General features: G+C 43.5%; 1 protein-coding gene across 11 annotated transcripts; it reads right to left on the bottom strand.

Annotated features, from left to right (window-relative positions):
• Positions 1 to 24,891: 24,891 nt before the first annotated feature.
• LOC122550924 (glycogenin-1-like) lies at positions 24,892 to 135,040 on the bottom strand. Of its 11 annotated transcripts, none has more exons than XM_043692389.2 (14): positions 134,811 to 135,040; positions 95,523 to 95,667; positions 83,124 to 83,298; positions 81,768 to 81,930; positions 77,500 to 77,626; positions 75,637 to 75,859; positions 71,451 to 71,567; positions 53,288 to 53,401; positions 48,783 to 48,851; positions 46,612 to 46,653; positions 38,845 to 38,889; positions 33,169 to 33,261; positions 31,898 to 31,942; positions 24,892 to 25,269 (listed from the first exon to the last, which is right to left on the bottom strand). In XM_043692389.2, the coding sequence occupies exons 1-14, from the start codon at positions 134,818 to 134,820 to the stop codon at positions 25,096 to 25,098; spliced, it is 1,542 nt and encodes a 513-aa protein (XP_043548324.1). In that variant the 5' UTR covers positions 134,821 to 135,040; the 3' UTR covers positions 24,892 to 25,095. The 11 variants fall into 11 exon arrangements, with proteins under 11 accessions (XP_043548324.1, XP_043548326.1, XP_043548325.1 ...); XM_043692391.2 differs by having other exon boundaries at positions 33,175 to 33,261; XM_043692390.2 differs by having other exon boundaries at positions 95,523 to 95,664.
• Positions 135,041 to 137,350: the final 2,310 nt, after the last annotated feature.

Below are 137,350 nucleotides of genomic sequence, written 5' to 3'. Positions count from 1 at the left end.
TCCCCTTCAGGGAACGAAATCTGCCATCCTTAGCTGGCTGTGATTCCAGACCCATAGCAGGGCAATAAATTCCAGACTCTCTGGGCAATAAATGCTGGCATAGCCAGTGACACTCTTATCTCATTAATGATTTTTTTAAAAAAGACCAAATATGCCTTCTATCTGTAACTCAGGTGAGCAAGGTCCCAGAGTTTCCTCTCTAACTCAGATGGGTAATAGCCCAGACAGGCTGGTACCATTTATATGTATCTCAGGTGAGCTATAGCCCAGTCAGCCTGGTATTTTGTACCTGTATCCCAGAGCAGCAATCAGCAATAAGAGTTGATAACTAGATACGCACTTCCAGTTTCCATTATAGATTTCAGTAATGACCTAATATTATGACAGCAATTGTAATTTTCAAAAAAGGATATTGAAAAAATAAATTTGATGGTTACTAAGACTAGTCATAATGTATTATCACTAGACTATTAATCCAGAGACCCAGGGTAATGTTCTGGGGACTTGTGCTCAACTCCTGCCATAGCTGATGGTAGAATTTGAATTCAATAAAAATCTGGAATTAAGTGTCTAACAATGACCATGAAACTATTCTGATTGTCGGAAAAGCCCATCACTTTCACTGATAGCCTTCAGGGAAGGGAAACTGCTGTCCTTAACTGGAGTGGCCTACATTTGCCCCCAGACCCACAGCAATGTGGTGATTCTTAACTGCTCTCAGAACAATTAGGAATGGACAATAAATGCTGACTCAGCCAATGATGCTCACATTCCATGTACAAATATTTTTAAATATGTGTTGTTTATGTAGCAATCAGAGGTGTCAACTTCTGTCAAATCCCAGAGCATTATGTTTGAATTTACTGTGAAGTTAATGAATATTGAAATTATTTTGACAATTCTAAAAGCATTAACAGCATCAACATGGGGAGTGCATAATATGTTTTTTTGAAAAGGCAGTTTTTTTTGCAGCTTTAGGTGTTTGTAAATTCAGAACAATATTGTTTAAGGAACAATATACATAGGAGCAGGAGTGAATCTTACGTAAAATATACCTTCTGAAGGAACAATGGACTAATTTTCAAACAACGTTTCTTGTCCTGGATTCATCTAAGAAGTTTATTTGATAGAGTCATAGGGACGTACAGCACTGAAAGAGACCTTTGGTCCAACTCATCCATGCCGACCAAATATCCCAACCCAATCTAGTCCCACCTGCCAGCACCCAACCCATATCCCTTCAAACCCTTCCTATTCATATACCCATCCAAATGTCTTTTAAATGTTACAATTGTACCAGCCTCCATCACTTCCTCTGGCAGCCTATTCCACACATGCACCACCCCTCTATGTGAAAAGTTGCCTCTTAGGTCTCTTTTATATCTTTCCTCTCTCCACCCTAAACACATGCCCACTACTGTACTCCCCCACTCCAGGGAAAATACCTTTTCTATTTACCCTATCCATGTTCTTCATTATTTTATAAACCTCTATGAGGTCACCCCTCAGCCTCCAACGCTCCAGGAAAAACAGCCCCAGCCTGTTCAGCCTCTCCCTATCGCTCAAATCCTCCAACCCTGGCAACATCCTTGTAAATCTTTTCTAAACCTTTTCAAGTTTCACAACATCCTTCCAATTCTTGAAAAGGTTAAGTTAACAGTCCTCACTTTTGTTGTGCTCTGTTTCAAAACTTATGAAGCAAAATGATACAGTCTATAGCATGGAAACGGCCCTTCAGTCTAACTTCCCCATGCTGTCCAGTTTTCACAATTAATGTCATCCCATTTGCCTACATTTAGTCCATATCCCTCCATACCTATCTCATTCATGTATCTGTCTAAATATTTCTTAAATGACAAAATTGTACTCACCTCACCACAATCCCTGGCAGCCCGTTCCAGACACTCAGTTTCCTCTGTTTGAAAGAAATGCCTCTCTGGACCCTTTTGTATCTCTCCCTCTCTCACCTTAACCCACGCCCTCTAGTTTTAGACTCCTCTTCCATGGGGAAGAGCTTTTGGCTTACCTGCATTATCAATGCCTCTCATGATTTTGTAGACCTTGATTAGGTCATCCCTCAGTCTCTTGTGCTCCAGGCAAAATAATCAAATATACTCCCAGATCTCATCATTTGGATTCAAATGAAACAGCTAAAAGATCCATATTAAGAGAGATACAATAAAGATTGGGTAGTGAATCGGTGATGGAAGTGGCTGACTAATTTTCAGCCAGACTCCATTTCATGCTGAACTTTTGATGAAGAAAAGGTAAAGGCATATTTTGAGTCTGGATCGATTGAACTTGATTGTTAAAATTCACCACAAACAGTTGGGTCAAAAATACAGTACAAAGACAAAAAGAGTGAGGATATAGGCAAACTCAGCACCTCCATTTTTGTAATTCTGCCCACAGGTGGGAAATACTGTAGAAATATCGCCGAACCCCAAAGATTCTTGACCTTGACAGAACAGTGAAAATGTCTGCAGATCACAAGATCCTCTCAAGGAAAGGACCAAAATATGAAAGCTATTTGAAGAGTCACATTCAACTCAAAACATTAACTCTGCTTTTCTCTCTACAAATGCTGTCAACCCGCTGATCACTTCCAATATGTTCAGGATAGATGGATTTGGGACTCCTCATCCATGAGTCACAAAAAGGTCATATCCAACTTGTTATGAACCAGGCCAGAACCTCCAAAACATTTTAAGAAGGTAGCCCAGCCCTTAACTTTGCTATTTGATTTAAGCAAGCGTACAGTGGATATTCCAGGAGAGAATCAGCCAGCCAAACTACTGAGTTTTAAACAAAACTGAATTTATTTACAAGATTACTGAATGAAACACAAAGAACAGAAAACAGAATATTGAATAACTTATCCAATCTGAAAACGCAACAGACTATCCCAACTTAATGATGTCCTTCCAAAATACTTGCAACCATCCCCATAAACACCGCTTGGCACAAAAGATAAAATAAAACAAGGGCTTACAGGCTTAAAGTTAGACAGGGAGAGACTCCAGCCGCCTTTTTCTTCACACACACATACTCACTGCTGCATTCAAACCAATTCAGAGAGAAAACAAAATTGAGCTTCTAGAATTGGCCATGTCCCTTTCATTATACCAGTTATTTTTGCTTCAAAATTTGAAAGCCTTCTGCCTCGGACAGTATCTGTTATCTGTAAACAAATTAGCCCTAAAATCCACCTAAACCTCAGAGGGTTCAGAACCTGTGTCATTTACAACACCTCTGAAAGAAAACAAGAAAAACCTAATCTTGTCAAAGGAACTCATCATAAAGTTGATGAATCCCATAAAGTTGATGAATCCCTACAGTGTGGAAGCAGGCCATTTGGCCCATCGAATCCACACCAACTCTCTGAAGAGGATCCTACCCATACACAGCACCCCAATCTAATCCTGTGAGCCTGCAACTATCGTGGCCAACCTACTTAACCTACACATCCCTGGATACGATGGGCAATTTAGCATGGCCACTTCACCCTTGCCTGCACATCTTTTGGACTGTGGGAGGAAACAGGAACATCCAGAGGAAGCCCACGTAAACACAGGCAGAATGGGCAAACTCTACAAGGACAGTCACCCAAGGGTGGAATCAAACCCGAGTTCCTGGCGCTGTGAGGCAGCAGTACTAACCACTGTTGAACGGGAAATAGGGGAAACAAATGGAAAGTTGTTCTTTATTTCAAAGGGAATGAAGTACAAATATAGGGAGGCTTTGCTCAAACTATATGAAAGCACTAGTCAGACCACAGCTAGAATACTGTGAACAGCTGTGGGCCCTTATATAGGGCATGATATGTTGGCATTGGAGGGAATCCAGAGAAGGTTCACTGATATCAGATAGGGAGGTACTGTCTTATGAGGAGATGTAGAGAAGGTTGAGCATTGGAATATAGAAGTCTCAGAGGTGACCTTGTTGAAATAAACAAGATTTTTAGAGGTCTTGACAGAGTGGATGTTTCCTCTCATGGTAGAGTGAAGGACCAGAAATCATAATCTCAGAGAACAGGTTTACACATTTAAGGCAAAGGTGAGGAGGAATTTCTTAGAGTCATAGTCATAGAGATGTACAGCATGGAAACTCCATCCATGCCGACCAGATATCCCAACCCAATCTAGTCCCCCCGCCAGCTCCTGGCCCATATCCCTCCAAACCCTTCCTATTCATATACCCATCCAAATGCCTCTTAAGTGTTGCAATTGTACCAGCCTCCACCACTTCCTCTGGCAGCTCATGCCATACATGTACCACCCTCTGTGTGAAAAAGTTGCCCCTTAGGTCTCTTTTATATTTTTCCCCTCACACCCTAAACCTATGCCCTCTAGTTCTGGACTCCCCGATCCCAGGGAAAAGACTTTGTCTATTTACCCTATCCATGCCCCTCATAATTTTGTAAACCTCTATAAGGTCACCCCTCAGACTCTAATGCTCCAGGGAAAACAGCCCCAGCCTGTTCAGCCTCTCTCGAAAGCTCAAAACCTCCAACCCTGGCAACATCCTTGTAAATATTTTCTGAATCCTTTCAAGTTTCACAACATCTTTCCAATAGGAAGGAGACCAGAATTGCATGCAATATTCCAATAGTGGCCTAACCAATGTCCTGTACATCTGCAACATGACATCCCAACTCCTGTACTCAATATTCTGACAAATAAAAGAAAGCATACCAAATGCCTTCTTCACTATCCTATCAACCTGTGACTCCACTTTCAAGCAGTTATGAACCTGCACTCCAAGGTCTCTTTGCTCAGCAACACTCCCTAGGACCTTACCATTAAGTGTATAAGTCCTGCTAAGATTTGCTTTCCCAAAACGTAGCACCTCGCATCTATCTGAATTAAACTCCATCTGCCACTTCTCAGCCCATTGACCCATCTGGTTAAGATCCTGTTGTAATCTGAGGTAACCCTCTTCGCTGTCCACTACACCTCTAATTTTGGTGTTCAAACTTACTAACTGTACCTGTTATGCTCACATCCAAATCATTTATGTAAATGACAAAAAGTAGAGGACCCAGCACCGATCCTTGTTGCACTCCACTGGTCACAGGCTTCCAGTCTGAAAAATAACCCTCCACCACCACCCTCTGTCTTCTACTCTCTCGGACGAGTGTGAATCAGTGGATCTATTTGCAACAGAGAGATGTAGAGACTGGGTCAATGAGAATATTGATGGCGAGACAAATTTTTGATCAGTCGAGGAATCAAGGGCTACAGGGAAAAGTAGGGAGGGTGGAATTGAGGATAATTGGATCAGCCATGATCTTAGTGAATGACAGAGCAGATTCAATGGGCTGAATGGCCTACTTATGCTCCTATATTTGATTACATCTGCAATATTTTGCTTTTATTATTATGAGCACATCCTGTGTTACAGCATTTTACACATGTACATACAAACAGATAAATTAGGAGCAGAATTAAGCCATATAGCCCTTTAAGGCTGCTGCACATTCAATAAGGTCTGTCTGCTTATTCATTTGTTCCAATTTTCACATTCCCATTTACCCAGATAACTTTAAATTCTCTTGCCTAACAATAATCTATCTAGCTTTGCTTTAATAACACTCAATAGTCCTGCCTCAAACACGTTCTGAGGCAGAGAGTTCCTAAGTCACACAACTCTAAAAAGCATGCATAAAGTAAAAACTGTGCCCCCTAGTTCTGAACTCACACACAAGAGGAAAATCCCTTCCATGTCCACCTTAAAAAACAATTCAAGATCTTAGAAACTTCAATCAAATAACTCTCTGAACTTAGTGGAAGTAAACCCCATCCAGTCCAATTATTCCTCATAAGCCACCTAACTTCTGTCAGGTATCAGTGTAGTAAACTTCCTCTGAACTACTTTCAATGCAGTTACATCCTTCCTTAAATAAACTAAACCTTTACAAAGTATTTAAGATGTGGTCTCATTTAATGCCCTATATAACTGAAGCATAACATGTTTGCAGTTATGATCCATTCTTCTTGTAATAAAGGCTAGCAATTCATTAAACGTCCTGATTATGTCATGTTAAAAAGTGTGGCACTGGAAAAGCACAGACAGTTAGACAGCTTCCGAGAAGCAGGAGAATCGACGTTTCTGACATAAGCCCTTCATCAGGAATGTGGGGGATGGGGTGTGCGGAAGGGGGCTGGGAGATAAATAGGAGGGTGGGGATGGGGTGGGGGTGAGGCAGCTGGGAAGGCGATAGGTAGATGCAAGTGAAGGGTGATGGTGATAGATTGGAGGGAGGGTGGAGCAGATGCCACATCTCGACTCTGATCTCCAGCATTTGCAGTCCTCACTTTCTGCTGATTATGTTATGGACCTTCCTACTAATCTTTTATGACTTACACAGTGGTACATCTTGATCCCTCAGCACTTGGGACTTTTGCATGATCTTTTGTGATTTATGAACTGAAGCTAAACAGGCCAACGTTTGACTCTGCACTAAATCTGCAAACTGATCAAGAAGGCTTTGTAAACCAGCTACTAAATTTGAATTGTAGATGTAGAACATAGAATGTATTATTTAGAACAGCATACCACAGGAATGGGCTGTTCAGTCCCAAACGGTGTGCCAAAAAAGATGCCAAATTCAAATAATTTACACACAAAATGTGGACATCACCAGGGATTTATTAATCTGCTTTTCACTGTTGAACTTGTATAGTTAGTGACAGTTTTTTTGAATAAAGTGAAGGTAATGTAAAGAATTCACAGAGTAATAGAGTCATTGAGATGTACAGCACGGAAACAGACCCTTTAATCCAACTCATTTATGCCGACCAAATATCCCAACCCAATCTAGTCCCACCAGCTAGCACCTGGCCTATATCCCTCCAAACCCTTCCTATTCATATACCCATTCAGATGCCTTTTAAATGTTGCATGCACTATTCATGCATTATCACGGCGTACAATGCTATTCAAAATAATAAACTGCTCATTTTGGTGTCTGTCGTGCTTTGCAAGTGCAGTTCTACTTTTGTAAGCTTACCTGCATGGAACTACTCTTCCGAGTAAAGAATGTACCTGGCAAAAATTTGAAACAGTGCTACAAGAAGCACCGCAAGAGTGCCATTTCCACAACACACAATTTGCGATGATTGATCAGGAAGATCTTCTTGAGACTGTGTTATTCCAACTTGGAAATTGTATCCAGCTGTGCGCTATAAAGGTTATTTTATTTGGATCTCCTAAGCGCTTGGTATGTAAATGCACTGACCAGTGTGGGAAGCTAAAGCCACAAAAACATTTGCTCTTCCCTGCCTGTTCAATCACTTGCTAATATTTGTCAGGTATCACACATGAGAAGGATGTGTGGACCCTCTGGTAGTTGATCCAGTTGGGAGGGTTTCTTCCTCTGCCCACATCCCATGAATGAAAAAAAAAGTTCTTAATGGGAGACATTGCTGGCTGGGACAACATTTATCGTCCATCTCTAATTGCTCTTGAGAAGCTGGCCATGGGCTGTCCTCTTGAATCACTGCAGTCCTTGGGATTTAGGGACAGCAATAGCGCTGTTACGAAAGGGGTTCCAGCATGAACCAGGACAGTCAAGCGACAGTGAAGGATCAGTGATAATGTTCCAAGTCAGAATGCATGTGGCTTAGAGAGGAATTTGTATCTTCTGCCCTTGTCATTTTAGGTGCCAGAGGTTTTGGGTTTGGCAGGTGCTGATAAAGGGGCTTGATGAGTTTGTGTACAGTTCTGGTCACCCCATTACAGGAAGAATGTGGAAGCATTGGAAAAGGTGCAGAGGAGATTTACCAGGATGTTGCCTGGTCTGGAGGGAAGGTCTTATGAGGAAAGGCTGAGAGACTTGGGTCTGTTCTCATTGGAAGGAAGAAGGCTAAGAGGGGATTTAGAGACATACAAGATGATCAGAGGATTACCTACGGTAGACAGTGAAAGTCTTTTTCCTAGGATGAAGATGTCAGCTTGTACGAGGGGGCATAGCTACAAATTGACAGATGATAGGTTTAAGACAGATGTCAGAGGCAGGTTCTTTACTCAGAGAGTGGTAAGGGCGTGGAATGCCCTGCCTGCCAATGTAGTTAACTCAGCCACATTAGGGAGATTTAAACAATCCTTGGATAAGCACATGGATGATGATGGGATAGTGTAGGAGGATAGGCTTAGATTAGTTCACAGGGCGGCACAACATTGAGGGCCGTAGGGCCTGTTCTGCACTGTATTGTTCTATGTTCTATGAGTGTGTCCAGCAGGTGGTACACATTGCTGCAACAGTGCGTCAGTGAAGAGACCAGATGTTTAAGATGGCTGACCTGGTGCCATTAAAGGTTTTTCCTGGATGGTGTCAAGCTTGGGTGTTGTTAGAGCTGCATCCATCCAGGCAAGGGTGGAGAATTCCATCTCACTCCTGATTTGTGCCTTGTCAGTGGTCGATACACCTTGGGAAGTGAGGAAGTGAGTTACTAACTGCAGTATGTCTAGCCTCTGACTTGCTTTTGTAGCTACAGTATTTATATGGCTAGTCCACTACAGTTTCTGATCAATGGTAATATCCTGGAAGTTGATAATGGGGGATTCAGCAATGGTAATGCCTTTTAATATCAAGGGGGGAAAGTGGTAGATTCTTGCTGGAGAAGGTCATTGCCTGGTACTTGTGTGACATAAATATTCTTTGATACATATCAGCTGAAACCTGGATGTTGAGCACGTCTTGCTGCAATTGGACATGGACTGCTTTATTACCTGAGGAATCATGAATGGTTTTGGAACATTGTACAATCATCAATAAATGTCAGCACTATTGACCTTATGGTGGAGGAAAAGTCATTGATGAAGATGGTTGAAGATGGTTGGGCCTAGGACACCAGGAGTGTATGCAGTCGCAGTCTATGCTTAGATAATTGATGTCCAACATGCACACCCACTTTGCTTTCTGATAGGCATGATGCCAAGCCAGTGGGGAGCTTTTGCTGATTCCACTTTGATTCCTGTTTTGTTCGGCAGCCTTGATGCATATACTCGGTGTCAAGGGCAGTCACTCTCACTCTACCTCTGGGAATGAAAAAGCTCTTTTTGTCAATGTTTGGAGCAAGGCTGTTCAACCAGCGCTAGTGGAAACCAAACTGAGTGCAAGTGAGCTGGTTATGCCTTTGGAAATGTCACTTAATAGTGCAGTCAATAACCCTGGTTTAAACCAGTGGGTCTTTGTACTATAAGTAACTCCAAAGTTCCTCCCAAGCTTGCGTCCTCTACCATCTTGAAGGTCAAGGGCAAGCAGATACATGGAAATAATACCACCTTTAAGATCCACTCCAAGCCACACACCATCCTGATTTGAAACCATATCGCTGTTCCTTCTGTGTCACCAGGTCAATATCCTACAATTCCCTCCTTAATATCACAATGAAATTCACAATTCACTATCTTCAAGGCAATTAAAGATGTTGGCATGACAGCATTACTGACATCCCGCGAGAGAATAAATAAATTATGCAACAGGCAGTTATTGTAAATACCCTTCAGAACTATCAATGGTCATTTTTTTTTCAGAGATTACCAACCCCAGTTAGTGGATGATTAATGCAATGTATTTGTCAACTGACAGAAACCAGTCACCCTCCAATACTATTTGTTTGAATGGAATAATCCAAACATTGCTTCCGTGGCCTGTCATATTCAAATCTCCTTTTAGAATCGTTGGGATTGAACTAGGTCAGCATTAATTCTATTTAATTTGATATATTTTTCACTGATTGCATTCCTGAAGAATTCAACAGCTAATATTTTAATGTTGAATAACCCAGCCTCAATAACATTGGTGGCTCATATCTGGGCCTATTCAATGGCACAGGATTCAGCTGATTTAAATGCAGATTAAAGGAAATGCTTAATCTGGTCTGAACACCTAATGTGTTTTTCTTGCAAATGTCTCTGCACTGCTGTACAATGTTCTTGCCTGAACTTACTTGTCCTTCGTGTCCGAGGAGAAAGTGAGGGCTGCAGATGCTGGAGATCAGAGCTGAAAATGTGTTGCTGGAAAAGCACAGCAGGTCAGGCAGCATCCAAGGAATAGGAAAATCGACGTTTCGGGCATAAGCTCTTCTTTCCTGAAGAAGGGCTTATGCCCGAAACGTCGATTCTCCTGTTCCTTGGATGCTGCCTGACCTGCTGCGCTTTTCCAGCAACACATTTTCAGCTCTTTCCTTCGTCTCCACCTTGGAGGTCTGAGCAGAACATATTAGAGGGTATTCCCTCCCTGGAATTCCCTCAAATGGCATTGTGGGTCAAACACATGGACTGCAGCAATTCAAGAAGGCAATTCAACCACCACCTTCTCAAGAACAACTAGGGATGGGCAATAAATGCTGGCCCAGTCAGCAATGCCCACATCCCACAAATGAAATGTTTTAAAACATGTACATTAAAAGTTAACCACATTGTTGTGAATCTAGTCACATTTACACCAGCCAACTAAGGATACAGATTTATTCCTGTTAAGAACATTGCACAATGGGTCTCAGTGTTTCGTGTGAATATCGCAATGTTCAGTATGTATCTCAGTGTACAGTGCGTGTCTCAGTATACCCTGTGTGTATGTGTCAGTGGACAGTGTGATTAGTCTGTGTCTCAGTTTTCAGTGTGTGTATCTAAGTGTACAGAGCGAGTGTGCCTGTATTCAGTGTTTATGTGTCTTTGTGTACAGTTTGAATGTTTCTAAATGTTCTTTGAATGTGTACAGTGTGTGTTAACTCAGTTTCCTGTGTGTGTATACCTCAGTATACACTGTGTGCTTCTCAATCTTCATTGACTTTGCATTTCAGTGTAATGTGTGAGAATATCTCAGTGTTCTATGGGTGTGTCCTTCAGTACAAAATTTGTGGTGTACTGCATGTGTCTCAGTGATCACTGTGTGTGTCTCAGTGCATGTGTGTCTCTCAGTGTGTAGTGTATGTCTCTGTGTGCAGTGCGAGTGAGTCGCAGTGTTGCTTGTGAGTGTGAGTGTCTCTTGATGGACAGTGTGTGTCTCAGTGTTCAGAATATTTCTCAACAGAAATTTCTCTGTGCAGTGTGTGTATGTTGTTGTACAGTGTATTTATCTCACCCTTGAGTGTTTGTGTGTCTTGATGTATAGCGTATGCTTCTCAGCATTCATTAACTTTGTCTCAGCAGGCAGTGAGTGCCTCTCTGTTCAGTGTGCATTCGTTTCTGAGTGTACAGTTTGAGTGTCCCTCAGTGTTCAATGTGTGTGTCTCAATGTGCAGTCTGAGTGTTTCTTGGTGCTCATTGACTATGATTTTCATGTGCAGTTTTTGTGTCTCAGTGTTGAGTGTGTATTTTAAGATGGCGCCATAGAATGGCAACTTTGTACACTTTTCACTGTCCTCCTGTATTCTATACTTGAGCACAGGTAGCACGAAAATCCAATCTAATATTCTAGAGTCAGGAATTAAGTTGAAATTGCACCAATAACCAGTTACGTCCTTTGATCTCAGTGCTTTGTTGTAGAAAACGCTAAGTGCACATAGCAAACATTGAAAGCATCTTTGTTATTTAAACTTACATCATGGCTGAATTCTATATAAATATTTTTATTGAAAACCTTTACAAATCATTTACAAAACATCTATATACAAAAAAGAATAACACCATCAAAACAGAAAAAAAGGCAGTACAACAAAGTCATAATGCAGTTCTATTATTAATGAACGATTGACTATTCTAGAGATGGAAATGTGTTGCTGGAAAAGCGCAGCAGGTCAGGCAGCATCTAGGGAACAGGAGAATCGACGTTTCGGGCATTAGCCCTTCTTCAGGAATGAGGAAAGTTGGTCCAGCAGGCTAAGATAAAAGATAGGGAGGAGGGACTTGGGGGAGGGGCGTCGGAAATGTGATAGGTGGAAAGAGGTCAAGGTGAGGGTGATAGGTCAGACTGGGGTGGGGGCGGAGAGGTCAGGAAGAAGATTGCAGGTTAGGAAGGCGGTGCTGAATTTGATGGATTTGACTGAGACAGGCTGGGGGGAGGGGAAATGAGGAAACTGGTGAAATCCGAGTTCATCCCTTGTGGTTGGAGGGTTCCTAGCCGGAAGATGAGGCGTTCTTCCTCCAACCGTCGTTTTGTTGTGGTCTGACGATGGAGGAGTCCAAAGACCTGCATATCCTTGGTGGAGTGGGAGGGGGAATTGAAATGTTGAGCTACAGGGTGGTTGGGTTGGTTGGTCCGGGTGTCCCAGAGGTGTTCCCTGAAACGCTCCGCAAGTAGGCGGCCCGTCTCCCCAATATAGAGGAGGCCACATCGGGTGCAAAGGATGCAATAGATGATATGTGTGGAGGTACAGGTGAATCTGTGGCGGATATGGAAGTTTCCTTTGGGGCCTTGGAGGGAGGTGAGGGGGGGAGGTGTGGGCGCAAGTCTTGCACCTCCTGCGGTTGCAGGGGAAGGTGCCGGGAGTGGAGGTTGGGTTGGTGGGGGGTGTGGATCTGACGAGGGAGTCACGGAGGGAGTGGTCTTTACGGAATGCTGATAGGGGAGGGGGTGGGGTCCATTTGGAGGTGGCGGAAATGGCGGCGGATGATGCGCTGTACATGGAGGTTAGTGGGGTGGTAGGTGAGGACCAGTGGGGTTCTGTCCTGGTGGCGGTTGGAGGGGCGGGGTTCAAGGGCGGAGGATCGGGAAGTGGAAGAGATGCGGTGGAGGGCATCGTCGACCACGTCGGGGGGGAAATTGCGGTCCTTGAAGAAGGAGGCCATCTGGGATGTGCGTTTTTGGAACTGGTCCTCCTGGGAGCAGATGCGGCGGAGTCGAAGGAATTGGGAGAATGGGATGGCGTTTTTACAGGGGGCAGGATGGGAGGAGGTGTAGTCCAGGTAGCTGTGGGAGTCGGTCGGTTTGTAGTAGATTGACTATTCTACCAGAACAAACCTATCTACTTAACTTAAACTAAACTACAAACATATTACATAAATACTAACTTAAAATAAATTCAAGTAACTTAAATTAAGTAATATCTCACTACTTTATTCTATCTCACTCATCACACCTTCACTGAGGCTCCCATCCCTGGGAGCACCATCTACACCCATCTACATCTTTTCCCCCCAAATCTCCTCCTCCCAGGGCCCCATGGGCATCCATATTGATTCCCACGGCTATACTATGGCCCTAATTAATATTGCTGATAAGTCAGCGTCAATATAATTAAAAAAGGGCTGCCATGTCATGTAAAACTGCTCCGTTTTGTGGTGCACCATACTTGCGAGGTAGTCTTGAGGGAGATGCTCCATCACCAGCCTATACCACCCCATAAGACTTGGTGGTTTTTTCTGACATCCAGTTCATTAGAATGTTCTTCCTCGGACAATGGGTAAGAATGTTACACAACCTCTTCCTGCGTTCCCCCAGAGAGTTCAAATTTGACAACCCCAAAAGAAGAAAAAACGGATCTAGTCCCATTTACCAGCACTTGGCCCACATCCCTCTAAATCCCCAGGATGTCCTTTAGCTCCCTTACTATAGCACTCCAATATCTCCGGACCTTACAACATGATTAGTAGCAATGTGTGAGTGCGTATACTAATTTTACATTTAGGACACCCTGGTGACGCTACTCTCTTGAACTTAGCTCGCCTCTCTGGCGCCATATGAGCTCTGTATAAGATCTTCAATTGCATGGCCTGTGCTCTGTTGCACACTGACATTTTCCTTACATTTCCTCATATGTCTATGACTGAATTTTATAAGGGTTAGCTGGAGGAGGTGCCAAGACCAGACCCTGGTCCCCAGCAGTGAACTTGGTGCCTAAGGTTGTCGATCATCTAACAGCACATTTCAGTGACTGACTGAAAACCACATCTGGTATAGATTTTGGTGTTTTTTATGACTGTAGCAGTAGTGTTGGCTGCAGCTAAAGCATGTAACTATTGTTGGCTCATCACCATGGTTTCATAATTGTTTCCATCAATGCTGTGGCCTTTTCTCTTATTCAAAAGATTCTCCAGAAAGGATTTAATGGTGGGTGGGGGGTGGGGGGACTGTGTGTGGTGGTGGTGTTGGAACAAATGATCTCAATGAGCCTCTCTAACAGTTTCTCTTTGGAGAAGTTCTATTCACTCCTTTGTTGCAGCATCTCCCAACCAACTGGTCAATAGACTCTTTGGATTATTGTCTGGATGACCAGACTTGAAGTCTGCTAATCCTGAAAGGTATTCTTACTTTGAGCTTGTGTTCGTGAATTTTCCAGGATTGTTTTGACTGTCTATGTGTTCCTTCAACAAAGCCCCTCCCTTTTGATGAAAAGCAAGATTTTTAGATCTCTTTTGACAGGATAATCTATCACGTCAACTGTAAAATAGAACTGCTTACATTATTTAAACAGTTGCAACATAGTTAAGGTTTCACCATCGACTCAAAGATGTACAAGCACAGAAACAGACCCTTTGATCCAACTCGTTCCCAGCCAACCAGATATCCTAAATTAATCTAGTGCCATTTACCAGCACTTGGCCCACATCCCTCTAAGCACTTTCTATTCATATACCCCTCCACGTGTCTTTTAAATGTTGTAATTGTACCAGCCTCCATCACTTCATCTGGCAGCTCATTTCATACACGCACCACCCTCTGTGTGAAAACATTGCCCCTTAGGTCCCTTTTAAATCTTTTCCCTCTCACCCTAAACCTATACCCTCTAGTTCTGGACTCCCCCCACCCCAGGGAAAATACCTTTCGATGCCCAATCTATAATTAAGCCTTTGCCTTCAATACTCTTAGCAGGTCCTTCCTATTTTTTTTTACAAGTAGTGCAGTGCAGAACATGCTTATTTCTTTTACCGTTTTTGCTTCTCTCTCCTTTTACTCTTCACTTTTCTTCTGTTTTCCTTTATTATCTCCTGGTTGTTGCTCGTTTGTGAATTGCAGGCTTGTAAGCTTCTACCTTTGGATGGTTTTTGTGGCAAAAACAGAGTCGACGAGATCCCCTTTTGAAAAATTTTGTGTCAATTGGGAAAAAGTGGTGAAACTAACTGGTGTCTGGGCACAAATAAGTATTATTCACGTAGAATATCACTTTAAAAGAACACGTTTAAACTAGATTTTCTTCCACATGCACTCTTTAGCTTTGCTTTCAAAACTGCTGCATTTTCCTTAAAGAAAATACTGGATCATTATTCATCCATTGGCACATTTCTTAAACAAAAAATTGCGGTGCTCACTGCATTTGAGCACGGATCTGTAGTCTTTAGTTTTACTTGCATTTGGAACTTTAGTCTTCTTATTTATACATAGTTAAAAATCACACAACACCAGGTTATAGTCCAACAGGTTTAATTGGAAGCACACTAGCTTTCGGAGCGATGCTCCTTCATCAGGTGAATCACTGATGAAGGAGCGTCGCTCCGAAAGCTAGTGTGCTTCCAATTAAACCTGTTGGACTATAACCTAGTGTTGTGTGATTTTTAACTTTGTACACCCCAGTCCAACACCGGCATCTCCGAATCATATTTATACATAGTATATGTCTTGAAAAGCTTTACACTCAAACTCTTCTTGTTGGTCATTGCCCTATCTACAGTAGACAGTTGTACAGTATCTGTATTCTCAGAAACTGATGCTGCTGATTGTCTGAACATTTTGTCATCTAGTTGGCCTTAAATTAGTTTTCCAAATGTCTACCACCAAGATGTAGCAGTCTCTTTTTTTTATATAGACTGCCACAGCAATGGGAGTTCATCTGCAACAGGATATTTTACCTGATGCAGCAATGCTTATGTTATCACCTGTATCACAAGGATGAAATATACTTTCAAGCAGTCTCAGAGATAAATCTTCGTCAGCTGCTTTGGCTTTTTAAGCAGATCTATCGCTATTTCATAATTTTGCAACTAACCAGGGAATTAATGATAGTTCATGTCATCCTTCATTTCAACTGAAGCTGGGAAAGGTAAATATCAGCCATTGTCTCTTTTGCCCCCTCTTTTGCCCAGCTCCTTTCCCATTCACATGATATCTGTCAGAAACCATGTATTCCTGTTAAAACTTTAGGAATTAGAAAGCTTTTATTGTCACGAGAACTCAAATGAGTGAAAAATTTGTAATGTCATTGCTTTGATGATATTTTAGGTATGGGATACCTAGGTACAGAATAGAGTCATAGAGATGTACAGCCCGGAAACGGACCCTTCGGTCCAACCCATCCATGCTGACCAAATATCCCAACCCAATCTAGTCCCACCTGCCAGCACTCGGCCCATATCCCTCCAAACCCTTCCTATTCATACACCCATCCAAATGCCTTTCAAATGTTTCATTTTTCCTAGCCTCCACCACTTCCTCTGGCAGCTCATTCCACACACGTACCACCCTCTGTGTGAACAAATTGCCCCTTAGGTCTCTTTTATATCATTCCCCTCTCACCCCACACCTATGCCCCTCTAGGTCTGGACTCCCCCACCCCAGGGAAAAGACTGTCTATTTATCCTATCCATACCCCTCATGATATTGTAAACCTCTATAAAGTCACCCCCTCAGCCTCCGACGTTCCAGGGAAAACAGCCCCAAACTGTTCAGACTCTCCCTATAGCTCAAATCCTCCAACCCTGGCAACATCTTTGTAAATCCCCTCTGAACCCTCTCAAGTTTCACAATATCTTTCCGAAAGGAAGGAGACCACAATTGGACACAATATTCCAACAGTGGCCTAACCAATGTCCTGTACTGCCGCAACATTACCTCCCAACCCCGGTACTCAATACTCTGATCGATAAAGGAAAGCATACCAAACGCCGCCTTCACTATCCTTTCTACCTGTGACTCCACTTTCAAGGAACTTTGAACCTGCACTCCAAGGTCTCTTTGTTCAGCAATACTGCCTAGGACCTTATCATTTAGTATATAAGTCCTGCTAAGATGATACAAAATACTCATTTAGTATCTCCCCCATTTTCTGCAGATCCACACAAAGGTCACCTTGCTGATCTTTGAGGGGCCTTATTCTCTCCCGAGTTACCCTTTTGTCCTTAATGTATTTGTAAAAATCCTTTGGATTCTCCTTAATTCTATTTGCCAAAGCTATTTCATGTCCCCTTTTTGCCCTCCTGATTTTCCTCTTATGTATACTCCTACTGCCTTTATACTCTCATAAGGATTCACTCGATCTATCCTGTCTACACCTGGCATATGCTTTCTTCTTTTTCTTAACCAAATCCTTGGTTTCTTTAGTTATCCAGCATTCCCTCTATCTACCAGCCTTCCCTTTCACCCTGACAGGAATATACTGTCTCTGGATTCTTGTTATCTCATTTCTGAAGGCTTCCCATTTTCTAGCCGTCCCTTTACCTGCGAACATCTGCCTCCAATCAGCTTTCAAAAGTTCTTGCCTAATACCATCAAAATTGGCCTTTCTCCAATTTAGAACTTCAACTTTTAGATCTGGTCTATCCTTTTCCATCACTATTTTAAAATGAATAGAATTATGGTCGCTGGCCCCAAAGTGCTCCCCCACTGACACCTCAGTCACCTGCTCTGCCTTAGTTCTCAAGAATAGGTCAAGTTTTGTACCTTCTCTAGTAGGTACATCCACATACTGAATCAGAAAATTTTCTTGTACACACTTAACAAATTCCTCTCCATCTAAACCCTTAACACTATGGCAGTCCCAGTCTATGTTTGGAAAGTTAAAATCCCCTACCATAACTACCCTATTATTCTTACAGATAACTGAGATCTCCTTACAAATTTGTTTCTCAATTTCCCATTGACTATTAGGGGGTCTATAATGCAATCCCAATAAGGTGATCATCCCTTTCTTATTTCTCAATTCCACCCAAATAACTTCCCTGGATGTATTTCTGGGAATATCCTCCCTCAGTACAGCTGTAATGCTATCCCTTATCAAAAACATCACTCCCTCTCTTCTCTTGCCTCCCTTTATATCCTTCCTGTAGCATTCGTATCCTGGAACATTAAACTGCCAGTCCTGTTCATTCCTGAGCCAATCCTGTAATTGCTATGATATCCCAGTCTCATGTTCCTGACCATGCCCTGAGTTCATCTGCCTTCCCTGTTAGGCCCCTTGCACTGAAATAAATGCAGTTTAATTTATCAGTCTTACCTTGTTCTCTGCTTTGACCCTGCCTGCCCTGACTGTTTGACTAGCTTCTGTACCACTCTCAGATTGAAATCTTTCCTCACTATCTCCCTGGGTCCCACCCCACCCCTCCACCTTACTAGTTTAAATCCTCCTGAGCAGCTCTAGCAAATCTCCCCACCAGTATATTAGTCCCCTTCCAATTCAGATGCAATCCGTCCTTGTACAGGTCACTTCTACACCAAAAGAGATTCCAATGATCCAAAAATGTGAATCCTTCTCCCATACACCAGCTCCTCAGCCATGCATTTATCTGCTCTATCTTTCTAATCGTGCCCTCACTAGCTCATAGTACCGGGAGTAATCCAGATATTATTACTCTTGAAGACCTCCTTTTTAAATTCCTGCCGAGCTCTCTAATCTCTCTTCAGAGTCAACCTTTTCCCTTCCTATGTCATTGGTTCCAATGTGGACAATGACCTCTCGCTGGCCCCTCTCTCCTGTGAGAATATTCTGCATCCTCTCTGAGACATCCTTGATCCTGGCACCAGGGAAGCAACACACCATTCTGATTTTTCACTGCTGGCCACAGAAACGTCTGTCTGTACCTTGGACTAGACAGTCCCCTAACACAATTGATCACTTGGAACTCAATGTACCCCTCATTACATTAGAGCTAGTCTCAGTACCAGAAACGTGGCTGTTCGTGCTAAATTCCCCTGAGAATCCATCACTCCCTACATTTTCCAAAACAGCATACTTGTTTCAAATGGGGATAGCCACAAAAGACTCCTGCACTACCTGCCTACCTCTCTTACCTTTCCTGGAGTTAACCCATCTATGTGACTGTATCTGTGACTTTTCCCCCTTCCTGTAACTGCCATCCAACACACCCCCTTGCTCTTGTAAATTCCTCATTGCCTCGAACTGTCTCCAACCAAATATCCAACTGATAGAATTCGCAACCAACGATATTTATTACAGATATAATCTTCAGTAACCTGTAAACTCTCCCTAAACTCCCACATGCGACAAGAAGGGCAGCACGGTGGCTCAGTGGTTAACACTGCGGTCTCATAGCGCCAGGGACCTGGGTTCAATTCCTGCCTCGGGCAACTGTCTGTGTGGAGTTTGCACATTCTCCTTGTGTCTGCATGGGTTTCCTTTGGGAGCTCCGGTTTCCTCCCCCAGTCCAAAGATGTGCAGGTCAGGTGAATTAGCCATGCTAAATTGCCCATATTGTTAGGTGTAAGGGAATGGGTCTGGGTGGGTTGCTTTTCGGAGGGTCGGTGTGGACTTGTTGGGCCGAAGGGCCTGTTTCCACACTGTAGCTAATCTAATCTAATCATATGACCCTATTGAAGGCCATTTTTGCTCCTTCACAAACTAGACCCAGAAAATAGCACCGTCTTATTTCTCGACAAAACACTGCTCCAGGTTAAATTAGTCACTGAAGTGTTTGTTACTGAATTGTAAGAGCAAAATGAAAAACAGTTTAGCACAGGAATGCAAAGTTTTAAAAAGTATTCAAATTACTCAAAGTCCAGAAGAAGAATAAAAAGTATCTTTAAAAGTAGTCAAATTACAGTCCATGTCCACCAGGCTTCAGAACTCAAGACCTCACGCTGACCTCCAGCCCATGACTCACCTCCAGGGCTCATCTCCCAAGCTGGCCCGGACTCAGACTGCCTCTCACATTGGGCTTCGGCCAGCCACTCGCCTCTTGGGACTCGCTTCCCGCGCTGGCCTGGTCTCCTATTCGTCTCTCACGGTGATCTGGAATCGAACTCGCCTCCTCCTTTCTCCATTCCCTCCAGATAATGGGTTGCACCTGAACTGGAGGGGCACAAATGTCTTGGGTGGGAGATTTGTTCTTGTGGTTCAGGAGGGTTGAAACTAGTTTGGAAAGGGGGTGGGAACCAGAGCTACATGTCTGAAAGGGGGGTAGTTGTAGATGGGGCAGTGACAGGATGTAATGAATCTATCAGGACGGTTTCTCCCGTGATGAAACAAAGGAATCAGTTAAAGTGTGTCTACTTTAATGCAAGGAGTGTCAGAAATAAGAGTGATGAACTTAAGAGCATGGATCAGTATTTGGGACTATGATGTTGTGGCCATAATGGAGACGTGGGTTTCACAGGGGCAGAAATGGTTGCTATATGCCAGGGTTTAGAGTGTTTAAAAAGAGGAGGGGGTGTAGCATTGCTAATCAGAGAGTGCATCACATCTACAGAAACGAAGGTTGGTGAGGAAGGTTTGTCTACTGAGTCAGTTTAGGTGGAAGTTAGGAACAGCAAGGGAGCAGCCACCACATTGGGGGTTTTCTACAGACTCCCTAATAGCAGTAGGGAGATTGAAGAACTCATAGTGGGGCAGATTTTGGAAAAATGCAGATGTATCAGGGTTGTTGTTATGGGTGACTTCAACTTTCCCAATATTGACTGGAACCTCCTTAGTACAGATGATTTGGATGGAGCCGTTTTTGTCAGGTGTGTTCAGGAGGGTTTCCTTACACAGTATGTAGACAGGCCGACGAGGGGAGAAGCCATTTTGGATTTGATGCTCAGCAATGAGCCAGGACAGGTGCCAGATCTCACGGTGGGCGAACACTTTGGTGACAGTAACCACAATTGCCTCACATTTACCAAAGCCTTGGAGAGGGAAAGATGCCATTTTCCAACGTTTTGGCCCATAGCCCTGGATTGCAAAACAAGTGTATGTGTAAATCTTGACTACATGTTAGGAATTTCTGACTCACCACTCTCTCTGAGTGAAGGACATCTCTCCTCAGCACCTCCTACCTGAAATCTAAGCCCCTTGATTATTGACCCCATGATTAATAGAGAAAGTGCCTTTGTGGCCAGCCTGTCCATATCCCTCAATGTTATACGCCTGTCATGGCCCTCTTAACCCTCACTGCTCCAAGGAAGACAACCCCAGTTTATCAAACTTTTCTCATTGCTCGGAACCTCCATTCCAAGCAGCATCCTGGTTCAATCATCCTTCCTGTAAACATGATGTCAAGAAATGTACGCAGTATTTCAGTATTAACATAACTGGAGTTAAACAGTTCCAGCATTACCTTTTTATTATTAAAGATGTTGCAAGTCAAAGGTGGACTTACATAGCAAGAGTGGATTTCTTAATTCAGTTATGCAAACGATAGCTGGAAATTCAATATCAAGACAAACAGAGGGTGGTGCATGTATGGAATGAGCTGCCAAAGGAAGTGGTGGAGGCTGGTACAATTACAGCATTTAAAAGGCATCTGGATGGATGGATAAACAGGAAGGGTTTAGAGGGATATGGGCCAAGTGCTGGCAAATGGGACTAGATTAGGTTAGGGTATCTGGTTGACAAGGACAAGTTGGACTGAAAGGTCTGTTTCTGTGCTGTACATCTCTATGACTCTAGATTTAACACTGACACTTGCCACAGACAGAGCCATAGCTTTTTAATCTGAGGGGCTTATTTTTGAGTAGTGCGTTTCCAAACAGGATGCTCATTTCAGAACCTGCCCATGATGGAACAAAATCAGGATGTAATTGAATCAATAAAATGGTATGGTGGCTTAGTGGTTAGCATAGCACCAGGGACTTGGGTTCGATTCCCACCTTGGGTGACTGTCTGTGTGGAGCTTGCACATTTCCCCTATGCCTGCGTGGGTTTCCTCCCACAATCTAAAGATGTGCAGGCTGGATGAATTGGTCATGCTAAATTGCCATAGTGTTAGATTTATTAGTGACGGGTAAATAAGGGTTTCTCTTCAGAGGGTCGGTGTGGACTAGTTAGGCAGAAGGGCCTGCTTCCATACTGTAGGGAATCTAATCTAATCTAAAACAACAAATTGCGGAGATCTGAAATATACAAAAGCAGAAATTACTAGAGAGGTTCTGCAGTATTGGTGGACAGAAAACAGTTAATTTTTTCAAGCTCAGTGTTCCTTCCTCAGATAACATTGCATACTTTCGAAAGAGAAGGACATACATGCTTGGTGTCTCTCTCAGTAAGCATTTAGAGTCATAGAGCTGTTCAGCACATAAACAGACCCTTCAGTCCAACTCATCCATGCTAACCAGATATTCAACATTAACCATTTGCCAACATTTGGCCTATATCCCTCTAAATCCTTCCTATTCAAGTATCCATCCAGACGCCATTTAAATGTTGTAATTGTTGCAGCCTCAACCACTTCCTCTGGCAGCTCATTCCATACACGCACCACCCTCTGCATGAAAACGCTGCCCCTTAAGTCCCTTTTAAATCTTTCCCCTTTCACCTCTAACCTGTGCCCCCTAGTTTCAGACTCTCCTACCCTAGGGAAAAGACCTTAGCTATTCACCATATCCATGGCCCCTCATGACTTTATAAATCTTTATAAGGTCACCCCTCAGCCTCCGATGCTCCATGGAAAATAGCCCCGGCCTATCCCTATAGCTCAAACCCTCCAACCCTGGCAACATTCTTGTAAATTTTTTCTGAACCCTTTCAAGTTTCACAACATCTTTCCTATAGGAAGGAGACCAGAATTGAATGCAGTATTCCAAAAGTAGCCTAATCAATGTCCTGTTCACTTGGTGCCATTCTCCCACCTTCACACTATAACCCCACACATGATTCCTTTGCTGATAATGGAATCTCACAGTAAGTGATATGTAATAAACACAGCATCTGACTTAGGCAGGCCTTCAGTGAGAAGCATGTTTCTGATTTGCAGTTTGTTTGGTGACTATTTCTGGGAAACCATCATTTAAGGCACCTGTCGTCTGCGCAATCTTTTTAATCAAACAACTCAAACAGCAAAACGATGATCCACACCCTGACTAAGCAAGCCAGGCCATTGATGCAAATATTGCAATTTGAATGGCAAAAGCATTTACATTGTCAAAAATCACGTGAAAGTTCCATTCCACTTTGAGGAAGAATACATAGCACCAGGTATTATCACTATATGCTACAATAAACTGCTTTGTTTGAAGAAAAAGGCATTAAAACAAAGGACGCCAGGTGCTGAAGATCTGAAACAAAAACAAATTGCTGGAGAAACACAGCAAGTCTAGCAGCATCTGTGGAGAGAAAGCAGAGTTAACATTTTGCATCCAGTGACTGGTCTGAAGAGGAGTCATTGGACTCGAAGTGTTAAATCAGTTTCCCCCCCCTGCCCTCCACAGGTGGTGTTGCCAGACCTGCTGAGTTTCTTCAGCAAATCCTGTTTGTGTCAAAACTCTGCATTGCTGGCCATTGTTATCAGTTTGTTCTTGAGCAGATTCTGGGGGGGGGGTTCAGGGAGTAACATGAAAGTATTTATCAAGCAAATGGTGACAGTCTTGCTCCAAACCAAGGAGTGCAGTTCAGCCTGCCACATGTCGATGCCAAGGGAACAAGAGATACGATGCAAGGTTACTAAGAGTTAAATGCAGTGTTGCAAATTGGAATGTCTTGTCCTTTTTACTTTGAATATGCAAATCCAATGACTTCATAGTATTTAGGAAATAAATATCATTCTTGATTTGGGTTTATTTAATGTTACAGCACTTATAGCAACTATTTTGCCTGAATTTCAAATGGACTAGCAATCATAGTTCAATAATAATTTAAATAGTGTTCCATAGCTACCAGCCAATGAGAGAGTACTGAATGCAATCTCTCAATCCCTCTTCCTGCATCACAGAATCCCTACAGTGTGGAAAGAGGCATTTGGCCCATCGAATCTGCACTGACCCTCCAAACAGCATCCCAACCAAACCAAGTCCTCTATTCTATCTCTGTAACCCCACATTTACCACGGCTAGCCCATCTTGCGTGCCCAGCCCTAGCCACTACAGAGCAATTTAGCATGGCCAACCGACCTAACCTGCACATCTTTGGACTACGGGAGGAAACCAGAGAGAACCCGTACAGATATGGTGAGGATGTGCAAACTCTACATAGTCATCCAAAGCTGGGATCCAACCCGGACCCCTGGCAGCAGAGCTAACCACTGAGCCACCGTGCCACCCAATTATAATCAGTTGCAAGCTGTATTTCCTGGGTTTTTTTTGGCCTTGGGACAGTGAATACCAGGCCAAACTTCGAGATGACCATGTAAATCTGCACTTGCACCAACTATGAAGGGAAACCAGGAGATAATGAAGCTGCAGATGCTGGAGAAGTCAGAGTCGACAAAGTGTGGCACTGGAAAAAGCACAGTGGGTCAGATAGCCTCTGAGGAGCAAGCGAGTCGATGTTTCGGGCTTAATCCTTCATTCCATTAAGGGATACTGGCCAACGGTAGGTATATAGAGTTAGGTCACAAGTCAGCCCAGATCTTATTGAATGGTGGAATAGGCTCAAGGGGCTGATTGGCTTTCTCCTGTTCCTAATTTCCTCTGAAATTGCTGTCAGGATAACAATAGTGAACACTGTCAGGAAAATATCTTAGAATCCCTATAGCGTGGAAACAGGCCCTTCAGCCCAACGAGTCCACACCGATACTCCGGAGAGTAACCCACCCAGACCCATTCCCTTATTTCTCCACATTTCCCTTGATTAATGCACCGAACACTCTGGGCAATCTTTAGCATGGCCAATCCACCTAACCTGCACAGCTTTGGACTGTGGGAGGAAACCAGAGTACCGGGAGGAAACCCACGCAGACATGGCGAGAATGTGCAAATTCCACACAGACAGTGAGCCGAGGCTGGAATCGAACTCGAGTTCCTGGTGCTGTGAGGCTGCAGTGCTAACCACTGAGCCACTGTGCCGCCCCAATTTGATGAGCACTTAATGATGTAAAACAAGGTTTAAAACAAAACTCACTATACAGTTTAAATGCAACCCATTTAACTAATCAGTAAATGCTTTTTAATAGCACGAAACAATGTAAAAAAAATACACGTTCATCCAAAACCCAAAATCTATATACAATGCAATTTTAAATGGACAGTCAATTTGTTTCTTTGCTTCAGGATTGAGCTGCCATCCTTATTTCATACATAAAGCAAAAGTGTTTCAGCCCAACAGCGCATGATCAACAGCCAACGCACTACTTCAGGAATCGGTCCAACTTTCTCTGAATGTTTACAAAAGCATCCCTTCCCAGATAATCCACATTGCCTTCTTCCCACCTCCGTCTTTCCTCCGTTTGCACGGACTGGGTTGGCTCCCCCTCCAAGGACAGGTCTGCGAGAGAGGCTGCTACATCTTCCTGGTGGGGGGGCTGCAACATACAAACCGAGTCAGGATTCCACCAAACTGACAAAAACAATTGTCAAATAAAGACAGACAGCTAGGGAGAGAGGAGAAGAAATAAAAATAGCCAAGAGAGAGGGAGAAGGAAAGAGAAGCCTGGGGGAGACAGAGAGAGAGAGAAGCTGGGGATGAGAGAGAGAGAGTGGAGGTGGGGACAAGGAGAAACTGGGGTGGGGGGGGGGGGAAGAGAGAGAGAGAAGCTGGTGTGTGTGGGGGGGGAAGGGAGACAGAGAAGCTGGGAGGATGCAAGAGACAGAGAAGCTGGTGTGGGGTGGGCAGGGAGGGAGACAGAGAAGCTGGGGACGAGAGAGAGTGTGGAGGTGGGGACGAGAAACTGGGGAGGGCAGAAAAGAGAAAGAGAGAGAGAGGGAGAGAGAACCTGATGGGAAGACATTGACACTGGGGAAGAGAGAGAGAAGCTGGAGAGGTTGGGGACAGACAGAGAGAAAGAGAAGCTGGGGGAGGGGCAAGAGACAGAGAGAGAAACTGGAAAGAGAGAAGGAAGCTGGGAAAGAGAGAAAAACTGGGGGGGGGGGGGGCAGAAAGAGAGACAGATAATAGGTGTGTGTGCGAGACAGAGTGTGCGGGAGAGCATGCAAGGGAGAGAGTGAGAACGGAAAATAATACTTTTTCTGCTGACACATATCACAGTAATGCATTGGTTTTAAGACCAGGCTAATTTATGCTGCAGTGTGCAGCCAATGCATTGCAACACAGTAGAAAAGAAACATAGTATTAACTCAAGACTTCCCATTGATATCTCTAAGGGCACCCGAAATTAAGAACCTGCATTTACGGAATGCCATTTGGTATCTTCATGGTGTTTGAATAATGACTCCTCAAGTGCAATCTGCGTCGCACTGTGGGTAAAGACAGATGCCACGTTGCACACAGAAATCTATTCCAAGGACCACGGCAACCAGTTATTTATGATATCAATCAGTAGTTAAATATTGGTCAGGGACACCAGGCCAAACTATTCCAGGCAACCAATTATTCATGATATCAATCAACAGCTAAATATTGGCCAGGGATAACAAAACTCCCAAACTATTCACAAAACCGTGTCTTGGGATTGTTATGTCTTTCTAAATAAGTGGGTAGGACTTCATCCAACAGATGGCACTTCTGAAAATATGCACCAGTACATCACTCCCACTCTAACATGTTAGCCTAGATTGGAATGAAGCTCTGGAGTGTTCGAGTTACTGAAAAAAAGGAATATGTTGCCGAACCTTTGCTTTTTGTACACACCAGTACAAACGGAAGAATGCCCAATTTCAAACCAAGGGGCTTGGTGGCATAGTGGCAAAATTAGTAATCCAGACACCCAGGTAAATGGACAAATCTGGGGGAATTTAAATTCAATTAATAAAATCTGGGATTGAAAGTCAATTATTATAGAGATGTACAGCATGGAAACAGACGCTTCAGTCCAACCCGTCCATGCAGACCAGATATCCCAATCCAATCTAGTCCCACCTGCCAGCGCACGGCCCATATCCCTCCAAACCCTTCCTATTCATATACCCATCCAAACACCTCTTAAATGTTGCAATTGTGCCAGCCTCCACCACTTCCTCGGGCAGTTCATTCCATACACGTACCACCCTCTATGTGAAAAAGTTGCCCCTTGGGTCTCTTATATCTTTCCCCTCTCACCCTAAACCTATGCCCTCAAGTTCTGGACTCCCCGACCCCAGGGAAAAGACTTTGCCTATTTACCCTATCCATGACCCTCAGAATTTTGTAAACCTCTAGAAGGTCACCCCTTCAGCCTCCGACGCTCCAGGGAAAACAGCCCCAGCCTGTTCAACCTCTCCCTGTGCCTCAGATCCTCCAACCCTGGCAACATCTTTGTAAATCTTTTCTGAACCCTTTCAAGTTTCACAACATCTTTCCGATAGGAAGGAGACCAGAATTGCACGCAATATTCCAACAGTGGTCTAACCAATGTCCTGTATAGCTGCAACATGACCTCCCAACTCCTATACTCAATACTCTGACCAATAAGGGAAAGCATACCAAATGTCTTCTTCACTATCCTATCTACCTGTGACTCTACTTTCAAGGAGCTATGAACCTGCACTCCAAGGTCTCTTTGTTCAGCAACACTCCCTAGGACCTTACCATCAAGTGTATAAGTCTTGCTAAGATTTGCTTTCCCAAAATGCAGCACCTCTCATTTATCTGAATTAAACTCCATCTGCCACTTCTCAGCCCATTGGCCCATCTGGTCAAGATCCTGTTGTAATCCGAGGTAACCTTCTTCGCTGTTCACTACACCTCCAACTTTGGTGTCATCTGCAAACTTATTAACTGTACCCATAGAGTCCTACAGCATGGAGACAGGCCCTTTAGTCCAAACTAGTCCATGCCGACCAAAATGTCCATCCACACTAACCCCATTTCCCGGCACTTGGCCCATATCATTCTGATCTTTTCCTCGCCATGTATTTGTCTAAATGTCTTTTCAATGTTGTTAATGTACCCACCTCAACCACTTCCGCTGGCAGCTCATTCCATATGCGTACCACCCTCTGTGTATAAAAAGTTGCCCCTCAGGTTCCCTTTCATTCTTTCCCCTCTAATCTTAAACTAATGCCCTCTAGTCCTTGATTTTCCAACCCTGGGAAAAATACTGAGTGCATTCACCCTATCCATGTCTCCATGGTTATGGAGACAATCATCAACGATGATTGTAAATACTGGTCTGGCTCACCAAAGATAAAAGGTAATGTTGCCATGGTCCCAGAGGAGCACATGGCTGCTCTCCCATCAGAGAGACACGACTGGTGGTTGTTTAACCTGAAATCCTTTAAACATTCATAACCAGAATCACAGTAAAGGTGGTTCTCAAAGAGCGCAACAAGATCTTGATCAGGTAGTCAAATGGGCCAAGGAGTGCAACATAAAGTTTAATTTCGTTAAATGTAAAGTATTGCATTTTGGTAAGGCAACTCAGGGCAGGAATTATACACTTAATGGTAGGCCCTGGGAGTGTTGCCAATCAGAGATATCTAAGAGTGAAGAAATCTTTGCCAGACATCTTGGTATCTTGTGTAGCTCACGGTAAAATATCATTTGATAATACCCCTTTGAAGTGTGCTTCTGTGGTTTCTTTAACATGGGTTGTGCCAGGGCTGGGCAAGATAGCAGTTGGATGGGTGGAGGGGTCAGGGATTTGGTCAAAGCCTGGACCACTGGTGCCAAGAAAAATGGCATAGTTGCTTGAAATGGGGGCACAGGTAGGCAGGGCAGTGAAGGAGGTGCTTGGCACACATGAGTTCATTGGTCTGATCATAGAGTATAGAAGTTGGGATGTCACATTGCCGCTGTACAAGACATTGCTGAAGCTACTTTTAGAGTATCGCATTCAATTCCGGTCGCCCTGCTATAGGAAGAATGTTATTATACTGGAAAAACTGCAGAAACAATTTCCAAATGTGCTGCTGGGACTGGAGGGTTTCAGTTATTGGGATAGGTTAAGTAGGCTGGGATTTTTTTTTCTGGAGCATAGGAGGCTGAGGGGTTAATCAAATCATGAGGGGCATGAATAGGATTGAATAGCCAAGGTCTTTTCCCTGGGATGGGGGAGTCCAAAACTAGAGGGTTTAAAGGAAGATTTAAAAGAGACATGAGGGTCAACTTTTTCCATGGCATATGGAACAAACTGCCAGAGGATGAGGTGGAGGTGGCTACAATTACAGCATTTGGACAAATACATTGATGGGAAAGGTTCAGAAGAATATGGGCTAAATGCAGGCAAATGGTACTAGTTGGTGCAGACGATTTGGATCGAAACGTCTGTCCCCATGCTGTATGCTCCATTATATAACTGGGATAAGTGCTGATTTCTCAGAGCTCTCTCTATTCCTCCAATTCTGCCCTATTGCACATCCCCATTTCTCACTATGCCAATGGTGACTACACTTCTATCTCCCTGCACCCCAAAAACCTTGAGACTTGTCTATTTCTCCACATTCCTTTACGATGGTACTTTGAAACCCACCTTTGCAACCAAATCTTTGCCAGACATCCTGGTATCTTGTGTAGCTCACGGTAAAATATCATTTGATAATACCCCTTTGAAGTGTGCTTCTGTCGTTTCTTTAACATGGGTTGTGCCAGGGCTGGGCAAGATAGCAGTTGGGTAGGTGGAGGGGGCAGGGATTTGGTCAAAGCCTGGACCGTTAGTGCCAAGAAAAATGGCAATGGTATTTGGCTACAGCAGCAAAGATAATGCAAGCACAAAGACTGTCAGGAGAGAGGGATAAATGATGGAAGAAAAGATTGTGGAACAAAGATCTGCACTTTAATTTCTGTTCTCCTGATGCTGGCGGGCTCACTGCATTCCCCAGCTTTTGATTAACTTTTCATGCCAACAGGTCCAGAACCACAGCTGACATTAACTTGCTCATTCTCTTGAGGGGCCAAATCGAGATTCACATAAAAAAGTTGGCTTCAAAGTAAGAGGTGGGCAAAATGACAAATGATGTGGTACATGGGTGCCCATCTACGGAAATGGTTCAAATTTATTCTGCTTCAGATTTTGGCTCAGTGGTCATGAGAACAATGCCATTGTTTCAGTAGTAATCCCTTGGCTCCTCACCTCTCACTACACAGTTGTTTGAGTGTTTTAGGTATGTCCCTGTCCCCACACTGTGTTGCAGTTTGTCATTTTCTATATGTTAGCCCATGTGATGCACGCTGCGGAGAGTTAGTTACTTGTTAAGTCAGATAGCTTGATGATTATTAGCAACACCAGTTATGATTCCAAACTGTGTTAACATTTCGAGTCCAGTGACCTTTCTTCAGAACTGATTGCAGTTAGGGAAGGTTGTATTTATGTTGATGATAGATGCCAGAATGGAAAAGGAGTGAGTGGCTCAGCAGAGAAGGAACCGAAAGAGAGAACACAAGCAAGACAGCATGAGAGTGCAAGCGATTTCAGGATTGTTGATAGTAAGCCAGGGAAGTGAAGAAGCTAGATAGGTGATAATGGGGACTATGAGGAGTTGAAAATGGATTGGCCATGCTGAAAGCAACCCATGACAGGACAGGAACTGGGTTGTGGGGGTGGGTAATAGTCATGGAAGGAAATTGTCATGCTCTAAAATGGTTAAAGTTGAAGTTGAGTCCTAAAGGCTGTAATGTCTCCAAATATCAGATGAGGTGTTGCTCATCCAGATAGCATTGCAGATTGTAGATACTTTGCATGAACGTGTTCAGATACATAATGACACACCTCTGGAGCAGGTGAGGTTTGAACTCAGGCCTTGCAGCTCTGAGGTAGGGTCACCACCTTTGTGTCATATAAACCACATTGTAAAAAGGTGAACATTTGCTTTTCTCAGGGCAAACCCCAGCACCTCTACAGCTTTCCCCATCCTGGTCCCAAATGAGTCTTGCCCTCCTCCCACCTCACAAACACTCAACAACGAACCCTCCTCCTCAACTGAGATTACATGCGCGTTGGCATCACCGTGGGTCCTAGCAAGTCTCTACTGATTCCCGGATGCCTGGCCACCACCATTGCAACTGCTACTCTACCCCACAGGTGGGAAGACATTCCTCATGGGCACAGTCTCACTGTTACACAAGTCTCTGGTCACAATGATCCAAAACATGCTATTGTTTCTGATCCACCAAACCCACAAAAAGAGGGTTTCTCTCTCAGTGGTAGTCTCATGGCCAGAAGGTGCAGCAAGTGGGTGTGAACCCCACTCCACAGACCCTGGGCAAAGAGAGACTAGGACTTCAATTCTGAATTCTAGTTTGACACTCTGCTGAATAACAGTGTCTGGTGGACCCCAGCTGTGGTGCTGTGTGCTGTTCTGGTTACCACAGTACAGGAAGGATGTGAAAATGCTGGAGAGGATGCTCACCAGGATGTTGCCTGGGCTGCGGTGATTCACCTATGAGGAGAGACTGGGGCTATTTTCCTTTGAGCAGGAAATGGTTCAGCGGGGAAGTGATTGAGGTGTGCAGAAGTTCTGAGGGCCACAGATAGGGTAGAAAGGAAGAAACATTTACCCTTGATAGGGGGTTCAATAACTGCAATGCACAGGAGGTTTAAGTGAGGATTTAAGATAAAAGTTTATTCACCCAGTATGGTGAGTGTCTCAATCGCACTGCCTGAAAGGTGTGATGGAGTTGGGAACCATCACAACATTTAAAACTACTTAGATGAAACATCATAAATAGCAAAAACAATGAATAGTCAAGAGCTGTAAATGGAGATTGATGTCCCTCGGTGCTTGACGATTGGTGTAGGCACTTTGGACCTGAAGGCCTCTATCCATGCTGCAAACCTCTATGACTCGGTGGGTGTGCACATCTCAAAATATCAATGACTGGAGACCGTACATTCTCTTTGCATTTGCAACTGATACCCCAGTCAGCCTTATTCCATACAGTCATTATGGCACAGAAGGTGAACATTGATCCATCAATGCCAGTCTGCTAATCAGCCTGTGAATCCTTCCCTCCTACCTTACTGAGCCCTTCCTTCGAGAATAGTGAAGATATGTAGAAGCAATGGAAGATTTATTTTTTAAAAAGCCTCAATTCTACATTGTGAAAAATACACTTACTGGTTTACTTGGCTCAGGTGTGACAGGAGGTATAATTTCAGTTTCCTAAGTGAAAGATTGAATAAACAAATCAGTATCCACATTTTCAAAATAACCTATGATTTACAGAATTGATTAATTGGTAGTTTTGGCCCAGTTTTCCAAAGTACCCTGAACCAAGCAGTCATGAATTGAACTGAGATGAACTTTTACTTTTTTCTTCTTATTTATGACTTCAGTCATTAATATAGGCGCTGTGGTATGGCAACATCTAAAACTTACATTTTTGTAAAAATATACATGACAATAAATTGCTATTCTGTTCGAATTCAAATTCCAATTTTCACCATATTAGGTTCTGTGACTTTAAACTTGAGCTATAATGTTGACATTTGGCCTCTCTGTTCATTTATTTTCGAGTTATTCGAGAGAATAGTCTTGTGTTTGGGTCACTGATTGATTTAATTACTTGTTGCTATTGGCAATCTGGCCTTGGCACCCACAGAGTCAGTGAACTACTCCAGGACAGAAGGCCTATGCAGCAAAAGAGCAAGAGTACGCTATTCAGCCCCTCAAACCTGCTCCGCCATTTAATAAGATGGTTGTTGATCAGTTTATCGAATGCATTTTACTCCAATTCAACTCAGCAAGTAGTAAATATTTTGCTGGAGATGTGGAGGAGAGGTGATTGAGGGACCTTGTGAAAGATAGGGACAAAGCATAGCATAGTTTTGTTTTTGGTCAAGGTCAAATGCATCTGAAAGAATGACATGGCAAGGGATTTTAAAAAGTGAGCAAGGTAAAATAAAGAGGACGGATCTGAAGTTGGCATGCACTGGTCAACATAGCTTCAGTAACAATTCTGCCTCAATAGACAGCAGCTACCATGCTACGTTCTGTATCAACTACAACACAACACTGGGACAGTTACCACCGAGTTAGCTGTGCTCCCCAAGCGACAAATGCACACAGCATTAGAATTAGATTGTGATATAGATGGTTAAGAGGGAAGATCAGGGAGACACAATTGAGTAAGTCAAGCAGTACTCTTGTCATGACGCCCAATACTCAACTGATATGGTAACACAGTCTGCTTTACACAGCATCAGTTCACAATCTTTGATTAGAGGGATTTTTAAGGCAATTACACCTAAAAAGTTTGTATTAAACTCTTAGTGCAACATTGTTGATTAACATGCCCAAGCATTAGAGAGCAGGTTAGCTTATTTTGTAAAAGAGGCTGGGTAATTGAGAGGATTGATTTACGCGGCTAGTTGCAGTCTGATATTCACATGTACCATCTCCAAAGACGTCGTAAGGGGTTCAGCAAGTAACGGCACATTCGGTTCTTTTACATTGTCATTAGGTATATATGCAAAATAGTGCTGTTGAAAATAAAGGAGAATGATTTGTAAATGTCATTTTATCACACCGGGCTTAATCTCTACCATGCCATTTAATTGCTACAATATATAAATGTCATATTTTTCTTTCTAAAAAAAACAACCAAAAATCAATTCAGATTATAGATTCTTGCAACATTGCTACTAAGGTTTCTGTGCAATGCACATTTAATGTTAGAAACTAAAGGAGATCAGAGGACAAACATTTTCACCTAGAGAGAGGTAGAGTTATGGAAGCTGCAGCCTGAGAGGGTGGTGGAGGCAAGTACTCTCATAACATTTAAGAAATATCTGGATGAGCACTTAAAATACCAGGACACAATCGGCGATGGAACAAGTTCAGGTAAGTAGGATTAATGTAGTTTTATACTTTTTAGTCAGCATTGACACAGTGTACGGAGTGTCACAGTGGCTCAGTGATTAGCACTGCTGCCTTAGTTCCAAGGACCCAGGTTCCACCTTCAGGTGACTGTGTGAAATTTGCATGTTCTCCCTGTGTCTGTGTGAGTTCCCTCCACGTGCTCCAGTTTCCTCCCATAGTGTAAAGATATGGAAGTTAGGTGGATTAGCCATGGGAATTACAGGGATAGAGAGCATTGGGTGGTCATTATGGACTAGAAGGGCCGAATGGCCTGCATCCATACTGTAGGTATTCTATGAATGGTGAGCTGAGGGCCTGTTTTTATGCTGCATGACTCTATGATTAAAATAATGCCTTAGCTTAAGGACAGTTTATCAGTTAGCCACTTAGTGACCAAATTAACATTGTGCCTCTTTGCTCAGTATGAAAGCTGGCAGTTCTGTGCCAAGTCAAGCAGTTAAAAAGCAATTAAAAAGTTATAAAAATGCTAGTTTTGACATTTTCCATGATAATTGTGTCCTAAACCAGGTGAAGTATAAAGCTTTACACTCAATGGCAGACAAACAACGAACAACAGTAGGCCATTTGAGCCTTCTCCACCATTCAACATGACCTTGGCTGGTTGGATCTTAACTTCAACTGTACCTTTTTGAATAGTCCCGATAATCCTTCATCCCCTTGGTAATTAAGGATCTACTCCTTGATAATTAAAGATCTTTCTACTTCTGTGTTAAAAATAAAGATTCTGCCTTTTCAGAATGGAATTCCAAAGACTCTCAACCCTCAGAGAGAAAAAAAAATTGCTTCTGCATCTCGGTTTTAAAAGGACAGCCACTTATTTGTAAACCCTGACGCCTAATTCTAGATTATCCCACAGAAGGAAACATCCTTTCAACACCCACCTGGTCAAGTCCCCTCAAGATCTTGTATGTTTGTCACATCTGACTCTTCTAAATTATAGAGGATACGGGCCTAGCCTATCTGCCTAAGCCTTTCTTCAGAATACAGCCTGCTCTTTCCAGGTAACAGTCTAGTAGATCTTCTCTAAACTGCTTCCAACACATTGTCATCTTTCTCAGAGTACCGTGGCCAGTACTGTACACAACACTCTGGATGCAGTCTCACCAATGCTGGAGCATAGCCTCCTTAATCTTGCATTCAGTTCCCTTCGCAACAAACCAATACATTCTATTAGCTATCCTGATTATTTGCTATACCTGCATACTAACCTTCTGTGATCCATGCACTTGGACTCACAGATCTCTCCACAACAATATCTCATCATTCAGATAATATGCTACTTTTTTTTATTCTTTCTGCCAAAATGGACATTTACTCTATTTGACAGATCTTGTCCAAGAAGTGGGCGGCACGGTGGCACAGTGGTTAGCACTGCTGCCTCACAGCGCCAGAGACCCGGGTTCAATTCCCGCCTCAGGCGACTCTCTGTGTGGAGTTTTCACATTTTCCCCGTGTCTGCGTGGGTTTCCTCCGGGTGCTCCGGTTTCCTCCCACAATCCAAAAATGTGCAGGTTAGGTGAATTGACCATGCTAAATTGTCCATAGTGTTTGGTGAAGGGGTAAATGTAGGAGTATGGGTCTGGGTGGTATACGCTTCGGCGGGTCGGTGTGGACTTGTTGGGCCGAAGGGCTTGTTTCCACACTTTAAGTAATCTAATCTTGACAGATCTTGTTCTTGATTGTTACTTTATTTACAGAATGCAGAATTACACGTGTCCTCACTACCTGACAACTGCCCCAAGGAGCCCTTTGGATTCTTTTGATGTATCTAACTTAGCCTGTTAAACCAAATTGATCCAACTTTAAAAAAGTGATAGCACCAATAAAGGCACTGTAACAAAAGACAGAATCCCACAAGAAACTTACCAAGTTCAAATGAAAAAGTGATTTTAGAGGGAGTTGATGCACTACAGCTCCTGCAGTGCCCACAAGTCATGGCACAGTCTCTCTTCTTGTTATTTCAAGAAATCATTTAAAATAAGGCACACAAATTAAACCAAAGGTGGAGCAAATTAAACAGCCTCCTTAAGAGCACTGGAACCCTGGACCAAAATCTCAAAGAAAATTTTGTAGGGTAATTATGCACGCCAGCTCCTGTTGGAACCATTGTCACCTTTATATTATCTTAATTAAGCCAATCAAACAGAACTAAACTAAACAAATGAAAGCTTCTTAAAAATGGACACTGTAATGAAAGAAGATTCTAAAAGAAAGCTTACAAATTTAAAGTTTGGTCATGGGGACAGTTTTTGGAGAAACTCATGAAACCATGACCATCTCCATCTAGGTGGTCATGGGCAGCAGATACATGGGAACACCACTTCCTGCAATTCACTTCCAAGTCACTAACCATCCTGACTTCTAAATATATTGTATTCCTTCAGTTTTGCAGAATCAAAATCCTGAAACTTCCTCCCTAACAGCATTATGGGTCTACCTCCAGCACATGGACAGCAATGGTTCAAGAAAGCAACTCACCACCACTAACTCAAGTGCAACTAGGAATGGGCAATAAATGCTGACCCAGCCAGCATTGCCCATGACCCATGAGTGAAAACAAAAAGCCTACTTATAACTGCTCTACTTATTTAAACAATTTTACTGTGTATTTTCATATAATTAACATATTATTAAACACAACATAACCAAAAGTGCCATTTGGTTCGACTAAATCACAAACATTTAATTTTATAAAGTTTAAGATGGCTGAAAAAGAAACTTATTTTTGAATAAACTTTGCTTTGTGATTGGGTTATAGAGGTCTTCGAAGACAGCATTCTTCAAATGCATTAACATTTTGAGTCAGTGAAAGGGCACAGACTTGGAGGTTTGTCTCAAAGAAGTTCAAGACTTGGAAAAGGTTTCGTGTTTGGATACCGCCATGTCTTAGCACACTCTTTAATTTCAGCATTGCTTCCACACGGTTGTGGAAATTCAAATCCCATGGTGATGATAATCAATATTTTTTGTACCAGTGTATGAGAGTTTATTGATATATGTTCATACAAAGCTAACTCTACCAGCTCCAATTTACTCACTGTAAAGTAAGCAACTTAACTTGCGTTCTGCAATCAATTGTGCAGTCTCACACATTTCGTTGTGAAATAGACTCAAACTTTGAGTCAGAATCTACCAACACAAATAACTCAGCTCGAATGGGTATCTCTCTCAGTCATTCCACAATGAGACATATGAGAACTCACTTGCACAAGCAGTCAGGATAACTACATTTGGGTGAGCTTGATAAACGCAGACAGGAACAGAATGGAGTATCTTGATGGGGCTGAGATAAAGGAGGGGTGGGAGGAGGTTGGACTAAAGCATAAACACTACCTCAGCCTTGTTGGCTGCTGAGGCAAATATTATTACAATAGATGCAAGAATCCTGTGTTAAGGGAGATCAGGGAGAGTGAACAGAGATTCCTAGTGGGGCATGATTGAAACAAAAGCACACGTGAGACAATCTAAATTGCAAAATATAGAAAATGGTGGAAGATGTACAGTAATGGAAAAATAATCTGTTGATCATACAGTGGTTGGACAAGATGACGTCTGACAGAGGCTCTCAAACCCACAGACATGAACTTTTTGTTGCACAGATGCTGAGTAAAGGCCTTTTGGATCTTCTGTTCAATGAATAGGACATCAGGTCATGACCTCTCGAATATCTGTATCTCCCGAAGGAACCTGCAAGTTAGATTGGAGGATGGGGGAAATTGACACTGGCAAATGGGATACGGCTGCTGAGGGCTGGGACAGCTGAAGGATGATCATAAGTAAAGCATGGGAATGAGGGAGGGGATCAGCTGGCCAAATAAAGGGCCCAGATAAACAAAGGCCAGAGAAACATGCACCCTCCCAGCCCACTGCCTTCTTCCACAGCATACATAGCTGAGCCTTGGGGCTGTTGGTTATATTCGGGAATGCTTTGCAGAATCAATGCGTGGCACGGTGGCACAGTGGTTAGCACTGCTGCCTCACAGCGCCAGAGACACGGGTTCAATTCCCGCCTCAGGCGACTCTCTGTGTGGAGTTTGCACATTCTCCCAGTGTTTGCGCAGGTTTCCTCTGGGTGCTCCGGTTTCCTCCCACAGTCCAAAGATGTTCAGGTGAATTGGCCATGCTAAATTGCCCGTAGTGTTAGGTGTAGCAGAATGGGTTTGGGCGGGTTGCTCTTCGGAAGGTCAGTGTGGACTTGTTGGGCTGAATGGCCTGTTTCCACACTAAGTAATCTAATCTAATTGGTCAGCAAGATGCAAACTAGCATCTTGTAGACAGAATTGCTATTGTCGCTGACTAAACTGCAGTGTATTTCCAGAACTTTCTGTTTCTCTGTCCGAAGAGTTGTACTGAGAGAAAGTGAGGACTGCAGATGCTGGAGATTAGAGTCGAAAAGTGTTGCGCTGGAAACACACAGCAGATCAGACAACATCCGAGGAGCAGGAGAGTCGGCGTTTCGGGCATAAGCCCTTCATCAGGAATGTATGCCAACATTAAACCTATTAGTCCACCAGTCAAATGCAAGGGTAAAGAAAGCTCAAAGCTAACATTGTGATAAAAGTGGGCAATAAGGGTTTTCATTCACAATTGACACTTTAATCAGTATAAATCCTGATTTTTGTACAATCGATAGATGATGATGATTAAAGTTGTAGAATTTCATTATACATACAAATTGCTAACTATACATGCTGCAGATATCCACAAAACATTGGACCACTTTAAAGGGGTGAACAGTACAATTCAGCACTCCCAACCACTATCACCAGGAATATCATGGAATCTTCTAGAATTGAAGATTAGCCTCCAGGATACAGCTGCAAGAAACCCAGGTCAAAGAACATTGATTTTTATAACCTATTTAGAAAGGTTTCTTTCAACCTTCTCATTTACTGTAAAGAAAATATTGGGATATGAGGAAGGAACGCTGATTGTTTCACCAATTGTCAAGGTTACTGCAATTGGCTAACAAAGCAGTCGTCCCCTTCCTCACTGGCCAGAGAAGACAACCAGGTGATGGAGGATGCTTTCAGGAGGAGAACATTCAGTCTGAGCAGGAAACCCAGTCTGCCACACTTGCAGGTAGAGTGCACAACGAGCAGCACTGAATCAGAAGTGATAATGTAACACACTTATAAATTATTTGAGAATTTAAAAATATGCCTCAGCAAATATATACTTACATGTTTGGTTAACATGGAATGGCCAGCGGTTATCTTTTCTCTTTTCTGAAATGGAAAATGAAAAATGGATTTTTTTTTTATTAATTTAAATTAATTAATTAATTTAACCTTTTAAAGGTTATTTATGACTTGCAGTAAATGAAGTAAATAAATTATATTCTTATTTATCTTAACTGGTGCTGCATTCATTGGCTTCCATCACTTTCCATTTTCTCTTCAAAACTGAAAAACAATGGTCCTTGCCTAAGGTAAATTCCACCTCCTGTCAGTCTAGCACTGCAGACACAGCACCCAAAACTGTAATGAAATCCCAGTTGGCAGAGGCCTGGGCATGGCCTAATTGTTGCGCTCACCAAGACCAGCTGCTAGAATTGAACAGAAGCAACTGGAAGGAAGGAAAAGGGCCAAAAACGTTGTTACGACGTGCTCAGCTGCTGGTCCTCATCCAATAAGCCTTGCATGAATGTGACGTGAGGTTAGCATCCATTTTCCAAGACTGAAGAGTCTGTTGGCATTCGCCACGAAATCAAATGCAAGAATACATCCTTCATGGGATAGAATGAAGAGGTATTGCTACCTACAAACCAAACTACTGCTAGTATTTAACTAGAGATCAGGGGAGGAAATATTAGCAAAACCAAGAAGTTCATGATGTTGGAGAGAAAAAAAATTAAGCCATTCAGATATTGTTCTAGTGCTAATATCACTAGACTGGCAACCCAGAGGCTCAGATTATGCTCTGCAGACATGGATTCCAATCATTATGGTGGCTGATGGGAGTTTAAACTCAATCAATAAATCTGGAATATAAAACTAGTTACAGTAATGGTGGCCCTGAAGCTACCATTAGAGAAAGAACCAGACTTGATATTCTCGTCCAATATGGCATTTCCTTAGTACAGTTCTGAAAAATCATAGCAGACTCAGAACACTGATTCCATTTCTCTCTCCACTGATGCTGCCAAACCTGCTGAGTTCCTCCAGTATTTTATTTCATAATTCCAGCAACAACAGTTTCATAATAATAAAAGCAACACACTATCACGATTGTCATAAGAACCCATTGGATGAACTTATGACTCTTAAGGAAGGAAATCTGCTGTTCTTACTTGACCAGGCCTGCACGTGACGCTCAACCCACAGCACTGTGAATGACTCTTAACTGCTCTTTGAAATGGTCTAGCCAGCAACTCAATCAAATAGCAATAGTTTCTGGCCTTGCCACTAACATCCATATTCCACAAACAAATGATGAGATTGTGCAAAATGTAACATTTCTATTTTTCAAAAGAAATCCATTAGGATTTGGCTGTCACCGTCCAGACCTTCAACTATTGCCCATCCCGGGTTAATGAGAGAATGTAGTAGTCGACTCAACTTTCTATCTGTGTGGGACTGGAGTCACATATAAACCAGACCAAGACGGGAAGCAGGTTCCATTTGCCTGAAGACATTAGTGATCCAATTAGTCATTTGGTTGTTGTACAATGTTCCGTCACACCACCTTTACAGTTACCAATTCTTCATCCACTGGATTCAAATTCATCAACAGCCAGAGAGTGAGACTCTCTGGATTATTAAGAGTCCTGTAAGGTAACCACTTCAATGCCTTGAAGGAGACCGAAACAGTGACGATAACGAGCAGGGAGGGAAAATGGCTCTGAAGCACTGTGACCACAAGGCAAACAAACAATGATTGTAGCTAAACACCGGCCTAATGCTTAGACCACTTGAGAAGAGATTTAAAAGTCAAGCACCTAGTTCAGGCAATTTTTTTTTTCAGAAAAAACTAAAAAGCCTTCAGAAAAGAAACGTTACCCTGAAATGAAAAGAGACCGCCACAAGAAAAAAAATGACACTTTCTTAAACCAAATAGAAGGCAATTGAGGTGGACTGTACAGTGTACTTTCACAAACAAGTCACAAGTATTGCTGAATAAAACAGAGAGGTTGTCAAAGTTTTTGACCTGCACTGATCAAGATACAGGACTGTCAAAGATTCAAAGATTCAAAAAAACAAAATTAATTTGTATTGACTTTGACTTATCAATTTTTTTTAAACCTCATTTGTATTTTATTTTTCTTCATGTTTCCAGTGCATTGGCATTCAGATGCTTAGATAACCTTTGCTCCCAACATTTAAAAAATGCTGTTCATCCTTTCTTGACTTAACTCAACCTAAATGGAAAAGAATAGAAATGACAGTGTGGCCTTCTAGAGCATTTCTGAAAAATAATTCGCAAATTGTATTAGTCATGGTTACTTACTGATGTCAGATGTTGATGTGGAGGTGCCTGTGTTGGACTGGGGTGGACAAAATCACAAGTCACATGACATCAGGTTATAGTCCAACAGGCTTATTGTAAATCACAAGCCTTCAGAGCACTACTCCTTCATTAGATGAAGGCTTCACCTGATGAAAGAGCAGTGCTGCAAAAACTCGTGATTCTCAATACACCTGCTGGACTATAATCTAGTGTCATGTGACTTCTGACAATGCCAGATTTTGCAATAACAATCAAAAAATGTAAGTCAATAAGTAAAAATAACTGCCTTTATATTAAAAATTAGTTATTCCTTTTGTAAACAGAAATCAAATTCTCAAACTGCCACAGAGGGATTTTAAATGCTTGTGATCCAGATTATGGCCAGTCCACTAACACAACTACACGGCTGTAGTTTTTTGGATATTGGTTGAATCCTGATGACCAGTCAGACTGAATCAGAATCACAAAAGATATGCAGGAGAACGATTGCAGGTGTAGTCATTCATCAAGCTTTCCCATTCTTACCTGGCATACAGGCACGGTATGACCTACAGGCTTCACCAACCAACCTTATATATTTTAAATACAAGAGACTGTGACCATTTAAAAAAAACAATTACTTCTAAACGGTTTCATTAAATGCTGTGCGTGATGTTGATAGCTAATGTTGCCAAGTATTAGATTGTCAGCTAATTCTATTTTGAAACCTAAGTGGGTTGTTGAGAGGATTGATTTACGAGGTTAGTTGCAGTCTGATTCTCACATGTACTGTCTTCTTAGCTGACTTTCTGGTTGGAAGGGTTACACCATATCTAATAGATGCAGGTATTGGTATTTTCTGTTAAAAATAAAGAAAAACGATCTGTAAATCTCAATTATTCACATCAGATTTGTCTGTACTGTGCCATATTGTTATTGCTACTGCACATAATAATAGAAAGGTTATATACTACAGATGATGAAACCCAGATTAAGATGAGTTTCATCTTTGTAACACTGCCACTACACTCTGTGGAGTCTAACTTCTATGGTTAAGAATCAGGGAAAAAAACAAAACTTAACCTCAGGATAGTTTTAATAAGTTGCTCCACAGGTGGAAAGTGGCATTGTGGAGGAGCTACCAGTTACAGTCTCAGTGTATAAGAAAAATACATGAACATATTAGGAATAAATCATTTATCCCTTTAAGTGTGTCTTGCTAATTGATCTGATTGTAGCCTCTCATACACTTTTGCTCCCATGTCATTCAAGAATCTCTCTAACCCCAATTTCAAAACATTCAAAGACCCTACCTCAATGCTCCTCTTGAGAAACAAATTCCACAAACTAATGACTCTAAGAAACAGCATTCCTTCACACTGCCATCTTAAATAGGAGTCTCTGAAGTTTAATGTGTTCCTCAGTTCTAGTCTCCCTCATTGGGAGCAGGGGCTTGGCAGGATGCATAGCCAGAAGCTGACAGGGGATACCTAAACAGCTTTGACTTGGGAACTGGGTTTGGATGGGTGAGTCTCACGATATCAAATCAATCATTTAGGATGGACAAGAGGAGAAATATCTTCACTCAAAAGGCACATGAATCTTTGGTATTGTCAATCCTAGAAGGTTGTGAGTGCTGCTGGGTCACGTCTATTTGAGACCGCGATAGTCAGACTTTTTTGATCTTTCAGATTACCATCAGATGTCGGGAGAGGGTGGGAACGTGGAGTCCTTTGAAACTGTATTGAATAGTGAAGGCAGCTCAAGGGAACAATGGGTCTTACTCTCTCTCTTACTGTAGATCTTCTTAATCCATCGAAAATGACACAGGAAAATTCCAAAATTTATGCCAGAATTATGATAAATACTATTTTCAAACTAATAGAGATTGAAGCGAATTGATCAAAATAAAATCACCAACATTTATATTCATCCAGTTTGCCTAGCAATAAAAGTATATGAGGTATCCTTTGAATTAAGCAATGGGAACAAACAATACAGACAAGTGCCCCAAGCCATACCCACCACTCAAATAGCAGGACAACGTAACAGTGGTTTCTGTTCGAGGCGGTGACCCCCTAGTCTTAGTTTCACCTGCTAGTGGAAACAACCTTCCTGCTTCGATAAGATTCCCCCATCACATACAGGTCTGATCAGGTAAGGACAGCAGATTTCCTTCCTTAGATAAAAAAAAAACCCAAGCCAAAAGGCAACTGGTTTCTGACCCTGACATTCCTTGGACTTTTGCTGAGGCCGGCTCAGAGTATGCACCACCAGAGGCGATACATTAGTTAAGCCCATCCCTATGGCACAGTGTTTCAGTGATTAGCACTGCTGCCTCACAGCGCCAGGGACCGAGGTTCAATTCCACCTAGAGACCTGGGTTGAATTGCACCCTCAGTCGACTGTCTGTGTGGAGTCTTCACAGTCACTCTATGTCTGAGTGGGATGCAGCCGGGCGCTCCAGTTCCTCCCACAGTCCAAAGATGTGCAGAATTGGCCATGTCAAGTTACCCACGGTGTCCAGGGATGTGCAGGCTGCGTGGGTTAGCTATGTGGAATGCAAAGGAAATGACGGAGATGGGGGAGGTCTGAGTGGGATGCTCTTCAGAGGGTCGGTGTGGACTCGATGGGCCAAATGGGATTTTATAGCTCGGACCCAGGTACCCCTCCCACTTTGAACTGGCCAGTTTGTTCACTACACATTCATTTCAATTACTGGTTGGAATGGGACTGTTTTTGCTGAAATACACATTTCCAATTCTTCTAAACCTCATCTTTTTGAAACCTGCTCTCCAAACCCTCCCATCCCCTAAGCAAAAGGCTTAGGCTTTAAAAGGTTTTAATGACTAAATCGCTCAATATGTAAATGGTTCGAGTCCATCAGCACCTCAGGCAGGGACGAAAAGCAGCATGTGGCACAGCAGTTTCAACAGTGCTGATCTCTCAGATAGCAGTGTACGGAAAGCTCTGCTCTGACTCCATATAGAGCCTGTTGTTAATCAACAAAGGACCCATTTATCTGGTGTGTCTGGTAGGCTTGTGTTAGAGGCCAGCAATACCACAGTGCATGTGTCAAATTCTACCACCTTCCTACCAACCCTCTGAAAATATTGGCATTCCCAGGGGTCTTCTGCCAATGTCTGCAGGATCTTTTCAAATATTAACACATTCTTGGGATTCCCTACAAATACAAACAGACCCTCAATTCACTCAAAAGCCTTGATTGGAGATTTCCTGCTTCTTTCACCCCAACTAATTTCACGTTTTAATTATGAAACATATGATTCCTTCCAGTACCTCCCAATTTAATCATGCATCATAAGCCTATTTTACTTGAGGGAGAAAACACTAATGGACATTAAATAGCAGAATGTATTCAATATTACTGTTAATATAAACAAACTCCCAGGAAGAGAACATTCAGAGAAAAATATTACACTGGTTATCGTCTGATTATTTTGCTCACCATATTGTGGTGGGAAAGCGGGTTAATCAAACATCTTTTTCAAGTAAAACAAAATGACTGTCTGAGGCATAGGATGGAGATGGGGGTTAACACACTGAAATTTCACCCTCTGGGATTCAAGCTAAAATCCAAGAATTTCTATCAAGGATTGATGACGCATACAAAATGATCACATGTTAAATGAGAAAGATTCAATTGTATGTCCTGGTGACTATGATTAAAAATAATGCAGAAATCTTTGTTCAAAGGGTGAAAAATACAAAGTATTCAGGGGAAAAAAAATTTGCAGATGTTTTGTATCAATTGAAACAGATCTGACAAAAAAAATCGATGCAATGCATTTTTGCTTTTCAGAAAAATGGGCATTTTTTAAGAATTGGATTTACGGCCACCTGAGAATTTGACCAAATGGGAAGGGAGTGGATGAGGTCTTGTATCAGAGTAGGTAGCATTCCGTCTCTGACTCAAAGGCTGTATATTCAAGTCCTACTCTACAACGTGATGGTAACGGACCTGGAAATCTTTCCAAAAACACCCGATAGCAGACAGTAGGTATGGGAGAGTTTCCTAGTCAGCCATGCTGCAGAAGGGAACAGCAAACCACTGCAGTACTCCAGCAGGCATAGTCACAGATCAGAGTACATGGCCACCAAAGCCCTCTTAGAGCAAGGTAGCTCAAGAGAGGTGGTACCGGAGTTATACTGATGCAGTACAAGCTTGTCTGATTGGGTGAAGCCAATACTCTGGCCTCTGTTTTAACCCCTTCTACTCATCACTCCGCCCCACATCCCCCAGGTCAATAGCAGCCTGCCCCGCGAGGAGGGGCTGTTGGAGATATTGAATCTAGACTGAATTACTTTTATTTCTTCCTCGTGACATTTTATACAGATTGGCCTATGTGGAGTGACTATAACGAGGTCAACCAGCTGGAGCTCATGGAATGAATTCCCTGACTGGACCAGATTAATTGCTCCAATCAGGGAGACCTGGTAGACATAAAAGGATGAACTTTGGGGATATTGAGCCCCGGGAATACCTGACTCAGAGAGAGGCAGTGCTATTGTCAAAGACGATTCATTTGTCAATAAAGGGTGATTGATAATGGGATGCACTTTGATACTGACAGCTACTGCCCTAGTGTATGTGCAAAGGGTTAGATCACTCATACTGTGTGGGCTATGATGAGGTCCATGCTGGGCCAGTATTCCAATAGAAGCCAGGACGTGGTTTTGAAGCACTAACTGGTCCAATAAAAGTCCTGGCTGAATATGAAGCAAAAAGAAAAACTCCATGCACGAACTCCTGGGATTCCTCCATTACATCTCCTCCCCATTCCATTTCCTGCTGCCACAGTCCCCCATGGAGTCAAGCAGAGGAATCTGGCTGGGTTTGGGAAAGTTAACGGGAACAGTTCAAGGAGGGCCAGCCAGCAAGATCCGTCAGAGGGGTGTGTCTGCTCTTCCAGCCTCCCCACACAACACAAAGTTCGAGGATCCCCTCCCCTTTCAAATTCAAGTAATTTGCAACAAGGTACAGGTAATCCTGGCTATCTGTACATAGAGTGCTCCTATGAAACCTTTTGTAAGGCAAAAAGGCATAAAATGAAGCAGCATTATTTTATATGGGAAAAATTTCGCCTTTTCTCATACAAGTGAAAATCCCCTTCAGATTTCTTTTGGTTAGCGAAACCAGCTACTAATGTAGTAGTGAAGTGGCCTAAAGCAGACTTTCGAAAAGCAGGGGATACCTGTATGGCAAAATAGGGCAAGAAAAATCATGAAAGAACATGCAACTCACTTTTGTGTGGTCAACAGACAATTAGTCACATTTTACCTACCCAAATTTCAGAGTTTCTTATTTAAACACAAGAGAAATATGCAATTGTAGCCCATGTGATAAAGGGGTAAATGCACAATTCCACACTCTCAGCATGGCCTACAAGTCTAGAGTGGGCCAGCTCGAACCTACCTTTCCTGGACTCAGCTCCCTGCCAGGATATCACCACCTAGAAATTAAAAGCACCTCAGTTTCTCACTGCCAGACAGATGCTTACTTTTTTAGCTGCCAATGGGTCAGGCAACAGCACATTTCTCTTCTAAATGAAAGACAGTGCAAACGTAAGTATCTATTCATGTCACGGTTTTCAAAACAACTTTTGCAACTTACAGCAATTCAATAAGGAAATTTCCACTTTTTAACAGATCGGGTCTTTAGTTGTTAACACAAAAGATTCGCTTCTGCTGCTGTCTTCACCATCCCCTTTAGAATTGAAAACCAAAAGGCCCATGCCCATGCCCATGGTCAGTTAGGGGTACATCTCCCCAACGTTCAGGCTAACTCTGCAGTTGAGCTCTTATAATTAGCTGGAAGGTTCACCTTCCTTTGTACCAAAGCAAGTTTTATAAATCCATATCTTTTCTTTTTCGAAATTTAACCCGAGCGGAAATTCTTGGACACTGCCCTGATGGGAGTTGAGCCGATGCTCTGTGTGTGATCATTTGTCCAACAATAAAGCTGAAGTTCTGTACAGTCATCACCAGCTTATAGCAACTGTGTCTCATTTCACAGTAATAAAAGCTGACCATTAGGTTACAAGTGGGACCATCAGCTTGCCCTGCCCCCTCACCAAGGTGAGTCTGCAGAGAGGAAGAGCTTATCTGGAATTTGATCGGATTGCAATAAACCCAAAAGACAAAAGTTGGGTAGCAATTAAGAACCAACAAAAATAAAGGCAAAAATTAGAAATCTGCACTCTACTTCATAGACCACAAATTGCTTAAATAAAACTAAGAGCAGTAGATACTGAAGATCGGAAACAAAAACTGTGATTGCTTAGAAACTCAGCAGGTCTGGCAGCATCTGTGGAAAAAGAAACAAAGTGAACGTTTCAAGTCCAGTCACCTTTCTTCAGGACACAAAAAGGGTCAGTGAACTCCCAAACGTTCACTCTGTTTTTCTCTCCACAGATGCACTGGACCTGCTGATTTTCTCCAGCACTTCTTATTTTTGTCACAGCATATCCCTGTTGGGTGCAATTTTAACACAGAGTCAATTCACAGGAACGCCATACAGAAACAGCATTAATCGCGCCTCCAGTCATGAAACGGTTACAGCGGCCATTTGGTCTATCAAATGTCTGTCGGCTCTCTTTAAGTCAGGTAGGGCCACCTACTCCTGTCTTTTTCCCACAGCTCTGAAAATTGTCTTCTTTTCAGAAAACTAGTGCCAATAGAAACCTGTCTACTCTGTCTAGACTTCTTAAGATTTTGAACAGCTTGATCAAAATGCCTCTTAAGCTTTGCTCCCCAAAGCAGAATAGTGCTAGCTTCTCCAATCTATACACATAACTGAATTACTAGAATCATTCTTGTAATTATCCTAAGCATCTTCTCAGCAAACTGTCTTATTCTCTAGTGACTGCAGCAGAGACTGCCAAGACCAGAGTGGAGCTCCTGAGCCTCATGCCATGATGGGCAACATAGTTGACCACCCAGGCATGAACTGTCACATTTCAAATTAGAGGGAAGCTACTATTCCGCATCCTAATGCCTTCCCAAAATCCCACATCAGCCTGATTCACTCTCCCACTTAATGAGTGCTTGTGTGTGTTTGGGTGCGGGGTGTGGGGAGCGGTGGTTGGGGTTAACCACCGCTGGGAGATCAAGGCAGGGCCTCCCCTGGAATTGAGTGGGCCTGATCACCATGGTCACCACTATGATGGGCTCCACTCAATCCAGCCCACTGTGTGGTGAACTGGTTTCATTTGTGGTGTGCCTTTAGTGCATTAAAAAAAACCTAAGATGGCTTCCTTCCACAGAAAGAAAATGGATATTTAGCACATCTTAATAAAAATGAGGAACGAGAGGTAGAAAGGCACGGAAGTTTAAGCCACCATTGGTGAAGTAATTTGGATCAGGAACACTCATGAAATCAGAATTGGAAGACTGCCAAGGCAGGACCTGCCAAGTCATGTATCGTTTCTATCCTGACCTCCCATACTCTCATCTGATACAATGGCATGATACGCAAGAAGTTCACAAAGCAATCTTTTTGCAGAAAAGTGATCATATCCAAAAGGATTGCTTGAACCCTTAGTGGGACATTGCGAGCTAAAATACGCCAAGAATTTGATTGTAAATTAAGTCAGTTTTTGTTTAGAAAAACCAACTGATTATTGAGAGCATTGATTAATGCAGCTAGTCGCAGACAGATATTCTAATGTACCATCTTCGCAGACGTATGCAGTTCATTGGCATTTGGCAGATTCACAAATCTTACATGTTTGGCTTCACGCTGTGGAAAATAAGGAAAGTGAGCTGTAAGCCTCAACTCTTACACTGGCTTAGTCTCTACCACGTCAAATAATTACTACAACATTACACGATTTTTTTAAAAATCCTATTTTCCTCTTAAATAATTAATAAACTCAAATTAAAGATCATATTTTACACACAAACTTTCTGTAGAACCCACGTTTAGCAGTGGAGTAAAGCTACAGTCTGCAGAGGTTTTTGGCCAGGGATCAGATTGGGTCAGCTTTACACCGAAGTGCAGTCACATGTTAACAATGCAAGACCTGGGACTTTGTCAGAGAGGCGTCCTCTCACCTGGACAAGAGCACATCAAAGCTGGAACTATCATCATGCTTTTAATATGGACAGAGAGCGGTGATGCTTTCAATTTGCCTCATGAAGACATCATTTTAAAAAATGCAGAACCAAATAAAATGCTTGCCTTACTGGCAAATAAATAATGTTCCTTCTGGGCATCTCCCAGCCATCTGACTTTAGTAACAATTTTACTGTTTAATTAGAATTTTCAAATTCTCTTGGACACTATTTACTGCCTAACTATTTACTGCCCTTGCTGATTCATCTATTGTTTCCACACATAGTCCAATAGCATTCAACCTTTTGTCACATACCACCATCTCTTTAAAACTTTGTGATTTTGTCTACTGCACAGTCAACCTTCAGATTCTTGCACAGAAGTTATTCTGTATCATCAAAGATATTGAATTGTCTGAGAAAGCAACATGTTGACCAACATCTATCAACAATCTTACAACATGATAGTAGTTACCACTGATAAAGAATCTGAACTGGACTATCCATATAAACACTGTGGTTACAAGAGCAGGTCAGAGACTCAGAATCCTGCATTGAGTAACCTCTCTATTGACTCCCCAGAGCCTGTTCCCCATCTACAAGATACAGATCAGGAGTTATGACGGAATATTCTTCGCTTTTGTGGATGAGTGCTGCTCCAACATTCAAGATGCCTGACACTACATAGAAGCCCTGTTGATTGGCACGACATTCACTGCCTCCAACACCAACGTTTAACAGCAGCGGTCCATACCAATTACAAGATGCATGCAGCAATTCATCAAGCTCCTTAAACTGCATCTTCCAAACTCATGATCATTTCTGTCTAGAAAGACAGTGGGAGCACCACCACTTGCAAGTTCCCCTCCAAGTCACCTACCATCCTGACTTGGAAACATTTGTTGGTTCAAAAGCATGGAATCCCCTTCCAAATGACATTGTGGGTGTCTCTACACCAAATGGACTATTGTGGTTCAATAATATATCAATCACCCACCACTTTCTCAAGGGCAATTAGGAATAGACAATAAATGTCAGCCTAGCCAACGATACCCACATTCTATGAACGAATAAGAAAGGACTCAAAACATTAACTGTTTCTCTATGCCCATCCTGCTGAGTTTCTCCAGCATTTCCTGGGTTTTTTTTCATCCTTGCAGCCTTGCTGTTCAATATTTACACTAATAGCAGCCCATTCACCTGCAGTCCAAATAGTCCCCCAAGATGAATTAGCATAGTAGAGTAGTCCTTTAGCATTGCTGAGTTAACCAACGACCTGTGCAACATATATGCAAATCATATGCAAACCAACCCTGAGTGACACACAAAAACAAACTAAAATGTTGCAGATGCTAGAAATCGGACATTAAAATACAATCCTACAATACAAAGATTTATATTATTTGCACAGCCTGAACACTGCTTCACTCTCTAAGAATGCTGCCAGACCTGCTGAGTATTTCTACCATTTTCTGTGTTTAATCGTGATATTTCATTAATAATGAAAAGCTGTAGATCAACTCTTTACAACTTTGGAACTGAGATGCAAAAGTTAAATGGATTGGGTTGGGAGAATACTGACTCACTAATTTAAGCCTGTGTAGCCCGGAACAATGCAAGATCACACTCTTAAGCTTCGAAGATTATTCCAAAGCAAAAGCAAAGGAGACCGCCAGAAATAGGCCTAACTGGGGAGTTGACCTGAAAGCATTACAAACAACTGCCCTTGCTCTGTGTTACTCAGGAGCTGCCCATTCCCCAGTGAAGAGATTGGATGATATCTCTGCGACATGTATTGCTGAGCAATTACTGGCTGCCAGAAGTCCATTAAAGTGGGAAGTCTGCACCTACTTGCTGAATACTCCAGCCATAAGGAAGCAAATTACAATATGTAGAATCAAAGTGGACCAGTGATCCTATTCATCCTCCAGTCTAGAAAGAACCAGCAACAATATGGCCCCCAGGGTGTCCAGCTTCTTGACTTGAGCCCCTCAGCTGCTGCTTTGCTGACTGCGAAGCCATCGACAGTCAAAGGCACATCGGTTGGCTAATGGAAGAGATGGCTCTTTCAACAAGTAATCCCAAGTATCTACGTTCCTCAACTACCCCAGTACTGATGCAAGCCACAGCAAGGCCCTTATGCAAGAGTGGGGAAGGTAGCCAAATAAATTCTCTTGGTTGTAGTAAGGCGACCCTAATAACATCACACCTCCTCAAATACTCTCTACTACCACAGCCCTATAGAACTGAAGATCATAAGGTCTTCAGCTATCGAGTGAAATACTAAGTGGAACAGAGGTGAAGGAAGGTATAGCAGAGAGACAAGACAAATCCTATTTCATCTTTTCCACACTTGGCAGAACGCAGTCAGGCTAGGGCTGGTGGAATTTAGCTGCAAGGCTAGACTGGACAATCTGGAGTTGCAGTAGATGTAATAACTTGGAGAAGCAATGTGTAAGTCACTCTCCTCCTCTCTCAAGTTGCCCATTGTTTGTAAACCTTTGTCTCATTACGCTATGGTATTTAGCAATAGTTACTATCCTCATTCTTCAAAACACTGTGTAACAAAACTCACTTCCAACAGTGGTGGCTTATACATCGTGAGCTTGGAATTCATATGCTCACAAACTCTCAGTCTAACCTGGAATGAAATTCTACACTGCCATTTTTTCCCAACCTGTGGAACAAAGTGGATATTTTGTGCAAAAAGTCTTAAAAAGATGAAAAAAAATGCTGTTTCCTGGTTATTTCTATTTTAGGTTGAAACAATAAGCATGAACAATGACCCACTGGTGCTTTCACAGTTTACATCCATCTTGAACTATTTAAGAGGAAAACATGACTCTTACACATCATCTATTACAGCCAATGCTAAAGTCAACTACCCTGTAATGAAATGATGGCTTATTTCTCGATACATACTCCTCCAGCAAGTTTCTTCACAAAATTCAAGAGAAAAGATCTACGCTTGTATTAATAGATTAGCTTTTTCTGATAACGTTCTGTAATCACTGGGCCTTTGTTCAAATGGCTGAGCCTTGCTCAGTGATAAAGGTTGTGCTGCACCTTTCTGTAGCAACATCTGATGGGGGGGGTTAGCATGGTGATGGTTGATCAACCTGTAACTTTGTCCCCAGCAGTGTAGTCTATTGTAAGGGTGTCATAACCAAATTATCATTCAGTAGCCTTGAATGCTTTCTAGATCCTTTCCTTGCTGAAGTGGGAGGGGCGGGCTGGTTCAGGTGGACAGTTTGGGGTGCAAGAGGCAACCTTCACAACTCTCACAGTAATAATTATAATTTACTAGGTACGGGAAAAGAGCAGGGGACTCCCTTGTTGGTCAATAGATAATTAGTGGCATCTCTATCTCCTTCAGGCACATACAAACACAAATGCGCATGCGTATGCCTACACACACATTTTGGCAACTGCAAGTTTCCATGGTGCGAGAAGATTCAAGTCTTATTTGTATAGGGAAGGGAAGGGAAGACCTGACTCCTGTTTTGAGGATAAACACTCCACTAGATGACCAAATTATCAGTATTTAAGTAAGACTGACCAAGTTACAAGCCATTAAATATAACCTTGTACATAAGGAACATCAAATCCCATCAGATGAACCTCAGGTTCCGAAGATACACAAATACAAAGAAATGGCCCATCACAAATTAATAGTGGAGGATGTCAATCTTTGGCTGTGGGGCAGCATTTGTTGTACATCCCATGATGCCCTGGTACTGGGTCTGCTTTTCAAATGGATGGCTGCCAATATGATACAACCAAGGTCTTGCTAGGCCAACAAGAGACAAACAAGAGTGCTGTCACAGGCAAGGTGGCAAGTTTTATTCTCGGAGGAGTGATGGATTTTCCCCAGCAACCTGACAGCTTTTACTTTCAAGCTAACTGAATGCAAACTCTAATGGGAGTAAAGTGGGAGGTGAACTCACCTTCTCTGGACAATGAGTCCAAGCTTGTGGACCACTAGACCAGTTACACACAGATGTTACTCTACTGTACCTGTATCTTAAAATTAGAACACCCATCGAGTTAGAGCTTGTGACTGCTGTAGTGTTAGATTTTATCTATTCAACAGCAGTTAGCCGGAGAGTAAAGATGATGTACCAGTTCAACAGGTGGACCCAAATCTGGCAGCTGAATAACTACTTTTGGAATAGGTGGTGCAACTGGCGCAGATGGAGGTATATAGAAATATCCATGTCGTTGCCAAGTTACTAGCTGTTAAAAAAATAAAAAGGCAACATCAGGTGTGAGTCGAATTCATATTTGTTGCTAATTTTAAGGCTAATCTTTTCTTTAACAAAATATACACAGCCAACATGACTATCCTCAACTCGAAGTCAACAAGATGCAAGTCATAGGACCTTGCTGAGTGTTTTGCAATGCATACCAGAACAATCAATTGAGGCTTCCTCATTCTCTCACAACAAAGCATCAGACAACAGGAAGGATTCTGTGAATTAACTTTAGAACAATGGGACAGTACATCAATTTCCACGCATTCAACACTGCATCCAGTGGCAGTTTGCACTGGTCCCCAGCAGTTTACAATTACTAGAATGTGGTGCAATGATATGCTGTAGTTATCCTACTGGACTCACACCCCATCATCCACTATAGGAGCTCTTGTACTGCATGGCATGTCCCTATCTCTGGGCCAGGAGGCCCGCATTCAAGTTCCACTTGCTCCAAATGTAACAACATCTCTGAACAGATTGCTTCGAAAAATCTCCTAATGCCCACTGAAATAATTTCGAGGAGCACAGACTGTAAATGGCAGGACTGCTAGGAGCACTGATACACAAAGGGATTCAGGTCGACATCTTCCTGACCATGGTGACATAAGTGGATAAGGTGGGAAAGAAGGCTTTCATCAGTCAGAGCATCGAGTGTAAAAGTTGGCAAGTCTCATTGCTACAGTATCAGACTTCAGACAGGCCGCATTTGGTGCGCTGTGTGCAGTTCTGGTAGCCACACCACAGGAAGGATGTGGAGGCTTCAGGGTGGGTTCTGTAAATATATCCCTTACTTTAAAAACAGAAGGCTGGCTGTGACTCTGGATGGATTCAGCATTCGAAACCCTGTGGTTACTCTGTAACCCAAGCAGGGGGTTGGTCACGTGACGTCCCCGTCTCGCACCCGGAAGAGCGCGGGGCGGTCACGTGGCGTCCCGTTTCGCGCCCCGGAAGAGGGTCGAGGAGGTCACGTGATGCTCCATTTCGCGGGCAAAAGAAGGTCACGTGGGGTCGGACAGCTAGGAATGCGAGGAGGCAGGGAATGGAGTCAGACCAACACCCAATCAGAAGATAATTCTACTTCAGTGGTTATATGACGTTTTTTATTGTATAAAAGACTGGGGCAGGGACAAAACGAGGTCTTACTTTTTGAACTGACACACTTTGTAGTTTGTCAGGGACAAAGAGGTTTAGACCCAGAACTCTGAACGCCTTGTCCACTTACTGTGTAAAATAAATTAAGAGTATGAGATCGAATATCTTCTCCTATTGCTTCATTTAAAAGAACACGCGGGACTTGGCTCACTCATAGAAGAAAGTAAATTTAAATTGGTAGATTGAGCCAAAGTCCAACAGTTCAAAAGAGAATTCAAGGATTCAAAGGGGAACCGTCAGTTTATGCTGCTCATTTTGAAATCACACTGTCAGCACGTGGCAGCAATAAATTGGGTTTGCCCAGTTGCTAATCATGTTTCACAATCAGAGTCAGCTAATTGGTACCAATTCCCCCTCTGACAGCGTGGAAGCGAGCCATTTGGCCCATCAAGCCCACACCATCCCTCTGCAGAGCATCATCCGCTACCCTATCTCTGTATCCCCCCCCCCCCACCCCAAGGGGGATTCATCTAACTTACACATCCCACTACAGGCAATTTAGCACAGCCAATCCACTCTAACCTGCATACCTTTGTACTGGTGGAGAAAACCAGAGCACCTGGAAGAAACTCACACAGCCATGGGGAGAATGTGCACACAGACAGTCACCTGAGGGAAGAATCAAACCTGGGTACCTGGTGCTTTGAGGCAGTGGTGCTAACCACTGAGCCACCGTGGTGTACCACATATGTGTCAGATACCAAGGAAATTTAAAATATTCTATTTACACGGTAGCACCAGCACCAGTTTGAGTCCCGAGTTATGAAGTAGGTGGAATTTACTTGCCCTTGGTCCCATAGAGACTCTTACGTCGAGAATCAATAGCTGCTCACGTCCCTCACTCGCCCCTCACTGCCATATTACACACAGCAGGGGGAGATTCTTCACGGAATTTCAATCAGCTACTGGGGAGACCAGCTTTTATTACCCATCCCTAAACATGCAGAGGGCAGTCAAGAGTTAACCACACTTCTGTGGGTCTGGAGTCACATTTAGGCCAGACCAGGCAAGGATGCTGGATTTCCTGCCCTAAAGGACATTAGTGACCTGGATGGGTTTTTACAACAGTTGACAGTTGTTTTATGACTGCCATTCATACCAGAGTTTTGTTATTAGTGAATTCAAATTTTATACGACTACAAGAACTAGGTGCAGGAGCAGGCAATTCAGCCCCTCAAGCCGGCTCTGCAATCATTACTGATCTCATCTCGGCCTCAACACATTTTTGCCTGTTTCCCGTAGAATTTTAATTTGCAACAATTAAAAGTTATCTCCTCCTTAAATTTACTCAATATTCTGGCATCCATCACACTCCAGGGTAGTGAATTCTGCAGATCCATAATGCTTTCAAAGTAATTTCTCATCATTTCTATTTAAAATCTACTACCCCTTATCCTAAAACTATGACCCCTCATTCTAGATTACCCCATGAGGAAACAACCTCTCTACCTGTCCTTGAAGGAGCAGCGCTCTGAAAGCTAGTGCTTCCAAATAAACATGTTGGACTATAACCTGGTGTTGCATGATTTTTAACTTTGTCCAACACCAGCACCTCCAAATAATCATCTCCTTTGTTGTTGCTCTTTAGCACCTGATTAGACAGAGTCATATAGACTCAAACAGCACAGAAACAGACCTTCAGTCCAACCAGTCCATACCAACCACAATCCCAAACTAAACTAGTCCCACCTACCCGCGCTGGACCCATATCCCTCCAAATGTTTCCTATTCATGTACTTATCCAAATGTCTTTTAGGAGCAGAAATAGGCCATTTGACCCATCAAGTCTGCTCTGCCATTGGATAAGGGATGATATGTTTCTAAACCCCATTCTCTTGCCTTCTCCCCATCAGCCGTGATCCCCTAATCAAGAACCTGTGTCTTAAAGATGCTTAATGGCTTGGCCTTCGCAGCCTTCTGCGGCAATGAGTTCCAAAGACTAAATACCCTCTGGCCAAAGAAATTCCTCCTCCATTCCAAACGGTCATCCCTTCACTCTAAGGCACTTAAAAGAAATAGACATTCAGCACTCCTTTGGTACTGTACATGACTCTGACTGTATAACAGACCAGACAGACAGAGATAAAAGACAAGTTGTGTTATTGGAGTGCCCTTTGTGTTTGCACAATGGCATATGGCTGTTTTGAACATTTGACAGCTTTTTTCTGTTCGGGAGCAGTGGCAGACAGAGCGGGGGTGACGTTGGAGACAAGGAGGTTGCCAGGAAGGTAAGGACTTAGTATAAATTTGAACAGCGGCTAAACCCGAGATACTACACTCGTGTAGTAGTACTCCCTCCCGCCTCCCTCCTCTAACCAGAAGATAAAGGACTCTGAAAGGTAAGCTCTTTTTTTTTTCTTTTCTTTCATATATTTAAGTGCAGTGCTTGGTTTTAGTTAGTTGATATAAAGCTAAGGCTTACAATGGCAGGGGACCTCAGACCTGTGGCACGTGCCACTTGCCTGATGTGGGAGCTCAGGGACATTCCTGACTCTTACACTTGCAAGAAGTGTGTCTAGCTGCCACATGACCACATGACGGCTCTGGAGCTGTGGATGGACTCACTGTGGAGCATCCGCGAAGTCGTGGATAGCACGCTCAATGAATTGGTCACACAGCAGGTTAGAATTGCTGAGGGAGACAGTGAATGGGTGACCAAAAGGCAGAGAAAGAGTAGGAAGGCAGTGCAGGTGTCCCCTGCAGTCATCTCCCTCCAAAACAGCTACACCGTTTTGGATACAGTTGGGGGAGATGGCTCACGAGGGGAGGGAAGCTGTTGCCAGGATCATGGCACAGTGGTGGGCACTGCTGTTCAGAGGGCAGGAAAAAGACTCAGAGCCATAATCACAGGGCATTTTATTGTAACAGGAGTACATAGGCGGTTCTGTGGCCAAAACGAATGGTGTGTTTCCTCCCAAGTGCTTGGATCAGGGATGTCACCAATGATAAGTAAAAAATGAGATGTGGTCCTGAAAGCAGAATTCAGGGAGCTAGGAGAGAAGTTAAAGAGGAGGACCTCAAAAGGTAGTGAGCTCAGGATTGCTACCAGTGCCATGTGCTGGGTGGGCGTGTGGAATGCTCTGCCCCAGAAGGCAGTGGAGGCCCAGTCTCTGGATTTGTTTAAGAAAGATTTGGATAGAGCTCTCAAGGATAGTGGAATCAAGGGTTATGGAGGTAAGGCAGGAACAGGATACTGATTGAGGATGATCAGCCATGATCATAATGAATGGTGGTGCAGGCTCAAAGGGCAGAATGGCCTACTCCTGCACCTATTGTCTATTGTCTAGCCAGGGTAGAAATGAAAGAATAAGCAGGATGAACACGTGGCTTGAGGGATGGTGTAGGAGGGAAGGGTTCGGATTTGTGGGACATTGGGGAAGGTGAGACTATTAGAAATTGGACGGCCTACACCTGAACAAGACTGGAACTAATGTCCTTGCGGAGTTTTTGCTCCTGCTGTTGGGGAGGTTTTAAACTAGTGTGGCAGGGGGCTGGAAACCAGAAAAAAAGACTACTAGACAGTGAGGTGGAAACTGGAGACTGTAAGGATCACAAAGTTAGCATTACCAAGGGGAAGAGTAGGCAGACAGCAGATGAACGCAAAAGAACTAGCGGCCTGAAGTGCATATACTTTAATGCAAGGAGTATAGTGGGTAAGGCAGATGAATTTAGGGCTTGAATTGATGCCTGGGAGTATGATACTATTGCCGTCACACAGTCTTGGTTGAAGGAAGAGCATGATCGGCATCTAAATGTTCCAGGATATAGGTGCTTCAGACATCACACAGAGGGAAGTGAAGTGGGGGGGGGGGGGGGGTGGAGGGGGGGGACTTGTATTGCTGGTCAGGGATGATACCCTGACTATGCTAAAGGAGGACACTATGGAGGGCTTGAGCAGTGAGGCATTATGGGTGGAGCTGAGAAATAAGAAGGTGTAGTTACATTGGTGGGCTGTATTACAGGCACCGCAACAGTGAGCGTGGGGTAGAAGAACAAATAGGTAAACAGATTATGGAGAGATGTAGAGGCAACAGGATGGTGGTGATGGGAGATTTTAATTTTCCCAACATTGACGGGAATACACTTAGTGTCAGATGTGTTGATGGGGCAGAATTTGTAAGGAGTGTCCAGGAAAGTTTTCTAGAGCAATAGTCCAACAAGGGACGAGACCATATTGGACTTGGTGTTGGGGAATGAGCCAGGCCAGGTGGTAGAAGTTGCAGTGGGGGACTTCTTTGGGAATAGGGAGTTTTGAGAAGGTTTGTAGTTCAGGTTGAGGTTCTGGACGTAGGTTTGTTCACTAAGCTGGAAGGTTCATTTCCAGACATTCGTCACCCTCCTAGGTAACATCTTCAGAGGGCCTCCAGGTGAAGCACTGTTGATATTTCCTGCTTTCTATTTATATGTTTGGGTTTCTTTGGGTTGGTAATGTCATTTCCTGTGGTGATGTCATTTCCGGTGGCAATTTCATTTCCTGTTCTTTTTCTCAAGGGGTAATAGATGTCTTCTTGTGGCTAGTTAATGTAGACATGACCCTCTCTCACTAGTATCCTTACATACAGATGAGGAAGAACACCACTTCAACTGGGACAACACATCCATTCAAAGACAAGCCAAACAAAGACAAGCACGAGAATTCCTAGACGCACGGCATTCCAACCGGAACTCTATCAACAAACACATTGAGTTAGACCCTCATCTACCACCCCCTAGAAAAGGAACCTGAAATGACATCACCACGGGAAATGACGTCACCATGGGAAATGACGTCACCAATCCAAAGAAACCCAAACATATAAATAGAAAGCAGGAATTATCAACAGTGCTTCGTCCAGAGGCCCACTGAAGATGTTACCTAGTAGGGTGATAAAACATCTGGAAATGAACCTTCCAGCTCAGCGAGCAAACCTACATCCAGTTCTTTGGGAATAGTGACCACAATTCTCTAAGTTTTAGAATTCTTGTAGACAAAGATGATAGTGGTCCTAAGGAACCAGTACTAAACTGGGCCAATTATATCAAATTTAGGCAGGAGCCGTGAAATGTGGATTGGACACAGCTATTTGAAGGGAAGTCCACATTTGATATGTGGGAGGCTTTCAAAGATTGGTTGAAGATAGTGCAGATAGGCATGTCCCTTTGAAAACAAGGGATAAGAAAGGCAAGACTTGTGAACCGTGGATGACAGGAGAAATCGTGCGACTAGCCAAGAGGATAAGTGAAGCATATATAAGGTCCAGGCAGCTAAGGATAGAATAGCCTTGGAGGAATATCAGGAGAGTATGGGCCAATCTTAAACAAGCGGGCTAAAAGGGGTCTTGAAATAACTTTATCAAGCAGAACTAAGGAAATCCCAAGGCCTTTTATCCTTATATAAGAAGCAAGAGGGTAACCAGAGAAAGGATTGGTCCACTAAAGGATAAGGAAGGAAGGTTGCTCATGTTGTCCGTTGTACAAGGGTAGTAGAGATATTCCCGATAACTACAGACCAGTGAGCCTGACGTCAGTGTTGTATTTGGAAAAGAATAGGCTTATCAGTGATAGGCAACATGGTTTTGTGCGGGGGAGATTGTGCCTTACCAACTTAGAGTTCTTTGAGGGAGTGACCAAGTTGATAGATGAAGGAAGGGTTGTAGATGTCATATACATGGACTCTAGTAAGGCATTTGTTAAGGGTCCCCATGGTAAACTAATGGAGAAAGTGAAGTCACATGGTGTGTAGGGTGTTCTAGCTAGGTGGATAAAGAACTCGTTGAGCAACAGCAGACAGAGAGTGATAGTTGAAGAGAGTTTCTCCAAATGGAGAAAGGTGACCAGTGGTGTTCCACAGGAATCTGTGCTGGGGCCACTGTTGTTTGTAATCTAAATAAATGATCTAGAAGAGGGCATTGTTGGTCTGATCAGCAAGTTTGCAGATGGCACGAAGATTGATGGAGAAGCAGAAAGCATAGGGGACTGTCAAAGAATGCAGGAGAATATAGGTAGGCTGGAGAGTTGGACAGAGAAGTGGCAGATGGAGTTCAATCCAGGCAAATGTGAGGTGATGCATTTTGGGAAGTCTAATTCTACAGCGAACTATTCCATAAACAGAACTGCCTTGGGAAACGTTGATGAGCAGAGAGATCTGGGGGTTCAGGTCCATTATACCCTGAAGGTTGCTGCACAGGTGGATAGAGTGGTCAAGAAGGCACATAGTATGCTTGCCTTCATCAGATGGGGTATTGAGTATGAGAGCTGGCAGGTGATGTTAAAATTGTAGAAGACTTTGGTTCAGCCACATTTAGAATACTGCGTACAGTTCTGGTTGCCACATTACCAAAAGGATGTGGATGCTTTGGAGAGGGTGCAGAGAAGGTTTACGAGGATGTTGCCTGGTATGGAAGGTGCTAGCTATGAAGAGAGGTTGAGCAGGTTAGGATTGTTTTCATTAGAAAAAAGGAGATTGAGGGGTACCTGGTTGAGATCTACAAAATCATGAAGGGTATAGACAGGGTAGATAGAGATAAGTTTTTTCCCAGGGTGAAGGATTCAATAACTAGAGAAGTCACGCGTTCAAGGTAAGAGGTGAAAAGTTTAAGAGGGATATATGCGGCAAGTACTTTACACAGAGAGTGGTAGGTGCCTGAAAGGTGCTAAGCAAAAGTGAGGACTGCAGATGCTGGAAATCAGAGTCTAGATTAGAGTGGTGCTGGAAAAGCACAGCAGGTCAGGCAGCATCCGAGGAGCAGGAAAATCGACATTTCGGCTTTTGCCTGAAACATATTGCCAGCAGAGGTAGTAGAAGCAGGCACAGCAAATTAATTTAAGGTGCTTCTAGACAGATGCATGAGGAGGTGGGGGGCAAAGGGATACAGATGCTTAGGAGTTGGGCAATAGACTTAGACAGTGGGTTTGGATCGGCTCAGGCTTGGCAGGCCAAAGGGCCTGTTCCTTGGCTGTGAATTTTCTTTGTTCTTTGAGAGAGCTGGTACTCATTCAATTATCTTCAAGTTGTCGTCTCACTCTAAAATCAATCGAGTTTTTGACTGTATCTCTGAGAAAGTGGGGCTGGGGGGGGGGGGGGGGGGGGGAGTAAATATGCCAATTACTTTTCCACATGGATCCCAGTTATAAATGACTGCATGATAAACAATCTCTATTGTTGAAGAAATGGGCTCCAGTCCACCAGAGGGAGCTCTCACAACACAGTTGTGTTGTAGCCACAATGAGATTCCCACAGGTCTGCAGGACACGTGTACAAGTGACTGGGTCAGAGCCAATCAAGTGTTCCAATCAACCAAAATTCAAGGTAAGCATAATTTCAGAAATGGACCCAAAGAATGCGACGTATTCAATATTTTAGTTGTGCACTATTTTCTGTGCATTTTATGTTTCCATAGACAAAGACAAGACTTGTTTGATATTACACTCTCTTAACTGGCCATGATTTGGAGATGCCGGTGTTGGACTGGGGTGTACAAAGTTAAAAATCACACAACACCAGGTTATTGTCCAACAGGTTTAACTGGAAGTACACTAGCTTTCGGAGCTGATGAAGGAGCGTTGCTCCAAAAGCTAGTGTGCTTCCAATTAAACCTATTGGACAATAACCTGGTGTTGTGTGATTTTTAACTCTCTTCACTGGTGGTGAGACTGACCTGAGGATCATCACGCCTCAGGCAAAGCTGAGAAAGCAGGGCCTTCAGGGTGACCTCAGCCGGTGTCACAAGTGAACCCATGGTGTTGGCGTTGCTGATGCAGCCAATTGAGCGAATCCAACAGCCAACATTTGTCTTTGAGATCTTAACTATTTGGGCTAGGGTCCTGTGGCATGTCATGCAAAGCTGACTGTTCACTCTGAATTCAGGCCCCCAAAGTTGGGTGCATCTTGAGTTGCTAGTTCTGTGGGGAGAAAGTGAGGACTGCAGGTGCTGGAGATCAGAGCTGAAAAATGTGTTGCTGGAAAAGCGCAGCAGGTCAGGCAGCATCCAAGGAGCAGGAGAATCGACGTTTCGGGCATGAGCCCTTCCTCAGGAATGAGGACCTGGGGTGTGCAGTGAGAGAGGGACTCACTGAAATCATTGTAGAGGGAAGAAGAGAGCTTCTTCAAGGAAGGCATCCTTGCAAGAGGATTCGCAGTAGGTTAAAATCTTCGAGGAGAAAGTGAGGATTGCAGATGCCGGAGATCAGAGCTGAAAATGTGTTGCTGGAAAAGTGCAGCAGGTCAGGCAGCATCCTCATTCCTGAGGAAGGGCTCATGCCTGAAACGTCGATTTGGATGCTGCCTGACTTGCTGCGCTTTTCAAGCAACACATTTTCAGCTCAGTGCTAGTTCTGTGTTTGTGTGTGATACCTGTTGCAGTTTTCAACGAGCAAGCTAATTAGCTGCCATCAAATTAGAGGCGGCTGCATTGGCAAGGGCTGACCCCTGCCTCTGTCTGACACTAGGAACAATCTCTGTCCATTGGTAAGGCAGGGAGAATTCAGATCAGTATCAATAGTGTAGCACTAACAGGCCCATGCTGTTTTTCAACCTAGCCTGGAAATTAGGAATGTGCCAGTCACTAACGGAAAATTCCACTTCCGCCTTCCTTCATTCCCATTTCTGTGTTGGTTCAAACAGAACAGCTCCACGCCTTCACTAACCTGACACAAGCTACTTTCTAGAAGAGGATAATTGATAAGAGACATTGCAGCAAATCTCCAAGGGTGCTTTGATAGCATTTCCCAAAACCAAAGAGCTCTATCACCCTGAAGGACATGGGCAATCAGTGCATAGAACCACCAAGACTTGCTCAATCCCCTGAAATCTCACATGGTCCTGGACTGGAGCTAAGTTACTGATCCTTCTTTGCCCCTGGGTAAAAATTCTGGAACTGTCTCTGGAACAGCACTGTGAGTGTTTGACTCCATTGACTCCAGTGGTTTACGGTAGCTTTAAAAAGCTTCTGAACAGTAATTAGGAATGGGCAATGAATGCATTCAATGAAACATCAAAATCTCTCCCCCTTCATTGCTCCCTGCAATCCCAGATGCCTTGTATGCCATACATTTTATTTGTGAAAGATGCCTCCACCCCTATAGCTCAGCGATTCCCACATCCCCTAATCCTTCTTGGTCAGATATCACTGTTACTTTACTCTACAATATTGGGGTGGCATGGTGGCTCAACATTAGCACTGCTGCCTCACAGCACCAGGGACCCAGGTTTGATTCCACCTCGAGTGACTGTCTGGAGTTTTCATATTCTCCCCGTTTCTGTATGAGTTTCGTCCCACAGTCCAAAGATGTGCAGATTACGTGGATTGGTCATGGGAAATTGTCCAGGGATGTGCAGGCTAGGCGGGTTAGCCATGGGAAATGCAGGGTGGGTCTGGGTGGGATGCTCTTCAGAGGGTCAGTGTGGAACAATGGGCCAAATGGCCATACAGTAGGGATTCTGTAACAATATAATCTCCGATCAATTCTGACATTTTGTTCTTGTATTTGGCAATGCAATAATAGGAATCCTGCATCTCCGACTACACTCTCACCTCATCTCTGGTTCTTATTCATTATAATTGTGAAAAATACGACCTATTTTCAGGTCAGTTTACTGTCACAAGTTATACTAGTTATACCATTTTCATAGAAATGTTGAATTTAGGAGGAGTAGGTCACTCGACCCTCCCAGGATGTTACATCCTTCAATATCATTCTGTTCTTGCTCTTGATCCCTTAGAACTACATCAAGCTCCTTCTTGAAAAAATACAATGCTTTGCCTCAATTGTTTTCTGTAACAGAGAAATCCACATGTGCACCACTCTCTGGGTGTAGAAATTTGTCTTCATCTCATTCCTAAATGGCCTAACCTGTACTCTTAGACAGTGACCTCTGGTTCTGTATTCCCTTGTCTAGTCCGGGTAGAATTTTATGGATTTCTATGAGCTCCACCAACATTCTTCAAAATTTCTGTGAATATAGTTCTAAAATGATTCACTCTCTCTTCATAAGTCAGTCTTGCTATCTCAGGAATCAGTCTGGGAAACCTTCATTACACTCCCTTTGTCGCGAGAAAAATCTTTCTTCCATTCCACCCTTTCATCCTTGCCTGTTTAAAAGACTCATTCTGATCAGCCTTCTATCTTTAGCTATTTCAGTCAATCTTGTTGCTTCATTCTCAGTCACTATTGTCCACACTGTTGTCCTGATCTCTCTGGTTATCAACACACTGCAATTTTATCTTGGGGCCCAACAAATTGATTCCTAGTGGCATAGCTGTGTCGGAACCTAGACTTTGAAGTATTGATTAATGTTCCAAGATAGAGTGGATAGAGGGGAATCGTTCAACAACAGTTTACAAACTTATCTCTCGTATCCTGAAGGACAAAAGATAGCATATACACAAGAACATCACAAGCCGCAAATTCCCCTCCAAGTCACACACCATCTTGATTTGGAACTGCACCACCATTCTTTCACTGTCACCAGGTCAAAATTCCTTCGTTCTGGGTGTTCCTACACCGTACGGACTGCAGCCATTCAACCTTCCAGCTCACCACTCAAGGGTTATTGACAGTGGCCAAGCCAGTTGTGCTCACATTCCCAGAATCAAATCAAACAGGGGCCGTAAGTACAAGATAATCACCAATAAATCTCAGAGGGAATTCAGCAGAAACATCCTTAACCCAGAGAGTGGTGAGACAGGGAGACATTGAAACAAATAGCTTGGATGCATTGAGGGGTTAGCTAGCCAAGTATTCCAGGAATAAGGGAATAGAGTAATACTTTTATAAGAGTTAGGTGGAGTGGAAGGGGAGGAGATGTGTGGAGTATAAACACCAGGGTACATCAGCTGGGCCAAATGGCCTGTTTCTGTGTAAACTCCACGTGCCAGGATTGTGCGAGATATCGAGAGATAGGCAGTTAATAAGCAAAACATTACCAATAACAAACAGTAAAACAAAAACTGCCAAGTTTCATCTCCTTCCTAGATCATCCATATTTACAAGAAAATAAGAATGCAACAGAAGCAGAAAAAGACCATTTGGGCCCTCAAGTCTGCTCCACCAGCCAACAAAATCAAGGCCATCTGCCTGTTTTCTCAACTCCTGCTTAGCCGCTTGTGGATTAAAATTCTCTCCAACTCAGGCTTGAACAGCCTCTACTCATGAACTCAAGAAATAGGAGTAGGAGGAGAACATTTTGTGGGTGATCCTCAAGGTGAGGGAAGACAAATGCCTCGTCATGGCTCATAGAACATTACAGCACAGTACAGGCCCTTCGGCCCTCGATGTTGCGCCGCCCTGTCATACTAATCTGAAGCCCATCCCACCTACACTATTCCATGTACGTCCATTTGCCAGTCCAATGACGACTTAAATGCACTTAAACTTGGCGAATCTACTACCATTGCAGGCAAAGCATTCCATACCCTTACTACTCTCTGAGTAAAGAAACTACCTCTAACATCTGTCTTATACCTATCCCCCCTTACTTTAAAGTTGTGTCCCCTCATGTTTGCCGTCCCCATACTTGGAAAAAGGCTCTCCCTGTCCAGCCTATCTAACCCTCTGATTATCTTATATGTCTCTATTATGACTCCTCTGCCATTCAACATAATCATCTTCAGCTTCAGCCCACAGCTGGTGGATATTCCTGCTTTAGGCTGTAAAATGGCCAGACAAGGAAAAGAACAGAGTTCCACACACTCACTCAAGGTTCAATCCCTACAATTTAAATGAATGGGAATCAGCTATTCACCAATGATTAGCTTTTTCATAATTATAGACAAGTCATACAGGACAACAGGGTCAGAAGCCGTAGAAGCAGAGAAGACCGTTCGACCCATTGGCTCCATTCTGCCATTCATAGCTAATCCATTTTTCCACCTGGCTCTCCATAATTCTTGACTCGCTCACTGATTAGAAAATTTGTATCGAGCTCAGCCATGAAATATAAGTAATGACAAAAACTCTATACACTCTGTGGCAAAGAATTCTCCAGAATAACTCCCACCAGAGAGAAGAAATTCCTCTTCATCTCTACCTTCATGCTGAGATTATGCTGTATGGTCTAAACTTCTCTCACAGTGGAAGATCTCACATCATCTACTCAGTCAAATGTCCTGTCTTTCAATAAAGTTGGCTCTCTTCAAACTCCAATGAGAACACACCCAACCCACTCAACCTCTCCTCATGAGAAAATACCTCCGTATCCAGGATTAGCCTCGTGAATCTTCTCTGGACTGCCCCCAATGCCAATATATCTTTCATTAGCTAAGGGGCCCAAACAAATTCCTCAATTCTTGGTGCAATTTGACTGATGTCTGATATAGTTTTGGCAAGACTTCCCTACCTTGATATACCTCCCATTTTCTTTGAGCCAACACTCCATTTGTCTTCCCCATTACCTGCTAAACTTGTACGCTAACTTTTTAAGCACAAGGGCCCGAAATTCTTCTGTACTGCATCTTTCTCCATTTAAATAATAATCAGCTCTTCTATTCTTCCTGCCAATGGGCATAAAATAGAACATTAAAGTGCAGTACAGGCCCTTCGACCCTCGATGTTGTGCCAACCTGTCAAACCAATTTGAAGCCCATCTAACCTACACTATTGTTGTGGTTCTGTTCGCCGAGCTGGGAATTTGTGTTGCAGATGTTTCGTCCCCTATCTAGGTGACATCCTCAGTGCTTGGGAGCCTCCTGTGAAGCGCTTCTGTGATGTTTCCTCCGGCATTTATAGTGGTTGTACCTGCCGCTTCCGGTTGTCAGTTCCAGCTGTCCGCTTCAGTGGCCGGTATATTGGGTCCAGGTCGTTGTGCTTATTGATTGAATCTGTGGATGAATGCCATGCCTCTCGGAATTCCCTGGCTGTTCTCTGTTTGGCTTGTCCTATAATAGTAGTGTTGTCCCAATCGAATTCATGTTGCTTGTCATCGGAGTGTGTGGCTACTAAGGATAGCTGGTCGTGTCGTTTCGTGGCTAGTTGATGTTCATGGATGTGGATCGTTAGCTGTCTTCCTGTTTGTCCTATGTAGTGTTTTACACAGTCCTTGCATGGGATTTTGTACACTACATTGGTTTTGTTCATGCTGGGTATCAGGTCCTTCGTCCTGGTGAGTTGTTGTCTGAGAGTGGCTGTTGGTTTGTGTGCGGTTATGAGTCCTAGTGGTCTCAGTAGTCTGGCTGTCAGTTCGGAAATGCTCTTGATGTATAGTAGTGTGGCTAGTCATTTGGGTTGCAGCATGTCCTCATTCCGTTGTCTTTCTCTTAGGCATCGGTTGATGAAATTGCGGGGGTATCCGTTTCTGGCGAATATATTGTATAGGTGTTCTTCTTCCTCTTTTTGCAGTTTTGGTGTATTGCAGTGTGTTATGGCCCTTTTGAACAATGCAACAACTTTTTTTGTGCGTGTTGGGGTGGTTGCTTTCGTAGTTCAGGACTTGGTCTGTGTGTGTGGCTTTCCTGTGTACCTTTGTGGTGAATTCTCCGTTCGGTGTACTCTGTACCATCACGTCTAGGAATGGGAGTTGGTTGTCCTTTTCTTCCTCTCTAGTGAAACCTCACTATTCCATGGACGTCCATATGCTTGTCCAATGACGACTTAAATCTACTTAAGGTTGGCAAATCTACTACCGTTGCAGGTGAAGCATTCCATACCCTTACTACTCTGAGTAAAGAAACTACCTCTGCCATCTGTCCTATATCTATCACCCCTCAATTTAAAGCTATACCCCCTCGTGCTCGCCGTCACCATACTTGGAAAAAGGCTCTCCCTGTCCATCCTATCTAACCCTCTGATTATCTTATATATCTCTATTAAGTCACCTCTCAACCTTCTTCTCTCCAACGAAAACAGCCTCAAGTCCCTCAGCCTTTCCTTGTAAGACCTTCCCTCCATACCAGGCAACATCCTAGTAAATCTCCTCTGCACCCTTTCCAAAGCTTCCACATCCTTCTTATAATGCGGTGACCAGAACTGTGCACAATACTCCAAGTGCGGCCGCACCAGAGTTTTGTACAGCTGCAGCATAACCTCATGGTTCCGGAACTCGATCCCTCGATTAATAAAAGCTAAAACACTGTATGCCTCCTTAACAACCCTGTCAACCTGAGTGGCAATTTTCAAGGATCTGTGTACCTGGACACCGAGATCTCTCTGCTCATCTACACTACCAAGAATCCTACCATTCGCCCAGTACTTTGCATTCTGGTTATTCCGACCAAAGTGAATCACCTCACACTTGTCCGCATTAAACTCCATTTGCCACCTCTCAGCCCAGCTCTGCAGCTTATCTATGTCTCTCTGTAACCTACAACATCCTTTGTCACTATCCACAACTCCACTGACCTTAGTGTCATCCGCAAATTTACTAACTCAGCCTTCTACGCCCTCATCCAGGTCGTTTATAAAAATGACGAACACTGACCCTTGCGGTACACCACTAGTAGCTGGACTCCAGGATGAACATTTCCCATCAACCACCACTCTGTCTTCTTTCAGCAAGCCAATTACTGATCCAAACTGCTATATCTCCCACAAACCCATTCCTCCACATTTTGTACAATAGCCTACTGTGGGGAATCTTATCGAACGCCTTGCTGAAATCCATATACACCACATCAACCGGTTTACTCTCATCTACCTGTTTGGTCAACTTCTCAAAAGAACTCAATAAGGTTTGTGAGGCACGACCTACCCTTCACAAACCGTGCTGACTATCTCTAATCAAATTATTCTTTTCTAGATTATTGTAAATCCTATCTCTTATAACCTTTTTCAACACTTTACCAACAAACTGAAGTAAGGCTCACTGGTCTGTAATTACCAGGATGGTCTCTACTCCCCTTCTTGAGCAGGGGAGCCACATTTGCTATCCTCCAGTCTTCTGGCACTATTCCTGTAGAACCTCCCATTTCCCCACATTACATTCCACCTGCCAAAATTTTGCCCATTGGCTTAACCTGTCTACATCCCTCTGTAGACTCTGTGTCTTCCTTACCACTTGCCTTTCCACCTCGTTTTGTGTCACCCCCAAACTTGGTTATAATACTTTCCTCATCCAAGTTATTAATATATATTATAAATAATTGTGGCACCAACACTGATCCCTATGGCACTCTGTTTGTTAGACGTTATCATCTTGAAACTAACCCCATTATCCTAACTCTTTCTTTTATTAGCCAGCCAATCCTCTATCCATGCTAATGTACTATCTCCAATACCATGGGCTCTTTTTTGACAAGTGGCCTAATGTGGTGCCTTATCAAAAACATTCTAAAAATCTAAATATGTTACATCTGTTGGTTTCCTTTAGATGTGTTTAAGAACCAGTTAGTTGTCTCGAGATCAAAATTAAGTCTTTTGGTCAATCCCACCTTTTACCAGCTCATTTCTAAACTTGTGTATTCCAGAAAACACATACTGTTGAGTCCTAATAGTTGGATGCTTTAATCACAGTTGACAATTCTTTTTCCAGTGAACATTTCCTTCTTTCACTCATCAACTTTTGAAGATATTGCCCAGAGTACTTACTGCAACTCAGTATCACAGCAGCCAACAATAAGAATTTGCATTTATGTAGCACTTTACAGGTGCATTAATAACCCAAGTCTATATAATGAGCCACATAAAGTAATATAATGGCAAACAACCAAAAGTTTGGAAAGAAGTATTTCTTAAAAGGTGGAATAGGGGTAGGGCTGGGAGAAAAAGAGAGATGAAGAAAGGGAACAAGGCAGAGTCAGAGAGAGAGAAAGAAAGACAGAAAGACAGATACAGTCAAAGAGAGAAAGAAAGAGAGTGTGTGTGTATATGTGTCAGAGAGAGACAGAAGCAGACAGACAGAGAGATAGAGGAGGCAAAAAGAGAGAAAGATATAGTGACAGAGAGAAAAATGGAAAAGATTGGGAAAGGAATTCCACAGCTCATAACCAAGACATCTGAAGATGTTGTCACCAATATTGAAGCAAAGTACTCAAGAGGGAAGGATTGAGGGCGTATTGCTAAAGAATGTTATAGGAATAGGGAGGAGTGAGACCATGATGCCAGCATTCTTGAGCAGCTCACTGGGTGGCCAGTCTTTGTAGCTCAGCCAAAACCAACTGATAAAAATCACACAACACCAGGTTATAGTCCAATAGGTTTATTTGGAAGCACTAGCTTTCAGAGCGCTGCTCCTTAATCAAGTGGTTATGGTTCTGTCTCACAACCACCTGATGAGGAAGCAGCGCTCCGAAAACTAGTACTTCCAATTAAACCTGTTGGACTTTAACCTGGCGTTGTGTGATTTTTAGCTTTGTCCATCCTGGTCCAACACCGGCACCTCTAAGTTATGACAACATATTGGTAACAATCACGTTAGCTTGGGTTGATTCACCTCATCTCCTAATATGGCACAGGAATCTGTTGAGGCAATCAATCACTGGGTTCTGCCTACATAGCACCAACACCACTGCAAGATCTCCCTGGATAAACTCACTCCGGTTCATTCCCAAAGATTGTGGCCTGTAAAGTTTTGAACTAACGCAAACAAGAAGTTACTTAAGTTTTCCATCCCCATGGCAACAAAGAGAATGTTCAGATTCGACAAGGTCAGGTCTGACTTGCACAGCATCTACACAGAGAAAGAAAACCAAAAAAAAACCTCACAGTGCTTCCCTCCCTGAACTCTTTCCCCTTTGGTAAAAACAATGACTGCAGATGCTGGAAACCAGATTCTGGATCAGTGGTGCTGGCAGAGCACAGCAATTCAGGCAGCATCCGAGGAGCAGCACCGAAGGCCTGCCAACAAACCACACCACACCAGCACCACTCCCAGTCGATTTTCCTGCAGGATCGAAGTGTATTCCACTGGCAGTGGACAAGCCTCACAGTCTGCTGTGAAATGAGACACTAGGAGCCAGAATGCTTACCTCAGCGCTTTGCAAATGGTCCTGCGTCTCCAGAATTTTGGAAGCCTTGATGGGTTTCTCATGTGCAACAGCTTCTTCCTGACGTCTCATGCTAACTTGGAGATCTCCTGCTTGAGGCTGCTCAAGAAATAACCATTAAACATCGGTTAACATTTCCGTTTTCAAAGCGGGAAAAGAAAGGAGGAGGCGGAGACATTGGCTACACCCTCCCTCCTTCCCCTGGAGAGACTGCAAGGCAACAGCAGACCTCTGCTGACACAAAATAACATGAGCTCAAGTTGAAGCTGCCTCACAGTGCTAGCAACCTGGGTTCAATTCCAACCTCAGGCAAATGTCTGTGTGGAGTTTGCACATTCTCCCATTGTCTGTGTGGGTTTCCTCCGGGTGCTCCGGTTTCCTCCCATAGTCCAAAGATGTGCAGGTTAGGTGAATTGACCATGCTAAATTGCACATAGTGTTCAGGATGTGTCGGTTAGGTGCATTAGTCTGCGGAAATGTAGGGTAATGCTTTGGAGGGGTGGTGTGGAAATGTTGGGCCAAAGGGCCTGTTTCCACACTGTAGGTATTCCAATTTTAATTTTAAAAAAAGTTTCCTGCCCAGAGTACAGGTGAAGCAATGCTGTGGAGAACACATATTTGAATCCCACCATGGTAGTTTGTGAAATGTGAATTCAATACATAAAAAACTTGCCAATGGTGATTGTTGTACAAACCCAACTGGTTCACTAACGTCCTTTTCAGAGAATGAAATCTGCCATCGTCACCTGGTCTGGCCAACACACGATTCCAGACTCTCAGTAACGTGGTTGACTCTTAACTGCCCTCTGGAATGGCCCCAGCAAGCCACTCAAAGGGCAGTTAGGGATGAGCAAAAATTTTTTTTTTTATGAACAGAATATGGGTGTCACTGACTGGGCCAGCATGTATTGCCCACCCTTAATTACCCAGAGGGCAGTGAAGAGTCAACTACATTGCTGTGGGTCTGGAGTCACGTGTAGGCCAGACCAGGGTAAGGATGGCAAAGTTCCTTCTCCAAAAAACACAGAAGGGTTTTTAACAACAGTTGATTCCTGCTTCTTTTAAAACAAAATCAAGTTTACTTGTTGAATTTAGATAGGGATTTGAACCCAGACCGAAAGAGAACAAGCCAAGGACTGTGAATTATTAGTCCAATGATAATACCATGATGGGATCATCTCCATAAAGCCAAAGGACGCACAAGTAGGTCATTCAGCCCTTCAAGTCAGCTACAGCATTTCACAACCTTGTGGCTGGTCTGACAATCCTCCGCCCTACTTTGCTGCCTTTACCACCCCCCCCCCCCATAACCCTCAATTCCTTTACTGATTAAAAATCTATCCTGGTCTTGAATATACTTAATGATAGCGCTGACATTATCTGTGGTTTTACCTCTGTGGTAAAGAATTTTACAGATTCACTACCCTCTGAAGAGAAATTCCTTCCCCACCTTTGTCTTAAGTGGGTGACCCCTTATTCTGAGATTGTTCTCTCTGATCCTCGACTCTCCCCAAGGGGAAACAAATATTCAGTTGAGGCCCCTAAGAATCTTGTATATTTCTATAAGGTCCCCTCGTATTCTTCTTCATTCCAATGAGTACAGGACCAGTCTCAAGTGGGTCGGGGTGACTGCAGCTAGTTAACCCATCAATTCTGCACAGGCAGATCCCACACTCCCTCCGCCACACCTTGGGCATCGACATTAGAATGCCATTTCACAGCAGGCGGGTGACTTTTTTTTTCCCCCGAGCAAGGATGCTCTTGCTCTCAAGGGAGTACAGCGAAAATTTACCAGGCGGATGGCAGGACCGACGTAGGAGGAGAGATGGACTCGGTCAGGATTGTTTTTGGTGGAGTTCAGACAAATGTATGGGGCGGGTGGGGGAGTCTCAAAAGAGACTTATAAAATTCCAACAGGACTAGACAGGGCGGATGTGGAGCGGATGTTCCCGATGGTGGGTGTGTCCAGAACCTGGAGGGGGGTCACAGTCTGAGGTATCAGGGTGGACCATTGAGGATGGAGATGAGGAGACATTTCTTCATCCAAAGAGTGGTGAGCCTGTGGAATTCATTACCCGTCGACGCCAAAACACTGGACGTGTTCAAGTGGTGGCCAGATGTGGCACACGGGGCGAATAGGACCAAAGGTTATGGGGAGGAAGCAGGGTTAGGCTATTGAGTTGGACCATCCATCATAACCGTGAAGAATGGCAGAGCAGGCTCGAGTGGCCTCCTCCTGCTCCTACATCTCTATGTTTTAGACACCCCCACCCCCCCCACAACTCCCCCCGACCGACAAACGGTCAACGTTACCTTAGTGATGGCTTGCGACATGTGGAGGGCTAAGACAGAGACGGAAAGCACACAGACGGGCCCACTATCCAATCACCCACCAGCTCCTCCGGGTCACGGTGCCCTCACTGCCTGCCGGCCGCTCTTTGGCACAGGAGGAGTGCTGCCGGTCCTCCGGGTGATCACCTGACACCCTGCCCCATTGTATCCATCCCTGGGTATTAGCTTACATTCAAACAGACACATTCTCTCTCTCTCTCTCTCTCTCTCACACACACACACACACAACTTGCAAACCCGTCATAATAAAGATAAATCGTTAATACGAGGCTTCCCCTAACCCGAGTGGAGGAATTTAGATTTGTAGAAGTGTGATCAGATAAAAATGTTTCTTTTTTATAATGACAAGCAGATTAATTTTTAAATTGGTGGCCCGATTAAATATTTTGGTCTTCCAGTTCTCACTGCAGAAATAAATGCCAGCGCTCTGTGCTTTTCATAGCATTTTAAAATTGCATCATCACTTTTATTGAAATGTTACCATCAGTGGGAAGGACAATATAAAGTCCTATCCTTTAAGGATGAATAAAGTCAGAAACTCCTAGCTTGGTTCTGTGTAGGGTGTGTGTGTTTTCTTTTGATTTTGCACCTCTCCAAGTGCAGTCCCATGCAAATGCAGAAGGTATGCAATGTTTCGCAGAGTGGTCGGAAGTGCATGGACTTTGTAATTCAGTTGAGGCAGCTTCTGTTCAGTCTACAGCCAAAGATGGTCTCGGTACACCTCCTGGACATTGTGTGTCCACCACCTGGTACCCTCACCTTCTGACTGGCTGGTATAAATTAGATATGTGAACAAAGGAACAGGAGCTGAAGGGATATGGAAACAGGATTGTAAGTACAATTAGAAAGACATGCTCATGTGAAGGATACATACCAGCACAGAAAGAATGGGGTTTAATGGCCCTTTTCCATGTTGTAGATTCTGCATACTTCCAGATGAGTACAAAATGCAAACAAAAACATCTAAAGTTGGCTCATAACATTTAAAAAAGCTATCAAAGCAAGTTAATATTTAGATCCATTGACAGTTCGGATAAATTGCATGCTCTTCAGTGGTATTAGCAAGTTGAGTGTTCATACCCCACCGAAGACAGTGAGCACATTATCTAATCTAACACAGTATCGAGGGAGTGCAGAAATGTCCCACAGATCGTCATTTGGATGCTGCTGATGTGATGATGGAACATATCAGGTTTTGTTTGGAAAATTGTGCATGTGAATCCATTTTAAACCACCATGGAAGTCTCTGGAATCTAATTAAATATTAGACAACAATCCCCAAACACTGGGAGCGGAGAAGATTAGGGGCAGGTGGGATTGAATCTGAGGTGTTCAGAATCATAAGGGAGGGGTTTCGATCGAGTCAGTGAGGGAGGAACAGTGGGTGCCCCACAGAGGACATGGGATTGAGGGGAACGAGATAAAAGAACCAGAGGAGGAGAAGAATTGAGGGAAATGGGATAAAGAACCAGAGAAAGAGATTGATTGAGGGGAATGAGATAACACCATTGCAACATTTAAAAGGCCTCTGGTCGGGTACATGAATAGGAAGGGTTTAGTGGGATATGGGCCAAATGCTGGCAAAAGGGACGATATCAGTTTAGGTAGTCAACATAAACAAGTTGGACCGAAGGGTTTGGTTCCGTGCTATAAAACTCTTATGAGTCTATTAGAAGATGTTCAAATTGCTTACACAAGATGGACTAGTGCCACTGTGCCCATCAAAACATTTGGAAGCACAAAATCTTGGAGGGGACTGTAAATTGGATTTATCCTTGGACAGGAAATGCAGAGTCTCTCACACTTTTCAGCTTACCATCTGGTATTCGATCGTCTTTTTGTCTGCAACTTCATGTTCTACCAGCAACGGCAAAATGCAGGTGGTGTAGATGTCCCACCACAAATTCAGAAAGTCTATAAACTGCGAGTCTGAGGGAGCCAGGTTCTCCTGGATAACACACTTGGTCTGAGCGTCGTACTTGAGATGCCAAGGCTTGGTTGGGCCCAGGAAATGAAACACTTTCACGCTGGAACCAAAGCTGCAGGAGGAGAAGGAGATTATACAGGAAACAGAGATGGCAGGAATGAATGTAAACAATTTACATAACACATGAGAAAGAGGTCACCTCTAAGTACCAGTACATCAGAAGAATGCAGCCATCTGATGACCCAAAGAGATGACTGTGTTCACTGTATAAATTTGGAATGGCTGATAATAAAATGCCAACATTTAAGCATTGATCAGAAGGCAATTCTTCATATGGAGCATAAAGCAGGAAGGTGATGAGAGAAAGCAGAGAAGGATTATTCACAAGATTTTTTTGTTGTTTATGCACAAGGATGTGTGCCTAATAACTAATTATTATTGGTTACAACAGGAATAGCAACAAAGTTCATTTATAAAGCATCCTTAAAAATACTTAAAGGTCCAAAGGACAGATATAGGAACAGAAATAAAGATGCACAGTATTGCTGTTCAAGTGTCTACTTTAGTGGCTCGATTGGCAGGTAAAGATTAAGTCATTAAAGTCCAATCAGACCATAGGGCTGCTCCCCATTACAGAGAGATGTGACTGGTGGTGATTTAACCTGAAGGTCAACACACCTCAGGTGAGGGGAGAGGTTGACAAGGAGAATCCTTCAGATGGCAGCCAGTATTGGAATTGAACCTACGTTTTTTGCGTCACTCTGTGTCACCACCCAGCTCCCTCAATGAGGAAAACAGACCTAAGGACTATGTAAAGTAAGGGGGAGAAAAGGTGGCGAGATAGAAAAAAAAATTAAAAGGAGGAATTTCAAAGCTTCCGCCGAGGCAGTTAAAGATTGTGTTGGAGATGCATAGAGATCTTGAAGGGGGTATTGGAGATTGGGGCCGGGGGGGGGGGGGAGGAGTGGTGGTGAATGGTGGTGGAGGAATGGCAATGTACTGAAGAATTTCAAAATAAGGATGCAAAATGCAATAAGCACCACTTAACAGATAAGGAGCCCGAGCTGAAAATATGTTGCTGGAAAAGTGCAGCAGGTCAGGCAGCATCCAAGGAACAGGAGAATCGACGTTTCGGGCATAAGCCCTTCTTCAGCCCTTCATTCCTGCGCTTTTCCAGCAATACATTTTCAGCTCTGATCTCCAGCATCTGCAGTCCTCACTTTCTCCTCGAAGATAAGGAGCCAGTACAGGTCACGAGAGTGATGGGTGAACAGGAGTAAACACAAGTTAGGATACAGACTATAGACTTTTGGATTACTCGAAACATTAACTCTCTCTTCCTGTCGCTATTTTTACCAATGTGACTCAATCTACTGAGATCTGAACCTAACTGAATTAAGATTAGGAACAGTACTCTGCAGATCTGTTTGCTATCTGCAAAATAAATTATTCATATCTGGTCTCAGATCACTCATACTGGCAGGGCAGGCCACACAGGAGCATTGTGGAGTTCTCAAGAAGGGTCACTGGACTCGAAACATTAACTCTGTTTTCTCTCTCCATGACTGCTGCCAGATCTACTGAGTTTCTCCAGCAATTTGTTTTCTTTTTGGCAAAGTTGTATAATTGCTTCATTGCCAACTTAAGTGACCATATAGCTAGACATTGACACCGAATTGTTTTGCTACACATTATTATGCTTTAAATATATGCTATTTTGCTTAAAATAATGATAGATAAGAGGATGCTTACTGCATGAAGGCTGGGAGGTAGCTGTATATGGCAATGGCACTGAGGTTGTAGATGAACGGTAGATGTTTGTGGATATCTGTTGTAGACCAGTCACTGAAGAAACTATTCAACAAGCCTTGATCTCCTCCTGGTATACAGGACAAAAGGAAAACCTGTCACGGTAAGGCAATGGGAAAAGCAGCTCTACAATCTCAACTAATAGTATATCGAATGATATTGGACCAGATGAGCAAATATTTTCTCCTCCTGGTTAATATATTCCAAGTCAGAAAATTGGAATCATAAAAAGATAATCATTAAAAAGTGCCCTTACCTTCCATCCCATCAACCTCAGTGTTCAGTCAACTCACCTCTGCCATTTCTGCCAAAGTCTGCATGATGGCATTTTGATTTCACAGGTTGGCGCAACATTGAGGGCTGGAGGGCCTGGACTGTGCCACCAAATGCGTTTTCTCCTCCCTTCTCTCAACACTCCAAAAGGGATTGTTCTCTCTGCAATACTTTGATCTAATGCCAGTCACCTGCATTAACCTCTCCCTGCCAACAGCACCTTTCCATGCAAGCACAAGAAATGCAGGACTTGTAATTTTACCTCCTCCCTTCTCACTGCACAAAAAACACCCCTTCCAGGCATAGCAGTGAATTTATTTGTACTGGCAATTTAATACAGTGCTCTCCACTCAAGGTATGATCTTCACTATTTGGGCAAATATTACCAGTTGACTACTTTGCAAATACCCCCCTGTTCAGGGTGGCATGGTGGCTCAGTGGTTAGCACTGCTGCCTCACAGCGCCAGGAACCTGGGTTCTATTCCACCCTCAGGCAACTGTGTGGAGTTTGCACATTCTCCCTGCATCTGCATGGGTTCCCTCTAGCTGCTCCAGTTTCCTTCCAGAGTCCAAAGGGGTGGAGGTTAGGATTAGCCATGCTAAATTGACCATAGTGTCCAGGTATGTGCAAGCTAGGTGGATTAGCCATGGAAAAGCAGGGTTACAGGGATAGGGTGGGGGGTGTTTCTGGAGAGTTGGTGTGGACCTAAAAGGCCGAAGGGTCTACTTCCATACTATAGGGATTCTATGTTCAGTCCACACGCATGACCCAGAGTTTCTATTCACCTGTCACTCTATACCTCTGTTGCTGTGGTCACTGTCCTTGGCCTCCTAAAGTGTTCCAATAAAAGATCAATGGCAGTCTGGGGATCAAGCCCTCATCTTCTAACTGAGCCTTTCTTTGCAAAGTTTCCAACAATCTCTAGAACCATCCCACTGCCCCCATTTTGTCCCTTCCTCTTTGTTGGCTTGGCTTTTAATGCATTTCTTTGCTGGACAGCAGCTGTCTATCATTCCACCATCTCCATTGACTTGTCCCAATACCTCATCCTATGACCTTGCACCTGAAACCCCTTTATCCTTCAATCCCTCCTGCCTTGCACTTTATCGCACACACGCCATTTTGTTGATCCTCCTCGTTGATTAGCTTAAAATCTACTGACTTCTCCATTGGAGAACTTGATACCAACTCTGTTTGTCTCCCTCTTCAGATGTTACCAGACTCTATTTTTGCTTTCTTTCCAAAATGACACTATACGGCAAACCTAAACCCATTGCTCAAAGTCAACAGTTCGCCATTAAATTGGCTCCCACCCTCAGACCAGACTGATAAACAGAAGACCCAGAAGAGTAACCAACGAGTGGAATGTCCCCATCCCTGGAACAGTGTGCGCCATGAGGAATAATTTGGGAGAATATGCCAAGAACTGAAACAACACAGATTCTGAACATTCAGCAAAATGCCTGTTGTACCCCCTCAGGTTTCAATGGTCACATCAGCATCTTGCTGGTATGTAGTAATGACTTTGTTTCCGTGCATTTGCTAATCTCATCTCATTTCTAAGCGGTTATGATTGTCCCAGGCAATGGTGAGAAACTAAATGGTGCCATTTCTTGACTTGCACATCAAAGTTAGAGCAAATAGCCAGTGACTGGAGCTCAGTGGTTTCATCTCCAGGCCACCACGTCCACCTTTGATCACCAACATCTCCTGGCACACTCCATGGGCAGCAACCACCTCCAGCCTTCGGCCAACAATCAGCCAAATACCAGCCTCACCACATTCTCATGGCCAATCCCCACTAACTTGGAATGTACTTCAGCTCTTCACTTCTGCTCCCTGGAGCTCACCAGTAACCTACATTGCAATGCTCCTGCCAGGTTGCTCTGCACACAAAGAGGCACCCACCTCATCTCGTGTGTCTCATGGTTTGTTCCTTGTTTTTTTAGAACTCACTCACTTTGTCTGAAATTGAATGCTCTCAGCTCTAGTGATTGGAACATGGTCAGGCAAGTGGACCTCAGAATTTGAGCTCCTACATTGGGGTTGTTAACTTGGTCCAGTCAAGGAGCCCTGGCTTACAGATATAAACAGGAGTGTCAGAGGTTCTGTTCACTCTCAGCACCAGCTCTGAGGATGCTGGACCAGTGTCAAGTACTAGTCACCTGTAAATAAAGGACAACTTGGTGATGGGATACTGGCCTCTGTGGAGTTATTCCAATGGCATCTTTGCCTTCTTTGCATTTTTGCAACGTCTCTTCACGAGGGCTTCACAGACTCACAGCATCCCTGGGTTGACTCGCTTCTTAGCGCCTTCTTTACAGCCGTAACTTTGTATTCTTGGCTCTGTTCTATCGCCCTATGATCTTTGTAGGGTATAAGGAGGAGATACTGGTGTTGGACTGGGATTGATAAAGTTAAAAAATAATCACACAACACCAGGTTATAGTCCAACAGTGCTCCGAAAGCTGGTACTTCCAAATAAACCTGTTGGACTATAACCTGATGTTGTGTGATTTTTTTTTAAACTTTGTAGGGTATGGTCTGCCCGTACTACAGGCAAAACAAAACTTTTCACTATCCCTAGGCACATGTGACAGTTATAAATCAAATCAAATCCTAGAAATGTACAATAGTCAAGTGATAATAACATTAGCCATTACTTCCCCATACATTATTGATGTAAGTTATTAATAGAAAAGAGATACATACAGATTGTTTCCAAGTATTTTGAGACTATGAAATATATATTTGGACTATAGCATTTTTGGAAGCATAGCAGACAAATGCATATAGCAAGAAACAACAACAAGGCTGTTTTTTTGTAATATTGACTGAAAGATAAATATTGGCCAGGACACAAAGGCTAACTCCCTGCTCTTTTTCAGCAGTATGGATATTTTTACATCTACCGAAGAGCATGATGCAGTACCTCCCCAGTTTAACGCTGGGCTACTCTTGGCACTCCAGATAGACCTGGGAGCTGCAGCCTATTGCTGGCGCCGTCCTGGTGGCTGAGGAAGACGTAAGGTACAGCACTGGTGAAACAATTAGAGACCCTCACCCCCAACGGTTAACCTCCAGCGGCAGTCCAAAACGACCTGAACTCTGAGGGCCTGCAGCTGTGTCCAACTCTACCCTCATTCCCCATAAACAGAGCACTTGATTTCTGTGCTCACACCCTAAGCTGGGGTATGAAAGCTTATCTACTGACTCAGTGAGCAATGCTATGAAGTGGGTCACAGTTAAAATAAGATCTGAAGCAGAGGTAGGCAATTCAGCTCCTCGAGCCTGTCCCACCATTCAATGGCTGGTCTCATCTCAGCCTCAAGTCCACATTCCTCTCAGCTCCCCATAATTCTTCACACCCGCACTAATTAAAACGTGATGATTCGAACAAGGAGCGGGGTAGTCCTTTTTACTATTAATGTGTGGGATGTGGCATTGCCAGCTGTGGGGGAGAGAATTCCAGGATTTTGACCCAGCAACAGTGAAGGAAGGGAAATATATTTCTAAGTCAGGATGGTGAGTGGCTTAGAGGGGAACTTGAAGGTGGTGGTGCTGCCTTTGTCCATCTGGATGGAAGTGGACATGGAGTTTGCTTAGGAATTAGCAGGTGAGTATAATTGGCAAATCTGTACAGGGCATTGAATTTCATACAGATCCTCTCAGGGAAGGATGCAATGCCCCATTAGCAGAGGAACAAAAAAAATGGTAATGGTGAGGTATATATTTTCATGTTTTAGTGAACTAAAAAGGTTACTGCCCAATTCACTGCCATTACAATGATGAGCACGTTAGCATCACTGGGATTGCTCACGTACAATGTGGCCCAGTACCTCGCTCTACACCAGCCAGACTGGAGCCTTCACTTTACATCCTTTCCCTTTGGCCAGTGGCAAGTTGCCTGGATGAGCAAGACAGTGATCAGACCTACCGTCAAAGCTACCTTTCTCAGTGGCAAACTTGAGTAACTGATTGTAGGTTTCGAGGGAAGGCCTGTATACAAACACTCCAGTATTGAAGCAGTCTGGCCAGCCAGGATCTGGGGCAGCAGAGAGCTCCTCCCTTTCAAAGAGGTCATCGATGTTACTACACACCTATAAAATGACATAAAAAACACACAGAGAAAAGGCAGGCACAATGCTTTGAGGTAGACATTCCTGTTTAGATACTTAAAAAAGTGACTAATTTGAAACTGTATAATGCAATAACTGTAGTGGTTTAAACCTCGCACTGTAACCTCTCCAGTCCAGAATGCTTGGGAGCATTTCATTTCTAGATTTTGTGGTTTGCTGGATTTTACAATGATATCAGAATGCAGAACTGCAACGGTTTGAAACAAACATTAAAGATGTAAGTATTTCTCTGAAGTTTAAAATGGTGGTAAAATATTCAAGCAAAACTTGTTTTACTTGTTCAAATATTGCAAATTCCATGTTTCTGTTCCCAGAGTTTATACTAAAATGTAATTTGGCACTCAAAGATAACCAGGCATTTAGAGTCCATGATCATTCGGCTTCTGAATTGGAAGAGTTACTGTGTATGTGAAGTGGATTAAAGATAATTCATCCCCTTGGGGCAGAGCAAGGAAGGGCATTCTAAGTTGGACAAACAATGAGAGGCCCATACAACACTCCAGGCAAACCAGAGTCCCTGCACCCATCCCCTCAACAACCGAAGGACATCACAAATATTGGGCCCAGTGGGAGATCTCCAACGCAAACTGTGCAGTCTGCCTGGAGAATTTGGAAAATCAATCAGGGACGCTTCAAGAGTGAACCTCAGGAGTCTGTGGCTGTATTCCAAATCTCATGCCTCATTAGCCTGCAGAAACAGGACAATTCCCAGAGTCACTGAAAGAGAGTCTCGCCTCAGCTGCACTGCTCCTAAGGGAATGGTGAACAGGAGGGAACACAAGAGGATTTATAGCTCACTCAGTGATCCACACAGTTTACTACCACCTGACCACTCACTCTGTTTGTTGGAGTTTTTCTCCTTTCACAACAATGTTCACATTCCACATTTGTTTACCTCAACTCCAGCTTCTCAATACTAGCACCAACTTCAGGGCGAAGTACATTTCACATAAATCCTAAATTTCTTAGAGTCAGAGATTTTGTAGCAGGGGAAAGACCCTTCGGCCTATTGTGTCCACAGCAGTCATCAAGCATTTATCATTCGATTCTTATCCCATTTTCCAGCCCATAGTATTAGAAGCTGTGGCTTTTTCTGCTGTCCCAGCCCACCCAAAAACTTATCTCATCCTCCGTATTTGGAAAATCAAACTCACCAAAGTATCTGCATCCATGAACACACACTTGGAATACTGAGTGAGGCACCAGCAGTGTATTTTGGTAAATGTTATGCCAAGTTCCGGTCTTGTCAACAGGGCCAAGTGGGCAGAGTCACCGCTGTCCAGCACATTAACTTCTATGATCTCATCAAATAGACGCTCAAGGACACGCCTGGATTTTGTACAAAGAGGAAACAAAGCAAAGCAGGTCAGTGACCGGAGACATGGCAAAGCATGGACAGAAGTAAATATCGACTTTGGAGTCAGGTTGACCAAAGTGTGTAGTTGGCGGGAGGGGAAAAACATGAAATGTTCAAAGCAGATTGTTTGTGTCCAAGGCTATACAGTGGTTTCGTCACTGTTTTGCGTACCCACTACTTTTTGCATGCTGCTCTCCATGGGATATACTCCCACTCTGTGCTGCAGCATGTTTATCCATTGCTGCAGATACCAGACATTTCAGGATGGGAACCATTACGCAGAAGTGATCCAGTACCCTAGGGAGGACGGACAATTGGAAGCAGTTCTGGAGGGAAGTCAACACTTCATATGGGAGCTGGACATAGTATAATGTTACTCATCTCCTGCTAACTGGTCACCACTGGGTCAGCGGGTCTAAACCATCAATTTTCAGATCTGTAACATGGCTTGTTCCTTTACTCAGGATAACATCAATCTTATTCTTCACCTTCAGGTTCATTTGAATCAATTGTCACAATGCTTTTACAAGATCTCCCTCCCAAAGCTGGTGTGTTAGTGAATATTTTGTACAGTTTCAATCCATGACAGGCAATACAATTTTTTAAAATTCATTTGTGGGATGTGGGTGTCACTGACTGGGCCAGCATTTATTGCCCGTCCCTAGTTGCCCTTGAGAAGGTGGTAGTGAGCTGCCTTCTTGAACAGCTGGAGTCCACAATGCCAGAATAGTGAGAAACAAAATAATAATATGCACAAAATTAAAAAAAAATACAGCCAGTGTGTAAGTCAATGTATTTTTTTTTACATTATTTGATGCTTAAAGTAGAGATGGATGGATTTCTGGTTACCAATAGCACAAGGGGCTATGGAGATGAAATGGACAAGAGGTCGAAATGTATGAAATGGTGGACCTGGCCCAACAGCACATTCACATAGCATTTCTGAAGATTCAACCATTTGAGTTTTCCTGACCCATTCCGATAAGTGCTTGCTCCCTGTTCTGATGGTGCATTTAGTTTTGTGTGTGTTCTTTAAGCAGGTTCTTTTCACACCCTTCACACCCAGTTTTCTACTAACACTGAACACCCTCACTCCAGCGCAGTGAGTTGCCATGTTGGCACGTGTTACAACTTTAAGTTTGAAAGCAGTTTCATGCTTTGCTTTTCTTGCTGCCGCACCCATTTCTGCTCATCTCTTCCCTGTACCACGAACAGTCTGTTTTGTTTGAGCTTGAACCCCTGCACATTATCTTTAAAACAGCTGGAATCATTTAATTCCCGTGCGCTGAATTAATGTCTAAGGAAACAATAAGACGCGTTTCATGGGGTGTGAAATTGAGGATGACCCACAATGCAAATACACCATTTCCCAGTTCAAAATGGAGACTGGCTTCTGTGCCAAGTATATGCAGAAGCAGAGTATTTAGTGCTAAGAAACAGGGTTGTCCTGTATGCTGCAATTCACTGCACACATTTCGCCAATGGTCCAGGTGGGATGCTGTGCACTCGACGGGCCAAATGGCCTCCATCCACAGAGTAGGGATTCTATCATTTTATGATGGTATTCCTTCCTGGACTTATCATTGAGCCAGCAGGGAAAATGTTGGGTCACTAGATTACAGCTTGTGCTCGATTACTGTTCTGCTCCTGCTGATGGTGCCTCCTGTAATCCCTGTTTTAACTTCCAGCAGCTATTTAATGTCTGTCTCATTTAGTTCAGGGTGCCCTCATATACAGTTGGGGGATTTGTTCCTGCAAAATCACAATTTTAAGTGAAAAGACTTGAAGCGGAGCATTGACTTGCATTGGAATCAATGTTAAAACTGGAGTTAGGACCCACTGAGCCTTGCTGGGCAGAAAAGGAGAATTGAAACCTTAAACCCGTAACCTCCAAATTGAAACAGATAACTGTAAATGCCTAATAGGTAAAAATAATGACTGCAGATGCTGGAAACCAGAGTTTAGATTAGAGTGGTGCTGGAAAAGCACAGCAGTTCAGGCAACATCCGAGGAGCAGGAAAATCGACGTTTCGGGCAAAAGTCCTTCATCAGGAATACAGGCAGAGAGCCTGAAAGGTGGAAAGAGAAATGAGAGGAGGGTGGGGGTGGGGAGAAAGTAGCATAGAGTACAATAGGTGAGTGGGGGAGGGGATGAAGGTGGTAGGTTAAGGAGGAGGGTGGAGTGGATAGGTGGAAAGGAAGATAGGACAAGTCATGGGGACAGTGCTGAGCTGGAAGTTTGGAGCTGGGGTGAGGTGGAGGAAGGGGAAATGACGAAACTGGTGAAGTCCACATTGACGCCCTGGGGTTGAAGAGTTGCCTAATCCCTACATTATTGACACCCTGGGGTTGAAGAGTTGCCTAATCCCTAAATTATTTTCAAAGATAAAAACGTTTAACTATGGAGATTGCAATGAGATCAGCTTCATAGAGGTTTTGAGGATCACTCACCCTGAAACCTTAACTCTGATTTCTCTTCACAAATGGTGCCTTTTCCGCTGAGCTTTTCCAGAAACATCTGTTTTTGGACCTCATAGAATAAATGTCAGCAGTCCACATATACGCACATGGGCAGAGATTCAAACATTTGTCAGTATAAGTGAAGTAAACTACATTGCTGTTCCTTCAGTGCGGCTGGGTCAATATCCTGGAATTCGCTCCCTAACAGCACAGCTTTCACATAAAATGGAAGGCAGTAATTCAAGGGAGTGGCTCACCACCACCTTCTGAAGGGCAATTGAGAGTGGCCAACAAATGCTGGCCGAACCAATTATGCTCACATCACAGAATCCCTATACAGAGGAACCTTGATTATCCGAACATCAATTATCTGAATTTCAGATTATCTGAAGAAAATCTCAAGGTCCTGATAGAAATTTTACATCAAAGAGGTGTCTCCAACACTGATTGTGTCTTTTGTTTACAGTGATTAAAAATGAACTCGGCTCACTGAAAGCCTGCCGAGAACAGTCCTGGACATCCAGGCACTGTCGCCAAATGACTGACCTCCCGCCCTCTCCCCACACTTTCCCTGGAGTTCTCCACAGGGTGTACCCTAAATCCGCCCCCCCCCCCCAACTTCCTTAGATAATTGCTCCAACTTTGCACTGTACAGGGCAAAGGTGGAACTTGTCAAAAGAGTGTGTGTGTGTGTGTGTACTATTATGACCCCCGTCAAAGGCGGCAGCAATCTTGCTGTTGGTGTCCAGTCTGGCTGAGAGCAGACAGTGGGCAAGGGCAGAGACTGACTGGAAACGGGGGCGGGGCAGGGTTGGACAGGCTTGGAGGGGAGCAGGACTCAAACACTGTTTGCTGCTACCCAGTCTCCTGAATGGGGAGCAGACTTCGCAAGTGCTCGGGTCTCAATACCATTGAACTGGTTGAGTTTGGGGGGAGGCTTCAGCAATGCTGCAGGTCCCTTACACACAAGCGTGTGTCTGCTCAGAAACAAACCCTGAGACAGAGAGAGGGAGCAAGGCAGGCAGAGCGAGGAAAAAGGAAACTTCAGAGTCTGAGAGGAGAGGCGTTGAAGACATCAATTGTGTTAGGGGATTCTGTAGTCAGAGATACAGACAGACGTTTCTGTGGCCAGCAGAGAAAAAGCAGAATGGTGTGTTGTTTTCCTGGTGCCAGGATCAAGGATGTCTCAGAGAGGGTGCAGAATGTTCTCACGGGGGAGAGGGGCCATCAGGAGGTCATTGTCCACATTGGAACCAACGGCATAGGAAGAGAAAAGGTTGAGATTCTGAAGGGAGATTACAGAGAGTTAGGCAGAAATTTAAAAAGGAGGTCCTCAAGGGTAGTAATATCTGGATTACACCCAGTGCTATGAGCTAGTGAGGGCAGGAGTAAGAGGATAGAGCAGATGAATGCATGGCTGAGGAGCTGGTGTATGGGAGAAGGATTCACATTTTTGGATCATTGGAATCTCTTTTGGGGTAGAAGTGACCTGTACAAGAAGGACGGATTGCACCTAAATTGGAAGGGGACTCATATACTGGCAGGGAAATTTGCTAGAACTGCTTGGGAAGATTTAAACTAGTAAGGTCGGGGGGGTGGGACCCAGGGAGAAAGTGGGGAAAAAGATCGATCCGAGATGGGTACAGCTGAGAACAGAAGTGAGTCAAACAGTCAGGGCAGGCAGAGACAAGGTAGGACTAATAAATTAAACTGCATTTATTTGAATGCAAGGGGCCTAACAGGGAAGGCAGATGAACTCAGGGTATGGTTAGGAACATGGGACTGGGATATCATAGCAATTACGGAAACATGGCTCAGGGATGGGTAGGACTGGCAGCTCAATGTTCCAGGATACAAGTGCTACAGGAAGGATAGAAAGGGAGGCAGGAGAGGAGGGGGAGTGGCATTTTTGATAAGGGATAGCATTACAGCTGTGCTGAGGGAGGATATTCCCGGAATCCAGAGAAGTTATTTGGGTGGAACTGAGAAATAAGAAAGGGATAATCACCTTATTGGGATTGTATTATAGACCCGCCAATAGTCATAGGGAAATTGAGAAACAAACTTGTAAGGAGATCTCAGCTATCTGTAAGAATAATAGGGTAGTTATGGTCGGGGATTTTAACTTTCCAAACATCGACTGGGACTGCCAAAGTGTTAAAGGTTTAGATGGAGAGGAATTTCTCAATGTGTGTACAAGACAATTTTCTGATTCAGTATGTGGATGTACCTACTAGAGAAGGTGCAAAACTTGACCTACTCTTGGGAAATAAGGCAGGGCAGGTGACTGAGGTGTCAGTCGGGGAGCACTTTGGGGCCAGCGACCATAATTCCAGTCATTTTAAAATATAAATGGAAAAGGATAGACCAGATCTAAAGTTGAAGTTCTAAGTTGGAGAAAGGCCAATTTTGACGGTATTAGGCAAAAACCTTTGAGAGCTGATTGGAGGCAGATGTTCGCAGGTAAAGGGATGGCTGGAAAATGGGAAGCCTTCAGGAATGAGATAACAAGAATCCAGAGAAAGTATATTCCTGTCAGGGTGAAAGGGAAGGCTGGTAGGTATAGGGAATGCTGATGGACTAAAGAAATTGAGGGTTTGGTTAAGAAAAAGAAGGAAGCATATGTCAGGTATAGACAGGATAGATCGAGTGAATCCTTAGAGTATAAAGAAAGTAGGAGTATACTTAACAGGGAAATCAGGAGGGCGTGAGATAGCTTTGGCAAATAGAATTAAGAAAAATCCAAAGGGTTTTACAAATATATTAAGGACAAATGGGTAACTAGGGAGAGAATAGGGCCCAAGGCTGTATCTCCTGCTCCTCGGATGCTGCCTGGCCTGCTGTGTTTTTCCAGCATCACATTTTTCAACTCTGGTCTCCAGCATCTGCAGTCGTCACTTTCTCCTAGAGAATAGGGCCCCTCAAAGATCAGCAAGGCGGCCTTTGTGTGGAGGCACAGAAAATGGGGGAGATACTAAATAAATGTTTTGCGACAGTATTTACTGTGGAAAAGGATATGGAAGATATAGACTGTAAGGAAATAGATGGTAACATCTTGCAAAATGTCCAGGTTACAGAGGAGGAAGTGCTGGATGTCTTGAAACGGTTAAAAGTGGATAAATCCCCAGGACCTGATCAGGTGTACCCGAGAACTCTGTGGGAAGCTAGAGAAGCTGAGATATTTGTATCATCGATAGTTACAGGTGAGGTTCCGGAAGACTGGAGGTTGGCAAACGGAGTGCCAGTATTTAAGAAGGGCGGTAAAAACAAGCCAGGGAACTATAGACCGGTGAGCCTGACCTTGGTGGTGGGCAAGTTGTTGGAGGGAATCCTGAGGGATAGGATGTACGTGCATTTGGAAAGGCAAGGACTGATTCGGGATAGTCAACATGGCTTTGTGCGTGAGAAATCATGTCTCACAAACTTGATTGAGTTTTTTGAAGAAGTAACAAAGAAGATTGATGAGGGCAGAGCGGTAGATGTGATCTAATTGGACTTCAGTAAGGAGTTCAACAAGGTTCCCCATGGGACACTGATTAGCAAGGTTAGATCTTATGGAATACAGGGAGAACTAGCCATTTCGATACAGAACTGGCTCAAAGGTAGAAGACAGAGGGTGGTGGTGGAGGGTTGTTTTTCAGACTGGAGGCCTGTGACCAGTGGAGTGCCACAAGGATCAGTGCTGGGTCCTCTACTTTTTGTCATTTACATAAATGATTTGGATGCAAGCAGAAGAGGTAGAGTTGGTAAATTTGCAGATTACACCAAAATTGGAGGTGTAGTGGACTGTGAAGAGGGTTACCTCAGATTACAACAGGATCTGGACCAGATGGACCAATGGGCTGAGAAGTGGCAGATGGAGTTTAATTCAGATAAATGAGAGGTGCTGCATTTTAGGAATTCCTGATGAAGAGCTTTTGCCCGAAAAGTCGATTTTACTGCTCTTCAGATGCTGCCTGAACTGCTGTGTTTTTCCAGCACCACTCTAATCTAGACTCTGGTTTCCAGAATTTGCAGTCATTGTTTTTACCTTATACACTTAATGGTAAGGTCCTAGGGAGTGTTGCTGAACAAAGAGACCTTGGAGTGCAGGTTCATAGCTCCTTGAAAGTGGAGTTGCAGGTAGATAGGATAGTGAAGAAGGTGTTTGGTATGCTTTCTTTTATTGGTCAGAGTATTGAGTACAGGAGTTGGAGGTCATGTTGCGGCTGTACAGGACATCGGTTGGGCCACTGTTGGAATATTGCGTACAATTCCGGTCTCCTTCCTATCGGAAAGATGTTGTGAAACTTGAAAGGGTTCAGAAAATATTTACAAGGATCTTGCAAGGGTTGGAGGATCTGAGCTACAGGGAGAGGCTGAACAGGCTGGGGCTGTTTTCCCTGGAGCGTCAAGGGCTGAAGGGGTGACCTTATAGAGGTTTATAAAATCATGAGGGGCATGGATAGGGTAAATAGGCAAAGTCTTTTCCCTGGGGTCGGGGAGTCCAGAACTAGAGGGCATAGGTTTAGGGTGAGAGGGGAAAGATATAAAAAAGACCTAAGGGGCAACTTTTTCACACAGAGGGTGGTACGTGTATGGAATGAGCTGCCAGAGGATGTGGTGGATGCTGGTACAATTGCAACATTTAAGATGCATTTGGATGGGTATATGAATAGGAAGGGTTTGGAGGGATATGGGCCGGGTGCTGGCAGGTGGGACTAGATTGGGTTGGGATATCTGGTCTGCATGGACGGGTTGGACTGAAGGGTCTGTTTCCATGCTGTAAATCTCTATTACTCTATGAATCAGTTATCCGAACAAAATACTGCCCACCCATCTCGTTCGGATAATCAAGGTTCCTCTGTAGTATGGAAACAGGTCATTCAGCTCATCTGGGGGTGGCACGGTAGCTCAGTGGTTAGCACTGTTGCCTCACAGCACAAGGGACCCGGGTTCAATTCCTGCCTCGGGCGACTGCCTGTGTGGAGTTTGCACATTCTCCCTGCGTCTGCGTGGGTTTCCTCCGGGTGCTCTGGTTTCCTATCACAGTCCAAAGATGTGCAGATCACGTGAATTGGTCACGCTAAATTGCCCATAGTGCTGGGTGCATTAGTCAGAGGGAGATAAGACCATAAGACATAGGAGTGGAAGTAAGGCCATTCGGCCCATCGAGTCCACTCCGTCATTTCATCATGGCTGATGGGCATTTACTCCACTTACCAGCATTCTCCCCGTAGCCATTAATTCCTTGTGACATCAAGAATTTATCAATCTCGGCCTTGAAGACATTTAGCATCCCGGCCTCCACTGCACTCCGCGGCAATGAATTCCACCACACTCTGGCTGAAGAAATGTCTCCGCATTTCTGTTCTGAATTTACCCCCTCTAATTCTAAGACTGTGCCCACGGGTGCTAGTCTCCTCGCCTAACGGAAACAATTTCTTAGCATCCACCCTTTCCAAGCCATGTATTATCTTGTAAGTTTCTACTAGATCTCCCCTTAACCTTTTAAACTCCAATGAATACAATCCCAGGATCCTCAGCCATTCCTCGTATGTTAGACCTGCCATTCCAGGGATCATCCGTGTGAATCTCCGCTGGACACGCTCCAGTGTCAGTATGTCCCTCCTGAGGTGTGGGGCCCAAAACTGGATAAAGTACTCCAAATGGGGCCTAACCAGGGCTTTATAAAGGCTCAGTAGCACATCTCAACCCTCTTGAGATAAATGACAACATTGCATTCGCTTTCTTAATCACGGATTCAACCTGCACGTTTACCTTTAGAGAATCCTTGACTAGCACTCCCAGATCCCTTTGTACTTTGGCTTTATGAATTTTCTCACCGTTTAGAAAGTAGTCCATGCTTGTATTCTTTTTTCAAAGTGCAAGACCTCACATTTGCTCGCATTGAATTCCATCAGCCATTTCCTGGACCACTCTCCCAAACTGTCTCGATCCTTCTGCAGCCTCCCCACTTCCTCAGTACTACCTGCCTGTCCAACTAACTTCGTATCATCGCTAGAATGCCCCCAGTCCCTTTATCCAGATCATTAATATATAACGTGAACAGCTGCGGCCCCAACACTGAACCCTGCGGGATACCGCTTGTCACCGGCTGCCATTCCGAAAAAGAACCTTTTATTCCAACTCTCTGCCTTCTGTCAGACAGCCAAACCTCAATCCATGCCAGTAGCTCACCTTGAATACCATGGGCCCTCACCTTACTCAGCAGCCTCCCGTGTGGCACCTTATCAAAGGCCTTTTGGAAGTCTAGATTGACCACATCCACTGGGTTTCCCTGGTCTAACCTAATTGTCACCTCTTCAAAGAATTCTAACAGGTTTGTCAGGCACGACCTCCCCTTACTAAATCCATGTTGACTTGTTCTAATCCGACCCTGCTCTTCCAAGAATTTAGAAACCTCATCCTTAACGATGGATTCTAGAATTTTACCAACAACCGAGGTTAGGCTAATTGGCCTATAATTTTCCATCTTTTGTCTTGATCCTTTCTTGAACAAGGGGGTTACAACAGCGATCTTCCAATCATCCGGGACTTTCCCTGACTCCAGTGACTTTTGAAAGATCTCAACCAACGCCTCCGCTATTTCCTCAGCCACCTCCCTAAGAACTCTAAGGGACTGGGTGGGTTACTCTTTGGAGGGTCGGTGTGGACTTGTTGGGCCGAAGGGCCTGTTTCCACACTGTAGGGAATCTAATCTAATCTCATCTCCTATACACCAATCGTCTGAAGAGCATTCCGCTCAGACCCATCTCGTTACTTTATAACTCTGATTTCCCATGGCCAATCCACCTAACCTGCACATATTTGGACTTGACCCAGTGGAAACCCACACAAACATGGAGAACGTGCAAACTCTTCATGAGAAGACGTTCACCCGAGGCTGGAATTGAACTCAGGTCTCTTGCACTATGAGGCAGCATTGCTAATCACTGAGCCACTGTGCTGTCCCATGAACAAGAAAGAAAAATTAAATAAATTGGGAACATGTTGTGATAACAAAGCACTTGAAAGGGAGACACACGCTTATTTTAATACAGTCCAAGTTCAAAGTCTGTGAAAAGATTTGTAGCTCGAGTGCTCGTTGTTGTGGTTCTGTTCGCCGAGCTGGGAATTTGTGTTGCAGACGTTTCGTCCCCTGTCTCGGTGACATCCTCAGTGCTTGGGAGCCTCCTGTGAAGCGCTTCTGTGATCTTTCCTCCGCCATTGTAGTGGTTTGAATCTGCCGCTTCCGGTTATCAGTTCCAGGTGTCCGCTGCAGTGGTCGGTATATTGGGTCCAGGTCGATATGCTTATTGATTGAATCTGTGGATGATTCTCACACACACACCCTCATCCAGGGAGGAAAGGTCACAGAAGCGCTTCCCAGGAGGCTCCCAAACACTGAGGATGTCACCTAGACAGGGGACGAAACATCTGCAACACAAATTCCCAGCTCGGCGAACAGAACCACAACGGCCGAAGGGCCTGTTTCCACACTGTAAGTAATCTAATCTAATCTAATCTAAACAGTCTAAGTTGTTGTGATCACTTGAAATTTGGCATTCTTGTCATTTGACCTGATCAATACAAGATGCAAAGCTTCAGCAACACTGTCTCTCTTTACAGCAACATACATGCTCTGTACTACCAAGAGACCACTTGACTTTCCTTTCCTTAAACTTGAGAAGTCTGATTCTTGTTGTAAACTACCTTCATCAAGGTTCCCACAAATAGTTTCTCCTTGAGTGCTAACCAGTTTCTCTCAAAGGACTTTTATTTAATTCATGATGCTGCAATTCACAGACTGGACCGGATGTTGCAACACAGCAGATTTAACATTAAAAAGAAATTTTAAAAACTGGTAAAAAGTCATCATAGTCCTAATGAATCATAGAGCTGTTCTCTCATCAGAAACACACACACACACACCTGATGGTGGTTTAATCTGAGGGCTACCACACCTACACACACACACACACGCACACCTGATGGTGGTTTAATTTGAGGGCTACCACAACTACGCGCGCACACACCCACCTGCCCACACACACACACACACACCTGATGGTGGTTTAATCTGAGGGCTACCACACCTATACACACACACACACACACATCTGATGGTGGTTTAATCTGAGGGCTACCACATCTACACACACATCCATACCCCTACACACACACCTGATGGTTTAATCTGAGGGCTACCACACCTACACACACACACACACACACACACATCTGATGGTGGTTTAATCTGAGGGCTACCACAACTACGCGCGCACACACCCACCCACACACACACACCTACACACACCTGATGGTGGTTTAATCTGAGGGCTACCACATCTACACACACACACCTACACCTGATGGTGGTTTAATCTGAGGGCTACCACATCTACACACACACACACACCCACACACACCTGATGGTGGTTTAATCTGAGGGCTACCACATCTACACACACATCCATACCCCTACACACACACCTGATGGTGGTTTAATCTGAGGGCTACCACATCTACACACACATCCATACCCCTACACACACACCTGATGGTGGTTTAATCTGAGGGCTACCACACCTACACACACACACACACCTACACACACACCTGATGGTGGTTTAATCTGAGGGCTACCACATCTACACACACCTGATGGTGGTTTAATCTGAGGGCTACCACATCTACACACACACACACACACCCACACACACCTGATGGTGGTTTAATCTGAGGGCTACCACATCTACACACACATCCATACCCCTACACACACACCTGATGGTGGTTTAATCTGAGGGCTACCACATCTACACACACATCCATACCCCTACACACACACCTGATGGTGGTTTAATCTGAGGGCTACCACATCTACACACACATCCATACCCCTACACACACACCTGATGGTGGTTTAATCTGAGGGCTACCACACCTACACACACACACACACACCTACACACACCTGATGGTGGTTTAATCTGAGGGCTACCACATCTACACACACACACCTACACACACCTGATGGTGGTTTAATCTGAGGGCTACCACATCTACACACACACACACACACCCACACACACCTGATGGTGGTTTAATCTGAGGGCTACCACATCTACACACACATCCATACCCCTACACACACACCTGATGGTGGTTTAATCTGAGGGCTACCACAACTACGCACACACCCACCCACCCACACCTCCCCCCCCCCCCCCACACACACACACACACACACACACACACCCATACACACCCCTACACACACACCTGATGATGGTTTAATCGGAGGGCTACCTCACCTGCACACACACACACACACCCTATACATGTGCGCGCGCGCACACACACACCTGATGGTGGTTTAATTGGAGGGCTACCACACCTACACACACACACACACGCACACACACGATGGTGGTTTAATCTGAGGGCTACCACACCTCAGTAGAAGAACAAGATTATCCCTTTATAGTAACCTTAAGAATTGAACCCACACTGCTGGCATCACTCTGCATTGCAAATCAGCCATCCAGCCAACTGAGCTTACCAGCCCAAAATAAGTACATAAATTATGAAACAAGCAGCAGTTCCAGAGTGTTCTGCAATGAAAATAACTTTCTTTAAACAGAAACAAACCCTCCAGCACTAAACACAATAATGGTAAATGATGGTAAATGATTGCAGACTAAAAACTGGTCTTGTTTAAAGTGTTAATGCAAATAAAATAAATCCTTACCTCATATTACTGGAGACCTGTGGTGTATGTAGAGCAACTATTCGTCTCGTCGTCTTGTGATGCCTCAGAGATTGGCAGAGTACCAGAGCACCCCGACAATAATCATCATTGGTAGCAAGAGTCACAAATGCCTGGTCTGTTACTACTAGAATAGATCAAATAAACACAAATTATTTCTTGTTCTTTCACAAAATGCATGGGCTAACTAGCATAGGTTTGGAAATGAGGTGCGAGGGAACAAAAATTTCAACATCAAGCTGTGATGAAGGATTCTGCCAGTCAGCACAGCTTATTTAGGAAAACCCAGCCCATCAGGTTTTTTTTAAGACACAGTGTTATAGACCAGACCAGACCCCCCTCAAAATATATTAAGAAGGTAGCATAAACCCTAATTTTTCTTATTCCAAAACGTAAATGCGAGGTGCGGTGTTCAACTTGCAATTCGATTGGTCAAACTACTTGACATTAAGCAAAACAATTTATTAAAACACTAGTTAAAATACAACAAAAAAAACTTAGAATAATAAATAGAGTAACTATTACTAATTAACTGTTCCAATATAACATCTCATATACAACTCTTGGCAGAAAGGCAAATTTAGAAAACAGATTTTCTCACATGCAACATCCACAGTAAAAGGAGAAACCCCAGCTTCGAGCTGTAATTGAGATAGCGGAAAAATTAGCTTCTATTTCCCCAAGACTCCAGCAGCTTCTGCTGAATCTAAAAGCTCAAAAAAAACTAGAAATCCTGGTCTGTGAGAACTAACCACACCTATCCAGGCGACTTCTATTGTTCCAACATTTTAAAATAAACCCCAAGGCCTAACAAGCTGTTTACATTACTACAAACTACATACCGCCACAAGTTGTAATAAACCAGCACAAAATACAACTCTTAAAACCACAGCATCATCACAACAGGTCCACCTACAAACAAAACGGTTGCTTGTTTCTTGCCGCCATTTGGTGGAGACAAGGCTCTGTCATTTAGAATTTACTTCATTGGAAATGAAGGGCATACAAGAAAAGTCACCCAGTTGACTTATTATGGCTTTTTGCCTGACTCCCAGGAGACATTTAATTTTTGTACAAAAATAGGTCACATTAACTCAGAGCAGGAGTAGGCCATTCGTGCCCTTGAGATTGTTCTGCCTTTACATGGCTGATCCAAAAATAGCCTCATTTCCCCCCCCTTCCAGTCTACCTCCAATACCTTTGGTGACCCTTTCATTAGTTAAAGAATCTACTAACACAGCCTCAGAGTTATGCAATGACACTGCTTCCACCGCTCTCTGAGAAAGAATTCCACAGCTCTCAAAAGAAAAACATTCTTCTCACCTTCTTGAAAGGGAAGGACTTTCTCTTTACAAACAAATTCTGAACTGAAGGAGGCTACTCTACTTCAAACTGCTCTGCTATTCACTCAGACCATGGCTGATCAGTCAACATTCCAATCACAGATTCCCATCCACCCCCATGATCTTTGATTCCCAGACCAAACAAAAAAATCTACTTTTAAAAAAGAACATTGATTCCCCTTCCATTAAAGTTACATAGTCCTTTGCAAAGGAAAAAAAATTCTCCTCAACTCAAAAGAGTCATACAGCCCCTTCGGTCCAACTCATCCACGCCGACCATGCCCAAACAAACCTAATCCCACTTACCTGCACTTGGGCCATATCCATCTCAACCTTTGCTATTCACATACCTGTCCAAATGTCCTTTAAATGTTGTAGCCATAACTGCATCTATCACTTCCTCTGGCAGTACATTCCACATATAAACCACGCTGTGTAAAAAAGTTGCCACTCAGATCCCTTTGAAATCTTTCTCCTCTCATCTTAAAACTATGCCTTCTACTTTTAAACTCACCTACCCTAGAAAAACAACCTTGGTTGTTCACCTTTTCTACGTCCCTTATGATTCTATAAACCTCTATAAAGGTCAACTCAAGTGAAAAATATCCCAGTCTCTCCTTCCAACTCAAACCCTCCAGTTTCAGTAACACCCTTGTAAATCTGTTCTGCAACAATTTGATACACAATGCATGCTAAGTCTAGACCAGCCCTCAAGAGGAAACATCTTTTCCATACCTACTTCATCAACCACCATCCAGGATGTTATAAAGGGGTCCCTATTTATGAATATCTGACTTACAAATACTTGTGCTTACGAATATGGTTCAACTCGTGTGTCGTTTTAAAGGCCTAACATACTTATGAATGGCTATTTTGCATTGTCCTGCAATGTGTTCCAGCCTGTGTACAAAATCAGCTTGTGAACAGACTCCAGAATGGAATCCATTCACAAACTGGGAACTGTCTGTTACTTTAACCAAGTCAAATCTCACTTTGAAACACGCCCCGCCTATGCAATTTTTCCATGCAAGATGACCTGTTCATTTCAGTATCAAGCAGGAAATCTCTGAACTGCCTCCCAATACATTTACATCTTTCCTCAAATAAGGAGCCCAATGTTGCAGTGATCAGAGATGTGACCTCACCAATGCCCAAAGAATATTCACGTCCTCTTTCAATAAAAGACTGCATTCCATTTGCCTTCTTAATGATTTGTTGTTTCTGTAAATCAACCATTTGAAAATGGGGGGCGGTTACAGGGGTAAGCTAGTTTATTTGACTAGGCAGATGGTTTGTGATGCAGAGTGCTGCCAACCCATGCGTTCAATTCTCATACCAGCTGAGGTCTCTATGAATCTCCCACCTTCTCAAACTCACCCCCTTGCCTGAGGCACAGTGACCCTCAGGTTAAACTCACCATCAGTCATCCCTCTGTAATGGGAGAGCTGTACCATAGTCCTTTGGAACTCTGGCAACTTAACCTGACTAGCCATCTGTGACTCAGGCACTTGAACACCTAGATCCCTCTATACCTTGGAATGTGGAGGTCGGTGTTTTTTAATTAGTTAGTACTCTGCTTTTTAATCATTTCCTGCAAAGTGATCAAAACTTTTCTCCTCACACTATACACTATCTACCAGATTTTTGCCAATCACCCAATCCATCTATATCCATCTGCTTTCTCCTTATGCCCTGCACACAATATATTTTTCGACCATTTCTTGGTGCCATCTACAAATCGGAGGCCCCAGTGGTACTCTACAAGTCACATCTTCGAAACAGAAAAGGATCCATTCCTGCATTCTCCCAGTGTTGTTCCCTGATCTCTGATCATTCGACCAAGGGGAAAACATTCCTTCCTGGCGACCTAATTTATGCCCCTCGATCTTATATATCACAATCATGTCTCCACTCAGTCTTCTCTGCTCCAAGGGAAATAACCCTATTCTATCCAATCTCTCTTCATAACTGAAACTGTTCAGCCCAGGCAACATCCTGGTAAATCTCCTCTGCATTCTTTCCATCACATCCCTCTTCAAATGCGAATTCCAGACTTGCTTACAGTACTCTAGCTGTGGCCTAACCAACAGTTCCTGCATAACCTCACTGCTCTTAAACACCATGCCTTGATCAATAAAGGCAAGTACCACACATGCCTTCTTAATTACTTTATCCACCTGTCCGAATACCATAAGGGATTAGTAGATATGCACACCAAGGTCCCTCTGATACTCAGTGTTTCTCAGTGTCCTACCGTTCATCTGTATTCCCGTGCCTTTTTTGTCCCGCCAAGTGCATCACCCAACATTTACCAGGATCAAATTCCATTTGCCAATCCAGAATCCAAAGTTATACCGAGAGCATAAAAAGCCAAAAGTACTCTTCTGAAAGTCATGATGTGGAAATGTAAAGCAAAAGCAAGACCAAGAAACACAATAGCCATAAAACTCAGGAGCAGAAGTAGGCCTTTGGGATTCATCCAGACTGTTCCATCATTCTAGGAGGTCATGGCCACAACTCCACTTTTCTGCCTTTTCCCCAGAACCCTGGATTCCCTTATTGATTATAGATCTGTGGGCGGCATGGTGGCACAGTGGTTAGCACTGCTGCCTCACAGCGCCAGAGATGTGCAGGTCAGGTGAATTGGCCATGCTAAATTGCCCGTAGTGTTAGGTAAGGGGTAAATGTAGGGGTATGGGTGGGTTGCGCTTCGGCGGGGCGGTGTGAACTTGTTGGGCCGAAGGGCCTGTTTCCACACTGCAAGTAATCTAATCTAATCTAATCTAATCTAATCTGTCAATCACAAGCCTTAAACATTCTTAATGAGCCAGTTACAGCCATCTGTAGTAAGAAATTCCAGAGATTTACTACTTTCCAAGGGAAAAATTTCTTCCTCATTTGCCTTAAATGGGTGACTCCTTTACGCTCAGATAACGCTCTCTCAAAGGGAGAACAACCTCTCCACACCTACCCCTTAGAGCTTCCCATCATGTTTCCCCAGTTAGGACAGAGACAAGGAGGAATTTCTTCTCTCCAACGATAGTGAATCAGTGGAATTCTTTACTGCAGAGGGCTGTAAAGGATGGGTCAATAAATATATTCAGGGCTGAGATGAAGAAATATTTAATCATTAAGAGAATCAAGGATTATGGAAAAGGCAGGAAAGTGGAATTGAGGATTATCAGATCATCCATGACCTCATGTTGTAATAAGGTCACTTCTAATTCTTCTAAAGTCTAGATTAGAGTGGTGCTGGAAAAGCGCAGGTCAGGCAGCATCCGAGCAGCAGGAAAATCGACGTTTCATCAGGAATGTGATTTTTAACTTTAGCCATGCTAATTTACTACCTCAAACACCATCACAGGCACTTACTTTTCTTATTTATTCATTCTGGGATGTAGGTGCCTTAGGTCCCATATTTATTGCCTATCCCTAATTGCCCAGAGGGCAGTTAAGAGTCAATCACATTGCTGTGGGTCTGGAGTCACATATAAGGCAGACCAGGTAAGGATGGCAGATTTCCTTCCCTAAAGGAGATTAGTGAATGTGAGAGGCACTTGCAAATGTTGTTTCTGCAAAAATCGCAAGGTGAGATCATGAGGGTGTATACCAAGAAATAACTAACTGAAAAGGGAGGTGGTCGATTGGTAGAAACAGATGTACTGACATGACAGTTGCAATTGTCATGCACATAGGGAGTTAGTTAGTATGAACAAGATAACTAAATAAGACCTAGTGTTGCGTCAGCAAAAGGAATAAGACTCAGCTATCGGGGGTGGGGGGGGGAAAGAGTTGCACACCAACAACAGGCCACAGACTGATGTGGTATACCGATTAGATTAGCAATTGCACAGAGTAATACAACTGTCACGTACGAGATAAAAGGGGAGTACCAAGAAACTCAACTGAACTGTATACATTGTAATGTAACCTTTTGATCAGGGTGCCTGCATGTTAGACACCCATCTTGCAAGAATGTTTCAATAAAATTCGCTGCTTCAGAATTTGACTTGGACTGAAATTTATTGATATGCAAGCTTTGTTTCTCAAAGTGAACCTGATGGCTTTTTCCAACAATTGACAATGAATTCATGATCATCATTAGACACTTAATTCCAGATTTCTTTTACTGAATTCAAATTCCATGAACTGCCATGGTGGAATTCACACCCAAGTCTCCAGTACATTATCTGGGTCTCTGGAATAACAATCCAGCAATAATACCACTAAGCCATCGCCTCCTCTAATTATTTAGTAGCCTATTGCGTGGCACCTTAATCAAACATCTTTTGGAAATCCAAACACATTACATCTAGTATTGATGATGTCAAACTTATGCTCCGCTCCCTGCTCTTGATCTTCTGTATCCAATATCTGAAAAATGTTACAGCTCAATTTGCACTTTTAGTGAGACTATCAAGCAAAACAAACTCATTATTTGCTTCTCTGCTTTCCCTTTGCAGTGAACTTGCTTTCTCTTCGCTTCATTTCGTCAGCTTTCCTGATTGTGTGTGTGCAGGAACCATCCATCTTAGAATATTACAGCACAAGGGCAAACCCATCATGGCAAGCCTTGGAATTTTCCAATTAGTCCCACTCAACAGCTCTTTTGTCATAATCCTGCAATTTAAAGTCTTAATCCGATTCCCTTTTGCAAGTTTTTTTTAAACCAGATCCGCTTCCAAATCTACATGTCACTAAAGTACATAATTCTCAGCTCCCCTCAATCCCTTTTACAAACCATCTTCAATCATTGTCCTTTGGTTTCAGACCACTCAACTATGGACGCAGTTTTACCTTCTTAAATCACTCAAACAAATCCCTTCATGGTTTTGAGTGCCGGTAATTACTTCTCCTCAATCATTTTTCCTTTCTTAAAAAAAAACAATCTGGACTTCACTCACGTCTCCACATAATGAAATTCAGTCATCCCTGACATCATTATTAAATCTCCCCTGTGCATACCGTGGCCTGGCCAGTATAAATTTGGAGTCACATATTGCTGTGAAAGTAAAAAAGAACCTCTTAAGCAACATAAAATCCAGCCAAATCAATCTCTGCCTACATCTCTCAAACACTGGAGATGTTTAAATTATAGCTGCTGTGATCCTAAACATTTTCTAATCCACCTGTTTAGAAGTGTTGTTCCGCACCTCTGGAAGAAGCCAAATAAGAACTTAGAACTCCTGGCTCAGAGTTAGGGAGACTACCACTTTGCCAAAAGAACCCTCCTCTTCTCCCTCATGTGGTATGGGAGGCACAGAGAAGAGAGAAGGAAGAAGAGAGAGAAAAAAGAAAAAAGAGAGAGAGAGCGTGAGAGAGAGAGAGAAAGAAGGAAGAGAAAATGAGCGAGAAAAGAGAGGAGAGAGAAAAGGGAAAGAGAAAAAAAAAGGTGAGAGAGAGAAAAAGAGAGAGGGAGAGAGAAAGAGAGAGGGAGAGAGAAAGAGAGAGGGAGAGAGAAAGAGAGAGGGAGAGAGAAAGAGAGAGGGAGAGAGAAAGAGAGAGGGAGGGAAAGAAAGAGAGAGAAAAGGAAAAGAAAGAGAGAGAAAAAGAGAGAGAGAGAGAGACACAGACCGGTCGACTCAGATCTCAGTTCCAAGGGGCTGAACTCGGGAGTGACTAGCGTTTGTTAATTGGATATAGTTGGCATTTGGAGAGTGTGCATTGGTGCACTGAATTGTTTTCAAACTGTGCAAGGAACTATAGCAACACTTTGTGAAGCCTTGTTTGGAACATGTCCAATTGTCCCTCTGTAACCTTGCAAAGCAGATTGCAGAATCCTTGGGCCTTTTTAAATGATTGTTAAAAACTACCTTTTTCAATCCTTATTAGAAACAGACAGGAGCAGTTTTTAAAACCAAAATTGCTTCGGAAATTATTTAGATCGAACTGGAGGAATTAACCTTTGTTGGGATGTGGTCACGGTGAACCTGCCCTGAAATGTGCTTTGGTCATGTTTAATGCAAATCACAACTCACCAGCTGCAGTGATCCTTGCAAAGTTTATTAAATGTGGAAATTATACAATGCATGGCATCAACCTAAGGAGTACTGATATTCAGAAGGATCGGGATGTGCAGGTCCACAGATCACTAAAGTGGCAGCACAAGTAGATAAGGGAGTAAAAAAGTCCGATGGCATGCTATGGAAGGGGCATTGAGTATAAGAATAGAAAAGTTATGCTGCAGCTCTATACAGCTTTTAGTTAGGCCAACTAAAATATTCAAATATTGCATACAATTCTGGTCACCACACTAACAGAAGGACGTGGATGCTTTGGAAAGGATAGAGAAAAGTTTTACCAGGATGTTGCCTGGGGGATTTTAGCTATGAAGAAAGGTTGGAGAGACTGGGTTTGTTTTCGCTGGAATGCAGGAGGTTGAGAGGCAACCTGATAGAAGTTTATAAGATTGTGAATGGCATGGACAGAGTGGAAAGTACGAGGCTTTTTCCTAGGGTGGAGGGGTCAATTACTAGGGGACACAGGTTCAAGGTGCAGGGGGTGGGATGGAGTTTAAGGCATGTTTATCACACAAAGGGTGGTGAGTGTCTGGAACACACTGCCAGAGGAGGTGGTGGAAGCCGACATCATAGCAGCATTCAAGAAATACCCGGATAAATAGGAAGGTAGATTGGGTTGGGATATCTGGTCAGCACGGACAGGTTGGACCGAAGCTGTTTCCACGCTGTACATCTCTATGACTCTAAGTAGATACAGCTTTAGTGTAGAAGATAAAAATGTGTCGGAGGGCCGAAGGGCCTTTTCCTTTAGCTATGAAGAAAGGTTGGAGAGACTGGGTTTGTTTATTCTTTGTTTAACACTGTTTAGGCTAATGAACCACTCTTCAATATGGGAAAGTCCACCTATAGAACGTTACAGCCACTTATGGAATGCCACAGAATGCCTGAACATCACAGAGAGAAGCCAAATTGAATGTCTCAGTACTACAAGTTCTCGTGATTTATGGAGTGTGACTGAAATATTTTCAAATGAATATTACTCCCAGTCAACAGGAGGGAGTGAGCCCAGAGCACATCACAGAAAACGTGTACAACCATAACAAAAATAAAGAGTTTTAAATGAAAGAAGAGATCAACTTTGAACAAAGACTTGCTTTTATCATTCACGACCACTGCATTCCAAAGCACTTTACAAACCATGAAGCACATTAGAGCTGTGGCCACTGTGGCAATGGTAGAAACCACGGTACTCAAATTACACACAGCAAGCTCCCACAACTAGCAAAGTCCAGAAAATCTGTTCTTGTGATGCAGAGTGCAGAGAGAGTCAGGATACACAGGTTAACAAGTGCCTGATCGTCTTTGACGTATAATCGTAGAATCCCTACAGTGTGAAAGCAGGCCATTTGGCCCATCAAGTCCACACTGACCCTCCAAACAGCATCACACCCCAGACCCATCCCCTACCCTATCCCTGTAACCCTTAATTTCTCATGGCTAACCCAGCTAGCCTAAAGGTCCCTGACTTTTGCCCGAAATTTTGATTTTACTGCTCCTCGGATGCTGCCTGAACTGCTGTGCTCTTCCAGCACCACTAATCCAGAATCTGGTTTCCAGCATCTGCAGTCATTGTTTCTATCATATCCCTCCAAACCTACCTTAACAAAAAAATTAACAAAACTGTACAGACACTGATTTTATTGCATATTGGAAACAGAGCTGCACAAAAATCATGAGCAAGAGAACATTACAGAAGCATTTTTACAGGTTAACCACCAGTGTCTGAATACTCATCAGGTCATGTTTAAACACTGTGGCAATGGTAGAAACCACGGCATATCAGAGAGTGGAATAGTGACCTCTAACCTCATTCCAGCCAAGCTACTAGGGAGACTGTGCAAATAAGCTTATCAGTCAAAGGTTATTGGTCAGTGCAGAACTTTCTAGCTACCATTCCTCTAGATATTCCCTGCTTTATATGGCGGCCCTTGAATGTGCCATACATTGTCTGCCCTTAGAACCAAACTACAGTATAGCGCCCAAATCAAATATGATTAAATACTTTTGTAAAACATACTGCAATCTTTTCAGACTGGGTAGTTCTCACTCTTGACTGGGAGTTCTGTTCAGCTGAAAATATTTATGGCACACTCCATAAGTCATGAGGACTTGTAAGACCTTGGCATTCAGTTAGGCTTCTCTCTTTTTTTCTCAGGGGATCATACTATTTTCTTGTGGCGATGGTCTGTTTTGTAATTGTTTTCAATACTTTCACAGCATCGTGGTGAGTTGGGCTTGTCCCGTGATTCTGAGGCTGCCTTTTGAAGTCAGTTCTTTGTCCTTGTAGAACAGTATGACCCACACAGATCAACAGTCATCCCCACTTACAGTAAACACTGTCCAGGATTCATCGTGACCTTGTGCCACACTGCTTAGAAATTGCATAATATTAAATATGGACCAGTTTTAAAGAAACTAAAACATTTGTTCAACTTCATAAGAGCCATTTCACCTCCTTCAACTCACTTTTTCCAAATTAACAATGCATCTTCTCATTGTATTATTTAACTATGATGTGATCTGGCCTCAGTTGTACTATCCAGTCTGGATCAAATGGAAATATGAAACAATGACAAAAGATACCAGATACCAATCATACCTTTGAACCACATCAGCTTATCATGAGTTAGCCACCCTTTGAGGAATGTCTCTTGATTGAGTTCATTTGAAAAGCTGAACCGCTGACCTTCGTACATTGGAGTGTAAGCCTAGATATAATGCCCCTGTCTCGGGGTTGGATGTTCCCTGGGAATTGGAATTGCATCCTGTACTGTGTGCAGGCTATGGGATCTTGGAAGGAGTTTGCAACTTTGGCCACAATACAAAGTGTTGTGCATCACAGCTATTTATGGGATTGTTTTGTAACGTTGTATTTTTATGGTACTAGGATACAAGGGTTGTCAAGGACACTAGGAGCCAACATGTAGACTTCCACACTAGGTAACTGCCCAAGATTCACACAGTGTTTAGTACTCACAGCTGTCTTTCACCTGGACTGTATGGGGTCTGTTTAATACTGTTGCCCTTCAAAGGGTCTCCCAGTGCTCAAACATGAAGCTTCCTCCTTGATAGAATGATATTAGCCTGCCCACTCTGGCTGTGGAGGCAGCCATTTTCAACTCCACTGTGCTCCCTTTATTTGCATCACACGATGGAAGGAAACAGTGGTCACACACCATGCAGCAAGTTACAGGCTCAGCCTCTGAACTTAGGCGAATGAGCATTCCCTTCATGGTAGCTCTCCCTGACAATTCTATTGGCTTTGAATTTCCCAATGCTGCTACCCAACACCTTTATCTAACGGTTCAACTCCCCACTGAGTCCTTTATATAGAATCAAGACGCCAGATATAGTCATGCATTGAACGCCCCCCCCCCCCACCCCACCCCATTGAAGCTGGGTGGAGGGGGGGGGGGGGGGTTGGCTGTTACTTTGAAACAGGAGTAGGCTATTTAACCCTTGGTATCTGCTCCACCATTCAATATGGTCATGGCTGATCATCCGACTCACCAGCCTTTTCCTGCTTTTGCCCCCATGCCCTTTGATCCCTTTAGCCCCAAACAACTAATTAACTCCTTCTAGAAAATATTCAGTGTTTTGGCACCAACCACTTTCTGCGGCACAGAATTCCATAAGCTCACCACTCTACAGATAAAGAAGTGTCTCCTCATCTCAGTTCTAAAGGGCCTTTTCCATATCCTTGGACTATGAGCCCTGGTTCTGGGCTCCACAGTCATCAGGAACATGCTTCCTTCATTTACCCTATCTAGCTCTATTAGAATCTTACGGTTTCTTTGAGATCTCCTTCATTCTTCTTAAGTCCAGAGAATATAGTCCTAACCAATCCACAGTCCCTTTATAAATCAGTCTGTTGGCCCTGTTGATGGCAATCCCTCCTGTATTACCCCTTTTCCTTCCATGCACTGTCATTTCTAAATCCCACCACCACAACCTCTCCCAAACGCCATGACAACCTATGCATGGTGGAACCTGACGGATTCAGAGATCTTTAGTCTGCCAAAGGTGTCTCCATACCTCTTGAAGCAATTCCATTCTGCTGCTCAGGGACAGAGACACCACTCAACCCTTGGTTATAGAGTAATAGAGATGTACAGCACAGAAACAGGCCCTTCGGTCCAACCCGTCCATGCTGACCAAATATCCCAACCCAATCTAGTCCCACGTGCCAGCACCCAGCCCATATCCCTCCAAACCCTTCCTATTCCTATACCCATCCAAATGCCTCTTAAATGTTGCAATTGTACCAGCCTCCACCACTTCCTCTGGCAGCTCATTCTATACACGTACCACCCTCTGTGTGAAAAAGTTGCCCCTTAGGTCTCTTTTATATTTTTCCCCTCTCACCCTAAACCTATGCCCTCTAGTTCTGGACTTGGTCTATTTAAGGCCAAAGTGTTGATCAAGTGAGCTGGACCACCTACACTGCTCCACTGAGTCCACCTACAGAGTGATCAGGTTTTAGGTTTAGTCACTGTAGGGACAATCCATAAGCTTCCAGTGATGGAGCTACCTTATTTGGGAAATAATTGGATGCAGTATGCTAGCTGCGTCTCGCATAATCCTGTACCAGCCAAGTGAGGAAAGGTAAACAGGACTATGCCAGTTGGACCACACCTGGTACACTGTGAACAATGTTTTGCTTTTGTTATTACAGCACAGAAGGAGACTATTCAGCCCATCATACCTGCAAGGACTCTTCAAACGAGTATCCATATATAGTGCCAGTCTCCTGCTTTCTCCCCCATATACTGCATACCATTCTACCAAAACAATTGTCCAATACCCTCAATTGAACCTGTCTCCACCATATTTCCAGACAGTGCATTCCATACTCTAGCTTCTCGCCGTATGAAAAAGGATCTTTTTCTCACATCACCCTTGCTTCACTTGTGCATCACTTTAAACCTGTGCCCTCTTGTTCTTTTTCCCTTTTCTGAGCCGGACTGACTTCTCCCTATCCTCTCTGTCCAGCCCACTCATGATTTTGTAAACCTCGATCAAATCTCCTCTCAGCTGTCCTGACTCCAAGGAGAGTGGTCCCAACTTCCTCAATCTTGCCTCACTGAAGTGTGTTAGTGCCTGGTCAATCCTCATAAAATCTGGACCCCAACAACCAGTAGTAAATCAGGTGATTTTAGCCAACTGAAACACAGATAGCATCAAGGATCTATAAATAATAACTAATTACACAACAACAAGTGAAGGTACTTCGTAGCCCTCTAATTTCTCCAAACACTGCGTGAGCCTACAATTTCTGTGCCCAGCAGCTGCTAGAGAAAACAGACGTCAACGCATTGTTTTATTCAAGGGCAGGGCCATGTTGAAAGACTAACGAGTTTCCAGACTCTCTGCCTCCATATTCCATACTGGGGAAAATAATTAGGGTGGGTTAACATTGAACAGAAACTCAACCAGACTCACCCGATAAATAGGTTAAAATCTTCGAGGAGAATCCTGAAGAAGGGCTCGTGCCCGAAACGTCGATTCTCCTGCTCCTTGGATGCTGCCTGACCTGCTGCGCTTTTCCAGCAACACATTTTCACCCGATAAATACAGTGGCTACAGGAGCAAGTCAGTGGCTAGGAATCCTGCAGTGCTAACTCACCTCCTGACTCCCCAGAGCCAGTCCACCGTCTGCAAGGTAGAAGTCAGGAGTGTGATGGACTACTCCCCACTTGCTTTGAGGTATGAGAAAAACACTGAAAAGAGATGTACTAAAATGGCACCAGAATGGAAAGATGATAACCTATTGGGAATAGATGTACAACAGACTGGGCATTCTTTGTTTTCTTTCCTAGAACATTGTCCCCAGTGAGGGATATTAGGATTATAAAAGGCTTTGACTGGTTGGAGTTAGCAATATTGTTTCCAGAATAGGCACATTAAAACAAACAAACAAACAAACAGTCACGAGAAATCTAATCAGAAATTCAAGAGAATCTTCTTCTTCTGGAGTTAGGGAACAGGACTGGCTATCACAGGGATGGTTGAGGTAAACAGCACTGAAATGTTTAAGGGGAAGGGAATGGATGAACACATTGATGGGATTAGTTAATGTAGCACATAAACACGAGTGGTCCTGTCAGTCAAATGGGCCTTTTCTTTGCTGTTAATAATACAAACTCAAAGCGGCATGCAGTATTACCCAGTACCCAGCCAAATCACTGCCACTCATTAACAAAACACACAAGCACCACCACCTTTACCAACAAGGGTTCCCACAGGAGGCCACTTCCTTTGCCCCTGTGCAGCCACATAGCTGCTGTAAAATGATCGCAAATATTTTCACGCCCAAAAAACACAATGGACAACAAAAAAAAATTGAAAATCCTGGGAAAAGCTCTGGATAATAGAGCTGATGTTGGCATGATGGACCAAATGATGCCCTTCTGCATGGTGATAATTTTGAATGTGTGATCTATGTTAGAATTTGGGAATCTGCTCAAATTCCCTTCCTTCACACTGCAGGTTAACTACTGTCTCGTGAATACAAATGTATTTCGAGGCATTAGGGCCAAAGAGACTGCTGCACAGCTTCTGTGGTGGGTCACATTGCCTCAGTGCTCTTGAGCTGTAGTTATAGTCAACATCGAGTACCGTGGAACACTGCAGAGGGCCTCCTGCTGTCACAACTGATTCACTCAGAGAATACAGTGCCAAGGTCTCACAAGAACAGAGGCTGGTGGGTCCTGAAAGTACAAGAATGTCAACACTGTGTTACAAAGCAACAGCCTTCAGATGTGGGGAGGACACAGTCACCTCTGACTGAGCAAGCAGGCAACTCTGGATCTGAACCATCCTCCCCTCCCCTGCCAAGTACTCAGTCAGGACTTCAACCAATAATCTCTTTGGTGGGGTTGTGGGAAGGGGAAAATTGAATGAGATACAGTTTTTTGGAAGGTAATAAGAATTTACAGATTCCATTCCTTTTCCGCAACTTCAAAATAACTGGTACTTCTATCCAACTGGTTATGAAAATTCATTGTCCAACTCTGCAGGAATGCATATTGGAAATATTTTTCTTATTCTATCATGGGACGAGGGCATCGCTGGCAAGGCCACTGAGCAGCCTATGCTATTCCAGAGGAGAGTTGTTACCCATCAATCCTTTTGGTTGTGGACCTGGAGTCATGTGTCAGCCAAATGGGGGAAGAATGACAGATTTCCTTCCGGAAAAATACATGAGTAAACCGACGAGTTCTTGCAACAAGTCAATGACAGTTGCCATGGTCACCATTTCTAATTCTAGACTTTATTGCATTTTTATCTGCTTTAATGGGATTACCAGAGCATTAGCCTGAGCCTCTCAAGTTACCATTACAATACCATCTCCCCTCAGTACGTGTGTGTTGCTGCAGGCTCGGTTCAATAGTCGAATTGCTGACATTCAAAAGTTGCCTCAGTGAATGGGAAACTAAACATTGGGGAGCTGGATGCAGGAGAGACAGGAAAGAGAATAAAGCAAGAAACCACAAATACTGGAAATCCTCACCATGGCAGGCACCATCTCTGGACAAAAGCAGAGGTAACATTGTGGCTCAGCATCTGAACCAGTGATAAGAGAATCAAAGGTAATGGGGAAAAAGGCAGGAGAACCAATTATCAGACCAGCCATTTAATAGCAGAGCAGACTCAATGGGCTGAATGGCTGCTCCTACAGCTTATGTGGTCCTTGACTTGAAACATTAACTCTGTTCCTCTCCAAGTTGCTGCCCGACATGTAATTGATTTCCAGCATTTGGGGATTTTTATCTCAGATTGCCAGAGTTCATGTGAAGTGATGCATTTTGGAAGGCCGAACTCGAATGCTGAATACAGGATTAAAGACAAGATTCTTGGCAGTGTGGAGGAACAGAGAGATCTTGGTGTTCAAGTACATAGATCCCTCAAAGTTGCCACCCAAGTGGATAGGATTGTTAAAAAAAGCATATAGTGCTTTGGCTTTCATTAACAGGGGGATCGAGTTTAAGAGCTGTGAGGTTTTGCTACAGCTCTACAAGTCCCTGGTGAGACCACACTTGGAATATTGTGTCCAGTTCTGGTCGCCCTACTATAGGAAAGATACAGAAGCTTTGGAGAGGGTGCAAAGAAGGTTTACCAGGATGCTGCCTGGACTGGAGGGCTTGCCTTATGAAGAGAGGTTGACTAAGCTCAGACATTTCTCTCTGGAAAGGAGAAGCAAGAGAGGTGACCTGATCGAGGTATACGAGATAATAAGAGGCATGGATAGAGTCAATACTTAGAGACTTTTCCCCAGGGCAGGAGTAACTGGCACGAGGGATCATAGTTTTAAATATTAGGAGAAAGGTATAGATGGGATGTCAGAGGTAGGTCCTTTATGCAGAGAGTTGTGAATGCATGGAATGCGTCACCAGGGGTGGTGATGGAAGCAGAATCATTAGGGACATTTAAGCAGCAGCTGACATATACATGGATAGCAGTGAATTGGGTGTGTAGGTTACATTATTTTATTTTACATTCGGATTAACCCTCGGCACAACATGGTGGGCCAACGAGCCTGGTCTGTGCTGAACTTTTCCATGTTCTATGTTCTATACAACCTGCAGTACTTTGTTTTTGTCAGCGAATGACAAACTGCAGAAAGAATTAAGCTATGGTAGCTCCCTTATTCCAGACATAAATGTGAAAGTTTGGCTTCAACACTCGTGACTCTAACTATTCCTAAAGTTGAATGAATGACAGTGACACGTACTTCTTCAGAGCTGGAGAACAAGGAAAGTAGCAGAATGTCCAAATTCCTGGCTACAGGTCAATTTACTCATTAGCCTCTCTGTAAAGCCCAGGGTGGCTCAGTGGTTACCACTGGTGCCTCACAGCGCCAGGGACCCAGGTTCGATTCCACCCTCGGGTGACGATCTGTGTGGAATTTGCACATTCTCCCAGTGTCTGTGTAAGTTTCCTCCAAGTGCTCTGGTTTCCTCCCACATTCCAAAGAAGTGCAGGTTAGGGTGAATTGGCCATGGGAAATTGCCCCTCGTGTCCAGGGATCTGTTGGCTAGGTTGGTTAGCCATAAGAAATTCAGGGTGATAGGGTAAGGGATGGCCTTTGAAAGGTTGGTGTGGACTTGGTGGGCCAAATGGACTGCTTCCCACTGTAGGGATTCTATGAAGCCCATTGATAGGGAGGTAAGAAATAGAAGCTGGGTTAGAGCATTTTGGTCCATTGAGCATGCTTTATTATGTAAAAACAATAGAAGGTCAGGCATCCCAGATTTGTAAAAATAATAAAGGTGGTTATGGTAGGGGATTTTAATTTTCCAAACATAGACTGGGATTGCCTTGGTGTTAATGGTTTTGATGGAGAGGAATTTGTTAAGTGTGTACAAGACAATTTTCTGATTCAGTATGTGGATGTACCTACTAGAGAAGGTGCAAAACTTGACCTACTTGGGAAATAAGGCAGGGCAGGTGACTGAGGTGTAAGTGGGGGAGCACTTTGGGGCCAGCGACCATAATTCTATTAGTTTTAAGACAGTGATGGAAAAGAATAGACCAGATCTAAAAGTTGAAGTTCTAAATTGAAGAAAGACCAATTTTGGCGGTATTAGGCAAGAACTTTCAAAAGCTGATTGGGTGCAGATGTTCACAGGTAAAGGGACAGCTGGAAAAGGGAAAGCCTTCAGAAATGAGATAACGAGAATCCAGAGAAGGTATATTCCTGTTAGTGTGAAAGGAAAGGCTGGTAGGTATAGGGAATGCTGGATGACTAAAGAAATGGAGAGCTTAGAGTCACAGAGATGTACAGCATGGAAACAGACCCGTTGGTCCAAACCAGACCAGATATCCTAACCAAATCTAGTCTCACCTGCCAGTGCTCAGCCCATATCCCTCCAAATCCTTCCTATTCATATACCCATCCAAATGCCTCTTAAATATTGCAATTGTACCAGCCTCCACCACTTCCTCTGGCAGCTCATTCCATATACGTACCACCCTCTGTGTTAAAAAGTTACCCCTTAGGTATAGAGTCATTGAGAAGGTTAAGAAAAAGAAGGAAGCGTATAAAGGCAGTAGGAGTATACTTAAGAGGGAAATCAGGAGGGCACAAAGGGGAAATGAGATAACTTTGGCAAAGAGAGTTAAGGAGAATCCAAAGGGCTTTTACAAATACATTAAGGATAAAAGGGTAACGAGGGAAAGAATGCAGCCCCTCAAAGATCAGCAGGGCGGCCTTTATGCAGAGCTGCAGGAGATGGGGCAGATACTAAACGAGTATTTTGCATCAGTATTTACTGTGGAAAAGGACATGTAAGACATAGAATGTAGGGAAATAGATGGTGACATCTTGAAAAATGTCCATATTACAGAGGAGGAAGTGCTGGACGTCTTGAAATGCATAAAAGTGGAAAAATCCCCAGGACCTGATCAGGTGCACCATAGAACTCTGTGGGAAGCCAGAGAAGTGATTGATGGGCCTCTTACGAAGTTATTTGTGTCATTGTTAGTCACAGGTGAAGTGCCGGAAGACTGGAGGTTGGCTAACGTGGTGCCACTGTTTAAGAAGGGTGGTAAGGTCAAGCAGGGAACTGTAGACTAGTAAGCTTGACGTCAAGTTGAGGAAGTTGTTGGAGGGAATCTTGAGGGACAGGACGTACATATATTTGGAAAGGCAACGACTGATTAGGGATAGTCAACATGGCTTTATGCGTGGGAAATCATGTCTCACAAACTTGGTTGAGTTTTTTGAAGAAGTAACGAAGAGGATTGATGAGGGCAGAGCGGTAGATGTGATCTATATGGACTTCAGTAAGGCATTCGACAAGGTTCCCCATGGGACACTGATTAGCAAGGTTAGATCTTATGGAATACAGGGAGAACTAGCCATTTCGATACAGAACTGGCTCAAAGGTAGAAGACAGAGGGTGGTGGTGGAAGGTTGTTTTTCAGACTAGAGGCCTGTGACCAGTGGAGTGTCACAAGGATCAGTGCTGGGTCCACTACTTTTTGTCATTTATATAAATGATTTGGATGTGAGCTATAGGAAGGAGTTGAATAGGCTAGGGCTGTTTTCCCTGGAGTGTCGGAGACTGAGGGGCGACCTTATAGAAGTTTATAAAATCATGAGGGGCATTGATAGGATAAATGGACAAAGTATTTCCCCTGGGTGTGGGAAAGTACAGTACTGGTGGGCATAGGTTTAGGGTGAGAGGAGAAAGATATAAAAGAAACCTAAGAGGCAACTTTTTTACGCAGAGGGTGGTACGTGTATGGAATGAGCTGCCAGAGGAAGTGGTGGAGGCTGGTACAATTGCAACATTTAAAACGCATCTGGATGGGTATAGGAATAGAAAGGGTTTGGAGGGATATGGGCCAGAGTTAGACCGAGGGGTCTGTTCCTGAGCTGTACATCTCTATGAGTCTATGAGGATGTCACTGGCTATACCAGCATATATCGCCCATTCCAGAGGGTAGTTAGAGTCAACCACATAACTGTGAGTCTGGAATCACATGTAAGTCAGACCAGATATGACTAACAGCTTCCTTCTCCACAGGGCATAAGTGAAGTAGATGGGTTTTCCCAACAATTGACAATGGATTCATGACCATCAGATTCTTAATTCTAGACAGTTATTGAATTCAAATTCCACCATTGGCCACAGAGGGATTTGAACCCTGGATTAACAGTCCAGTGGTAATATAACTAGGCCATCTCTTCCCGGTGGATTTGCCCATTGTCCAAACAGCTTTCAATCCCAGTCATAAACATCCTCCCAACTAACCCTCTGCAGATGAATTACGAAGATTCACCAGACTTTTGGCAGCACCTTTTTTTTTCCTCCTGGTCTCTGCTCCAAACGGCCTACTTTTTATTCTGGGACTGTGACCCTTCCTTCTCAGCTCTCCAGCCAGCAGAAATATTTTCCCCACAGTTCGGCGCACTGGGAATTACCAACGGTTCAATGACAGGAAAATGAGGGGGAGTGATTTCAGAAAACGTGGTGGAGGAAATGAAACAAAAAAAGCCTCGACTTCATGAGTCCACAGGCAACATGGAGCATAAATGATGCGAAATAAATAGAAGCTCATTGTCTTGACCCCTTTCCAGTTCATTCAAAGCAAGACACTCAACTAGGATCACATGGTGAAGCCATTCTTCCCATTGTGCTCCTGCCAACAGCAATGATGAGCTACATCCTCTTTCCCAGTTATAGGAGCCCTGTAAGTTACAACACTTCAAGTTCAAAATAGAAACTTGGATTTTAAAGTGTCGGACAACTCTTTCAGGCAGCAAGTCCCAGATCCCCACTCCAAAAAACAAATCCCAACTCCCAGCTAATCCTTCTGTCAATTATTTCAGATTTACAGTCCCTAGCCTATGACCTCTCTACTGAATGAACAGGAGCAGCAGGAAAAACTGAACACTTCTGCACTTACCTCACATTCTCTTGCCTTGTTTACCCTCGCCAACTGTATTCTTTGGTCAGAAAAGCACAGAAACTAGGAGTAGGCCATTCAGCCCATCAAGCCTGCCCTGCCATTCATTATTCATACTGGACTGGACTGAATGTCATTACAGCTGAAAATGTGTTGCTGGAAAAGCGCAGCAGGTCAGGCAGCATCCAGGGAACAGGAGAATCGACGTTTCGGGCATAAGCCCTTCTTCAGGATTCCTGAATGTCATTACATTATTGTAATCATGCCAAGACATAATTCATTAAAATAAACTCCATAAAATCATTAAAATTGCACTGTTGTATACAAATCAAATTAGAAATGCTCATTTGAATATTTTTAGAGACAAAGAAAAAACTGCAGATGCTGGAATCCAAAAGAAGGGTTCCACCTGAAACATTGACTTCTCCACCTCCTGATGCTGCCTGGCTTGATGTGTTCTCCCAGCCTCCTGCCTGTCATCTGAATACTTTGGCAAACATAAAAAATGCTAAAGCAACTGAAATACATCTGTCTCTGAACAATAATTATCCCTCAACCAATGTTAAAACTTATCTGATGATTATAAGAATAGGAGTAGGCCATTCAGCCCTTCAAGCGTGTTCCACTGTTGTTTCTAGAAGCTCGCTGTGCACTTATAGGATGCATGCTGTTTATCTTTCAACAATAGAGTTAAATTATCAGCAGAGATCACACAAAATTTAGGAGGGACGATTTGAAATTTCCTAAGATCCTGAGTGGAGTAGATACACACTGGGAGAATCAAATGATCCTTGAAAGTTTACAGCACAGAAAGAGGCCACTTGGCCCATCATGCTTGTACCAGCCAGAAAAAATGACACCCAACCTAATCCCAGTTTCCAGCATTTGGTGAGTAGCCTGCAAGTTACTTGAAATTACATACCCAGACATTTTTATTTTAAAATGGACTCCATGGTCTCTGGCTGTACAGCCGTTATAGAGCATGAGCTCTAGATTCCCATCTGCCTCTGGGTGAAATTAATTGTCCTCATTTCCCTTCTAACCTTTCTATCGAACACATTAAATTGGTGCCTACAGTTACTGGCCACTCTTAAGTAAATCCAGCCCCGTCAGCATTCTGTACATCTCAATCAAATCTCCTGTTGTATTCCAAGAAGAACAAGAACAGTTCAGCTACATCTCACTTCAACGTTGGAATTTTTCAATCCTGGCAACATTCTCTTAAATCTCCTCTGTATCCTCACGAGTGCAATTACATTCTTTCTGTAATGAGCTGATCAGGCCAGTGCACAGTGCTCAAGTGGTGCTCTGACTCATGATTTACATGGATCCAACATAATCTGCATGCGCACACATTCTACACCTCAGCTACACCACCGCTGCCACATTCAGGATTGTCACTCCAAAGTTCTGCACTTTCTCTGCACCTTTCATCACTCCTTTGCCTCACTCCATCTCCCAGGCTGAATTCCATTTGCCACTTTCCTTCCCAACTGACCGGCTCATCCATAAATCTCCCTGCAGTCCACAACTTCCCACCTCACTAGTGAGGCCAGTCACCATAATCCCAGAGGACTGCCCCCTCAATAGGGAGGAACATCTGGGCAGTGGGTAAACTTGAAGTTCACCCCACCTCAGGCAAGGAGCAAGGTCTAGAAGGCAGGGCCTTCACAGTGAGGGAACTGAAACTACAAAGTCGGCACCACACTGCTTGGCAAACCAACTGTCCAGCCAACTGAGCTAACCAACACCCTGTTCATGTCATCATCATCATCGACAGTCCCTCGCAGATGAGGATGACTTTCCCACTCTCAGGGTGAGTCTGCAGGTGACAGTACAGCCTGATGCGGCTATCTCAGGCTCTGTCACATTGGGGCAGAAGTTGGTCGTGGGTGAGATGTTGGTGTGTCAGCGCTCTCCTTTCACTGTTTTCGCTTGCCTTCAATCCCGCCAACCCCATGCCAAGTCTCCAGGTGCTTGACGCCTTACTGGATGATCCTCCTCCATGTTGGACAGTCTTAGGCTAGTGTTTCCCAGGTGTCTCTGGGAATGCACACTTCATCAGTGAAACCTTCAAGGGATCCCTGAGGCGCTTTGTCTGTCCACCTGGGCTCACCTGCCATTCTGGAGCTGGGATAGAGCACCTGCTTGCAGACTCTCGTGTCGGTCATGCAGATGATGTGCCCACCCCAATGCAGCCAATCGGAGCGGGGGTTGGGGTGGGTGGTGTCAGTGTTCATGTATACCACAAAAAGCAGAGGTTTGCTACTGAGCCCTGCTCTGGGGAGAAACCAATACTGACAGTTGGGGAGTCACAAACCAGGAAAATTAATTACAGGTCGTTCTGGTATAACACAATAGTGCTACAGAAAACCACCATATTGAAAACTGCGACAGCAAATTGCGCTATGGAAAACCGCTACAGAAAATCGTTTTACCTATTCAAGTAGAAAGCTTGTGTTATCCAAACAACATCCACAATTAATTGCCGTTATAGCCAATTTGCGCTGACAAAACACACATTATGGCAGAATGACCTGTAATTTTTGTTAACTAAAAGTGTAAAGAGATGTAATGCAACTTTGCCTCTGGCATGGTGTTTTACCTGACATAGCAACATTGGTATCCTCTCCCATAATGCAAGAAACTGAATGTGGCTATTGTGGTATTAAAGAATCCATTAGATATTAGTTAGTTAACCAATACATACAATCATTACATTCATTAGGTCAGAGCCAATATTAAGCCATTAGGTTACAAAGAATAGCAAATTCAGACAAATTCCTGGGATCGTTGACATATGAAGGGAGACTATTTCAGCTAGGACTATATTCACTGGAGCTGAGAAAACTGAAGGAGGAACTCATAGGAACCTGTGAAATTCATTCAGGACTAGGCAGGGTAAATGCAGCAAGGATGTTCCTGATGACTGGGGAGTCCAGAACCAGGGGGACATGATTTAAGGAAATAGGATAGGCCTTTTAGAATTGAGATAGGAGAAATTCCTTCATCCACATCTCTGCCACAGAATGTGGCCGAGGTCTGAACATTGCATTCAACAAGGAGTTAGATATAGTTCTTCAGAGATCAAAGGGTATGGGGAGAAGGTACTGAGTTGAATAATCAATCATGATCATATTGAATGACAGCAGAGTTGAAGGCTGAATGGCCTATTCCTGATTGTGGTGTGACGATGTTGCACCTTTAACGAGGTTATGTTGTTTTTGGTTTTCTTTTCAGAGGGGTCATAAAGTCAGAGGGGTCATAAAGTCAGAGGTTCCGACATGTCTGGGTTTATCCACTTGAGAATGCTTTCAAGTCTTTCTTTTAAAACACTTGTACAATGAAAGGGGAGTAGCCAGTTGTCCCAGTTTAAGGTTTGGCTTGGTTTGGTTTCAGCAAGTTTTTGAGGCTGCTGGTCAAAGAAACAGCTCCATGCTCATCCCCACTCTAAGAACCTGTGTTTGATTCTATCTTTTTCTTGCCAAGGGGGTGTTTATGGGGATGTTGTCAGTTTTCCAAACAGCATCATTAAGTTGTGATAGAGTCGACTGGGTTTTCAGATAGGTTATGTTAGTGTAAATTTGGTTTTCTTTTGTATATATAATTGTGTTTTGTTTAAAACTGAGTGGTTGGGCCAGCTGCATCATTCCTGAATAAGCCACTTCACACCTGCTTAAAACTAGAAAAGTTCAGGTCTGGGCAAACTTCTTGAAATATTTTGAGGGGGTCTGGCCTGGTCCATAATATTGGCTTCTTTATTCATAACAATGCTGTCATGCTTAAAGGGATCATGGATAAGATGCAGCAGGACACTTTACATCTTTGGGTCATGTGCTATGATACAGCACACAGATATGCTGACATACTTTTGCAAGGCATCACACAAGATGATATGGGGCAAAAGACTCAAGAAAGTAGATTGCAGATTAGCCATGATTTAAATTGAATCAGAATTGAAATGAAGGACCATGCTAGAGGGGTTAAATAGTCTGCGCCTTTCCTAGTTCTTTTTAAAAAATGACTTAATTAGCAGTAAAGTGATTTGTGATCGCCCAGATTCATAAAAAGGTGCCGAGTAAATGAAAGTCTTTTGTTATTTTGCATATTTCAAAAAGATTCTCTGTGATAAAAATCTTTAAGGCTGGTTTCTCAGTTGTCTGATTGCGCAGCACAATGAAATGTCTCAGTGATGCGAAGGCTAACATTCATGTAATCGGCCTACACAAACATTGCACAATTAGCTCTGATCAGGCTTCCCTGAAGAGATAAGATTGTGCAAGAAACTGACAGCCCACACTTCACTCTGCAACCTTAGAGATGGCCATTCAAAGACTGAGAATTCGCTTTTCCAGATAATGGCCAAAAGTGAAAGGAATGCACAGCCCTCCTCGAATCATTTTTGATCACGATGGATTAGTTAAAATCGGACTGTGTTAGCTAGGCACAGCACATGAAGGGTTAAAGTTGGATACTGCCAAGTCTTTCTGCAGAGGACACACATTAGACTGGCCGATACTGCAGAACAGGTCAGAGACAACGCGTGCTTCATGGAGACCTCAATGTCTGTGGGCAGATTGCTCCCATTAGCCATGGAAGCTAAACCATTTCACAGAACATTTGCAACTGTATAATGGATTAAGCCATTACATTTAGTCACAAGAGACATGTGAGGTATTTACATGGGTCTTAGAAGCTTGATTTTGAATGCTGACTGTTGTTGTGGTTCTGTTCGCCGAGCTGGGAATTTGTGTTCCAGAGGTTTCGTCCCCTGTCTAGGTGACATCCTCAGTGCTTGGGAGCCTCCTGTGAAGCGCTTCTGTGATGTTTCCTCCAGCATTTGTAGTGGTTTGAATCTGCCGCTTCCAGTTGTCAGTTCCAGCTGTCCGCTGCAGTGGTCAGTATATTGGGTCCAGGTCGATGTGCTTATTGATTGAATCTGTGGATGAGTGCCATGCCTCTAGGAATTCCCTGGCTGTTCTCTGTTTGGCTTGTCCTATAATAGTAGTGTTGTCCCAGTCGAACTCATGTTGCTTGTCATCTGAGTGTGTGGCTACTAAGGATAGCTGGTCATGTCGTTTCGTGGCTAGTTGGTGTTCATGGATGTGGATCGATAGCTGTCTTCCTGTTTGTCCTATGTAGTGTTTTGTGCAGTCCTTGCATGGGATTTTGTACACTATGTTGGTTTTGCTCATGCTGGGTATTGGGTCCTTCGTCCTGGTGAGTTGTTGTCAGAGAGTGGCTGTTGGTCTGTGTGCAGTTATGAGTCCTAGTGGTCGCAGTAGTCTGGCTGTCAGTTCAGAAATGTTTTTGATGTATAGTAGTTTGGCTAGTCCTTTGGATTGCAGCATGTCCTCATTCCGTGGTCTTTTCCTTAGGCATCTGTTGATGAAATTGCGGGGGTATCCGTTTTTGGCGAATACATTGTAGAGGTATTCTTCTTCCTCTTTTTGCAGTCCTGGTGTACTGCAGTGTGTCGTGGCCCTTTTGAACAATGATGCAACTTCTTTTGTGTGTGTTGGGGTGGTTGCTTTCGTAGTTCAGGACTTGGTCTGTGTGTGTGGCTTTCCTGTATACCTTTGTGGTGAATTCTCCATTAGGTGTTCTCTGTACCATCACGTCTAGGAATGGGAGTTGGTTGTCCTTTTCTTCCTCTCTGGTGAATCGGATTCCTGTGAGTGTGGCGTTGATGATCCAGTGTGTGTTCTTTATTTCTGTGTTTTTAATGATTACAAAGGTGTCATCCACATATCTGACCCAGAGTTTGGGTTGAATTTGCGGTAAGACTGTTTATTCTAACCTTTGCATTACCGCTTCTGCTATGAGTCCAGAGATGGGTGAGTCCATGGGTGTGCTGTTGATTTATTCATATATTTGGCTGTTGAATGTGAAGTGTGTTGTGAGGCACAGGTCCAGTAGTTTGGGTATGCCGTCTTTGTTGATGGAGAACAGACAACAAGACGGGGAACCTATGTCCAGCAGGTTGGCTATTGTTTCTCTGGCTAGGGTTTTGTCGATAGAGGTGAACAGAGCCGTTACATCGAATGAGACCATGGTTTCTTCCTTGTCTACGCGTATATTTCTGATGATGCCCAAGAATTCCTGTGTGGACTGTATAGAGTGTCTGGATCCGCTGATCAGGTGTTTCAGTTTCTGCTGTAGTTCTTTAGCCAGTTTGTGTGATGGTGTCCCTGGTAGTGATACTATGGGTCTGAGTGGGATGTCTGGTTTGTGCACTTTAGGTAGTCCATAGAATCTGGGGGTGTTGTTGCTTTCAGGTTTCATTCTCTGTAGGTCAAACCTGGTTATCTGTCCGTTTTTTTGTAGATTCCTCAGTGTGTTGTTTATCCTATTGGTGAGCTGTGGGGTGGGGTCAAACTCCCTCTTTTGGTAGGTGTTGATATCTGCAAGTAGTTGTTGCACTTTTTGGATGTACTCTGCTTTGTCTAGGGTGACCGTCATTCTGCCTTTTTGTCTGCTGGTAGTATGATTATGTTCTTATCGTTTCTTAGTGCTTTTAGTGCTTCCCTTTCCTTGGTGTTGAGGTTGTGTGTTTGTCTTTTCCTTGTTATCAGGGGTATGATACTTTGTCTCACTGTTTGTTGTGTCTCTTCTGTCAGTCCATTGTTTCTGAGTGTGCATTCTAGTGCTGCTAGGACGTCTGCTGTCTTGGCGTCCCTGTGGTTGTAGTTGAGTCCCTTGGTCAGTATTGTTCTTTCCGTGTCTGTGAGCTGTCTGTGGGAGAGGTTTCTAACCCAGGAGTGTGTTGTGGTGTCCTTTCTGTTGTGTGTTAGTTTGGCCATTTTTTCTTTTAGTGCCGTTTTTCTGCGGTGTGTGGTCCTGTTCTGTCCTATGGTGATGGCCTGTTCTATGGTTCGGGTCCATTCCTGATTGGTGGTTTTTGGAATTAACAATTTTTGGTGCGCAATTTCTTGTCTGTATTTGTGTAGTCTGTTGTGTGCATCTGTAATCATTTCCTGGATCATCCTGAATCCAAAAACGGATACCCGCGCAATTTCATCAACAGATGCCTAAGGGAAAGACAAGGAATGAGGACATGCCGCAACCCAAAGGACTAGCCACACTACCATACATCAAGAGCATTTCTGAACTGACAGCCAAACTACTGCAACCACTAGGACTCATAACAGCACACAAACCAACAGCCACTCTCAGACAACAACTCACCAGGACGAAGGACCCGATACCCAGCATGAGCAAAACCAACATAGTGTACAAAATCCCATGCAAGGACTGCACAAAACACTACATAGGACAAACAGGAAGACAGCTAATGGTCTGCATCCATGAACACCAACTAGCCACGAAACGACATGACCAGCTATCCTTAGTAGCCACACACTCAGATGACAAGCAACATGAGTTCGACTGGGACAACACTACTATTATAGGACAAGCCAAACAGAGAACAGCCAGGGGATTCCTAGATGCATGGCACTCATCCACAGATTCAATCAATAAGCACATCGATCTGGACTCAATATCCCGGCCACTGCAGCGGACTGACAACCGGAAGTGGCAGATACAAATCACTATAAATGCCGGAGGAAACATCACAGAAGTGCTTCACAGGAGACTCCCAAGCACTGAGGATGTCACCTATTCAGGGGACGAAACGTCTGCAACACAAATTCCCAGCTCGGCGAACAGAACCACAACAACGAGCACCCGAGCTACAAGTCTTCTCCCAAACTTTGAATGCTGACTGCTAGTACTTATAGAATCACAGGGCAAAGACACCATTCACCATATCATACCCCTGTCCGCTCTTTACAAGAACTAAGCATATTAAATTATTGAACGTATTTAAAACTGGAAAGGACGGATTCTTATTCTTTAAGGGGAACCAAGGGATATACGGAGCAGCTTGGAAGGTGGACGTGTTTTTGTGGAAATGCTCTTTCCTCACAGGAACATTCTTTATTTTCCTTTTCCAAGCACCTGCCCAATTGCATTTTTGAGACTTACCCCGGAATCTGCTCCAACCATCCGTTCGGGCAATGCACTTTGGATCACAGGCACACTGTACAAAATAAAACTCTCCTCTGTCCAGTCTCCACAATTAATTAAAATCGCCTTTACCCACCCTTCTGTCATGGGAGACAGTTTCTCACTTGTGTCTATTTGATCAAAATCCCTTGTCATCTTGTGCACACAGTCATCAAGTCTTCCTAGAACTTCCCAAGAGTGAACTCAGCTTCTCTCGCCTGTCAACTATTAAAATCCCTGGGATCATTATAAGTTTTCTCTGCTTTCTTCCCAAGGCTATTACTGGCAGTACAAAGTACAATTCGGCAGTGCCATCTCTTAAATGTGTGTTTCCAGGTTTTTAAGAAGAACAAGGCATGATTCATAGTGAATAGGAAGCAAGGAGGCAAACACCAGTGGTTTATATTCCAAAGGACAATCTGTTCTTAAGGCTTTGGAATTATTTGAGGTAAAATTCCCTTCAAATATGTTGCAACTTTGATACCATAGCACAGGAACATGTAAGAAGGAAGTATCTGAATCCCACCATTAAGAAATTCAGTAAAGACTATTTTATACGAACAGGAAACAAGAGTAGGCCGCTCTGCCCTTCAAATCTGCTCCACCATTCAATAAGATTGTGGCTGATCAGATCTTAACCACAGTTGTACCTCCCACGCATTCCCTGATAAATTCTTGATTACCGTGGGGATGAAAGACTATCTGGCTCTGCCTTAAAAACATTGAAAGATTCTCCATCCATTGCCTTTCCAGAAAGGGCATGCCAAAGACTTTCAATCCTCAAAGAGAGAAAAAGGCTTTCCTCATTTGTTTTTAAATAGGTGATAGCATTGACTTAAGGAAATACTAGATGAATAAATAAGAAAGAAAGCCACAAAAGCTTAAAACTGACTAGGTTAGATGATGAATGAGGAGCCTAAACATCAAAAAGAACAAAATCTGCTTCAGTGCTGTATAGTTATTTGCTACACCTGAGTACCGACTTATATTCAACTATCTAGTAGAATTTAAAGCAGGGTCTAAGACTCTATCTGATGCCTATTCTGGCTATCAGTGACAACTGACAACTTGAAGACTGTTTCCACAGGATGTTGTACATCATTATTACGCAACTATACCACGGTACACACACTATGCAAGTTTCCCAGCATGTGTGAGCTAATCTCAGGTGATCAATCCGCTGACGTGCTCTATGTACAGTAACACTGGCCAATTTGCACTCTCTTTATTTAAGCCTTTTTCACTAATGTGCTGTTCTGTTCAAGCCCATTTAATTGCTCTGGAATTATCCTCACTGGCTTTCCACCAGCACGACACAGGGACTGCACAATTTCATTTCCAGACGTCCCCTAGCCGGACTTCCTGCACTGAAATCTCAAATCCCAGTGTGAGTAGACACAGACTTCACTTGTTATCTCTCACATCATTATCAATCTGGAGGCTGGCATGGGCAGACATGTTTATGAGCTCTAACAAGCAAAAAGGCTTTGTATATTTCTCTTTGATGCAAGCGCTATTCACAGACCAATGTGTGTTTCAGAATCTGCTAACTGTCGCAAGATTCAGGCTTGGCCAAATTAACCATCATGCACCTTGGGTCTTGGATTCTTCTTTCACCTTGACATCCCATGTAAGCCCCAGCACAAAACAAATTCCACGCAGGGCTACACCATACCGGTTTACATTCATTTATCTATAAGGTAGCTACAAAGCTAAAAGAAAGTACAGTAATAGTTAATAATGCATCCCTCCATTACATTTGCTCTGGCCTGTTCTTCAACACCTTTCAAGCCAACTCCTAAAGGTCAACCAGTCGCTATTTGCTATTTTTAGTTTGGCAACACTTAACTACATTCAGTTATGTCACAGACAGAAAAGGAATTTACAGGGACTATTAATCTGAAATCATTGACAGCAGGGAGTTGGGCTTTGTTTTTTGGAGTGGGGATCTGGGACTTGCTGCCTGAAAGAGTTAGTCAACAGTTCATAAATCCAAGTTTCTGTTTTAAACTTGAAGTGTTGTAACTTACAGGGCTCCGATAACTAGGAAAGAGGATGTAGCTCATCATTGCTGTTGGCAGGGGCACAATGGGAAGAATGGTTTCACCATGTGATTCTAGTTGAGTGTCTTGCTTTGAATGAACTGGAAAGGGGTCAAGACAATGAGCTCCTATTTATTTCACATCATTTCTGCTCCGTATTGCCTGTGGACTCATGAAGTCGAGGCTTTTTTTGTTTCATTTCCTCCACCACATTTTCTGAAATCAATCTCCCTCATTCTCCTGTCATTGAACCATCTATAATTCCCACTGGGCCGGCCAAGATAACTGCAGGAAGAACGATTTGGAGATGCCGGTGTTGGACTGGTGTTGTGTGACTTTTAACTTTGCAGGAAGAACATTTCTGATGGCTGGAGAGCTGAGAAGGAAGGGTCACAGTCTCAGAATAGAAAGTCGGCCAGTTGGAGCAGAGACCAGGGGAAAAAAAAGGTGCTGTCAAAAGTCTGGTGAATCTTTGTAATTCAGCTGCAGAGGGTTAGTGGGGAGGAAAGTCATGACTGGGATTGAAAGCTATTTGGACAATGGGAAAGTCCACTGGGAAGAGATGGCCTAGTTGTATTACCACTGGACTGCTAATCCAGAGATCCATGCAGACCTGGGTTCAGGCCTTGTATCCAAATGGCGAGTTCTCCCAGTATTCCACGAGATCTAACCTTGCTCACCAGTCTCCCATGGGGAACCTTGCCGAATGCCTTCCTGAAGTCCATATAGATCACATCTACCGCTCTGTCCTCATCAATCCTCTTTGTTAGTTCAAAAAACTCAATCAAGTTTGTGAGACGTGATTTCCCATGTTTAAAGACATGTTGACTGTTCCTAAACAGTCCTTGCCTTTCCAAATACATGTGAATCCTGTCCCTCAGGATTCCCTACATCTTCTTAAAGAATGCTCCATCATGATTTGTTGGCTGTTATTTACAAAATGTGATTGGTGTACTGTGCATCTGCATATTATTACAAATCATGCACTAACTTCTTCTCCTTAATCTTAGTTTAGATTTTCATTTGAACATTTTCCCACTCTTCCCATACTATGCCAACCATCACGGTATTGTCTCACGCTCGGATTGGTTTGTTTCTGAAGCTCTTCTTACAGCTCTGCCTCATGAATATCCAGGGCAAAGCCATAGATAGTCCAGAGTTGAAAAATGTGGTGCTGGAAAAACATAGCAGGCCAGCCAGCATCCGAGGAGCAGGAGAATCGACGTTTTGGGCATAAGCCCTTCTTCAGGAAGAAGGCCTTATGCCTGAAACGCCGATTCTCCTGCTCCTCGGATGCTGCCCGGCCTGCTGTGTTTTTCCAGCACCACATTTTTCAACTCTGGTACTCCAGCATCTGCAGTCCTCACTTTCCCCATGGATACTCCATCAAGCTTCAAGACACAGTCCCCTCCAGCAATGGCGCATCGCAGTTGCAATGCCTAACATTTACAGGAAGAGCACATCTACTAACCAAGAGTGCTGCAGTGCCCAAAATTCATCATTTAGGAGAGGAAAAGCTGCAGCTACTTAATAACACCATCACCACCTAAGTTTCCACCCATGACATATCCCAATTTGGATACATTGTTGTCCCATCTTGGCAATTCCAACACATTGTGGGAGTATCTTTAGACCATCGACCTCAATAGTTAAAAACAGTAGTTCACTGCTATGTTGCTAGGGACAATGAGGAATAGCCAACACACATTGGCCTGAATTAGACACATACATGAGAAAAATTAGCCTGTGTTGCACAGATTCATGTCATTTCAGCAGGGGAGATGATAACTTGGGATTTTACCTGTGGCCCCTGCATACATTCTTCATTGATACCTGAATCTAATTGTATCACTTCTCTCCTCATGTCAAAGTTAGGGAAAACTGATGAGAAACGTTTACCTATTTAAAAATCATCACACTCAGAAATAAACATGCAAGCCAGATCCTTTGAATGGCCTAGAGGCAATGTCACTGGGCATGCCATCCTCAACCATTGGCACCCATGACATCAGAACATTAACCAGTCTTGCAAACAGAAATCAGGAGCAGGAGTAGGCCATTCGGCCCTTCAAGGCTGCTCCACCATTCAGTATGGCCAATCCCAATGTGGCAGATGGTGAAACTTGAATTCAGTACAAGTACAGAATAAAAAGCTAGACGAATGGCAGTCACTATTGATTGTTGTGAAACCATCTGACTCAGTATTGTGCTTCAGAGAAGGAAATCTGCCAAATTTTCTTCTGGCCTATATGTAACTCCAGATCCACGAAAGGGTGACTGATTAGGAATGGGTAATAAATGCTTATCCTCATCCCACAAATGAATTCAAAAACTATGTTTTAGCCATCAATAACAATTCCTTTTCATCAATCTTTAATCAAGAATCCTGCCATCGCAAAGGTCCATCTAATTCCCCTCTTATCCTGGCAGGAGCATTAAGTAAGAATAGTGCAATCAAGCCTAATAAATTAATCTCTAACAGAAGCAGATAGTGTAAACTTGGTGGAGACCTCAGGTCCCAAAGCTAACTGATCATTGCAGAAAGCATGCTATGGCCACCACAGATGTCTCAAATTACTCAGAATAATCGAACGGTGAATGGTTAAAGCATAGAGGAAGGTCATTTAGCCCACAGTGAGTGCACCAGCTCCAGGTAACAACAACTCACCTACTCCCACCACCCCAACCTCTTTCCATGGTCTTGACAAGTCCTTCCTCTTCAGATAATGATCCAACTCTTTTTACCCACAGTTGACCCTCCCCCACCACACCCTTTTTCAAATTCACTCTTGGCAGCATTTATTGCCCATCCCTAGCTGCCCTTGAACCAAGTGCCTTACTGGGCCTTTTCAGAGGGCAGTTGAGAGTCAACCACATTGCTGTGGATCTGGAGTCACATGTAGGCCAGACCGGGCGAGGATGGCAGATTTCCTTCCCTGAAGGTTATGAATGAGCCTTCAGATAATATGTTCTAGATCCGGAACACTGGCTACATAAAAATATTTCATCTCGTGTCACTATTGTTTCTCATTAAATCATATTAAATTGGTGTCATCTGGGTCTTGATCCTTTCATTGATGGGTAGAGTTTCTCCCAGACTAACTCATGACTTCAAACACCTCTTTCAAATCTGTTCGCACCCTTCCCTTCTCTAAGGACAACGGCTCTGACTTCTCCAATCTATCAACGTAAGTGAAGTTACTCATCCCATCAATCTTCTCTGCAGCCTCTAACACCTTCCCATCCTTCTTAAAGGCTAGTGCACAGAGCTAAATGCAATACTCCAGCTGAAGTCAGGGCAATGTTTTAGATAAAATCACCAGAACCTCCTGCCTTTTGTACAGTCTGGTTCTATTAATAAATTCCAAGTTCTGAACATGCCGTAACAATTTAAAATGTTATACACATGTACACCTTCAGAACCTTTTGCTTTTGCACCACGGTTAGAATTGCATCCTTTAAATTTACATTGCTGTTTATGAATTGTTAGTTTCACATGGAAATCTGTTTAATTTTAATTTGATCGATTCAGTACAAACTGTGCGGACTATCTCTCTGTGGTGTCTATTCTATCGATTTGCACTTGTTGAATTGTATCCATAGATTAGTTTTGAATTTTCTCCCATCAAGTGCAAGCCATGTCATTGTGATGGACAAGTAGACCACGACAAATTGATTCATCACCATCCAGTTTCTGCTGTGTCCCAAGAACAACATACGAATTAGGAGCAGGCCACTCAGTCCCTCGAGCCAGCTCTCCTGTAAAATAAGATGACTGCCAATTGAATTACTTCACATTCCTATTTACCCCAGATAACCTCTCATCCCCTTGACCATCTGGAATCTATTAACCTCTGCCTTAAAAATAGTCAAAAACTGCTTCCACAGCCATTTGAGGAAGTGCACTGCAAAGACTGGAAGAGAATTCCAAATAGCATATCATCTCTCAGTCTCTCTTTCCCAGTGAGAATATGTTGTTTTACATAATTGCTCCTAATGCAAACCCTTGATTTCTCTCAAATCATGCTGCTTGCTATTCTGTCTTCTTTCAGTAGATGTAAAATTAATTTTATACCATGGGGACCAGCACTATACATTGCATTCTAAGTGTAATGGCACTAGAGATTTATAAAGTAGCATTCCTACTTTACTATTTTCAGCTCAATATTGATCTTTCAATATAAAACAATACCTGATTCACTTTACTTGCTGCCAACAGCATACACTGTTGAGAAAGCCTCAATTTAATGTAAATTCTGTTAACTTTCCAGGGGAAAAAAAAGAGGTAGATAGAGTTTTAAATATTGGGGGATAGAGGTTGAAGAGATAGAGAGTTGAGTGCTGTGAAAGGCTGGCACATAAAGAAGTCGAAAAGTGTGGTGCTGACAAGCACAGCAAGTCAGGCAGCATCTGAGGAGCAGGAGAGTTGACATTTCAGGTATAAGCCCTTCATTAACGTCAACTCTCCTGTACCTCGGGTGCTGCCTGACCTACTGTGCTTTTCCAGCCCCACACTTTTTGACTCTGATTTCCAGCATCTGCAGCAGATACTTTCTCCCTGGCACATAAAGGAGTTGACGTTTGGAGTAGATCAGCCATGGCTTTATTGAACAGCAGGGCAGGCTTGACGGGCTGAATGGCCTATTCTGGTTTCTATTTCTTATGTTACACACATTATTTTCTTTCCACTCAAGTCACAAGCTAGCAAGATTCTATGAGCCCTTTATGCTTTCCGACATGGGAACTGGTAAATAGAACTCAAAGTATATCCAAATCATGTTGAGGTTCACACTGTCAAGTTTGCAGTCCATCACTTCCAATAGATTTGAAACATCTGTAAACTTCACTAGCATACCTGTGACTCCGGGATACAGATCACTTGTGAAGACATTAAACAAAATAAATCTTGAAATCAGTTACGTTGTGGCACTACTGGCTTCAAACCAAGTGCAATTATTCAACATTCAGAGGGGACTTGACAGAGATACTAAAAGGATATTTCCTCTCATGGGAGGTATCTAGAAGTGGGGAACAAAGTTTCAGAACAAAAGGTCACCCAATGTAGATGAAAACGAGAAGGCATTTCCTCTGTCAAGGTCACAAATCTCCCAAATTGTCTGTCCGAAGAAGCATGCTACATTCAGGCATGGTACAATTACAACATTTAAAAGACATTTGGATAATAGGGAAGGTTTAGACGGTACGGACCACACGCAGGCAAGTGAGACTAGTTTAATTTGGGAAATATGGACAAGTTGGACTGAAAGGTTTGTTTCCGTTCTATAGACCTCTGTGAAATGTAGAGGACTTGGGTTATGGGGATCAGACAGAAGTGGAGTTGAGGCCAGATTCAAGGCCAAATGAATAGTAGAGCACATTTGAGGGGCCAAATAGTCTACTCCTGTTGCGACATTATTAAGATTTTTATTAGTATGTATTCATCTCAGATTGTCATATAAAATATTTGGTATCAGAATGCCTCTTATTATACACAGAAACTTAATTTCATTGACAGCAACAGAGCTGAACACAAGGCACTATGTGCAACAAGTGACTAATCCAACATCACATACCCTATATACCAATGTTATATTCCCAGCTGATAGTAACACTGGCCAAGTCAGATCTCAGATCACTCCATAATAACCACTGGAATTATCTCATCCCTTTTACCACAGCAGTACCCTTACAGACACTCAAATCTCAACGTGGTGTCACCCTCATCTCCACACTAAAGCTTTTTTCCAGCTAAGATGGCTGTAATTAGTTTCCTCTTAAATTGCTGTGCATTCACTAAATTCTATTTTACTTCCTGATGAAGGACTTTTGCCTGAAATGTCGATTTTCCTGCTCCTCAGATGCTGCCTGACCTGCTGTGCTTTTCCAGCACCACTCTAATCTTGACTCTGATCTCCAGCATCTGCAGTCCTCACTTTTGTCTATTTTACTTTAGTTAATTGCTCTCCACAAAAATCTGAAGCTGCTAACTCAGCTCACTATTTCTTTAACATGAGCTCGCTAACTCATTTTCAAAAGCCTTTTCAGAGGTCTTACTCTCTGACACCCCACAGCCTTTTGTTTCTGGAACAGATTCCTCTGGAGATTCTAACAATAGCACCTCTGCTGTTATGGATCTCTTCCCTCTGCACAAACCTGCTCCTGCTCCTCCCTTAGTCTAGTGGTCATAAATGATAAGGCCTTCTTCAGGAATGAGGAAGGTGTGCAAAGCAGGCTAAGATAAAAGGTAGAGAGGAGGGACTTGGGGGAGGAGCATTGGGAATGCGATAGGTGGAAGGAGGTTAAAGTGAGGGTGATAGGCCAGAGAGGGGGTGGGGACAGAGAGGTCGGGAAGAAGATTGCAGGTCAAGAAAGCGGTGCTGAGTCCGAGGGTTGGGACTGAGATAAGGTGGGGGGAGGGGAAATGAGGAAGCTTGAGAAATCTGCATTCATCCATTGTGGTGGAGGGTTCCTAGGTGGAAGATGAGGCACTCTTCCTCCAGGCGTCGTGTTGCCATGGTCTGGCGATGGAGGCGGCCAAGGACCTGCATGTCCTTGGCGGAGTGGGAGGGGGAGTTAAAGTGTTCAGCCACAGGGCGGTTGGGTTGGTTGGTGCGGGGACATCCGCCCCTCCCCCAAGTCCCTCCTCCCTACCTTTTATCTTAGCCTGCTTGGCACACCCTCCTCATTCCTGAAGAAGGGCTCATGCCTGAAATGTCAATTCTCCTGCTCCTTGGATGCTGCCTGACCTGCTGCGCTTTTCCAGCAACACATTTTTCAGCTCTGATCTCCAGCATCTGCAGTCCTCACTTTCTGCTAGTCATAAGTGATAAGTCAGCAAACACCTTAGCAATTATCTCAACAGGTTGCTTGCTGGTCATTTAGCTAAAATCCCCTGACTTCTTGAAAATACTGTTTTAACACACCATTTAAATGACTTTCTGACCTTTAAGAAAAAAAAAGGTAAATTTTCACAGAACTGAAAATTAAAGTGGATGACAACTGGATTTTAGGATCAAAGCTCTCAAATAATACTTTAATGTAGATCTTCGTAACACTGCCCAGACAAATTTGGGTCAACAGTCCTAATGAGATCAAGTGCGACTTGGTCCTATATTTTGTTTGATAATAATCACCTTGGGATGGTCTCCTGCAGTAGCCAGTAGTTCAATGGTTACATTCAGGACTAATCATCCAGTGACAAGAGTTCAAATTTCACTGTGACTGCTGGGGAATTTGAAGTTATTTAAATAAAACCGGAATAAGAGGAGTATTGGTATGCTGATCATAAAACAACCACGTTGTCATGAACACCTATTAGTTTCACTGTTGCCCTTTAAGACGTGAAATCGGTCATCCTTACTCTGTCTGGCCTATACATGAATCTAGATCCACAGTGATATGGCTGATTCTCAACTGACCCCTGAAGTAGTCTACCAAGCCACACAACTGTATCAAATCATTATTAAAAAAAAAGTAAGAATTAAACCAGATAGGCTATTCAGCATCACCCAGCCACTGGACACAAAAGCATGCACTTAAATTCAGGAAAGAATAGCTCGAGAAATCTTCAATTTTGACCCAGTCCACTTGGAATCTTGTCACGTTAGGTTAAAAACGGATGAGAAAATTCCCAATTAGCCCTCAGTGTACTCCCTTTGCTGACGTGTCAGTGATCCTCTCACTCTGATAAGATGGTCTGAACCACGGCATCCCGAAGACAACATAGCCTGTTGGACTCATGTACTTTACTGCATAGAATCATTGCCGTGGTTGTGGGTATATTGGCTGAGCTAGGACGTTGATTTGCAGACATTTTGTCCTCTGTCTAGGTGACACCTTCAGTGCTTTGGAGCCTGCTGTGTAGCGCTGTTGTACTGTGGTTCAGGAATTTATTTGATTCCATTCCTGCTGTTCCAGTTGCTAGAAATGGAATAATTTCTACCATTCAGAGGAAGAGCCACTGAACCTGAAATATTCACTCTGATTTCTCTACACAGATGCTGCCAGATCTGCTTTTCCAGAAATTTCTGCTTTTTAACCATTTTTACCCCCACACTACACTTTCCCCTACCAATGCTATGTTCCTTTTACTCCTCCCCCCCCCCCCCCAACCCAATTAAAAAATATCCCTGTATCACTGTGGTACGGTCAATTTACCCATCTCATCATACAGCCCTCACTCTCATCCAAAACAAAGCAGAAAGAACCTCAAAGCTGTTGGTGAAATTGCGAGAGTATGTTCCTGCACTCAGTCATCTGGATTCCGTGTACTGCCTCACTTTCTGACATACCCTCTTGTCCCTGATTAAACCGGAGACCCCCTAGCATGGGGGTGTGGCTGCCTTTGAGCATTAAATCAATCCAGTAACTTAGCCTCTCCCTGACATGTCGCAGTCTCTGCAGGACAACCTCCAACTCTAACTCTGAGCCAAAACTGTTTGACCTGTCAAAATGTACTCAAGATGTTTTCTGCCGTCGACCACACTTGCTACCCACAGCTCCCACATCCTGCAGCCATGACACATTACCTGTTCCTGATGAAAGGCTCTGGCCCGAAACATCAATTTCCCTGCTCCTCGGATGCTGCCTGACCTGCTGTGCTTTCCCAGCAACATGCTCTCAAACCTGTCCTGCCTTCCTCAATCTTATTTTAATTAACTAATGAAATAATTTATTCTTTTGTTCAATATATTTTATTAATTCTCCCACTAGCCCCTATACTATTCCAAACCGGAGCAATAAAACATGCAGTAACCACCTACCAGACACTCACCAAATAGCTGGCTTATTCTCTTGCAGTCAGGTCAGAGCTGATGCCAACCTGCCAGCACCTTCACTGTGAGATCTTCTTTCACCTCTTGGCTGATCTGATTATTGTCTCAGCTACACTCCCCCCGACCCACCACATACCTGTCAGTCCCTTGTCTATCCTTAACCTTATATTCAATCACCAACGGTTAATGAAGAAAGAGACAGGAAAAAGGGTAGAGAAAGCTAAAGAGAAAAGGGATTAAGTTAAACAATTACCTCCCCCCCCCAAAATACAAGCAGCATTATCATAGATTAATACCATTCAACAATTCACAACACGATGAAATGCTTCGACCGTCACATCAAGAGATTTCAGAACGAATGATGTCTTTATATCCGTGCAGGATTTGAAAATAGGCTGGTGCAGTTGGGGTTTTATTCTCTCTCTCTCTCTGTCTGTTCCCACCCCTGGACTGACCTGTTGCTCACTGAGGAACCGAGCTGCCGGCTGATCCAGGGAACAAGGAGAGAGATCTGAGGCTAACTTATAGAGGTCACTATTGAGCGAGGCAGCTGGAGGTCAGAGATTCAAACCTGGCCACAGGGCATTGCAAACCACACACTGGGATAGCGGGGAAGCCTTTAATGCAACAAACCTCAAGGTCAATACAAATTATAGAAACTCACCCGACACCATAATAGAGGTTCTTGCGGTGAAGCTTTTTATGAGTGCGAAATGTACTATGTATATCGTTGACTTTGCTTAATCCAGATCCAGAAAGCGAGAAACTGGGTTTGGGGGCTGGGAGCAGTCAATGTTACTGTCAACTCGCCCAGGACTGGTCTCCCTCTCTCGCAGGAGCAGCAGGTTACGGGAGCCGCGGTGATCAGAAAACAGGAGCTTCACAAATGCACCTTCCAGCTCTGCTCTTACACACACAGAGAGGGAGTTACCTCTTCACATTGCAACATCCAATCAGCCTCCTGGGGCGGGGTAAAGTCCACCTCGACTCCGTTTTAAAAAGGACATACTACATGAGAAATCAAATCTGCACACTCCCAATCTCCCCTGTTGACAATAACTAAAATCATTTTTCTACCTGCGTGTGTATGTGATAACGGGGCGTTATCAGCTTCCTGAAGTTATTTGAAGTCCCCCTTTGATAACACTGACCATTTACTGAACTCGCCGTGTAAATGCTGTGGCTGCAGGAGTCAGTCAGAGGCTAAGAATGCTGCAACTAGAAAGCTATTCCTGAGTCTCCAAAGCCAGTCCACCTTCTACAGTACTAGGTACAAGTCAGGAGTCCTGAAGAAGGGTTAATACCCGAAACGTTGACAGTTGGTGCTTCCTGGCTTGCTGTGTTCTTCCAGCCTTCTGTTTATCTACTTTGGATTCCAGCATCTGTAGTTTGTCTGTCTCTCAACAATTCAGGAGTGTGATGGAATAATTCCCACTTGCTTGGATGAGTGCCACTCCAACAACACTCAAGAAGCTTGACACCATCCAGGACAAAGCAGCCCGCTTAATGGGCACCACAACCATAAACCCCTGATGCTCAATAGCAGCATTGCATACCATTTACAAGGTCGGCTGCAGTAATGCAATAAAGATCCTTAGACTTTCCAAACACATGACCACTGCCACCTGGACAGAGAAGAGCAGCAGAAGTATGGGAGTTCCATCATCTACAAATTCTCCTCCTAGCCACACACCATCCTGACTTGAAAATATGTCATTGTTCCTTTATGGAGCAATAGAGATTAGATTCCCTACAGTGTGGAAACAGGCCCCTTTGGCCCAACCAGTCCACACCGATCCTCCGAAGAGGATCTACAACAAAGAAAAAGACATTTGGCTCATCAAGTCTGCACTGCTCAAAAACAGCCAGCAAATTATTCTAATTCCAATTTCCAGCACTTGGCCCATAGCTTATTTTTATTAAATTAATTCACAGGATGTGGATATTACTGGCTACACCAGCATTTATTGCCCATTACTAATTGCCCAGAGGACAGTTAGGTGTCAACTTCATTGCTGTGGGTCTAGATTTGTGTGTAGGCCAGTGCAGGTTAGGATAGCAGTTCCCTTTCCTAAGGGGCATTAGTGAGGCAAATGGGGTTTTCTCCAACAATTGACAATGATTCATGGTCATCATTAGACTTTTAATTCCAAAAATTTCATATAATTTAGTTCTGCCGTGGAAGGATTTGAATCCGTGTCTCTAGATTAACAATCCAGCAATACTACCACTAGACTGTTATCTCCCCTATATGTCTTGGCATCACAATGCACACCTTACTATTTCTTAAATGTTATGAGGGTTTCTGTCTTTACCACCCTTACAGGCAGAGATTACTCTCATTACTCTCGAAGGGAAACCTGTTTCCTCACATTTCCTCTGCCTTAAATCTGTGCTCCCTGTTCACTGATCTGTCCACCAAGAGTAAAAGTTCCTTCCTCTCTCCCCAGTCTACGACCCTCATAACCTTATACATCTCAATCATGGCCCCTCTCAATCTCCTCTACTCTTAGGCAAACAAACCCAATCTGTTGAATCTGTCTGGATAACAAAAACTCTCCAGTTCAAGCAACACCTGGGTAAATCTCCTCTGCACCCTTCCCAGTGGAATCACATGCCTCCAATAGTGTGAATTCCAGAACTGCACACAATACTCTAACCAATATTTTGTACAGTTGCAGCATAACCTCGCTGCTCTTGATTTCTGTGCCTCACCTAATAAAGATGTGCCTTCTCGACCACTTTATCTGCCTGTCCCTTAAGAGACTGGTGGAAATGCAGACCAAGTTCTCTCTGATCCTTAGTGCTTCCCAGGATCTTGCCTTTCATCATGTATTCCCTTGCCTTATTTGTCCTGCCCAAGTACATTACCTCAGATGTATTCAGATTGAATTCAATTTGCCACTGGTCAGGCTATCTGACCAGCCTGTCTATATTCTCCTTTATCCGCCTCACCAATTACCATGCCATCAATTTTCATATCATCCATGAATTTACTGATCAACCCTCCCACATTCAAGTCTGCATCATTTATATAAACCATAAACAGCAAGGACACCAACACTAATGCCTGCAGAACCTCATTATGACATCCAATCATAAAAACACCCCTCGATCATCATGCTCTGCTTCTTGCTACTCAACCAATTCTGGATTCAATTAAGTCAAATTTCCTTGGATCCTACGAGTTCTTACTTTCACTAT

Source organism: Chiloscyllium plagiosum, unplaced genomic scaffold (genome assembly GCF_037043375.1).
Source record: "Chiloscyllium plagiosum isolate Xiang-an unplaced genomic scaffold, Cpla_swu_hap1 HiC_scaffold_6, whole genome shotgun sequence".
Lineage (NCBI taxonomy): Eukaryota > Metazoa > Chordata > Chondrichthyes > Orectolobiformes > Hemiscylliidae > Chiloscyllium > Chiloscyllium plagiosum.
The sequence above is the reverse complement of the archived record's forward strand: the minus strand, read 5'-3'. Positions and strand labels throughout refer to the sequence as shown.

Coding starts and splice junctions, on each gene's coding strand:
- LOC122550924 (XM_043692389.2), bottom strand. Junction 71,568..75,636: donor AGACGATCGAATACCAGATG/GTAAGCTGAAAA, acceptor TTTCTTGAGCAG/CCTCAAGCAGGAGATCTCCA. Junction 31,943..33,168: donor CGTCTTTGGAGATGGTACAT/GTGAATATCAGA, acceptor TCTTTCACTTAG/GAAACTGAAATTATACCTCC.